We start from the raw sequence: 143,680 nt of genomic DNA, 5'->3' as shown, positions 1-143,680 counted from the left end.
AAAGCTTGATATTGTGCATAGTAATGCAGTTGGAAAATCCCAAGAGAAAGGCATGATGAGCACAGCAGCAAGTTTTCCCTCAGAAAGAAACCAAGGTTTAATCGATCTGTAGGAGAAAGAAATCACTTCTGAAGGTTGTTGCTGGATGACTTTGGCAGGGCGCACTACCAGTGTCGGCAACAATGTGGAACCTACACATAACAGAACCATACTACTTTGCCCCAACTTACAGTGAGGTTGTCAATCTCACTGGTTTTGCTGAAAACAAAGGATTAGACGTATAGTGTGAAAATAGATGTTTGTTCGCAGTGAAATAAAGAGAACAATGCTTGTAGTAAGTAAACATAACTGATATTTGCAGTAGATGAGTTTATTAGTGTAAACGTGGTCCACATTTCACTAGAGGTGTCTCTCCATAAAGATAAATAACATGATGGATAAACAAATTACATTTGGAAAATTGACAGAATAAAGACCATACATGACAAGATGATTACTATGAGATTCATTCGGGCATTACAACAAGATTCATAGACCATAATCCAACTGCATCTATGACTAATAATCCACTCTCGGGATATCATCCGAACAACTTTGGGTATTAAGTTGCAAGCAACAAATTATTGCATTAAGTAAAATGTGTAAAGTAAACAATAAAATTATCCTTGGATAAAGCATTGTTGTTTTCTTCCTAGTAGCAACATCACATCTACAACCTTAGGAGTTATTGTCACTCTCCTAGATTTCTAGAGGCATGAACCCACTATCGAGCTTAAATACTCCCTCTTGGAGTCACAAGCACGTACTTGGCCAGAGCATCTACTAGCAACAGAGAGCATGCAAGATCACAAATAACATATAAAATAGATCGTTAATCAACTCAAACATAGTACTCAATATTCATCAGATCCTAGCAAACACAACATGTAGCATTACATAAAGATGATCTTGATCATGTTAGGCAGCTCACAAGATCTAAACATGAAGCATAAGGAGGAGAAGACAACCATCTAGCTGCTGCTATGGACATGTAGTTCAAAGATGAAATACTCAACCCATCACTTTCGAAGGCGGGCATGGTGATGAAGAGGCCTCCGATGATGATCTCCCTCTCCGGCAGGGTGCCGGGAAGAGCTTCAGAACCCTCCCGAACTAGGGTCGACAATGGTGGCGTCTACGGTACTTTTCGTGGATGGAGGCTCGGGTATTTAGGTTTTTCCCGAGGATGTCAATTTATAGGCGAACGGTGGGAGCCCGGGGGGGGCACACCATGCCTAGGCGCGGGCCCGCGCCTAGGGGTGGTGTGGATGCCTCCCGGCTCTTCTGCGTCTCCCCTTTGGACTCTGTCCTCGTGACAGCAAAATAGGAACTTCGGCTTTTGTTTCGTTGAATTCCGAGAATATTTCAGAATAACTTTTCTGAATTACAAAAACAGCAGAAAACAAGACTGACACTGTGGCATCTTGTTAATATGTTAGTTCTAGAAAATGCATAAAAATGTCACGAAGTATAAACGTAACATATAGCAATTGGTGTAAAACAAACATGGAGCATCAAAAATTATAGATATGTTTGCAACGTATCAGGACGTAAGTACTAGATCTGTCTCGTTCCTACACGCACGTGTGCGAAGTGTCACGCAGGGCCGACACATGTGAACCGTACGTACGTTATGCAGAAAAAAAAGCATCGCTTTTGCTTCACATTAAAAATAAAATGGTTCCGTTCTAAGTATAACATAAACGAGGATTCCTTGTCGAAGACATCACCAAAGACAACGCTGGTGACATTGCACTACTAGAATGTGCATGCTACTAGTGGTGCGTCATTACTATATACCAGTGACACATCACAAATTTGTGTGTCACTGGGCAGCCCTAGTGACGCACGGTTTGAAGTGGTGTGCCACGGGTATATCTCGACCGGGTTGGCTGGGTTGCCAAACTTACTAGTGGCGCACCATATCTTGGTGCGCCACACTATCTCACATACTTGGTGTGCGTCATTCGTAAGTTTTATCTTCACACACACGCACGCGCATACACAAACATCAGATCGCCTTTTTAGTTTTTTAAAAAATAATTAAAAAATAGAAACTTCAAATTTTAAAATTATTTGCGGGTAGTTACGTACATAACCTAGTTTTTATGGAAAATAAAATCTTGAATTTTGACATATTTTGCAAAAACACATCATGTTTCGGTAAAAACTGATCTGGATTTTGCATACAACCCGTTGAATGAAAAATTTTCTTATATGAAAAAGTGTCTAAAAAAGATGCATCCGATTTCAACGGTCTATGGGCATTTACCGACTTTTTAGAGTTTTTTTCAGTTTTAGATTGTGCTTAAAAAAGAATTTGAAAGGGAAGAACTTACCTGTGTCGCACCAAGATATGGTGCGCCGCTGGTAATTTTGAAACGGCCACCTAGCCCACTACCTCCACCATATATCAACCCATCCACACATATCTGCATGCACACATCCCTTACACACCTCTCTTCTTCCTCCACTCTCTCACACATGAAGCTCCGCATTAAAAATCGTATCTTCTCTTCTCTGCTCCGCCCGGCCACGTCTCCTTCGACGCAGGTCTGTCGGCGCCGCTGCTACACCTCGCCATGGCGCACCTCTGCTCGACCTCCTCTCCTCTTCGTATGCCTTTGCTCCCTCCTCCCTCCTCTGCCCATGGCCGTCGGCCCTTCCCTCCTTCCCGGCCGCCGGCCCATCCCTCCTATGCGGTCGTCGGCTAGGGGTAGCTAGGAGCATGAACATAATAAACTATTCGGAAAACAAATACAGGCGAAACAAACGAGTGACCACATCTCTGTGGTCGCCCTTTAATTCGAGTTTGTCCAAAGGCCTCCAGCTAAACCAAGATCGACCGAAGACGCCTGCCCAAGAGTCATCATGGTGCATATTGTCTTTCAAGGGCGCTGCAAACGATTTTGGAAATTCTGAAACATCTTTTTTTGTTTAATTACTACTACTGGTAAGTTCATCCACGAGCAGGGCCTATCTTTATGATCTGGGATCATAGGAATCTTGCATGGCCTTTCTGTTTCCGAATTAGTCACAAGTGACAAATTTTTGGTCTGAATGAAGGTTTTTTGTTGAACATGGTGCATACAATCGATTTTTTTTGGCGGGGAAAACATCTAGAATTTATTCCTCAATAACAGGGTTACGATCAGCCAAAAGAAGTTGTGAAATCAGTTCAAAAAAAGTTGTGAAATGTAAGATATGTCTCACACAAAAGTTGTGAAATGTAGTCAGGATCGGCAATAATATAGTATTTGTCTCTCTTTGACAGGTTTCAGATTTGTCTCACACAAATTTTGATGATTGAGATACTATCAGCAACCCCTGTCGCCAGCGCTGTTTGTTCTGATGATGAACACACTCAACAGGTTGTTGGCTAAGGCGATCGAACTTGGGGTGCTGCGGCGCTTAGCGCGGCGGGACTTAGCGACGTCGGTGTCGCTTTATGCGGATGATGTGGTGATTTTCTGCCACGCAGATGAGACGGAGCTCCGCGCGGTACGCGGGATCCTGGAGCTCTTTGGCCATGCATCAGGGCTGCGCACCAACTTCGCCAAGTGCTCGGTCTCTCCCATTGCCTGCTCGGAGGCTAAGGCCGCGGGCGCTGCTGAACTCATGGAGTGCCAGCTAGCGCCGTTTCCGGTGAGATACCTCGGCATCCCACTGTCTATAAGGAGGCTGACGGCTGCAGCTTTTCAGCCCCTCGTAGACCGGCTAGCCGACAAGCTACCTACCTGGCGTGCATCGATGATGCCTCGGGCAGGACGCTTGGCGCTAATCCGCTCGGTTCTCGCAGCGATACCGTTGCACCAGCTGATGGTGCTGAGTCTTGATAAGAAAGCACTCAAGCAGGTCAACAAAATCTTGCGAGGATTCCTATGGACGGGTAGGGCTGACGCCAATGGCGGACATTGTCACGTCAACTGGGCGAGGGTGTGTAGGCCGCTTCGGCTAGGGGGGCTGGGAATCCCAGATCTCGCACGCACGGCCATCAGCCTCAGGGTGCGTTGGATCTGGAGGATGCACACCGACCCCCTGCGACCTTGGCGCGGGTTGGACATGCATTTCTCGAGGACGGAGCTGGATGTCTTTGCGGCCTCTACCTACATGGTAGTCGGTAACGGGGAATCCGCCCTGTTCTGGGAGGACAGATGGCTGGACGGCAGGTCCATCAAAGAGATGGCGCCGGAGGTATACGCGTTGGTTCCAAAGCGCCGACGAAAGGCGCGCACGGTCCATGAAGCGCTGGTTGATCGCACCTGGATCCCCGATATTGTAGGTGCACCGAGCGCCCTGGCACTGTGGCAGTATGTCTAGTTGTGGGGTAGACTCAGGGACATTCAACTATCTGGGGACCCGGACAGGTTGGTTTGGCGGTGGACGACGGATGGACAGTATTCAGCTGGATCCTGCTATGATACCCTTTTCCAGGGGTCAATCATCTCAGGGTCTTGGAAGCTCAACTGGAAATCCTGGGCGCCACCTAGGGTGAAGTTCTTTATCTGGTTGGGCTGTCTTGAGAGGTGCTGGACGGGTGAGAGGTTGGCACGGCGGGGGTTGCCGCATGCGCCGAGATGCCCGTTATGTGATCAATCTGCTGAAACCATGAGGCACCTCCTTACAGGATGTTCCTTCTCTAGGACGGTGTGGTTTGAGGTTCTGTCGTGGATCCGATCCACCTCAGGCCCACCCACGGCTGAGGGTGACCTCGCGGAGTGGTGGTCGCTTGTGGTGCGGACTACCCCTCGCCAGCTGCGCAAGGGCACTTCGTCGGTTATCATGCTCACGGCATGGTGGATTTGGAAGCATCGGAACGCGGCGGTCTTCGACAATGCGCGCCCTTCGGTGACATCCTTGTTCAACGACATCGCTGCTGACGCGCGGCTTTGGGCGGACGTGGGAGCCCGGGGTGTGCGCCAGTTACTCCCCTAGTCTAGGGTTTTTTCCTTTTCTTGGGTCGAGTTGTACGGCGTGGTGTGTCCGTCCTCAGACTTGTACATAAACTCTTTTTTATCTATCAATGCATCGAAACACAAAGCTTTTGCGTTTTCGCGAAAAAGATACTATCAGCAACAAGGGGAACAAAAATACGTGATGGGAGTCGGGTTCACCAATACCTGATAACGGGCTAACCTAGGCCAAAAATTTGTGTTTCCATGCCTAGTTTCAAACTTTTTTTGCATGTAGAGGATGTATGTACGCATACACCTATCATTTTTTAAACTTATACTTAAAAGTATGTAGCTTACACAAAAATTGCAAGTTTCAAATGAACAGTCTAAAGAAAACTTTTCCTACTCGAATTTTTTTATAACTTGGTAACTGGATAATTATGTAATTTAGTGCCGGAGTAAGTTTAATAAGATTTAGGTACCCATGTTCCAAAAGTTCGCTTTACAAGAAGAATGTGATATCGGCAAAGGATAAATGCTCTAATCTTAGATGATTTTTTTTTTTTGTGAAGACAATTTCCACCCCTTTTACTAGAAATGGCCTGGTTTTTGTAGTGTCAGGAAGCATGTAGCAAGGTTGTCCAGCGTCTATTTGGTGTGCTCCAAGCTTTTTTGGCAATCTTCATATATCTGCTCTAACCTGGTATACTTCTTAGATGTGAAAGGTGATTCATGCCTGCATAATCAGCACAACATAATCATCGAGACTAAGCACACTAATCCGGAGGTTGATGATATGCTCAAACTGAACTAAAAAAAAGAAGAAATGGAGAGCATTGTAGTACTAGTTTTTCATCAAGGCGACCCAATACCGACGGTCGATGTGAGCTGCGATGGAGCGCGTGATACCAAACCCCACAGAGGGTAGGCGACGATGGAACGCATCTCGCATATAGGCTTAGCTCTTAATGCAAGTCACTTGACGCAGGGGCCTGCCGCCTCTGTCTCTTCTCATATTGTTTACTGCTCTCTAATAATCAAACACTCTGAGATTACTTGCTTGCTAACTTTGCCCACCGATGGATCGACCACATCTTCTCTTTACATCACGTCGGGCCCCATGCACGTATGCCCATGATTATCTCTCCGCCCTGAACCGCCTTTCCGGATGGTTGGAGCGACGGCTATAAACTTCCCCGTTCTCCCAAACCATCTTCCCTTTGATCTCCTGCTCCCAGACCACTTTCCTCTCGACCAAAGTAACAACGAGCTGCTGCCAGCCAGTGTGTCTGGTGTGGCGTTGTGGTTGGCTTCCTTAGCCAAAGCCCCAAAGCACAAAAGCCTCTAGAACAAGCTAGGACAGGGACAGTCAGTGCCGGTTGATTTTGCCATTCGTCCTCCTCCTCCTCGTCGACGCAGATAGATGCGTAATGGGAGCAGCAGAAGCTGTTGCTCTTCTTCTCCGGTGGCTGTGGGGTTGCAACAAGTGCTTGGCTCGCAGGCTCCTGCTCATGGCTGGTGGTACGGACAGCTGCTTCGTCCGGTGGCCATGCAAGAGCGGGTGATGCCGATGTCGCCGCTGCTCCATGGACTCTTCTCTCTGAATTTTCTGCTCCTCGTCGTCTACCTCCTGCTTTTCCTCCTCGCCAAACTCTTCAATCGCCTCTGCCGGGCAAGGTTAGTACGCAGTGTGAAACTGTCAGCCAAGTTTGGGTAGCTAGCTGCTGATCAATTCAGTGATCTTCATCTTCTTGTGTATTACTGAAAGTTCATTTGTAGTGTGAGCAGGGATCATGGCCGTGACAGCCGTGCAGATAAATCTTCCCGGAGAGAGGAGGCCGACATCGCCGGGGGAGCAGAACCGCATAGGGCGGACTCGCTATTCTGGTTCGACGAGGCCCTGCTTGTCGACGAAGGAAAGGATCACCTGTCGTACAGTAGCGCAGCTGCGCATTGCTTGGAGGAGGTGGCCGAGAACTGCACCTTTCCCGCTACCGCACCCACCGACCGCACCTCGTTCTCACCGCGGCGGGATCACCGGTGCGACGACGTTGCTGCTACTACTGCTGTCGACAATGGCCGTGCACAACGAAGGGCCAAGGACATTCCGATGACCGTCACCTTTGCCGTTGCCGACGACATCCCCACGGCGGCGCCAGGCGGGTGTCGGCAGGATATTCCGGTCGCCGCGTCACCGGAGAATGTTTCCGTCCAAGGCAAGCAATCTCCTGGCTGGCTACATTCCATTCCACGGATTCCATTCTAATGTACTGTATCGTACTGTCGCTTCTTTTATCAGTCATTTCAGCTGATCTTTTCCACACTTGACAGTTTCAGAGAAACCAAAAATCAGAGGGGAAGACGATCGCGACGGGCATGAAGAGGAGGAGGAGGACGACAACCAGGCCGGCTTACCAGACGTGAAGCGGTTCGTCAACAGCAATGCGGTGGCCGATACGAAGAATCTTCTGCTGCCCGAGGGCGGCGCGGCCGTGGGTGCACGGCTACTACGGCCGCGGCGCGAGGAGGAGGCCGACGGGGACAGCAGCTGCCGGTTCGGTGCGTCGACGCTGACGAGCGAGTCGACGTCCAAGAGCTCGGTGGAGTGGCAGAGCTCCGCGGTGGCCAAGGACGCCTACTCGGACCTCTTCTCGTCATCGTCGCGCCGGAGCTCGGCGCGGTGGGAGTCCTACACGCTGTTCCGAAAGTACGACGAGGACATGGTCTACTTCCACCGCGTCGGCGCTCAGAAGCTCACCGAGACAGGTACCTACACTACGCTGTTTCTTTCTTTACTCAAAGTTTGTTTCCGCGTTAAGTTTTTGATTTGCTCATCATCATCGCCACCAAATATTCCCCAAGTAGCTATCATCACCTAAGACCAACTTTTGTTGGCAAGAAGCTTAGGGTTGCCCCATTTCCCCGGTTCTCTGCCACGCTTTTCACGACATTTGTGGGCTCGATCAAGAATTTTTACTACACATTCAACGATGCATGTAATAATCTAATCCGACAAAAAGTTACGAAATCCAAGACACAAGATGTCCATCAGCAAATTGCATTTGAAACAAATTTAAAGTGTGTGCTCATCTTGTGCATATGCATGCATGGTGCAGAGTCGTTCAGGTCGATCAAGTACCAGCCGCGGTCCATGTCGCAGCGGATCACGCACAAGCTGTCCATGGCGCCGACGCCGCCGCCGATCGGGCTGCGCGACCCGTACCCGGAGCTGGAGCGGGTGTACGTGGCCCAGATCTGCCTCACCTGGGAGGCCCTCAACTGGAACTACACCAGCTTCCGGCGTCACAACGGCGGCGGCGGTGGCGGGACGATGACGATGCTGGAGGACCGGTGCTGCCCGGCGCGTGTCGCGCAGGAGTTCCAGCAGTTCCAGGTTCTGCTCTATCGCTTCATCGAGAACGAGCCCTTCGAGCACGGCCGCCGGCCCGAGATATACGCCAGGATGAAGAACTCCTCGCCCAAGCTGCTCCTAGTCCCAGAGTTCAGAGGTACCTCTGTCGGCCATTGATCTGCATGCTCTGCAATCTTGTACTGAGTTCTAATCCAAATTTTCTCACGACTGATGGACACTTGTGCAGAGGAGGAAGACGAGAAGGATGATCTGATATCTGCGGTGCAGTTCCTGCACATACTGGAGGAGTCGATCAGGACGTTCATGGCGTTCCTGCGAGCCGATAAGAGGAGCCACTACCAGATGTTCAGGGAGATGGTCCGGCGGCGGGCGAGCGCCGCCGACCAGACCATAGTCATCGCCCTCAAGAAAGCCAACAAGACCGTGAGTGGTCATCCCTAATCAAACATCTGTGATGTACCGCAATGATCAAATTTATTCTTAAAAAATGATCAAATCATCTGAATATTGTGAGTGTGTTTGTGTGCAGAAGAAGAACAGGCTGAAGGACGTGACGAGGCCGCGGCGGTGCCTGAAGCGGAGCAAGGCGAGGGACGACGAGGTGGTGCCAGTGCTTCTCGGCCTGATCGATCTCAAGGTGGTGGCCAGGGTGCTGCGCATGCCGGAGATCACCGACCAGCAGCTGCACTGGTGTGAGGAGAAGATGAACAGGGTCAGGGTCGACGTGCGCCAGGGCAAGCTCCAGAGAGACCCTTCCCCTCTCTTCTTCCCTGCACACTGACATATGCACCTCCATGGATGGATCTCGCTACGTACACTTTTGACTGTAAACTACTTTTCTTTACTTCGTTTACCTTATCTTTTTCTTTTCTTTTTCCTGATGTAGTCAAAAGATAAAGTTGGGTTTGCGTAGACACGATCGAGAATATGCAACGCACTCAGCGTCTAGCTAGTAGCACTGTGTACAAAAAGTCAGATTCAGAGAAGACGATGTTGTAAAGGCGTAATGTATATCTATCGACAGAAAAATAAGATCAGTCTTTCGATATGGTGTACTAGTTGGGTGCATGTGATGTGGTGCGTGCTGACATGCGCTCACAGATTGGGATCGGCATTCTGCAGTGCCATATTTTCATGTGTATGCGACACAATATTCAGGCATGTCCGTGCCTGCAAAGCAAAAGGAAGACTTGAGGTCGTGACAAGCACGGCTTTGATATGCATCCACGCTTTAGCCTTTCCTTTCCACGTGTGTTCATCTGCTTTATGGGTCGATCTATCACGGGATGATGCATGCATGCACGGTAGGATGTCACACACACATAGATTTGCCTCCACATTTAAAGATGGATAATTAACCACATCCTGCTCCTTTTACTTTCGTTTTTTTCTCTCTTTGCCTTTGCCATGTAGAAAAAAAAGCCATGTACAGTCGGAAGATAGCACCACGAAAATGACTCACATGTTGAATGTCGATATATCCGCTGGTTGATTTGAAATGGCAGATTTTCTACCCACAAAAATATTTGGCAAGTTGGGTCATGTCAGGTAAAGACCGATGGTTGTGATCAAATGAACCATATGGTGAGATCTTACTTCCCCAAAAGGTTTGCGGAGTCAGGAAGTGGAAAGCGGTTGTCCAGATAAATTCAATTTTGTAAACTATTTTGATGGTCCAATCTAAATATTGCAAAAGACGGCACTCATAGTCTAACCTTTGTATGTGTGGCTAGACTCAACACAAAGAGTGCACTCTAAGAGAATGGCTCTTGTGTAGACTGATTTGGAAATGTTCCCCTAATTATAGTCGTAAAAAATAACTCACTGATTCATATTAGTTAACTCAACTTTGTTTAGATACGAATATATTAAGTCAACAAACGTGTCTAGATACATCCGTATTTAGACCTAGTTGAGCGAATTAATTTGAATCAGAGGGAGCATAAACAAAAATCACCATATGGACATAATAGACACCAATCACGTTACAAGTTCAAATCAAATTTCATAAAACAAAGCAAGAAACAAAAATAACAAATTCATATATAATAATTATAAGGGCTCAGTTCATTGCTCAATTTTAGTTAAATGTTATGCATATCATGATTTATCTTATTTTTCTGAAGTTTGTGAGCTAAAAAATTACCTTAGTTTTTTTCATATGTGAAATAATGAGATCACGGGTGACTCGATGGCCCTCCTCGTGTCTGATCATACATATATATAGGTGGAGTACATCTTGAGTTACAAGTTAACTTGGGGCCTAATCCTAAACCCTAACCGTCGGCGGCTGGGCTGGGCCAGGCCGGTCGGTTGCCTAACACGCCCCCGCAGTCTGAACTAGGAGGGTTAGCGACGTGAAGACTGGACATAAACTCCTGGAACAATGTTGTGGGTAGGCCCTTAGTGAAGATGTCAGCGTACTGTGAGCTAGATGGTACATGAAGAACACGAATAGCTCCAATGGCAACCTTCTCGCGAACAAAATGAATGTCAAGCTCTATGTGCTTCGTCCGTCGGTGCTGCACAGGATTAGCCGAGAGATAGACATCACTGACGTTGTCACAGTAAACAACCATGGCAGTGTGCACTGGGTGCCGCAGCTCCTGCATAAGGTGACGGAGCCAACAAATCTCAGCAACCACAGCGACCACCGCACGGTATTTGGCTTCAGCACTCGAGCGCGAAAAAGTGGGTTGCCGGTGAGAGGACCAAGAAACCAAGTTATCACCCAAGTACACACAGAACCCAGAAGTAGACTGTCGTGTATCCGGGCAACGAGCCCAATCAGCATCCGAGTAGACAACCATGGCATGAGAGGAAGTGGAGTGGAGGACAAGACCGAGGTCGACAGTGCCCTTGAGATATCGGAGGATACGTTTGATGAGTTGAAAGTGGGAGTCTCGAGGATCATGCATGTGAAGACAGACTTGTTGAGTGGCATAAGAAATTTCGGGTCGAGTGAGAGTAATATATTGGAGAGCTCTGGCGAGGCTTCGATAGTGGTAGGGATCAGAGTATGGTGGACCGCTAGAGGCTGCAAGTTTGGGTTTGGTGTCTATGGGAGTGGAGGAAGAATTGCAATCACGCATTCCAGCTCGGGAAAGAATATCTAGTATATATTGTCGCTGAGAGAGATGTAGAGTAGAGGGGGTACGTGTCACAGAGATGCCAAGGAAATGATGAAGAGGACTGAGATCCTTCATGGCAAAAGCGGAGCCGAGGGTGTGGATTATAGTGCGAAGGAGGTGTGCGGAAGATGCAGTGATAATGATATCATCGATATAGAGAAGGAGATAGGCTGTCTGGTCCCCTTTGTGAAAGGTGAAGAGAGAAGCATTGGATGTGGAGGCAACGAAGCCGATGATGCGAGCATGAGCAGTGAACCGCTGGAACCACGCTCACGGGGCTTGCTTGAGCCCATAGAGAGATTTCTGGAGACGACACACATGAGATGGATAGCGAGGGTCGAGAAAACCGGAGGGTTGCTGGATGTATACCTCTTCGGTTAGATCACCATGAAGGAATGCATTTTTGACGTCGAGTTGGTGAATTGGCCAGCCTTGAGAAAAGGCAAGAGAAAGAACAACGCGGATGGTGGCGGGTTTGACATATGAAAAAACAACCGGACGTCGAGTTGCTGGGTGATAACGACGCCCGGTTGCTAGGTGAAGCCCCGAACCACCCAACGAGCTTTGTGACGGGCGAGAGTACCATCCGGTGTTATGTTTGTGACGAAAGATCCATTTGCCAGAAACTATGTTGGCACCGGGAGGAGGAGGAACTAAAGACCAGGTGTTGTTATGCATGAGAGCGTCGTACTCCTCCTGCATAGCTTGACGCCAGGCAGGATCGCGGAGAGCAACCAGATAGTTATGTGGAATATGAGAGGTTGTGACGGTCGAAAGATTGAGTTTATCAATAGGAGGGGGGAGTTGGCCTGTGGTGCTGCGTGTGCGATCAGGGGGTACGATGGTGGGGGTGGTGGAGCTAGGTGGTTGTGTTGTCGAGTGTAGACAAGGGTGGGTGGTACCGCGGGAGGAGGGGAGGCCACTACAGGGTGGCGAGCAGCCACGGCAGGAGGCGGCGCTGCCGCGACAGGGGAGAGGGGCACAGGCTCTGCCGTGGCAGAGTAGGATGGTGTGGATGCTGCCGCGGCAGAGGGAGCAGGCGCTGCCGCTGCAGAGAAAATAGGTGTGGGTTCTGCCGCGGCAGGGAAGATGGGTGTGGCAGGTTGGGTTTGGAGCTGGTCGAGGTAGTGTTGGAGTGGATCGGTTGTGGATGTATAAGTCGGAGTTTGGGTAGAGGTGGAGTAGGGAAAAGTTTGTTCATCGAAGGTGATATGACGAGAGATGATAATTTTCCGTGTTTGGAGATCGAGGCAGCGATAGCCACGATGTTGAGATGGATAGCCGAGGAAAACACATTTAGTTGCGCGAGGGGATAGTTTGTTTTTGGATGTGGAGAATGTGTTGACGTAACATAGGCAACCAAAGACTCTGAGCCCTTATTCTTCTCCTGCTGTTATGGTGAGGAAAAGGGATGGTAGCTGGCGCCTACCAGGTGTAAGCAGAGGGAACTGGAGCAGAGCAATAAGCCGGAATGGGACACACGATCCAGTACATGGCATGACAATTACTTTCATATAGTATGGTGTGGTGTGTGGGTTGGAGGAGGTTGGACGAATGTTTATAAGATAAGTAGTTGTGTGGAGTGCCTCGGCCCAGAGTGTGGGTGGCATGGATGCTTGGAAAAGAAGAGTGCGGATGACATCATTAGTTGTGCGAATGGCGCGTTCGGCCTTGCCGTTTTGCTGAGAGGTGTATGGGCAGGAGAAAGCGGTGGAGAATGCCATTTGTGGTGCAGAAGGTAGTGAGGTTAGAGTTGTCAAACTCTTTACCATTGTCGCATTGGAGAGAGAGAGAGAATAGAGAGCTCAAATTGTGTTTTAACTAGAGCATGAAAGGCGACAAAGGTTGCATATACTTCAGATTTTTTGCGTAAAGGAAAGCTCCAGAAATATTGAGTAAAATCATCGACTATGATAAGATAATAAGAAAAACCAGAAGTGTTGGGTACAGGTGATGTCCACAGATCACAATGCAAACGTTCAAATGGACGATAGGTTCTAGAACTAGAAGGATAAAATTGTTTCCTAACATTCTTCCCTAATTGACATGCATGACACAGGGACGGCCCTGTTTTATTGTGGCAGGTGTGTGGAGCGAGGAAAAACATGGTGGTTTGTCCGGGGTGGCCAAGGCGACGGTGCCAGAGATCCGGGTGCTGTTGGAGGACGAAGGCTGCATGATGGAGAGCTTGGCACATGGAGTATAGCGGGCCGGAGCTATTGCATCGAAGAATCACGGTCCCGGTGAGAAGATCCTTCACAGAGAAACTATAAGGATCAAATTGAAAGGAACAATAGTTATCGATAGTGAACTGCCGAACAGAAATAAGATTTTTGATAATGTTAGGAACGATTAGAATATTATTGAGATATAGAGGTTTGGAGGGAGAGCGGATGGTTTTGCAACCAGTATGAGTGATGGGAATAGAGGAGCCATTTCTGCTGGTGATAAATTGGGAGGTGGAGGGTTTTAGAGAGGATAGGTTACCATGATCGGATGCCATGTGGGAGGATGCGCCAGAGTCCATGTACCAGTCACCTCCGGAGAGCTGCATGTTGTTCAGGGCGTTGACGAGGGCCGGGTCCAGGGCCGGCTGAGTGTACGGTGGAGACGTTGGAGTCGTGTTGTTGGAGACGAGCTGGTCGTATGCAGTGTAGGCCTAGGGCGGAGCGTAGCCGGGTCATGGTCCGAGGATGCCAGGTGCCGGCGCTGCCCATGGCCGAGGTGCCCATGGTGTAGACGGCTTCCAGGGGCTGAAGGAGATATGCCCTAGAGGCAATAATAAAGTGGTTATTATTTATATCTTTATGTTTATGATAAATGTTTATATGTCATGCTATAACTGTATTAACCGAAACATTAGTACATGTGTGATATGTAGACAAACAAAGAAGTCCCTAGTATGCCTCTTAACTAGCTTGTTGATTAATGGATGATTAGTTTCATAATCATGAACATTGGATGTTATTAATAACAAGGTTATATCATTATATGAATGATGTAATGGACACACCCAATTAAGCGTAGCATAAGATCTCGTCATTAAGTTATTTGCTATAAGCTTTCGATACATAGTTACCTAGTCCTTATGACCATGAGATCATGTAAATCACTTATACCGGAAAGGTACTTTGATTACACCAAACACCACTGCGTAAATGGGTGGTTATAAAGGTGGGATTAAGTATCCGGAAAGTATGAGTTGAGGCATATGGATCAACAGTGGGATTTGTCCATCCCGATGACGGATAGATATACTCTGGGCCCTCTCGGTGGAATGTCGTCTAATGTCTTGCAAGCATATGAATAAGTTCATAAGAGACCACATACCACGGTACGAGTAAAGAGTACTTGTCAGGAGACGAGGTTGAACAAGGTATAGAGTGATACCGAAGATCAAACCTCGGACAAGTAAAATATCGCATGACAAAGGGAATTGGTATTGTATGTGAATGGTTCATTCGATCACTAAAGTCATCGTTGAATATGTGGGAGCCATTATGGATCTCCAGATCCCGCTATTGGTTATTGGTCGGAGTGAGTACTCGACCATGTCCGCATAGTTCACGAACCGTAGGGTGACACACTTAAAGTTGGATGTTGAAATGGTAGAACTTGAATATGGAATGGAGTTCGAATATTTGTTCGGAGTCCCGGATGAGATCCCGGACATCACGAGGAGTTCCGGAATGGTCCGGAGAATAAGATTCATATATAGGATGTCATTTTATGTGAATTAAAATGACGCAGAAGGTTCTATGGAAGGTTCTAGAAGGTTCTAGAAAAGTCCGGAAGAAACCACCAAGGAAGGTGGAGTCCACATGGGACTCCACCTCCATGGCCGGCCAACCCTAGTGGGGGAGGAGTCCCAAGTGGACTCCTCTTTAGGGGGCCGGCCACCCCCCCATATGGGAGGTGGAACTCCCACCTCTAGTGGGAGTCCTAGCTTGGGTAGGTTTCCCCACCATATGGAAGGTTTTTGGTTCGGGTTTTATTCGAAGACTTGGAGACCAACACTTGGGGTTCCACCTATATAATGAGGGGCCAAGGGGAGGGGGCCAGCCACCCAAGAACCACAAGGTGGCCGCACCCCTATAGTGGCCGGCGCCCCCTCTCCCCAAACCCTAGCGGTCTCTCTCCTCCACCATATCCCGCACGCTTAGCGAAGCTCCACCGGACTTCTCCACCACCACCGACACCACGCCGTCGTGCTGTCAGATTCAAGAGGAGCTACTACTTCCGCTGCCCGCTGGAACGGGGAGGTGGACGTCGTCTTCATCAACAACCGAACGTGTGACCGAGTACGGAGGTGCTGCCCGTTCGTGGCGCCGGAAGCGATCGTGATCAAGATCTTCTACGCGCTTTTGCAAGCGGCAAGTGAACGTCTACCGCAGCAACAAGAGCCTCATCTTGTAGGCTTTGGAATCTCTTCAAGGGTGAGACTCGATATCCCCTCGTTGCTACCGTCTTCTATATTGCATCTTGGCTTGGATAGCGTGTTCGCGGTAGGAAATTTTTTGTTTTCTATGCAACTGTTATCACCAGAATTTGACCGGATTAGAGGTGGGCCGCGATCAAGATTAGGTTTGAAGAATATACATGGAAGAAATACGTGAACCGGCCTTGTACACGAAGTTTGGGCTAGTTTGCCCTTGTATCTGTAAACATAGTAGATACGTGTCGGTTAGTTAGAGTTTGGCTCGTGCACGGTTGGGATTATTCCCACGTTAGAAAGTCTACAAACTATAAATATGTATCTAGGGTTTACGAGAAAAACAACAATCACCTTCATCACAAACCAATCTAGGCGCATCGCCAACCCCTTTGTTTCGAGGGTTTCTTCCGGGTAAGCATCATGCTGCCTAGATCGCATCTTGCGATCTAGGCAGTACGCGTTTATTCGATTATCATGCGTTGCTCGTGCTGAAGCCTTGTTGATGGCGAGCAACGTAGTTATCATAGATGTGTTAGGGTTAGCATTGTTTCGTCGTGTAACATGCTTTTGTCCATGCAACCCTTAGACGTCTAGCCGCCCTTACACCTATCTTAGGTGTAAGGGCGGCACCTTGCTTGATCATTATTTAGTAGATCCGATCCGTTATGATTGCTCCTTGTTCTTCAAGGATTAGTTTAATATCTGCATAGTTAGGCCTTGCAAACGGGTTGAAGGATCCAGTAGCACGTAGGGTGTAGTTTGCTAGCCCTAGACAAGATGTTCCGGGGATCAACTTCATGTTGGTTTTTAGGCCTTGTCTAGGGTTGGTTTATTATCACCGTGCGTGGCTGCCAGACTCAATCACGCGTAGGATGTTCCGATTATGCGGTGAAAACCCTAAATCGTCGTAGGTCATTTTAGCTATATATCGATCAAGCAGGACCACCATGTGATCGTAGACCTCATACGAACCATGGGTGGATCGGCTCCTTGAGCCGATTCACAGGACAACCTGAGAGCCGATCGAGGCTCGTATTTAATGTTTACGTGTATGCCATGCAGGAAACTAAGCGAAGCAAATCCATCACCTTCCTGATCAGGTATAGATCAGGTGGCACGCCCTTGCACCAGCATCGGACGTGCGTACCAGAGGCTTTGCGGGCCGTCGCTCGAGGGACCAGGGCCAGCCGCAGCTCTGAGTTGTTCCCGGCTCTACGTGTTGCCAGCCGTTGCTCGCCGGTGGGTTTCGGATGCCAACACATTCTGGCACGCCCGGTGGGACCGTCTTTGACATCATCTGCATCGCCATCTACATCTGAGATGGCGGAAGGCACTCCAGTCACGTACGAGGATCTGACCGAGGAGCTCAAGAAGAAGTATGACGAGGTCAAAGCTATCCTCGAAGCCGACCTCATCGGCTCTTTCCAGAGGACCCGCTCACACGGCATCAGGTGGAAAGGGTTCTCGCCTGAAGGCACGCTCGATGGAGTAGACCTGTCTACCCCTTCAGAAGAACGCACCAGGTCTCTGCGTCAGGAGATTAATTTCATGGTAGCTCATTCGCTACACCGCCATTCTGAGAACCTGGTGAACACTTTGGAGCGTGTCACCCTTCGGGTGATCCAGGAAATCATGAGCACTACTAGGAAAAGGCTTATAGCCGCACTTCTTACCGCCGGCGAGTCCAATTTAAAGATGCCGGCGGTAAATTACCACCGGCGAGTTGAAATGGGGTTGCCAGGGGTAGTGCCATTACCGCTGGCGAATTGGAATTGGAAATGCCGGCGGTAAGGTGGGCCGAGATCACCCAGATGGACCTTGCTTTACCACCGGCGAGTTTGATCCGAAAGTGCCGGGGGTAAAATTCCTACCACCGGCAAAATAGATTGGATCGCGCCGGAATTAAAGTGAGTTCGAACGGGCCAACCAGGCCGAAATTACCGCCGGCCTCCCCGAATCCTTTTCGCCAGCGATGGAAAAATAGCCCCGCCGCCGCCAGCAAATTCGCCAGCGTTATTTGGCCTATACCACCCCCACGACCGAGACGCACCCCATCCTATCCGCTCGGCCACCAAATTCCCCACTCATCCCCTTTTCTTCCGTCGCTCCGCTCCATGGTGTTTCTCGCCGGCCGCCCCTGCCACCAGATTCCCTCGACGACGCCCCATCAGCTCCCACCCACCTCCACCGCCCCATCCCTCCCTTCTCGCCGCGACCGCCCGCCGCAGCGGCCAGATCTCCACTTCCGGCCGCCCGCCTCGCAAGGATCATCCGTCCGCCGCTCCCCCACGACCCCGCACACACGTCCCTCGTCGGATCGGTGAGTTGCGAAATGTTGCTACGTGCTTCCGAGTTTTTTTTGGGGGGATTTTTGCTGGTTGCTTTGTCTGGTCCGTGGTGGTGCGATTCCTCCATGCAGTGTGTGTGCGCTCGCGTGCGGAAGCGGTTAGGGAACGGCGGAGAGGAGCTCGGAGGCGATCTGAGGGAGGGGCGCGCGTCCCATTTCCTGCTCCCGTGGGTTGCGATCCGTTCATCGGCTGTAGATCCGCCAAGGTACCCTTCGATCTCTAATAGATCTACGCGTCAGGAAATATCTGCTCTGCTCTGCATCTGTATGGTTTCGTTTCATGTAAATGGACCCGCGCGGGGAGCGATCCCTGCTATTCAATAAAAAAAAACTGCCCTGCATGGTATAGTTTACCATTTCAAAGCTGAAAGCGTAGTTCTGTATGTGCTTGTTCACACCAAAGTCGATGCTTTTGTCAAGTTCGCACCGTTGCTAGCTCCCTGATGAAACCACAATATCTGCTCCTGCGTTCGATTGTGTGTAATGCTGGCGAAATTTTGGATGCTAGACGTCTAAAATTGTGAATTCTGATGATGGAATTGGTCCCTTGATATATCGTGTCTTCGTATGTTTGTTTTTGTGTGTTTAATTCTTTGTGCAGATATTATCCTTTAAGCACTGCCATTTTTAGTTTCAAATAAGTTGCATCTCCGAGCAGCAAAAAAATTAATAGAGGCCTAACAAGCAAACAGAGATGAACCTAGTAATTGCAAATCAATCTTGCATGTACCAAAGAGATCAACCCCTAACCATGTCCCAGACTGCAATACCAAATCATTAGGCCCGAATGTGATGGGAAGCTGCATGATGGAAAATCACTGCATTCAAATTCTCCTGGAGAAATAGTCTATAAATTTTGGACATCCTTGATTGCTGTTTAGATTACATAATACAGCTATCATAATTTCTGTTTTTGCATGACTTTCCGGTTCCTTTCCAGTAGTATTCAGTATATTTTTTCTCGCATGGTATGTTTGATTCAACCATTTTCAGCTATGCTATCTTTAATTTGATTTGCTCAGTTTGGCTAATACTGAAACTACGACCTATTGGCATACCGGATTCATGATGCAAGATATTTCCTTCTTTTTTCTTCAGGGAGAGAAGTGTTCTAATGCTCCTACTGATGAGTCAGCTGCAGGTCGTCGACCTCTACTACAACTAGCTAAATATTCGGGCGATATCGCTGGCGAGCTGAGACGGGCAACGTCTTCGGCGAGCTGAGACGGAGCTGGCGACGAGAAGGCGACGTCACCGGCGAGCTGAGACGGACGACGTCACCGGAGTCTGTGTTTTCTAAACATACTCTTGGTCTGTGCGTTGTAATGCGTTGTAACATAATACCTGTTCTATTTAAATAAAATAAAGAGACAACTTGATCTTTATGGACCTGTTTTTTTTTTAAATCCTATACAAACATAGCACTGGCGAATTGGCCTGTGCGCTGGGGGTAATGCAAAGTACTGCTGGCGAATAGGCTAAACGCCAGGGGTAACAAATACCGCCGGCGAATACACGAAAGCGCCGGGGGTAACATCATGTTACCGCTGGCGAAACGGAAGGTGCCGGCGGTAGCCACTTACCACCGGCGAGGTGATCGCCGGCGAACGCGAAGGCGCCGGCGGTAGCCCAATTCCATGCGCCGGCGGTAAGGCTATTTGTAGTAGTGGAGGCATCAGTACTCTCCGTCAGGACCTGCTCTAGGGACTCACCAAGGAGAAATACCACTCCAGTCCCGACCACCGCTGTCATTCGCGTTGGCAGCACCAGAAGTGCCGAGTTCACCGGCATTCATCGTCCACAAGATTGGTGGTGACCCTAGTGATTACCAGTTCTTGTTTGAGGCGCCTAAGGAGATCCCTCACGGATACACGTGCACATACGTGCCAGACTGCAGTAGCTGGGCACTCACGAACCAGACTACAATAGCAGGGACTTCCGGAACAGCAGGAGGAGCTTCTGGATCAGAACTTAACAAGCAGACGTGGCTAGCTAAGTACGCCACTCCGACGAATCTCCAGAGCTCAACTCCTGCAGCTGGCTCAGATCGTGAGAAGCAGACGTGGCTAGCTAAGTATGCCACGCCAACAAACCTCCAAAGCTCAACTCCTGCAGCTAGCTCAGAGCTTGAAAAGCAAGCGTGGCTGGCTAAGTACGCCACTCCAGCGAATCTTCAGAGCTCCACTCCTGCAGCCAGCACCGCGGATCAGATCAGTACAATCTTGAGAGACCAGTTCGGCATGGTGCCGAAAAGGAGGGCAATCGGCTATTCCAAGCCGTACCCCAACGAGTACGATTTGATCCCACTACCACCCAAATATTGGCTCCCTGAATTCTCCAAGTTTAGTGGGTCAGATGGCTCCAGTTCAATCGAACATGTGAGCCGATATTTGGCGCAGCTGGGCACGATCTCAGCATCAGATGAACTACGTGTGAGGTTCTTTGCACAGTCCCTCACAGGATCGGCTTTCGGATGGTACACCTCGCTGCCACCAGATTCAATCCGGACTTGGAAGCAGATGGAAGAGCAGTTCCACATGCAATATCATTCAGAAGCTTCTGAGGCTGGCATTGCCGATCTAGCACAAGTACGTCAGAAGCGCGGAGAAACAGTGTCAGAGTACGTCCAGCGCTTCAGGACCGTTAGGAACCGATGCTATTCGGCTCGTTTGACTGAAAAAGAAGCAGTCGAGTTGGCGGTAGTGGGTCTCGCATCGCCGATCAAGGATATGGCTTCCCAAGCAGACTACCCTTCGCTGGCGCATATGGTTCAGAAACTATCATTATATGAACAGCGCCACCCAGACTTGTACCAGGACGAATTCAAGCGTGCGGTAGTCCTGGTTGAGGCAGATGAAGATGAAGGCTCTGCGGGAGATCAAGAGATAGCAGTGGCTGAATGGACTCGGGGGGCAAGCCCCGTGTCCTGCAAGTGGGTTAAGCCACAAGGTCCTCCAAAAGGGTTCGACTTCGACGTGACCAAAGCTGAGCAAATTTTCGACCTCTTACTCAGGGAAAAGCAGCGAAAGTTACCCGAAGGCCTCAAAACCCCCACGGCACAGGAGTTGAACGGAAAGCCATACTGCAAATGGCATAACACGTTCACCCATACCACAAACGACTGCAGGGTGTGGCGTCAGCAGATCCAAATGGCGATAGAACAAGGGCGTCTAATCATTAGCCAGTACGCCATGAAAGTCGACACACACCCCTTCCCCGCCGTTAACATGGTGGAGTGCACTTACCCTGGGAGGTGCCAGCCAGGTTTCTCGTTCAGCATTAACATGGTAGGGCCTGGGCACCACTCTGGTAAGGACAGAGACGAGGGCAGCCGCTCTCGTAGCAAGGACAAGGAAGAAGCCGTTCCGCACGATCGGCTCCGACACGATGGCAAGCGCTACATCACAGAGGGAGAAGTGAAGAATGTGCGATATCAACGACCTCTCTCTGATCATCTCCTCAACAAATATGTGAGTCAGTACGACCAACGCCGACGATACGACGACGGTGACGAAAGAGATCGTCTGGCTAGCCAGGACGCCAGGAGACATCATCGGCATGATCGAGACGAGGAGAGATATGAGCGCCATGCCAAGAACAAGTCAGGAGAGCAAGACGACATGGACAAGCACTGGGACTGTCCCTTCTTCAAACACTGCTGGGATTCAGGAATGAGCCGATTGCCTACAATCGGCAACTGCCCAGAATGTAGACAGAAAAAGAAGAGCACAGGAGACGTGTCAGTGTTCAAGCGTCTAGGACCTCTCCCATCTCGGAACAAGCAAGCTGAGTCCTCTCGGGTGGAAGATTTCGAGGAGTTAGAAGATGACGATGAAGAAGAAGAAGATAAATACCACCGGCCAAGGTGGTGCCCTGATGGACTCAGCCATTCCCAAAAGCGTAGGGTTCAGCGACTACGTGGTTTGGAGGAAGCCGAAAGGTTATACCTGCACACGTTAAGGAAGGCGCGGCCTGATCTGGACGCGAAAATTCAACGAACCCTGGATGAAGAGGGTCGACCACAAAAGATGGAGTGGCGCCCCAAGCAAAGGAAAGCCGATGATGAGACATCGGCTGGTACAAACATGGTGTTCATCCTTCCAGCGGAGTTTTGTGCTCCAGGATTAGACGAAGCACATGTGGCACAACTTGACTGCGGCCCACGGCCAGTTATCTTCGAGAAGCCACGAGAAAGAAGCTACAGGCACCTGAAGGCCCTGTACTTACGAGGTTACATCAATGGGCAGCCTGTCAACAAGATGCTGGTGGACACCGGAGCGGCAGTCAACATCATGCCATACTCCATGCTACGTCGGTTGGGACGCTCTAGCTCGGATCTGATCAAGACCAACGTTACATTGAGCGATTTCAACGGCCAAGCATCTGAAGCACAAGGTGTTCTGAACATGGATCTGACCGTAGGGAGGAAAACCATCCCTACGACATTCTTCATCGTCGACAGCAAGAGTACCTATGCTGTCCTGCTAGGGAGAGACTGGATCCACGCCAACTGTTGCATTCCATCCACGATGCACCAATGTCTAATTCAGTGGGATGGAGATGAAGTAGAGGTCATCCACGCAGATGACTCAGCCGAGATTTCAACGGCTGGCATGAACGTTTGGGAGACGGCAGGCCAAGAGCCACTCTCAGGCATCACTTTGAACGACTGCGAGCGCATCGACGTGACAAAAAACGGGGTGAGGCTGGTCTTATCCACCGGCCTGACCGTGTGACAAGAGCAAAAGCTATGGACGTACGTGGCAAGGCTGATCCTTGTGATCGGCCCCAAAAAATAAAAAGTGATAATCTTGTCTCAAGCATGTCACGTAGTCATAGTAAAGCAAGACCACGATGTAAACCTTCATTGAGCAATGCAATCAAAATGGGGGCCGATTCCAGCAATCGGCCCATATTATCCTTACCACACGTTTTCCCTGTGTTCAGTATCGATCTAACAGGTGACGGAAAGCTAGGGTATGGGTTTACATCGGCTGATGAGCTAGAAGAAGTCGACATTGGTCCTGGGGATAAGCCACGACCAACTTTCATCAGCAAAAAGTTAGATCCACATCTCAGGAGCCAGATGATAGCTCTGTTAAAAGAGTACCCAGATTGCTTTGCATGGGATTACACAGAGATGCCCGGGTTAGATAGGAGCATCATTGAGCATCGGCTCCCTCTCAAGAAAGGATTTCGGCCATTCCAACAACGAGCACGTCAGATGAAGGCCGAAATTCTCGAAGAAGTCAAGAAAGAGATCGAGAAAATGTTGACCGCTGGGTTCATCAGGCCATGCAGGTATGCTGAATGGATCTCCGATGCTCGTACTCGTAGAGAAAAAGGACGGCCGATGGCGTGTGGCAATAGATTTCCGAGATCTCAACAGAGCCACTCCAAAGGATGAATATCCAATGCCTATGGCAGAAACATTGATCAATGCAGTTGCTGGCCACAAGGTGTTAAGCTTCATGGATGGCAATGCCGGCTACAACCAAATCTTCATGGCTCCAGAAGATATATACAAGACCGCATTCAGAGTACCAGGATCAGTGGGCTTGTTTGAATAAGTGGTCATGACTTTTGGGCTGAAGAATGCCGGTGCAACGTACCAACGAGCCATGAATTATATTTTTCATGATCTGATCGGCAAATTGGTGGAAATCTACATCGATGACGTGGTGGTCAAGTCTGTCTCCATGGAGGGACACTTGGATGATTTACGACGCATCCTAGACCGAACTCGGAAGTTCGGACTGAGAATGAATCCAAAGAAGTGTGCCTTTGGTGTGACGGCCGGTCAGTTCCTAGGGTTTCTGGTCCATGAACGAGGAATTGAGATCGGCCTGAAAAGTCAAGAGGCAGTACGTACCATGCAGCCGCCTACCACGAAGAAGGAGCTCCAACGTCTTATCGGCAAGATCAACTTCGTCTGACGATTCATCTCTAACCTGTCAGGACGAATTGAGCCGTTCATGGCGTTGGTGAAGGTTAAATCCGATGACGAGTTTCACTGGGGGGCAGAACAGCAGCAGGCGTTTGACGAGATTAAGCGGTATCTGACAACGCCACCTGTGCTAGTTCCACCTCAACAAGACAGGCCGTTCTACATCTACCTATCAGTAGCTGACACGTCCATCGCTTCAGTAGTGGTGCAACTCTACGAGGGTGTTGAGAAGGTCGTTTTCTACCTCAGCAGAAGGATGTTGGATGCAGAGACGAGGTATCCTGAGGTCGAGAAGCTATGCCTTTGCCTGTTCTTCACCTGCACCAAGCTTTATCACATCCTTTTGACGGCAGAAATCATCGTCATATGCAAGTCAGACGTTGTCAAGCACATGCTGTCGGCTCCTGTTTTGAAAGGCCGACTTGGTAAGTGGATGTTTGCATTATCGGAGTTTGATCTTCGGTATCAGCCTGCGAAAGTTGTCAAGGGACAAGCGTTGGCCGATCTCATAGCTGAACGTATCAATACTAATATAGCAGCACTATCTATATGTGCATGGGCTATGTTCTTCGATGGATCGGCTTGTGACGAAGGTTGTGGCATCGGCATTCTGCTCGTGTCGCCTCGGGGGGCAACATATTCCTTCTCCATCAGGCTGTCTACACCTTGTACCAACAATGTTGCTGAGTATGAGGCAGTGCGCAAGGGAATGGAGTTGCTTTTGGAAGCCGGGGTAGAGGCGGTGGAGCTTTTTGGAGACTCGAAGTTGGTGATTTCCCAGCTCACGGACGAATACAAGTACGAGAGTGAGTCACTCTTCCCATATTGGATGGAATGTCGTGAGCTGATGACACATTTTTGGTACATCAATTTCAATTGGGTCCCAAGATCTCAGAATACCGACGCCAATGATCTCGCACAGATGGCGTCAGGATATAAGGACATACCAGACGGGTCAGAAGTTCAGGTGCAGTTCCTGGAACAGGATGACTGGAGAGCCGATATCTTCAATTACTTGAAGGATTCGGCTCGGGGGGCACCTAAACGGATAAGATACAAGGCCATGAAATATGTCCTTATAGGAGATGACATGTTCTACAGGACGTTGGAAGGGTTACTGCTCAAGTGCCTGGGACCAACTGAGTCTAATCGGCTCCTACATGAGGTGCATGAAGGCGCCTGTGGAACTCACCAATCGGCTCATAAGATGAAGTGGCTGATTAGGCGATCAGGGTTTTATTGGCCCACCATGCTTGAGGATTGCTTCAAGTACAACAAGGGATGCCAAGCGTGTCAGATGTTCAGGAAGATTCAGATGGTACCCGCATCAGCAATGAATCCCATCATCAAGCCTTGGCCATTCCGAGGTTGGGGCATGGATATGATCGGCAAAATCCATCCTGCGTCGAGCAAAGGCCACGAGTGGATCCTGGCCATTACAGATTACTTCACCAAATGGGTGGAGGCCGTCCCTATGAAGAAGGTAAAATCAGAAGATGTTATCAAATTTGTGAAAGAACACGTCATTCATAGGTTCGGGATTCCTCAAACCATCACGACCGATGGAGGTTCGGTCTTCATCTCTAAAGAATTCAGAAAATTCTGTGATGAGATGGGAATTAAGCTGATCCGATCATCTCCATACTATGCTCAAGCCAACGGGCAAGCTGAAGCGTCCAATCAGAGCCTGATCAAGCTGATTAAGAGGAAAATTGACGAGAACCCTAGGGTTTGGCATGAAACATTGTCAGAAGCTTTGTGGGCCTATCGCATGTCATGCCATGGAGCTATAAAAATTTCGCCATACCAGCTCGTCTATGGGCAGGAAGCCGTATTGCCTTGGGAAATTACGGCTGGATCGAGATGTGTCACGTTTCAGAATGACCTGACAGCTGAAGAATATGCAGCTCTGATGAGTGATACTATTGAGGATGCAACAGAACTTAGACTTTGGTCGTTGGAGAAGATTAAAGAGAACAAAGCCAGGGTAGCTCGTGCATACAATAAGAAGGTGAGACCAAAGGAGTTCCAAGTTGGTGATCTAGTATGGGAAGCAGTGTTGCCATTAGGAACCAAGGATAAAGCATATGGCAAATGGTCTCCTAATTGGCACGGTCCATACAAAGTCGTCCAGGTTTTGAAGGGTAATGCATACATGCTGGAGCAGCTGGACGGCGCCAAGTTCCCAGCAGCTGTCAATGGTCAGCACCTCAAGAAATATTTCCCAAGCATGTGGGATGATGGATAGTGAAACATGGGGCCCGATTCATAAAATCGGCCAGTAAAAAAAAATTTATATACAAATCACGGCCGATGCGCAGACATCGACTTGAGAAATATGGGTACCAGTACAGCCGATGCACGGACATCGACTTCAGAATAGTAAAAAAAAAGCCGATGCATTGCCATCGACTCTAGACAGAACAAGCTCAATTGAGCAGGTTAACAGATCAGTTTCAAGTCAGAGCCCATGGCATTTGAGAAGATTCTCTCGTTGGATTTGCTGAATCTGTGCGTTTGAAATTTGAGGATGGCGTGGACACGGATGAGGTCTGTTTGACCCTGCAAATAGGCAACTGTTGGCCTCAAATCGTGTTTCGGGTGCAAGCCGATGCCCTGCCATCGGCTCTTTGTGCAGCAACTTCGTTTGACAATCGGCAAAATTGGCAAGGGAGAGCAAATATTAATAGAGGAATATTTTCTTCATTAATAAAGGAGATTTCTTACAAGGAACGAGCCGATTGCTCAAGGGAGGAAGAACAAAAGAAGGGCCTATTGGCCAATCTGCTACTACTACTAGACCTATACTAGTAGACCCTACTCTACGGGCCGTCACTGCCCTCGTCGTCGGAGCTCTCGTCGGCGCTGCTGCCGGCGAGCTCCTCGTCGCTGCTCCCATAGCCCTCTATGGGAGCCTCCTCCTCCTCGTCGTCGTCGTCGTCGTCGTCATCATCCGATCCGGCGCGGAAGCGCTTCGTCGACGGATAGTCCTCGAGGGAGTCATCGTCGTCTTCTTCTTCCTCCTCTTCGGAGGAAGTGTAGCCGTCCCAGGAGAACGAGTCATCCTCGCTCGTCGCTTCCAGCTCCCCATCGGCGAGGAACTGAAGGTCGTCGTCGCCACTGGTCAAGGACTTGTCGTCCTCGGACCAGACGTAGGGCTCGTGGTCCTCCTTGTCCCACTCCGATGCGGCGAGGATGTCGTGCGCCGCCAGCGAGCCCCACTCCGGCGTCGGCTCATGAGATGAGGAAGAATCGGAGAAGACTGACGAGGTAGAGGAGGACGAAGAGGAGAAGGACTGGGAAGAAAGATCCAACGAGGTGGAGGAGGAAGAAGAGGAAGACATGGCTACGGGAGATGGGGAATTTTTGGGTGCCGATGGCCAGAACAGAGCAAGGGGATGAAGAGGCAAACTGTTCGGCGCGGTTAAATAAAAGGGGATATAGTGGAGATTTAATGCCACAGCAGTTTCCGAGGAAGTGGTGCCCAAAAGAAAAAAAACAACGGTCAAATCACGCGGAGAAGTTGAGAAGGCGAGGCATTATGATGAAGGATACTGCGACGGTTTTGCCCTGCCACGACATGACCCGACGAAGAAAAAGCAGAGTGATTTTGGAATTATCAATTCCAAAACCAGGGGGGCATGTGTTATCACCAGAATTTGACCGGATCAGAGGTGGGCCGCGATCAAGATTGGGCTTGAAGAATATACATGGAAGAAATACGTGAACCGGCCTTGTACATGAAGTTTGGGCTAGTTTGCCCTTGTATCTGTAAACATAGTAGATACGTGTCGGTTAGTTAGAGTTTGGCTCGTGCACGGTTGGGATTATTCCCACGTTAGAAAGTCTACGGACTATAAATATGTATCTAGGGTTTACGAGAAAAACAACAATCACGTTCATCACAAACCAATCTAGGCACATCGCCAACCCCTTTGTTTCGAGGGTTTCTTCCGGGTAAGCATCATGCTGCCTAGATCGCATCTTGCGATCTAGGCAGTACGCGTTTATTCGATTATCATGCGTTGCTCGTGCTGAAGCCTTGTTGATGGCGAGCAACGTAGTTATCATAGATGTGTTAGGGTTAGCATTGTTTCGTCGTGTAACATGCTTTTGTCCATGCAACCCTTAGACGTCTAGCCGCCCTTACACCTATCTTAGGTGTAAGGGCGGCACCTTGCTTGATCATTATTTAGTAGATCCGATCCGTTATGATTGCTCCTTGTTCTTCAAGGATTAGTTTAATATCTGCATAGTTAGGCCTTGCAAACGGGTTGAAGGATCCAGTAGCACGTAGGGTGTAGTTTGCTAGCCCTAGATAAGATGTTCCGGGGATCAACTTCATGTTGGTTTTTAGGCCTTGTCTAGGGTTGGTTTATTATCACCGTGCGTGGCTGCCAGGCTCAATCACGCGTAGGATGTTCCGATTATGCGGTGAAAACCCTAAATCATCGTAGGTCGTTTTAGCTATATATCGATCAAGCAGGACCACCATGTGATCGTAGACCTCATACGAACCATGGGTGGATCGGCTCCTTGAGCCGATTCACAGGACAACCTGAGAGCCGATCGAGGCTCGTATTTAATGTTTACGTGTATGCCATGCAGGAAACTAAGCGAAGCAAATCCACCACCTTCCTGATCAGGTATAGATCAGGTGGCACGCCCTTGCACCAGCATCGGACGTGCGTACCAGAGGCTTTGCGGGCCGTCGCTCGAGGGACCAGGGCCAGCCGCAGCTCTGAGTTGTTCCCGGCTCTACGTGTTGCCAGCCGTTGCTCGCCGGTGGGTTTCGGACGCCAACAGCAACGTTATCCTACAGTGGTATCAGAGCCGTGTCTATGCATAGATGGTTGCACGAGTAGAACACAATGGTTTTGTGGGCGTTGATGCTCTTGTTATCTTTAGTTTGAGTACTTTGCATCTTTGTGGCATAGTGGGATGAAGCGGCTCGGACTAACTTTACATGACCGCGTTCATGAGACTTGTTCCTCGTTCGACATGCAACTTGTATTGCATAAGAGGCTTTGCGGGTGTCTGTCTCTCCTACTATAGTGAAGATTCAATTTACTCTTCTATTGAAAACATTAGTATCAACGTTGTGGTTCATGTTCGTAGGTAGATTAGATCTCTCTCGAAAACCCTAAACCACGTAAAATATGCAAACCAAATTAGAGACGTCTAACTTGTTCTTGCAGGGTTTGGTGATGTGATATGGCCATAATGTGATGATGAATATGTATGAGATGATCATTATTGTATTGTGGCAACCGGCAGGAGCCTTATGGTTGTCTTTAAATTTCATGTTGAGTAGTATTTCAAAGTAGTTGTAATAATTGCTACATGGAGGACAATCATGAAGACGGTGCCATTGACCTTGACGCTACGCCGACGATGATGGAGATCATGCCCGAAGATGATGGAGATCATGTCCGTGCTTTGGAGATGGAGATCAAAGGCGCAGAGACAAAAGGGCCATATCATATCACATATGAACTGCATGTGATGTTAATCCTTTTATGCATCTTATTTTGCTTAGATCGCGACGGTAGCATTATAAGATGATCCCTCACTAAAATCTCAAGATAATAAAGTGTTCATCCTTAGTAGCACCGTTACCATGACTTGTCGTTTCGAAGCATCTCGTGATGATCGGGTGTGTTAGAATCAACAAGTACATACAACGGGTGCAAGACAGTTTTGCACATGCGGATACTAAGGTGGCCTTGACGAGCCAAGCATGTACAGACATGGTCTCGGAACACGTGATACCGAAAGTGATACCGAAAGGTAGAGCATGAATCATATGGTTGATATGATGAACACTTTGAGTGTTCGCCATTGAAATCACACCTTGTCTCGTGATGATCGGACTTAGGTGCGGTGGATTTGGTTCGTGTGATCACTAAGACAATGCGAGGGATATTGTTTTGAGTGGGAGTTCACCTAGATTTTTAATTATGTTGAATTAAAATTTGAACTCAATTTATCATAAACTTAGTCTAAACTTTTGCAAATATATGTTGTAGAGATGGCGTCCCCAATCAATTTTAACCAGTTCCTAGAGAAAGAAAAACTTAAGAGCAACGGTAGCAACTTCACCGACTGGTTCCGTCATGTGAGGATCTTCCTCTCTGGCGGAAATCTGCAATATGTGCTTGATGCACCGCTAGGTGACCCTCCTGCAGAAACTCAAACCGATGAAGTAAAAGCTGTTTACGAGACTCGGAAAATTCGGTACTCTCAAGTTCAGTGTGCCATCCTGTGCAGTCTGGAATCCGATCTTCAAAAACATTTTGAGCACCACGATCCTCATGAGTTGATGAAAGAGCTGAAAGCTATTTTTGAGACTCATGCGGCCGTCGAATGCTATGAAGCATCGAAACAATTCTTCAGCTGTATGATGGAAGAAGGCAACTCCATTAGTGAGCACATGCTCGCCATGACCGGGCATGCGAAGAAACTCAGTGACTTGGGAATAGTGATTCCTAACAGACTGGGGATTAATCGTGTCCTTCAATCACTACCACCAAGTTACAAGAACTTTGTGATGAACTACAATATGCAGAACATGAACAAGGAGTTACCTGAACTCTTTGGCATGCTAAAAGCTGCTGAGATTGAGATCAAGAAAGAGCACCAAGTGTTGATGGTCAACAAGACCACCAGTTTCAAGAAACAGGGCAAGTCTAAGGGAAAATTCAAGAAGGGTGGCAAGAAAGCTGCCACGCCTCCTGTGAAACCTAAGAATGGCCCTAAGCCTGATGCTGAGTGCTATTACTGCAAGGAAAAGGGACACTGGAAGCGTAATTGCTCCAAGTATCTGGCTGATCTGAAGAGCGGCCTTGTCAAGAAGAAGAAAGAAGGTATATCTGATATACATGTTATAGATGTTTATCTCGCTGGTCCTCGTTCTAGTACCTGGGTATTTGATACTGGTTCGGTTGCTCATATTTGTAACTCGACACAGGAACTAAAGAATAAACGGAGACTACTGAAAGATGAAGTGACGATGCGCGTTGGAAACGGATCCAAGGTCAATGTGATCGCAGTCGGCACTTCCTCTACATCTACCTTCGGGATTAGTTTTAAGCCTAAAAAATTGTTATTTTGTACCTGCGTTGAGCATGAACATTATATCTGGATCTTGTTTAATGCAAGACGGTTATTCATTCAAGTCTGAGAATAAAGGTTGTTCTATTTTTATGAATAATATCTTTTATGGTCGAGCACCAGAAAAGAATGGCTTATTTCTGTTAGATCTCGATAGTAGTGATACGCATATAAATAACATTGATGCTAAGCGAATTAAATTGAATGATAATTCTACTTATATGTGGCAATCGCTGCCTTGGTCATATTGGAGTGAAACGCATGAAGAAACTCCATAAAGATGGATTACTTGAATCACTTGACTTTGAGTCACTTGATAGATGCGAAGCATGTCTAATGGGTAAAATGACTAAGACTCCATTTTCTGGTATGATGGAGCGAGCTACTGACTTATTGGAAATCATACATACCGATGTGTGCGGACCAATGAGCGTAGCATCGCGCGGTGGTTATCGTTATGTTCTAACCTTCACAGATGATCTGAGTAGATATGGGTATATCTATTTCATGAAACATAAATCTGAAACTTTCGAGAAGTTTAAGGAATTCCAATGTGAAGTAGAAAATCAACGTAACAAGAAGATTAAATTTCTACGATCTGATCGTGGAGGTGAATATCTGAGTTATGAGTTTGGCATGCATTTAAAGAAATGCGGAATACTTTCACAATTGACACCGCCGGGAACACCTCAACGTAACGGTGTGTCCGAACGTCGTAATCGAACTCTCTTAGATATGGTTCGTTCTATGATGTCTCTTACTGATTTGCCGTTATCATTTTGGAGTTATGCATTAGAGACAGCCGCATTCACTTTAAATAGAGCACCATCAAAATCCGTAGAAACGACACCGTATGAATTATGGTTTAATAAGAAACCTAAGTTGTCGTTCCTGAAAGTTTGGGGTTGCGAAGCCTATGTAAAGAAGTTACAACCGGACAAGCTAGAACCCAAAGCGGAGAAATGCGTCTTCATAGGATACCCTAAGGAAACTATAGGGTACACTTTCTATCACAGATCCGAAGGCAAAATCTTTGTTGCTAAGAACGGAACCTTTCTTGAGAAAGAATTTCTCACTAAAGAAGTGACTGGAAGAAAAGTAGAACTCGATGAGATTGATGAATCTATACTCGTTGATCAGAGTAGCGCAGTACCGGAAGTTGTACCTGTACCGCCTACACTGGCAACAGAGGAAGCTAATGATAATGATCATGAAACTTCGAACGAGGAAACTATTGAACCTCGCAGATCGACAAGGGAGCGTACCACTCCTGATTGGTATGATCCTTGTCTAAATGTCATGATTGTGGATAACAATGATGAGGACCCTGCGACGTATGAAGAAGCGATGATGAGCCCAGATTCCAACAAATGGCAAGAAGCCATGAAATCCGAAATGGGATCCATGTATGATAACAAAGTATGGACTTTGGTAGATTTACCTGATAGCCGAAAGGCTGTCGAGAATAAATGGATCTTCAAGATAAAAACAGATGCTGATGGTAATATTACTGTCTACAAAGCTCGACTTGTCGCAAAGGATTTCCGACAAATTCAAGGAGTTGACTACGATGAGACTTTCTCACCTGTAGCGAAGCTAAAATCTGTGAGGATTTTGTTAGCAATAGCTGCATTTTTCGATTATGAGATTTGGCAGATGGATGTCAAAACAGCGTTTCTTACTGGAGACATTGAGGAAGAGTTGTATATGGTACAACCCAAAGGTTTTGTCGATCCTAAAAATGCTGACAAAGTATGCAAACTTCAGCGTTCAATCTATGGACTGAAGCAAGCATCGAGAAGTTGGAACCGACGCTTTGATAAGGTGATCAAAGACTTCGGGTTTATACAGTGTCATGGAGAGGCCTGTATTTACAAGAAAGTGAGTGGGAGCTCTGTAGCATTCCTGATATTATATGTAGATGACATATTATTGATCGGGAATGATATAGAACTATTAAGCAGTGTAAAAGGTTATTTGAATAATAGTATTTCAATGAAAGACCTTGGTGAAGCATCGTATATATTAGGCATCAAGATTTATAGAGATAGATCAAGACGCCTAATAGGGCTATCACAGAGTACATATCTGGACAAGATTCTAAAGAAGTTTAGAATGGACGAAAGTAAGAAAGGGTTCTTACCTATGTTACCAGGCAAGGTCTTGAGTAAGACTCAAGGACCGGCTACGGCAAAAGAAAGAGAAAGGATGAATAATATCCCCTATGCCTCAGCAGTAGGATCTATCATGTATGCCATGCTATGTACTAGACCGGATATAGCACATGCTGTTAGTTTGACTAGCAGATATCAAAGTGATCTAGGAATGGAACACTGGACAGCGGTCAAGAATATCCTGAAGTACTTGAAAAGAACTAAGGATATGTTTCTTTGTTATGGAGGTGACCAAGAGCTCGTTGTAAGTGGTTACACCGATGCAAGTTGGAACACTGATCCTGATGACTCTAAGTCACGGGCCGGGGTACGTGTTTATATTGAATGGTGCTGCAGTAAGCTGGGCAAGCTCGAAGCAGTGCACGGTGGCGAAGTCTTCAACAGAATCAGAGTACATAGCGGCTTCAGAGGCTTCATCAGAAGCGGTATGGATGAAGAGGTTCATTGTAGAGCTCGGTGTGGTTCCTAGTGCATTGGACCCATTAATCATTTACTGTGATAACATGGGTGCCATCGCCAATGCACAAGAGCCAAGGTCACACAAGAGGCTGAAGCATATCAAGCTGCGTTACCACTCGATTCGCGAGTACATCGAAGATGCAGAAGTAAAGATTTGCAAAGTACACACTGATCTGAATGTAGCAGATCCGTTGACTAAAGCTCTCCCTAGGGCAAAGCATGACCAACACCAGAATGCCATGGGTGTTAGGTATATTACAATGTAATCTAGATTATTGACTCTAGTGCAAGTGGGAGACTGAAGGAGATATGCCCTAGAGGCAATAATAAAGTGGTTATTATTTATATCTTTATGTTTATGATAAATGTTTATATGTCATGCTATAATTGTATTAACCGAAACATTAGTACATGTGTGATATGTAGTGACACACGTACAGCACGCGACCGTTGGGAACCCCAAGTGGAAGGTGTGATGCGTACAGCAGTAAGTTTCCCTCAGTTAGAAACCAAGGTTTATCGAACCAGTAGGAGTCAAGAAGCACGTTGAAGGTTGATGGTGGCGAGATGTAGTGCGGCGCAACACCAGAGATTCCGGCGCCAACGTGGAACCTGCACAACACAAACCAAGTACTTTGCCCCAACGAAACAGCGAGGTTGTCAATCTCACCGGCTTGCTGTAACAAAGGATTAGATGTATAGTGTGGATGATGATTGTTTGCAGAAAACAGTAGAACAAAGATTGGCGAGATTGTATTTCAGTAAAGAGAATTGGACCGGGGTCCACAGTTCACTAGAGGTGTCTCTCCCATAAGATAAACAGCATGTTGGGTGAACAAATTACAGTTGGGCAATTGACAAATAAAGAGGGCATGACCATGCACATACATATTATGATGAGTATAGTGAGATTTAATTGGGCATTACGACAAAGTACATAGACCGCTATCCAGCATGCATCTATGCCTAAAAAGTCCACCTTCAGGTTATCATCCGAACCCCCTCCAGTATTAAGTTGCTAACAACAGACAATTGCATTAAGTATTGCGCATAATGTAATCAGTAACTACATCCTCGAACATAGCACCAATGTTTTATCCCTAGTGGCAACAGCACATCCATAATCTTAGAGATTTCTGTCACTTCCCCAGATTCACGGAGACATGAACCCACTATCGAGCATAAATACTCCCTCTTGGAGTTACAAGCATCTACTTGGCCAGAGCATCTACTAGTAACGGAGAGCATGCAAGATCATAAACAACACATAGATATAAATTGATAATCTACATAACATAGTATTCTCTATTCATCGGATCCCAACAAACACAACATATAGAATTACAGATAGATGATCTTGATCATGTTCGGCAGCTCACAAGATCCGACAATTAAGCACAATGGGGAGAAGACAACCATCTAGCTACTGCTATGGACCCATAGTCCAGGGGTAGACTACTCACACATCACTCCGGAGGCGACCATGGCGGCGTAGAGTCCTCCGGGAGATGATTCCCCTCTCCGGCAGGGTGCCGGAGGCGATCTCCTGAATCCCCCGAGATGGGATTGGCGGCGGTGGCGTCTCTGGAAGGTTTTCCGTATCGTGGCTCTCGGTACTGGGGGTTTCGCGACGAAGGCTATTTGTAGGCGGAAGGGCAGGTCAGGGGGCCACACGAGGGGCCCACACTACAGGTCGACGCGGCCAAGACATGGGCCGTGCCGCCCTATAGTCTGGCCACCTCGTGGCCCCACTTCGTCTCCTCTTCGGTCTTCTGGAAGCTTCGTGGCAAAATAGGACCCTGGGCGTTGATTTCGTCCAATTCCGAGAATATTTCCTTACTAGGATTTCTGAAACCAAAAACAGCAGAAAACAAAGAATCGGCACTTCGGCATCTTGTTAATAGGTTAGTTCCAGAAAATGCACGAATATGACATAAAGTGTGCATAAAACATGTAGATAACATCAATAATGTGGCATGGAACATAAGAAATTATCGATACGTCGGAGACGTATCAGCATCCCCAAGCTTAGTTCCTGCTCATCCCGAGCAGGTAAACGATAAACAAAGATAATTTCTGGAGTGACATGCCATCATAATCTTGATCATACTATTTGTAAAGCATATGAGCTGAGATCAAATCATTCAAAGCAAGTATCTATATTGACATAAGAGATGATAATGCAAGAGTTAGACAAGCTAAAAGTTTTCATGAACTATTGCTTTAAAGACATGCAACCGTACAAAGTTCATTAAAGATGTATTAAGTATTCAGCATAGAAGTTCTATCCTTCATTCCAAGCATCAAGTAAATTTTCACAACATAAGAAGGATTCAGTCAAGTAAACATAAACATGAACGTCATGAATCAACTGTTTCGAAGTCTACTCAACCGGTGAGCGCAAGCATTTGGTATTAGCACCAGGATGTTATGGCATAAAGAACGTTAATGGGGGTTTGGAAGGCCAAATGGAAGAAAGGCTTGCAAAGCTGTAAATGACCATTAGACAAGAGGAAGCCTTATGATCGAAGCTATACAAGGAGTAGTGATTGCCATGCAACGGATGCACATAGAGCTATATGTGTATGAAAGCTCTCCAATGGAACTAGTGGGGGTGCATCCAACTTGGTTGCTCACGAAGACCTAGAGCACTTTTGAGGAGGCTCATCATTGGAATATACAACCCAAGTTCTATAGTGTAAATTCCCCACATAGTTATACTAGTAAAACATGAAAACTCTCTCATATGAATGTAGGTGCTGAACATAAGCACAAGTGTGGATAAAAGATAGTAATGATGCCCCCTTTTTTCTTTATTCTCTTTTTTTCTTTTTTCTTTTTTTTTCTTTTTCTTTTTTTCTTTCTTTTCATTTTTTTCTTTCTTCTCTTTTTCTTTTCTTTTTGATGGCCTCCACGGCTCTTTTCATTTTTAGGGGCAACATCCTAATATGACAACACACTTTTTGGTACAAATAACTCATAATGAATGAAACATATGAAACTGTATGCCTCTGCCAGTGTAGCAGGATGTGCAATGATCTAGCGTAACATGGGTAAACCACACATCAGCTGTATATGATCATGCAAAGCAATATATAAATAATAAATGACAACATGGCATGTAATGTAAAAATGGATGTTGCATGGCAATATATCTCGGAACAGCTATGGAAATGCTGTGGTAGGTAGGTATGGTGGCTGTTTTGAGGAGATGTATGGGCTTATGTGTAGGAGAACAAGAGAAAGTTCTCCCACGGGGTTGGATGTACCGGCGAAGTATGCACAATTCTCAATGTGAGCAAAAGGCAATGCACAGTACCGAAGAGGCTAGCAAATTTGGATGGTGGAAGTGCCAAAAACCGTAGCTTAACATTAGTCAAAAAGAACTCACAAGCTTATTGCAAACAACTAGCAGGTTCATCATTAAGAGCAAGATTAAAATTTACTCCAAGGAGGGCCGTTCACGGTGGCACAAGTACCCCACTAGCTCCCTCGACCTTCAGCACAACTTAGTTATTACGATGAACTCTCAGACATGGAAAGCTATCAAGTCCAACTACGCCTTCAACTATTTAAATAGAGTTTGTAGTACGGCACAAGCTTGAAGACAACAATCCACTACTAATTTTAACTCATTTATCCAGCAAGCCTTACCATCTAAATATCTCAAAACATTTGCAAAGAATCAAGTTATCAAAGCTCAATGTTCTACAAGTATTTTATTATACACTACCACATGCAACATTTCCCGTTTCCAACCATACAACAAATTAACGAAGAAGAAACTTTGCCATGAATATTATGAGTAAAGCCTAAGGACATACTTGTCCATATGCTACAGCGGAGCGTGTCTATCTCCCACACAATGAATGCTAGGATCCATTTTATTCAAACAAAACAAAAACAAAAACAAACCGACGCTCCAAGAAAAGCACATAAGATGTGATGGAATAAAAATATAGTTTCAGGGGAGGAACCTGATAATGTTGTCGATGAAGAAGGGGATGCCTTGGGCATCCCCAAGCTTAGACGCTTGAGTCTTCTTGATATATGCAGGGGTGAACCACCGGAGCATCCACAAGCTTAGAGCTTTCACTCTCCTTGATCATGTTGTATCATCTCCCTCTCTTGATCCTTGAAAACTTCCTCCACACCAAACTTAGAACGACTCATTAGAGGGTTAGTGCACAATCAAAATATACATGTTCAGAGGTGACATAATCATTCTTAACACTTCTGGACATTGCACAAAGCTACTGAAAATCAATGGAATCAAAATATCCATCGAACATAACAAAACAGGCAATGCGAAATAAAAGGCAGAATCTGTCAAAACAGAACAGTTCGTATTGACGAATTTTATCGAGGCAACAGACTTGCTCAAATGAAAATGCTCAAATTGAATGAAAGTTGCGTACATATCTGAGGATCACTCACGTAAATTGGCATAATTTTCTGAGTTACCTACAGAGAAAACAGCCCAGATTTGTGACAGCAAAGAAATCTGTTTCTGTGCAGTAATCCAAATCTAGTATGAACTTTATTATCAACGACTTTACTTGGCACAACAAAACACTAAACTAAGATAAGGAGAGGTTGCTACAGTAGTAAACAACTTCCAAGACACAAAATAAAAACAAAGTACTGTAGTAAAAACATGGGTTGTCTCCCATAAGCGCTTTTCTTTAACGCCTTTCAGCTAGGCGCAGAAAGTGTGTATCAAGTATTATCAAAGGGTGGTGCATCTACAGCGTGGTTTGGAGTTTTCTCAGCCAAGCATAATATATTGGATACATAAGTTTTGGCGTCTCCCTTTTCATTAGTTTTAGGCTTGCTACTCTCATCAAATAAATTTTCCGGAACAAGCCAAGCATAGTTATTTTCTAGTGCATCATTCATTGCTAGGAGCTTACATGGTATTGGTGCTTTGATCTCCCCACCATCATTAATATTATTAGTGTACTTTATTCTATCCATGTCCATCTTTTCAAGGAGACTAACAAAATTGGTGCAAGAACCAAGCATATCATATTTAGCAAAGACCTTTCTAGCCTCCCTTGCTATACCACCAAATTCTCTAAGAAGGGTTTCTAAAACAAAATCTTTCTTTTCCCCTTCTTCCATATCACCGAGTGTAAGAAACATGTGTTGGATTATAGGATTGAGATTAACAAATTTAGTTTCCATCATACGAACTAAAGCAGCAGCGGCAATTTCATAAGTAGGAGCAAGGTCTACCAAGTGTCTATCTTCAAAATCATCAACGGTACTAACATGGTTGAAAAATTCTTCTATATTATTTCTCCCAATTATAGACCCGCGCCCTACCGGCATGTTTTTTACGGTAAAATTAAAGGGAAACATAATGAAATAAGTAAAGTAACTGCAAGTAACTAATTTTTTTGTGTTTTTGATATAGCAAACAAGATAGCAAATAAAGTAAAACTAGCAACTAATTTTTTTGTATTTTGATTTAGTGCAGCAAACAAAGTAGTAAATAAAACTAAGCAAGACAAAAACAAAGTAAAGAGATTGGGATGTGGAGACTCCCCTTGCAGCGTGTCTTGATTTCCCCGGCAACGGCGCCAGAAATTTAGCTTGACATGCGTACAGCACGCGACCGTTGGGAACCCCAAGTGGAAGGTGTGATGCGTACAACAGTAAGTTTCCCTCAGTTAGAAACCAAGGTTTATCGAACCAGTAGGAGTCAAGAAGCACGTTGAAGGTTGATGGCGGCGAGATGTAGTGCGGCGCAACACCAGGGATTCCGGCGCCAACGTGGAACCTGCACAACACAAACCAAGTACTTTGCCCCAACGAAACAGCGAGGTTGTCAATCTCACCGGCTTGTTGTAACAAAGGATTAGATGTATAGTGTGGATGATGATTGTTTGCAGAAAACAGTAGAACAAGTATTGCAGTAGATTGTATTTCAGTAAAGAGAATTGGACCGGGGTCCACAGTTCACTAGAGGTGTCTCTCCCATAAGATAAACAGCATGTTGGGTGAACAAATTACAGTTGGGCAATTGACAAATAAAGAGGGCATGACCATGCACATACATATTATGATGAGTATAGTGAGATTTAATTGGGCATTACGACAAAGTACATAGACCGCTATCCAGCATGCATCTATGCCTAAAAAGTCCACCTTCAGGTTATCATCCGAACCCCCTCCAGTATTAAGTTGCTAACAACAGACAATTGCATTAAGTATTGCGCGTAATGTAATCAGTAACTACATCCTCGAACATAGCACCAATGTTTTATCCCTAGTGGCAACAGCACATCCATAATCTTAGAGATTTCTGTCACTTCCCCAGATTCACGGAGACATGAACCCACTATCGAGCATAAATACTCCCTCTTGAAGTTACAAGCATCTACTTGGCCAGAGCATCTACTAGTAATGGAGAGCATGCAAGATCATAAACAACACATAGATATAAATTGATAATCAACATAACATAGTATTCTCTATTCATCGGATCCCAACAAACACAACATATAGAATTACAGATAGATGATCTTGATCATGTTCGGCAGCTCACAAGATCCGACAATTAAGCACAATGGGGAGAAGACAACCATCTAGCTACTGCTATGGACCCATAGTCCAGGGGTAGACTACTCACACATCACTCCGGAGGCGACCATGGCGGCGTAGAGTCCTCCGGGAGATGATTCCCCTCTCCGGCAGGGTGCCGGAGGCGATCTCCTGAATCCCCCGAGATGGGATTGGCGGCGGCGGCGTCTCTGGAAGGTTTTCCGTATCGTGGCTCTCGGTACTGGGGGTTTCGCGACAAAGGCTATTTGTAGGCGGAAGGGCAGGTCAGGGAGCCACACGAGGGGCCCACACTACAGGTCGGCGTGGCCAAGACCTGGGCCGCGCCGCCCTATATTCTCAGAGCAGCTTGGAAAGGCAGGTTCAGATTAACGCCCAAGTTCAAAGTAGCGGCAAGTTTAATAGGCAGAGTAATGTTCATGAGGTCCTTGGCGAACTACTACAATCGTAAAACTCAAAACCAGACCAGAATGCACGTATTGTTACAGATTGCTGTCCTCGGACCGAAAAAGAAAACTGCACCACAGTTTGCTGTCCTCGGACCAGAATGCACGTATTGTTACAGATTGCAAGCAAACCTATATATGTATGCTGGCATGTTCTCATCTATCCTATATATCTCATACAGATAGCATACCGTAGTGTGAGTACAAACTCAAATATTAATCACTGAGGAGACTGGCATATGGTGTCTTTACTTGAAGCACAATGGATCTCAATACTTGTAGACTGGCATATGTTGTCTTTACTTGAATCGCAGTGGATCTCAATCACACTTTTACATTAAAGGCTCTATTTGACACCACACTGTGATAGCTTTTGAAGCCAGTTAATTGTATCTAGTTTTTGGATACCTATTAAAATATTATTATAGGAACTGTTTGCTAGAATTACTGCAGCTCCCTGTATAACTAGATTCCACAACACAGTGCAGCACATCACATCTCACAAAAATTTGCCTGGTCAACCTGCTAAAACTATGGTTTGTAGGTGGATCAAGCTTTTTTCTGGCTTGAAGCTTATGCTGATCAGGAATTTCTATAATTGCAGGAACTTTACCATGAATTGCACGCGCTGGATAGATTTGAGCATTATTTTCAAAAAAGGTAATTGCATGAAGAGGAGTTCTTAACAGCAACTCGACGGGGTAAAACCGGAAGAGGAGTTGTACCCCAAACTTGAGTTCAGTATATGGTAAATATTCCTGTTACATGCCTAAATATGACCCGCTATATGCTAGAACTGTTGTGATCTGGAATTATAACTTACTTGGCATTCTTGCGCTCTTTTGTAAAAATAAGGATATTCTGAACAAACATTTGGAATGCTATGTTATATGTTTTGATTGCACATATAATGTCCTTACATGTGCTATATATATATATATGGTACTTGAACTGGAAAATTAGTATAATTTGCCTATGTCTAGTGTCCACAAGTGGTACAGTTTATCTCAGGAAAGAGTAGTGACAATACCAGGGATTTGGCTTGTTTGATATTACTTGTTTGATATAAGTTATTCACTCATCGAGCCTGAAATTATGGCTAACTGCCAAGAAAGAAACTGGTTTCCTTTTTGTCTAATACAGTAATGTTTTTGAACCGGACCTTAGGTTGTTGGCTTTGCTTTCTCTAATCTGTCACGTGGTTTGCTTAATTTCATGCTCTTTTGTTTGTTTGGTGGCCTAACGTCCATTTTTTGCAGTGTGGTAAGACTTTGTGATTTATTGTTGATTATTTGAGTGTCCAGAAAAAGAGTTGGGGTCATGCCGATTTTCTTTGGTGCTCCCGCTATTCAACCTTGCAAGAAGCTTAAAGTTGCACCAGCTGGCTTGTTGTGGAAAAGAAGCTAGGCTAGGCACTGTAGATTTGCAAGCACGCATATATATGTATGCTGGGTTCTTGCACTAGCTTGTGCTGTATGTTGTCTTGTCATCTATCCTAAACATCTCATACAGATTACATGTACCAGTACGAGTGTAAACTTAAATATTAATCCATAATGTTAAAGTTGTGGTTAAAACCATGGTAAGGCTGATGGAAACAATTGTGCCATGTACTAGCTGATGTAATTTTATGGATAGTTGTGATATTTGCACTTGATTCTTCTTTTCTTATCCGTTTGTTTTTGTTGTGATCAAAATGTCTAGAAAAACAGAGAACTTGCTGTCAAAATTTCGTAAATCTAGGTCGAGTAATCCTGTATATTTCGTTTTGGTAAGCAATGGAGCGTGTGCTTGCAACTAGGTAGCCAATAATGACCGGGAGAAATCTAGCCTGTACGCTTGTTAGTTGTCATTGGCTAATAGCATTGGGCTTGGTGGCTATAGTAGCCTGCACGAAGCAAAGCAAGACTTTGACGAGATGAAGCTATAGTAGACTTTGACGAGTCGATTTGATTGTGCGAGCGAGACCTATGCCAACAAGAATGGCTCCTTATCATGTTTGTCGATGATATCGTTGCTTGTATAAGAGGAAGAAGGCGTGGCACAGACTTGATGGTGGCCAAGTCCACTGTAATATTGCTTTTTGTAGTGCTTAGATGTGGCAATTAATTAAGAGTTGCCTTGTTTAATTATATGGTGTTCATCCTTGGAAGCTGTTACAACCAGAAATAAACATGGGAGATATAACTAGATGACCTTGCTGATATAGTACTACTTTTGTTGTTAACTAGCACAGCGGCCCTCGCAAATGCGAGGGCATCGTCTTCTTGTATGTTAATTTTTTGAGAAATAAGAATTAGTTTTCATAGATACCCATGCCACATGATTACAATAATAAGATTATGTAGATATACGAAGGTAAGTAAAGTAACCCTTGTATGAAATATTTATAATATTTTCTGTTTCAATAAACAATAATTAAGCACCACAGAGATAATATCTACTTACAATTATAAGCATGCTTTCAGGTGTGGTAGATTTAGTAGGCACACTGAAAAGGATCTATGATTGTGACATATTTAGTTACAACTATGATTCTATATATTGGCAACAAATTATTTACCCACTAAGATCTACTCACTATATTTTTTACCATAACGATTATTTTATGTAGTTACATATCATGCCGATCTATCTGATTCTAACTACTAATAAAATAGGGTGCATGGATTGATAAACCTATAAATTGATTTATCTGAGAATTTCTACTTTAGTCGGAACTTTTAGTTGTTTTTTTCCTTATATCATGCTTTGTGCATATTTTTTTTTTCTATATTTTTTTCTTCTATATAGAAAATTCTATAATTTTTCTTTTATATTAACAATAATAGGTGCAAAAAATACTTAATTATGTGCTACATTTTTCTTCTACTTTTATTATTATGTAGGCTAAATAAGATTTTTCTATTTATTCAAGCACATTTTTTATTAAACATGTTCTAGTGTAGTGCCCTTGGGTATATAAAATATTCTAGGGTGTGTTCGGTTCCAGAACCAAGTGGAATGGAACGGAATCATTCCGCACCTAGAGTCCCATTCTTTTGTTCGGTTATGGAATGGAACGGAACCGGGTGGTTTCTCGAAAGGTAATATTCTCCCTATATGCGGAATGCACCCATTCCACTGAGTCGGTGGAATGTGGTAGAGCGGTTGTTAATTTGCAGTTGTTGATTACGAAGTACTAAACTAATCCAACCAAAAAATAATAAGCCGTTGTTAACTACGATTATGGGACTAAAAAGACCACTTTCCAGTGTTAATTATGATTTTGAGATAAAAGATTAAAGTTTAACCTCATTCCGTCCTGCTCTCCAATTCCCCCAACCGAACAAAAAATAATGTTAATTGCTATTTTGAGATTAAAAGGGCCATTAGGTGTTGTTAATTACGATTTGGAGATTAAAAAGGCCATTTTCCATTGTTAATTACGGTTTTGAGACAAAAACATTAATTTAACGTCATTCCATTCTCCACTCCAATTCCCTTAACCGAACAAAAAAAACGGTACCATTACGTTCCTCCTTTTTGTGCAAAGCAAACGCGGAGATGGAACTATTTCATTCTATTTCACGCCGTTTCAGAACCAAACACATCCATAGTGTAGTTGATGGATGTGTTGAGATTAATACCTATCCAATTTCACCTCTACCCCATTCAGCCTTCTTAATAAATCAGTTTCGGTGTCATCTCTACCTGAGTAGTCTTTTTTTTTTAATTCACACCACTTAATTTTCATGTTAGGTGTACCCGGTCACCTTTTTTCCAAAGATCATAGTGTTTTTGGACTGGACTTAGACTCTGGCTATGATATTATACGTTGTAACTGTGGCATGTGACCTGATTTTATTTTCTTTCTTAAAACCACACGTTAGAGTTTATCTTTTTATTTTTTGAGGTCTAATGGATTTGCTGAAAAGCGCGCTGGTGATTTGGCTGGCACGTAAAGATACGTCTCAATATGTTGACACCAATGAAATAATTCAGATAATGTAGATTAGATGTATTTGTTCGAGTTTCGTATATTTCTACTTTCTTGGTTTACTAATATAAGATGGTTTAGCTTTTTGTAAATTCATCAATTTTGGTACGTATCTAGTCTGCTTTTTGTGTGTAGATTCACATATTATGGTATGTATAGTTTACTTTGAAATATCTAAAACATCTTATATTTATGAATAAAGTGAGTTGTATATAATAGATAGATTAATATTTAAAGAGTATTATATTTCAGGTGTCTTGCCACTGGTTTAGTAAATTGATTTTTAGAATTTTGTATCGGCTTTTATGTACTGTACTCAAATTTAAATACAGAGATGTCTTTTTGGTTATTTATATATAATTAACAATATCTATATTAGTTATTTATATTTTGGTAAATTTCTAAATTAAATAATGGAAAATCTTGCCACATGAAACAAAATTTTAGCGTTTCTAGCTAGCTACGCAGCTATCTTTTCTTCTTGGTGGACAGAGCTATTCATATGGTGATTGTCAATGTATACGTTTTTTTTCTCTAACGGATTGGCCTAGCTATCTATCTGTACATTTTTTTTCCGAACAGAATCATGTTGATGATTTTCTTGAACTATCGGACTGGTCTAGCTCTCTGTGCACGTTTTATTTTTGGAGGACGCTGAGATCCTCCGGAGGCTAGCACATCATCCCAGCCTCCGGCTTCTTCATGTAACTCGTGTCCACTTTTGCTCTAAATTTAAACTTTGCCTCGTCACAGCAAAAAAAATACCACTTTTGCTGCAAAAATATAATTCGATTAAAAACAAAATGAAAATAGACCGGTAGGAAGTGGATCCCACCAGAGACTTCACCAGAGACCTCGCCGGAACACCGTAATAAGCCCGAGACCTCGCCGGAGACTCACCTGAGACTCGGAGACCTCGCTGGAGACCTTGTAGCAAAATTTTGTACTAAAGTAGCAAAACTACAAACCTTTGTCGCAAAAGTTTTACACAATTGTAGCATCATCAACTGTTGCTCGCCGGAGAACCGTCGACAACATCCAAACTATGGCTAGCAGCACTATGACTTGCTTCCTGTAGCACCTCCCTGAATGTTGGTAGTACCACCGCTAGCCATCTGCAGCACCAGCGCTGAAAGTTTGCAACACCGCCAGCAGCATCGTGGTGCCACCTTGGAGCATCATCACCGTGCCATGGCAGCACCGCCGTGTCACCTTAGAGCATCATCATCGCGCCATGGCAGCGCCGCCATGCCACCTTGGTAGCAAAGACCATCGTGTTGTGGCCGCACCCACCTTTCAACCCTACGGTAGCATCGCCGCCATACCTTTGTAGCAACGTCGTTCGCCATTGGATGCAACATTGGCGTACCTTTGCAACATCACCGCCCACTTGCAGGCCAACATCCTTGTAGCAGTAGTACCTCATTGCCGGCGACGTCGACACCGGCTTGCAGTAGCAATGCCCCTCACTTGCAGCTCCACCGCCCACTCCTAGTAGCACAGCCGCCCGCCCCTTGTAGCACCGGCTTCTGCTGCCCGAGGCAGCGCCGGCTTGCCATCGCAGGGAGGAGCATGCCGGTTCCCCCGGGCAGTTGGTTAACGAAGGCGTTGTCCGAGCTCTGCAACGGCGGGAGCCGCTAGGCAAGCAGGAGGACGCGATGGTGGTGGTCGTCGGCCGGTAGCGAGGCTAAGCAGCGAGGGTGCGCAGATCGAGCCAAGCTTGGGGGCGACAGAGCTTGGCCACACAGGATCCATGGTGATTTCAGGAAGTCGAGGGGCTTGGCGGCTACCGCAGGAGGAGGTCGGGGGAGACAACGGTTGAGCACAGGGGAGGCGGAGCTTTGCGTGGTAGCGGACCAGGGCGCGGGAGCTGCGGGGGTGGCGGCCATCACCAAGGGCGCGTCAGTTGTCAGCCGCAGTGGAGGAACTCCCGTAGAGAAGATAAGATTGAGATAGGAGAGAGAGAAGAAAAACACATGGTATGAAGCCCACACATGTGAAGCTGTCTCAGGCTGATGGTTCACTTGCGTGAAATCCATCGTACGGCGCACACACGTGAAGCTGTCTCAGGCTGATGGTAAACTTGCGTGAAATCCTAGCAACGCAACCTCCAAATGGTAACAGACTCTTCTCTGCAAAAAAAAATTTGTTTGCACGTTTGTTTAAATGATTGCCTTTTGCAAGATTTGATCGACTACTCAGAGTCCACGCCTTTATAAGCTCAGTTAATTTCTGCAGATTTGTTCTTTTAGAAAAAATCTTTTGACATCTATTAAGTATTGAACGTGTCAAGCACAACTTATACCGTTACGTAAATACTAATCTTCAGATAAATCCTAGCCATAAATTTTTAATCTAACTATCATTATTTTCCGAATGATGTGGCTTAACGTAATCGCTCTATTTTAGACTTCCGTATTGTGCTTTTAGTATATAATAGATATGGAGTGTTCCTTTTGGAATACATAGATGGCCTTGCTGATACTCCCTCCGTTTCCTTAGGAGAAGGTGTAAAAAAATGTGACTTTTCCTCATAAAAGAACGTGGCTTTGATGTCCTGGGCGAGCGCGGCGGACGCATTATCGGTGCAGCCTGCCTGCCTTTGATGCTGCACGAGCTCAACGGCATGCATGGTGCTGCAGGCGGGTTTGACATCGTGTGCGAGCGCAGCGGCCTTCCTATGGTGCTGCACCATGGTGCTGCGGCGAGCGTAGCCATGGAAGAGGATGGGGGAGAGAGATGGCCACGATAACGGGAGATATTAAAGCGAGAGTTAATTGCTTGCATGTAGAGGTAAGTTTGGAATTTTTCCTTGCTTGTTTTCGCTCCTTAATTGATGTGCTCCTAAATTTATGCCGTTTTCTCCAGTTAATATGAGAGGAATGAGAGTCCGTGCCATGCAATTATTACTATAGCAGAAATAAATCACAACCATGCGCTAGCTCATTGCTCTCGTCTCCTCGATTGTTTCGCTGTCTTTTGGTTTCCTTTTTTCCATGTCAGCAATCCATGTTGCTTGTCATCTTAGCCGTCTATCCATCGCCGTTCTCCCAAGAAGCAGCAACTTTGCTGGATTTCCTGCCTGCTCTTCTATTCCCTCCAGCTACGCCTCTCCTCTATAAGTATAAGACCATGGCCGGCCTGCCGCGCGTCGGCTAGCGCGTGACAAGTGACTTAGACTTTGACTTTGTCGAGGAGAGGAGAGGAGAGGAGGTGGCCATGATGCTCCGAAGGAGGCGGACATGGTGACTTGATCGCAGGCGAGCGTGGTTACCGGCCGGCCGCCATGGCATGGAGGTTTCTGCCCGTTCATGTGCTCCCTCTGTACCGATGCCATGGTCGGAGGCTTCATCAGGCATGGCACTTTTGATGAGGTGGGGACTTCACCATGTTGTTCCAGAGACGAAACCATGGTGCCATGGTCGGAGACAAGTGTGGCTAGCGGGCTGCAGCGATCATCTAGCAGGTGTGACTTTGCCTATCTTCTTGATTGGTTTTTTTATTTCCAGGAGAGATATACATAGTTTGGCCGATCAAATTGGTTCATGTTTTTTATGCTGGGATTAATTGATTCATCTGATAAATGTTGTTGCCTGATTCTGGTGGAGCGGGGATCGATCAAGGTATTTTAGTTTTGGTTTCCTTCAAATAAATTCTAGCATGTGTGTTTCTTCATTTGTGTTTGGAACACATTATGACCCACACAATCCCTTTGCTTCATCTCTTCAAGACTTTGACGAGATGAAGCTATAGTAGACTTTAGGCTGTTTGGAAAGGATATTGAATACGGTTGCTAGCGACACGTCAACTAGGAAATGAGTAATCTGCCTATGTGTAGTGTCCATAAGTGGTTAAGTTTATTTCAGGAAAGAGCAGTGATATTACTTTTTTGGTATAAGTTACTCACTCATTCGTACCTCAAATTATGGCTAAATGTCAAGAAAGAAACTGGTTTCCCTTTTTGTCTAATAATATTTTTGAACCGAAACTTAGATTGTTGTCTGTTTGAATGCTTTGCTTTCTCTCATCTGTCACTTGGCTTGCATCATATTGCTTGCGCTACAGCCGATGTTTTTTATGTGCTGGTCGACTGCTCTAAATGGTTTAGTGTGTTAGTTCAATCCATGGTTTGTGCTTGCCTAATTAGTACAATAATTTTGGAATTTCGTCCAGAATGTTATACCACAAGATTGTACTCTCTCTGCCTCAAAATAGACTAAAGATAGGTGTACCAGTACAGCCGAGAAGATTTTACCATGGGTGTGCAAGCTAAGGGCGCTAAAAGTAGTAACATGAGGTCCAAAATCAGAAAATTAAATCCAAAACCTTGGTCGTCTCTTGGGCTTCGAAAATTCAGTAGCTGCTGCCTGATAGAGTGATAGTTCCAGAGCAGCGTGGAAAGGCAGGTTCAGAGTAACGTCCAAGTTCAAAGTAGCGGCAAGTTTAATAGGAAGAGTAATGTTCATGAGCTCCTTGGCGAACTACTACAATCGTAAAACTCAAAACCAGACCAGAATGCACGTATTACTATAGATTGCTGTCCTCGGACCGAAAAGAAAACTGCATCACAGAAGGAAGATTGAGAAAACGTAGCATGTCCAAAATCCCAATTTTGCTTCAATTCAGTTCGCGCGATCGTCCACAGACAAGGTGCAGATATTATGACGTTATTACAACATTACACCAGTAGCACCTTTTAGCCCTGATGAGATTAAACATGGATAACCACGGCCGTCCAGAAATGAAACATAGATAGCAGCAATACTGAACTGGAGCTGTAAAAGGTTGGAGCTTGGACGAACTAGAGAGAATAATAGGCCAGTTAAACGGCTGACGCGATCCTCGGGTTCGATCAACGGTTCAAGCTGTTTCACCTGGTGGATAAGGCCCGTCCTGCAACGAAGTGAGCTGAATGAATTGGAGAGCTCGATTCCATTTTTCTTTTTGCGGGGAATTGGACCATTCATGGCGGCATATTGATGAAAAGATCTGGGAGTAGCAAATAAGGCAGAGTACTACACTGTGCGTACCTCAGAGATGTAGTATGTACGTTGGTCGGTCCAATCGGAGATTTTGGCGACCTCGTCCGGGTCGAGGAAGCTGGAGATGAAGGCGATGGCGACGTCCAGGTGCTTGACGGCGAGGCTGGTGAGGGAGCACGAGCGATGGAGGTAGGTGAGCGCCAGGTCCAGGTCCACGGTGCTTTCCGCCTGAGGGGGCTTGCCAGTGGCGGCTGGGGCTGGGTCGGGGTTGGGGAGGCGGCCCTCGAATCTATTCGCGAGGTGGCGGAGGTGCTCCTTGGCGGCGGCGATGAGGTCATCTGCGTAGCCTATCATGACTCCGACCAGCTAGCGGTGGCCGGAGGGTGGCCGGACGCCGACGAGGAGCTCGATGCAGCGGGGGAGGTGGTGTTCCAAGGTGAGCATGACGGCGTAGTAGGCGGACTCGATGCGGGCGAAGGCCTGGACCAGGGCTGTCGGGCGCGGGGAGTGCCACTGCCCGCGCAGCAGGCCGTAGAGCTGCTCGTTGGGGATGACGGCGAAGGCGGGGATGCTGAAGGAGAGGCTGTCGCGGTTCTCGGCCGCGGTCTCGAGGCAGTCGGCGAGGTAGCGGGCGCCGTAGTCGAGGCCCTTGGAGTAGACCTTGCGGAGGCCGGAGGCGACCTCCTCCTGGACCTCGTCTTCGGGGCTTGGCTGCTGCAGCCGGCGGCGGAGCTGCAGGAGGCGGTCGCGCTGGGCCCCGACGTTCTTCGTGGCGGACATGGCACGCACGAGGATACACGCTAGGTTCTCCCTGAGAACATGGGGCACCTCTCCTTCCATGGCCATGGCGGCCGCGTGATCTCTCTGTGAGGAGAAAAAACTCGAGTCTTGGGATGCGCCGCCGCCGCGGGCGAAGGAAGAGAAGGTGAGGGGCGAACCAGGCGAATCGTGCCTCCTTTTTGGCCATGGGTCTGCAGGCTGGGCCCATCAGAACCGGCTTCCATGTTGTGCTCCTTCCTCTACCACTGCAAGACAACAATCACCGTAGCTGAATATTACCTCCATACCGGGTTTCAAAAAAAAAAAAAAGAATATTACCTCCATACCGGGCAATTACGTATTTCGAGATAAAAGTTTGACTACAAATTTAGTCAGCAAAAATAAAATATATACCATAAAAGTTATACCATTTAATTTATATTCAAAAGAAGTTTTCAATGACACATTTTTTCTAACATATATTATATATTTTATTGACCAAATTGTTAGTTAAAGTTTTTCTCGAAAAACGTAATTTCCCTGTAAACCAGTATGGACTATGGAGAGAGTTTAGGGCAGTGCTTCGCATAGATGAGGAGGTCGTAATCTCTCCTCACGGTGTAGTTTCTCTTGTCAGCGCACGGGGAGGTAATTTAGCGCGAGTGCGAGCATGGTGGAGACGTTGCAGGAGCTGAAGGCACCTCTAGTGTACTGAGTGCTGCCGCCCTAACTTGGATAGCACACATATTTATTATGCAAGTTAATTTAGATCAAAATAGACTTCATAATATGAATATGAATAATATGAATATGAAGAATGAAAGTCAGAGGTATGTAGCTTCCCTAACTTGGCTCCTTAAATTATTTTTATTCTGTTACACAAATAAAAGACTAGTCATACTCATATCTAGGCCTATAGTACATGTACTCGTAGTTGCCCTCGTCGGAGGAGCCGTCGTCGCCGCTCGCCGAGCGCGGCTCGAACCTACGAGGCGGCGGTGCTGGTTGCATCCCGTAGAGGCTGTGATGTCGCACGCGCCGGGGATAGATGGCCGCATCCACTACATCGTAGGCCCCGTTGCCACCACGGTGTGCACGACATGCCTATTCCTCCTTCACCCACCATGACCGGCCAGCCTCCACCAGCTAAGACAGTGGCGGTTTGAGAGAGGCGCAGATGTTCACGTGTTGGCCCGGGAAATCCTTCGGGTCACCGGGGCACCTAAAGTCGTTGGCGACCATGGCGTACTCCGACGGCGCCTTCCACTCTGGTCCCTCCTCCGGCTCCTGCAGCCTCGGGGAGGGGGGAGGGGGGGAGGGAATATGGCATACGGGTAATGAAGCCGCCACCGTCACTGCCACCGTTCTTCGGTGGATGGAAGTGAGGGTATCGTAGATGAGGGTAGTCGCTCGTCAAAATGTGGTTCATCACTCACTCGAGGGTCCGGCTGCCCAATCATAGCCGCCGTCCGGTCTCGTTGTTATCCACGGGAGGCGACCCGTCCCCCTCGTACCTGGCGAGCTCCATATCCTAGCGATTGGCGAAGGAGGTGTCCCAAGTTGTGACGTTGTCGAGATTCCAGCGGGGATCCATGTGGCGAGTGCTTGGATTTTTGACACTCGACAAAGAGCGATAGCGGCGCCAAAGATGCGATTTTCGATTCATGAAACCATTACTTGGTTTGGCGGACATTTTGAATCAACCAAAGATGATGCCATGGCCACCGACGCTACTTCATTTAAAGAGATTGTGATCGCGTCGGTCCCATTCAAGTAGCTCGCGTGATATGGCGCAAATGTTACTACTGTAAATCTTACCAACAACAAATTAAGATGTCACTCGGTGAGTTAATAGTCCATATCAAATTTAATTTATTTCCTTTATTTTAACACACCATATGCAAGCACCATGTTAAATCATGTGAAGGGCGTGGATCACTGTATGAGTGTACACTAGCTAGCTAGCTAGCCAGCCTTGGTGAAGTTGAAGTTGCTGCATGAGAAGCCTCTGGCGGGGAGGTAGCCGGTGAAGCTGAGCTGCTGCTTGGCGTTGTCGACCGCCACGAGCCTGTTCTCGAGCTGGAACCCTCCGATGAGCACCGGCGGCCCCGTGGTGCTGCCGGACGATTTCAGAAACGCGAAGCACGCCGTGTTGGCGTTCACCTGCGCCATGGAGTTGCCGCCGCCGACCGTGAAGTTGGTCCCGCCCTCGAGCAGCACGTCCACCTGCGGCACGGAGTAGCCCGACAGGGACGAGCCGAGCTTGGAGGAGTCGTAGCAGAGCTCGAACGGTGCCACGGCGGCGACCTTGGCGGTCTGGCCCAGGGCGCGGTCGAAGGCGGCGATGACGCGGCTGTACACGTCGGCGCGGAGCTGCGTGTAGGTGACGGTCGTGGAGAGGCCAACCACGAGCGGGCCGGCGGCGGCGACGGAGCCGTCGATGGCGACGCCGCCGGTGGCCGTGACGAAGTAGCCGGCGTTCCCGGCGAAGGGCTGGCGGAGCGGGACCGGGTCGGAGAGGAGCGTGGTGATGGCCTCGCGGTCGGCGGGCGGGGCGAGGTAGAACGGGCCGCCGCCGAAGATGGCCGCGCCCACGCCGTTGCCGCTGAACCCGGTCCTGCCGTCGCTCGGGAGGCAGAGCGCGAAGGAGTTGGCCACCTTCTGCGTGCTGGCGACCTGCGCCGGGAACGAGGTGCTGGAGCGCCCGAGCCCCGCGACGCCGGCGGCGCCTGACGGGGCCGCTGCGCAGGTGGCGGTGGCGGCGAAGGAGACCGGGGACAGCGGGTTGGCGCCGTTGGTGGTGTTGGCGGAGAGCGTCACGGTCGTGGTGGTCCCGCTGCGGCACGGAGTCGTGATGGCCGGCGCGGAGAGGTCCAGGACGAGCGGGCGGCCGGCGCTGAGGGGCGCCGTGTACAGGGCTGTAGACGCCGCGCCCTTGTTGATTTTTGTGAGCAGCGGCGCGCTCGCCGCCGTGCACGCGCACAGCGCGAGGAGGACGAGCACGATGACTGGTTTGAGTTGCGACATTGTGATTTTGGGTTCGATCAGCTCAGGTTGATGCTGTGAACCAATGCACGTACGTGCGGTATATATAAGCTGGAGCCTGGGGCTCGAATGCTCGATCCATCTGAAGACTATTCAGATCGGATGGACCAATGCATGCGTGGTCAATGTTGCTTGACGAATGTGATTCTCCTGCCGTCGCTGGAAGGCCGGAGTTGGCGACCTGGAGAGCCACGCGACGCCAGCTGTCTCTCGCGCTTGACTTGACAGAGACGTGCGGGGGGCGTCAAACAGACAGAACGAACCCCCTCCTTTTGTTTTTTTTTTTTCTATCAATCGGTCAAAACAGTCAAGACGGCGGCGTTGCCTCTGGCTGAACCCGGCCGGTCGTGCCGTCGCTCGGGAGGTCGACCCCGTGACGCCAGCTGTCCTGCTCTCTCTCGCGCGGAACCAAGCCGAATCATACATACTTCGTGGGCCCCACTCCATCGGATCGCGCGGAGGAAGAAGCAAGTGCTCCGCGCATGCGCGCGTACGTGACAGCGTTAATATATTGGCTTGGCTCCGCGCGCACGTACGTGACAGTTTGATCACCGAGTGAAACAAAATTACGCAAGCAAACCAGATTTTCGTAAATCGGGAAAGGGAAAAAAAAAATTACTACGTAATTAAGCATCCTTTGATTTGATTCCCAGGCGTCCAGTCAAATCAAATCAAAGGCGTCCCGTTAACGCGGCAAAATTCTGTCAAAAGAAAAAAAAACGCGGCCAAAACCGTACCCACTGGAGACAGCCCGTGCACTGCATGCATCCTCCGAATTGATGGAAGGGAGGCGCGACCAATTTAGGGACGGTCTCGCCAGATGCAATTTCACTAGCTAAGACTTTTTTTTGAATGTCAAAAGGTAGCCCGGCCAACAAAACCAAGGACACAAAGGCAAGAAAAGGAGAAAGAAGAAAAAAAGAGCAGGGGTCAAAACCGCTTAGCCCGGATCAAAGGGGGCCCCACTGGCCTGATCAACAAGCTAAGACTTCACTATAATACTGTACATAATAACACAAAACGGCTATAAGGCTGTTTATACTGGAGAGTAACTTATTCTAGTAATACATATCATGTGATGCATGTTGGATGACCTACCAAATGGAGACATTGCAATGTGCTACAGGATCCAGAATGCTCCAGCTGCTGCTCCGCTTCATCAATGCCGATAATGTCGAGGGACGGCTCCGGCAGGTGAGGCAACAACGATCGACCTTCCGTCCATGCCTTCTCGTCTAGAAGATAGCCGGCGCGAAAAGGTTGCAGGGTGCAGGCCGGAGGGACAGCTACATGGTGGGAGGAGAAGCTTGCTCGGTGTCGCCGGCCTCCTCGAGGCGGACACATGGGCGCAGGAGGTGAGCGACGAACGACGGCGAGAGGTGAGCTCGGTGGAGTGGCTTGCGGGAGAAGGTTGCAGACGCGTCCGCCAGGGAGGGAGGAGATACTGGCCCGACGGCGCCGCCCACCTCGAGGCGGACCCATGGACGCAGGAGGCAAGCAACAACCGACGGCGAGAGGCGAGCTCGGTGGAGTGGACTACGGGAGAAGGCTGCAGGAGCGGCCATCAGGGAGGAAGCGGCGAGAGGCGAGCAGAAGGAGGCCCCAAGAGCGAAGCGCGGGAGGCCGCCGGCCCTAGATCAGGGATGGGAAAGATCAATTAGGAGTTGATCGCTTCAGGTTTAAAATATAAAAGGGTTAAATTGTAAAAAGAGGGAGTAGGTTTTTTGTACAGTTGATCAATTATTCCGTAAGCATTATAACCGCGCGGTTGATCAATTAATTATCATGTTGTTCTTGGTGTATCTTCTTTACCGGAACCAACCAAAAGATTAATCCGCCTTTGGCACCCACCCCCACCCGTACCTGTGTCGGCGACTCATCGATTCGCTCGCTAATCCGCCTTTTCATCTCTCTCCATGATTGATGATGATCGATCCATCCGACGAGCTCGCTAACCACTCGCTCACCGAACCAAAACATGGCTCCTCCCTCTCCGCCTGCGAAAATCCTAGATCCCGTCGTCCTCCTCCACCACCAACGCCGCCCCTAGCTCGCCTGCACGACGCTCCAGCCCGCGCGCCGTCACCGTAATGGGCGCGGATGGCTTGCTCGCCGGAACGCCCGTGCCCCGTCGAGCTCGCCTGCCCGCTTCCGCGAGGGTGCTCCACGACGGACGCCGGCCGGCGATGATGAATCCGGCCGGGAGAGCAAACGTCCTACACCGCCACCGCCGCAGCACCGCCCCGGCTCAGACTCCTCCCACGCCGGTGAGGTTCTAACTATATCCCCGTCCATCTTCAAGGAATCCCAAAATCTCGCAGGGCACTACCAGGCTCTGTCCAAAAAATTAATAACGCGTCTTGTGCTACAGCGTCAGAATCAATCTATACTACTGTTCCCACTACTATTATATCTCCTCTTCGTTCTGCACTAGATTTTCAGAGATTGAACCGTCACCGATTTGCTCTCTAGGCCTTTCAGCTTCTAATCACTGCATTTTTTTGCTATTATGTATGTACATATATGCATTGTTCTGCTGTTTAATCATGGGCAACAGCTGCAGTCGAAACATATTTACATATATCCTACCTTTTCCACTCCAGCTAGCTCGAATCTGGATTATAGATTATGGGTGCCTTCTTGCTTCAGATTGGACAGATTCAATGTTATTAGATCTTACAGGGATTGCTAGACATAATCATTCCATATGCTAGTTCTGGAATTTCTGTTTTCTGCCTGATAAATATCATAGGTAGTCTGTTAATTTGAGATTCTATCTTTGTGTGCTCTCATATGTGTGTGCTTCACTGTCATGCCTAACCTGGGAATACTTGTTTGTGATCCAAATGCATCTCTTAGATGTTTGCAAAATGATGTTTTTATTCATGTCTTTGAATCAAAACATATCCATCTATTCAATGCCTCTCTCCATGCCCTCTGATTCTTATTTGCTCTCTATCTCAGGCTGCATACTACTTCACCATATGATGGATTGCTGCACCTTACCTGCCATACCACCGCGTCTACTTCCTCGCTGCTGCCTCCTTTTAGAAGCTCGTCAACATCGGTTTCCAAAGGTCGATTTTTTTTCCTTTGTTCATGCTTGGATAGATTGCTGCCATGCTATCCAATACTATTCTGCATGGTGCTCTGGGCCGTGGCATTCGTGCCACTACTGTCTCTGCGTGTCTATGCAAGCCAAGCAATATACTTTTTTCCAATGTGTGAGGTGCATAAGCATGTGGCATGGCTCGCCTTCCGCCCTCTCTCCTGTGCCAGGCTGACTTGCCGGTGGATGTCCACGTCGCCCACAAGGCAGGCGTCCCTCCGACACGATGCTCCTTCGCTCAGACGTCATTCTCGTCTCCAAAAGTAAGCACCTTTCTGTCTATTCCCCCTCCTAACCCTTCTTGGCTTGGATATGCGTTTAGCCTAGACATTGGATGACGTCGACAAATTTGCTTTGTTTGCATTGTAGAAAATTCCGCTGCTTGGTCCTAGGCAGCGATTTGGTTTATTATTGTGTGAGGTGTTTCTGGGGACAGGAACATGCTGTGGTGTTTCCTTGCATTTCTGCTTTCTGTACTACTTTTCTCGTTCATTCTTATTTATACACACTCAAATTGTTGGTTGTGCTTTATGTTTAGGATCTGGTGGTAGTATATGTGTTAAGAATAAAAATAAGAAACAAGGTGTTAAGCCTCCGTACATGCACATTTATCTCCTTTTCTCCTACCCGTAGCCAGCTTGTAGAACCATGTTTTGTTGTTGCTGCTAATTTGGTTCACAATCAAATGGACATACTTATTACAAGTTGAATTGTGTATGCTCAAGTGCCCAGCACAGTATTTTAGATGGCTGCTATCTCGAGTCTTTTCTACATATCAGCGTTTAGCTATGCTGACCATGATTTGTTCTTGTCCGAGGAAAACACAAACTAATCAACTCTGGTGGCCTTCTTCTTCGACTCCATGTGTTTAGGTATGTTTCTGGTTCCTCGTTGTGTTCTGGCCATCTTGCTGATTACCCTGTATGAATTATAGTGATGATGATGATCTGGTCACCTAGTTTCTTAGCTGCGTTCCAAAGAATTTGGCATCTAGGCCTTGGTACTAGGTGTCATGGTGCTATTATTTGAATTTACATTATCAGTTTCTGAATTTGTACCATTTAGACGATGTTTTCACGTTTCGGATTTACATGGCCATATTTGCTTAGTAATTTTAGGTAGCAATTTTTTGTGCTGATCTGTACATGATCAAAGTGGCAGTGTTCTTTTGTGATTGAAAAACACGATGTGCCTTTTTAAAGATGGAATCTTCAGTCCTGCTAGTACTATCCACGAGTGCTGGCTAATAGTTACCAATCATTCAGCCTTTGTTCATTCTGCTGGTTGAAATATGTTGCTGGCCTGAACAGCGAGCATGCATATCTAGCTGAATGCACTCTTCATGAATCTCGACGCAAGTAGTTGTACTTGCACACATTTTGTTACTTGTTTCCTTAGCTCCAAATTGAACTCAGTAGGTGATGCAGAGACTCTAACCTTTTGTGTGTTTGCATTTCAGCATGTAGAGAAAGAACAATTAAGAATGATGAGCCAGATCCTTAACTTTCTCTGTATGTATGTAATCCACCTGGTCTGGTGCAGTGGTGTTGGGACACGGCCTGGCCTTGTCTGCCCATGCGTCTAGCTCACGTCGGCTCTAGAGTCTAGCGCGACCTGGAAAGCTGTCGCTGCCATGGCTTATGTGTAATAACTGCTGTTTCGGTCCTTGTATTGTTTGGCCCATGTAACATCCTTCTTGTAATGCTCCAAAATTGGAGTTGTAATAGTGTAGCAGTTGTTTACTTTTCCATATTTGTAGTCTTCGGTCATGAGTGAAAAAGATCTTTTGGTTACATGTTATATGGTTGTGCTCTTGGCACTATATATTGAATATCGTGAAATTGTTATCTGTGATCTAAATATTGAATATATAGCAAAAGTCATGCCGAAAATTTGTAATCTTGGTAACTATTTTTTCCTTAAAGAAAACTTGTTTATTGTTAATTTCTATTTGCTGCTGCTAGTAGCAGTAGGAAGAGATGCACCTCACTCCGGCTCAATTGCATCAAGACTACAACTACTGTACAGAAATACTTACGAAAGCAAATGAGGCAAGTACCCATTGTAAGTAAAAATTCGTTGAAACGTGTTTCGTTGTACAATGTCTTCATTACAACTACTGGAGAGAAATAACTATGAAAGCAAGTGAGAAAAGTACATTATAGTTGCTGGCAAGTATACCCCATTGCTCAAAGTGCATGGGAATTATTAATACGTACCAGGCTACTGGATAGTCGAACTACTACTAGTAGTGTTCAACCTTCAGTTAAAAAAAAAAGTAGTGTTCAACCTTGGATTACAAGAACTGATTAGGCTCCTACTCAAACCATCTGCATCCAAATGTCCTACTCAAACAAATCTGCGAACTTACCAGGATGGTGCTAACCAAGGAGGACGACCTACACACAAAGCACATAAATCCTATGGTAACCTTCTATGTAGCACAATTGCACGAAGAAAATCATCTTGAACACCCAATGGCGCAAAGAAAAAAAGATGTTGACACATCCTCCGCTGCTCCGCATCGCGACGGTCGGTGCATGCGTCGTGACGTCAACCTTTGAATTCCCCGGAGAGGTTTTTTTTAAACTACATGCATGTTTCATCATAACATTAAGCTTGGACTTTCTAGATTGCTAAAGCATGATGAATTCCCCGGAGAGCTTGTCCGTCAACGTGACTGCATGCTATATGGAGGAGGTGCGGAAATAACCCTAGCTCCCGCTACGCCATCCATCTGAACTCCCAAGCCAATTAGATCAATACATTCATGTGGATCGCCCTCTTAAACTCGATTCGAGCCGTCCATCTGGGCTGAATCCAACTGCCCGAGTCTCATATCGGCTCCCGAGGCGACACACGCCTATCCCCAAATTCACACTAATTGCGCCTAAACACTAATCAAGGAGAATGATCTACACAGAAGCACATAAATCATACCCTAACCTCCTATGTAGCGCAAGTACACAAAAGATCATGGTGCGTTCTTGAATACCCAATGGTGCAAAAAAAAAAAGATCTTGAAGCATCCAATGTGCTTAACTTTCTACAAACTTCAACCGCGAACCTATATAATTCTTGGTCCGCCTCGACGCCGGCCTCCTCTGCGGCTCCATATCCAAAAAGGGTATATATGGTGTATCCCCATGGAGCCTCCACATCGATTTGCGATGGTGGCCGTTGGGTCGTACTTTGCAGCGAATCTCCCCTCTATGGAGCGAAAACCTAACCGAGGTGAAAATATCCCCCGCAACCTTAGCCTATCCTGATCTGGCTCCGCCATCCCCGCCCTTCCTTCTTCCCCCACTGCCTCTCCTCCCGCTCAACAGCAGCCTCGCCCGATGCCATCCCCGGTCCCCGGACTCTCTAGTTGCGATGGTAGGCACATCACATGCGTCGTGAGATCAACCTTTGAATTCTCCGGCGAGCTTTTCCGTCAACATGATTGCATGTTGTGGAGGAGGTGCGGAAATAACCCTAGCTCCCACCCGCCCATCCACCCAAACTTCCGAGCCAATTAGATGGCACAAATTGCGTTCCCGCGGATTACCCTTCTTATTGAACTTGATTGAAGCCGTCCATCAAACTGACAGAGAGCCTCATCTTGACTCCCGAGGCGACACGCGCACTAAATTGCGCAGTCGCCCACCCTAAACGCTCACACTAATTGCGTTGCTGAATCCAAACAGCCCACCCAACGATTCCCCTTAACCATACCGCCCTCCATCGATTGAGCAGCCGCCTCCATCCCGCCGCCGAACACAGTCCCCCCGCCGCCTCCGCCTCCGCCTCCGCCTCACCCTCACCGCAGCGCTCCTACCTCCTCGCCGGCCACCCTCCACCGCTCCCCAAAACCAGCACCGCAGCGCTGGCCCTCCTCTTGGACGAGCACCACGCGAAAGAGGATGCGCGCCGGCATGCTACCGACCATGCTCGCTGGGCTCCTGGTGTTGGCCGCCCGAGCCATGGGGCTCCACGGGTTGACCCATTGGCCCGCCGATGGGGACAGCAAGGGCGGCGAGACCCTGGCTCTCTCCGCTGACGGCCGCCGGCAGGAATAATGGCAGGGGGGTCGACGGAGGAAGGCCTGCCCGGGCTGCTGCAGCCAGCGACCACCTCCCTACGCCGGCAACGTCCCTGGACCTGCTGCTCCGGGCGCCGTCCGCCTCTCCGTCCCGCTGCTGCCTCCCAGCTGTGAGCACCCTTCCAAATCCCCCTTCCCTTTCCATCAGGTTGAATGAATGATTGTGTAACCCCGGTGGAAAAAACCACACACGAATCCCTCCTGACACTACTGTTCTTGGGTTAGGCAATTCCTCTGATTGTTAGCCCACCAATCTTCTGCATCTGCAGGGAATAGAAAAACTCCTACCCCATGTTCTTGTACTCCCATCGGAAGAAGAAATAAAGCTCTGGCTGCTGCTGCCTTTTAATTTATCTGTACCCATATTGTTACTAGTAGCACGATAGCTTCAAGTGTTGCGAAGGTGTTTTGGGTCCCAAGGGAAGGTTGGCATCAAGATTTGCGAAGCCCGCCCGCAGTGCACACACGTTCTTGACTGATTTTGGTTACTTTTGTTTCCTGTTGATGGACGAATGGGTTGGCGGTAGAGAGACGCATGCCATGTGTGGAAGAGGGGAAATCTGTTTTCGCTCGATTAGAAATTTGTCGGTTTATCATGCATAGACCTGGCTTCTTTTTTCTTGCTTACCATTCATAGGTGGTGATGAAACTACCATTCTTGTTTGGAGCTACTACTTACTGTCGTTTTGGTTTTCACTATGGTTTCATTACTAACTTACTGCAGCTACCCGTGGCTGCGGCTTCTGGCTCGGCATCAACATCCGTGGTGGATGGATCCAGCCTTCCACTTGTCTCTCGCACCGAAGTAGACCAGTGGTGGTATCACTTGACAGCCGGTGAGGGGCGCTGCTGGTGTCACCAGAGAGGACTCCGCTATCCTAGTGTCAAGCTGCTCGACATCAACTATGGTGAGGATTGGTTTATAATTGTACCTTCGTTGATGTACTGTTGGGTAGAGGCTTAAGTGCCTTTCGTTCGGGCACATGTTTTCCTTCTTACTATTCTTTTCGTGTCGTGGATGATTCTTGATATGATTTTCTTTGGTTCTCCGTGAAAATTCTTACTATCAAAATCTGTCCTGTCTTCTTTGCTGGACTTCTCAGGCATAAATTTTTGAACCATTGTTTTTCTGTACTAAACAAAAAGAAGGAAACCACTTCATCTCAGTACATGTTTTGCTCTATTTTGTACAAGGGCAAGTGTATGTTTTCTAGACAGGTTCTCCCTCTTCTTTTGGTGTTTTGTACAAGGGCAAGTGTATGTTGTTGTGACTAAGTGAGCACCACACCTCCTCTCCGTGCCTCTGTAATACGCCATGCGCCATGCGGCGTTTTATTTGCTTCAAACATGGGTACAAATTTGCACAGTGACTTTTGCATACTAGTTGAGTATTTTAGTTTCCTGAATTTGAGTACTCAGTAAAGGCTGAAGAGCATTTCTACATGTTAGCAGTAGCATTGGACCAATTTCTTTCATTTTTTTATCTTATCATTCATAGGCGGTGATAAAACTATCATTCTTGTTTGAAGATACTACTTACTCGTTTCGGTTTGCACTAAGGTTTCATTACTAACTTACTGCAGCTACCCGTGGCTGCGGCTGCTGGCTCGGCATCAACATCCGCGGTGGATGGATCCAGCCTTCCACTTGTCTCTGACACCGAACTAGACGAGTGGTGGTCTCACTTGGCAGCCGGTGAGGGGCACTGCTGGTGTCGCCAGAGAGGACACAGCCATCCTCGTGTCAAGTTGCTCGACATCAACTGTGGTGAGGAGGTAGTCCCACTCTCTTCAACCCCTGTAGGTTTCCTGTGCATGGTTGCTGCAGATGGTGATCTTCTTTGTGTTCTTGCCAAATACAAGGAAGAGGCTAGGAGAGGGCAGGATTCCCATAGGAAATCATTATAGGAAAATTCTGTGTCTTGAGACCAGCTGGATGTGTGTACATGTTTGCGTAGTGTTCAGGTTCTACACATGTTTCCTCTAATTTGCAGCAGCTGTGTGGGCAACTAGTGGCCTGTGTGTTGTCTCCATTGCCCCTTCATATTTTACTGTCATGTGGTTGGCTTATAATTGTACCTTCGTTCATCTAGTGTTGGGTAGAGGCTTGAGCCCCTTCATTCGGACACATGTTCCGCTTCTTACTATTCTTTTCGTGTCGTGGATGATTCTTGATAGGATTTTCACCGGTTCTCCGTGAAAATTCTTACTACCAAAAACTGTCCTGTCTTCTTTACTAGACTTATAAGGCATAAATGTTTGTACCACTGTTTTTCTTTACTAAACAAAAAGAAGGAAATCATTTCATGTCAGTACATGTTTTGCTTTGTTTTGTACAAGGCACGGGTCTAGTGTGAAGAATTTTGCTACTAAATCTGTCTTGTCTTCTCTGTTTCAGTGTGAATATTAATCAGGTCATTGTTAAGTTTCTTATTACCAAAGCATGTATTGTCTTCTTTAATCGCCTTCACATGCATAAATTTGGAACACTGTTTTTTTGGGATGAATAAAAATAAGGAAAATGCTCTGGAAGAGACAGAGTTATTTGTCCGTGACTAAGCGAGCACCACACCTCCTCCCTTGCCTCCGTTATACACAATACTGCATTTTATTTGCTTCAACCATGGATACAAATTTGCATAGTGACTTTTGCATACTAGTTGAGTATTTCAGTTTCCTGAATTTGATTACTCAGTAAAGACTGAAGAACATTTCTACATGATAACAGTAGCATTGGATCAATTTTCAGTAACATTTAACAGGATGCCTTTGTCTTCTTGCTGCTGGCCAACTGGTTTCCATTTTGAGTTTAAATGCTTTGCATCTGTTACAAGTAGAACAATACACCTGCTGCTTTTTTCTGAACGTAAAAATGCTCGGCTTATTGACTCAGCAGTCCATTATATGTCTGTTATTTGCAATCGGTTACTTGGATGCCAGATTTATATTTTGCTAGTGTTGAGTTTCAGAAATTGTGCAGTATGCGATTCTTTATGAAAACTGTGTTTGTTTGATCCTGATGTAGTTCATATACTGCGATTTTATTCGATTTCAGAGCAGTTGGTCACCCTTGATAGGCTGGCTCGTTTGTTGCCGTCACCAAAACAAGCGAAAAAGTAGTACTGATGTCTCAGTTTACTTGCTACGAATATGTTAGTAGGTACTACTAGCTAGTTGTGCGTGGGACATTTTTTATTCTTCAGATTTGAGTATGTCTGTATTGTTGTGGTGTATCAACTGCTTATTTAGTTACTCATGTGCCGTCATGTTTTAAAAATCGACCGTCGAATGTTATGTGTCATGCCGTCATGTCAACTTTGAGAGCGATATGTATTATGGCCTTATGGGTGTAATAAATAATCTTTAATTGGCTTGTTTATTGATAAGTGTGTAGGCTCTTAATATGCAGCTTCCAAGTACTGGCCTATAGTACTTGTTAATTAAACATAGATTGTACCACTACTATAGGCTACAGGAGGATCAGCCCGGATAGCAGAGGGTATTGTTGGGAGTAAAACACTTGAGAAATTTCACTTCATCGCCATGTTTGGCTTGGAAGCGTCAACATTTCACTGTACTACATTGCATTTATTCCTTTTGTGGTGCATCAGGTGCTTATGGCATATTGGAACGTCCATTCTAATGTGGATGCTGAATTTATCTCGACTAGCATATATTTGAGCTATACTGGGTCACTTTGACTTTTTACCATGGATAACAATTTGCATAGGGACTTTTGTATACGATTTAGTATTGCAGTTTTGTGTATTCGAATAATCAGTAAGGACTAAAGAGCATTGATACTCTTCATTTCTGTTTAACAACAATTCCTTTCTCTGATATGCAGTTGCCCTATGAATTTGTGGATACAGAAGAGTTTTAGAGGTTAAGGGAACTGAAACAGCTTGGTGAGTATTCTTCTCAAACTTGAAAAACCATCCTAGAATGTTTGCATTCTACGTTGTTGGGAGTGTCAGATTCTAAATGGCCATATCTTATATTCGATTTTTCCTAGTGAAGAAAATTTAAAGGCTCATTAATGTAGTTTCATCTCAGAGAACTGTTTCCTTAGGTGCAGCTATGGTATGTATTTGATCAAACTGATTGTTAGCCACATAGCGTCTTCAATCTGTGGACGCTATTTATTTTAGCTGCCATGTTTCATGCCTATAGTTTATGTTACCCTCACCTAGAACAATGAGAACTATGATTGGGAAGATACCATGTTTTTGTTGAGTGTTTCTCATTTTTCCAGTGAACAATGAGGGTGCATTGCTACTTGAATTTCTTTAGTTGACTATTTACGTCTTTGTGAACCAGTGTTCACTGTATATGATTTGGATGTTCTGAAATTTTGTTTCTAAAAGAAACAAAAAAATCGAAAAAGGGAAAGACCCTGGCCTTTGCATCTACTGATGCATATAGCCTTTATTATTATTAAAACACACATAGCTGAGTTTCTTTTTGGTAAATCTAGTTCTGAGGGAATTTACATTATACTTTGATGATTTATATAGATGTTTGTGTAACATGCTCTCTATGCTTTTCAGGTCGTACATATCTGGTGTATCCAGGGCCCGTCCACATGGGCTTTGAACATTCCTTAGGTGTTTATCAGCTAGTTGGGGAGGCTATGCAAAATCTTCAAATGAACCAGGTTTGTATCATTAAACACAAATTTGCTGATATATACTGCCAAGTGATAGTCCTAATAGTATTGTAGAAGCTTATGCATTTCTTCAATCAACAGGGAAAAGAACTTGACATGCTGATGTGCAAAGTGCAAACTGTGAAACTAGCAGGTTGGTGTTCTTGACCATGGCTCCACTAAGTTCTCATATTAATGATCTTTGTGATTGTTCTGTTCAGGTCTCCTGCATGACATTGGACATGGCCCCTTCAGTAAAAAAATTTAGTCCCTGAACATCAGTATGCATCTCACTCTATCATATTGTATGACTCCATCATTTATTTTGCAACGGCTACCATCCAATTTTACATGATCCTGTCTTAATTTCTTTTAACTTGCAGATGTCTTAACTACAATGATTGTTAAACTTGGTCCTGTTATTGACTTTCTGCTTGCTAACTAGAAAGTTGATCACCCTGAAAGAATTGACTGGCAAAAGGTAAGTTGAATCTTTGGTGCTCTTGATAATATTGCTTGAAAAGTTAGCAAAGCATATTTGTTTTTGATAATTCTGATTTGGATGTCTGCGTAACAGGTTAAGTGTGCTCTCAAGAACTTGAGGATCAAAGCGGCTCCTGGAAATTCAGAATTCAAGACTGTTGGTTTGAGTGACGAAAATGCAACAAAAAAGACGTGAGAGTTCCTCATAACCCTTATATTAATGTAACAAGTAGTCAAGAGCTGTATTCATTCTTACGAGTGCTTATATTAATAATTTGGAAAGGGCACCCTATTATTTCTGCTTGTTCTACAATTTATTTCTGTCTACAGTTTATTGCTATTTACTAAGTGCTCTCTGATTGGCATGTTTAACTAGGTTTTCATGGAGGCAGAGGAATGGTAACAACAGAGACACGAATACTGTCGAAATAAGTCTCTGATTGCTTTCTGAGGCACAAAGGCATCGAGCTCTAGTATTCTGATAATTTTCTCTGTATATCCATGCGGGGAGGTCACAGCGTTCGACATATTTCCTTGTTGAGGTTTGTTTCAGCGACATCCTCAAAGGCCTCCTCCCTTTTTAAATTTTGCCCATTATCTCAACTCCTTGTTTGAACTTTTTTATGACCATCTATGCACGCTTGTTCCTCTGCAAAGATACACCAAACCTCTGTACTCGGCAAAAGTCCTTGTCGAGAAATCCGGACAGAAGCCTCAAAAAGGAATTTCAACCCTCGATGATGTGAGTTATAATCTACTACCTCTGATTCGAAATATAAGCCTTTTTAGCTTGCTGCAGCAATATATAACTTGTTAGTTTTAGTGATGTTGGCAATTAACTGATGGTTCATGCTACCCTAAATGCAAGGCACTTACACGTACCAACTATGACTTTGAACCCATGCTGATGGCATGAGGCATTTCAATTGCACCAATGTTTACTCAAATTGAAGGGAGGGTCCTGGAAGCACCCAAGGTTAGTGAGAATCCACCAAATTTAGTGTGCCATTCTCGTGCTCGATGTTCTTCTGGATGTATCTAACTCGTAAGCCTTCTATCATGTAGCTGAGGGCCGTTAACGTTGGAATCATGCTAACCATGTTTTCTCTTTGTAGCATTTCTTTATTACTTCTTGATCATCAATGTAACTGAAGGTACCGCATCAATGAGACGAGCTCGTGTGTCAGATACAATGGATAAGATGTTTGCTGTGATAAAATCCAAGCTACCTGGATTACAAATTTCCTTCTGTGCCTTATTCCTGAGAGGAAAAACTGTGAAATTTTTGGTTAGTTTATATTTTCAATTGTCATTTGTTACCCTTCCCTATAAGCTTGATTACCTGCTGCAGAATATGTAATATATATTTGCTTCAACCAGGTCCTTGGAAGTGGAAGTATGTTGCGGAATTCAGCATTGTTACACAATATCTAGCTTCAACAGGAGTCAGTGATAATTACCTAAACAATGTGCTGTTGAAGATAAATGCTAAGGTTTGTTGATATGGCCCTGTTTTCTTTTCTCTGTATGCTGCCCTATATGCTTACGATATTTGTCTTTTCGCTGGTTGTCACCAAGCTAGGAGGGTTAAACACATTCCTAGCGACAGCGGCCACATCCATCCCGCGTCATCCTTTGCGGGCTGGCACATCGGTTGGGTTTCATCCTCCCCGTCTCCTCCGACATCCTTCCTGGGAGCAAAGCAGCTCCTACCCCCGCCGTGCTGCTAGTGAGACATCTCATCCCTTGCCTGCTATGTGTGTTTTAGAACGCTGCTTGATTGTAAAGACTAATATTATTGGCACCGCTTTTGGTGCTTCTTGAGTGGATCATGAGTGTTGTTGTTTGTAGATTCTGCATCTCATGGCTTAGTTCAGATTCGTTTGAGTAGAGGCCGGCTTAGATAAATTTTGTATGCAAGGGTTGTATATCAGCCGGTACCCCAGGCTAGCTAGTAGCTAGTAGTTGAGATTTATTGAAATGATATATTGTTGTAGTCTAATTACTACTCTACGTTGAATGGACCGAGTGTGATTACAATGCTCGCAAAACAAGCTAAAAATGAATGGGGGTAATTTGGTGCAAAAACTAGAAGAATGAGGCAATTCGTATTTGTCTTAATCTGATACTAGCACTAGCCAATCCAATTGTGCTTGTCTTACTCTGATATTTATCAAAAACACACATGTATGTTGTTTACATTCTCACAGAGTTGTTTCAGAAATAAGCGATATGTTTTGTGCCCTCTGTAAAAAGACAAACTTTGGTGCTAACATAGTCTATTTCAGGAGACATTTTTTTTAAATCTTTTTTACAGAGGGCACAAAAAATGTTAGTTTTATGTGAAACTTTACGTGCACACATGGAACATGTCTCTCTACATGAGAATTTTTTTTTCCTAAAATTTTGAACTTTTTGAAATATGTTTTATACACACCGGGTGCATATGCACCCGGGATCAGTTTTGGTTTTCTGGGTATTAGTGATTATCCTTAATAATCCCTCCGATCTTGAGTAAAGCTTGATGATGATGCAACTGGAAATTGATTTGTGACTACATAATTAAGATGGAAAATCCATGAGTGAGTGTTATGCATGACACAGACTGTTGTATAGAGAGTATGGTGTGTTTTTATTTATTTGTTACAGGTGTTTGAGATATGGTGTTAAATAGTAGGGACATGTACATATGTGATGTACAGCTTCATATAGAGTAGGTGCATGATGGAAGATGGATACAGTTGCAAGCCATCATGAGCCCTTGCATGCATTGAAATTTTTAAACTGAATATTAAACTCTTTCTAAGGAACTTGACCAGCAGTGCCAAACCGGCCGGGATCGTACTTTTGCCTAACATGCAGCGGGAAAATGCAGAGTAAGTGCATGTGTTAGGCTGCCTATGCTGACCATGTTGAAAAAAGCGCCTCTACTAATATTCATGTGACAGTGGCTCCTGCTGCTTTCCTTCTCACAGCAGGGACTGTGTACATGTTCCAAGTCGGATGTCACCATTGCTGCATTAGATTAGACGAAACAGAAATACTACACTACTGGTTGTGTAAATAATCAGGTTTGCATTTGGCAAGTAGGGTTGGTCTTGGTAGTTTATCTGTTAGAATACAGTTTTGTTTCACATCTTGTTTTAATTAACTTTCCATGTAGTTCTAACGTTTCACTCCTTTTTAGTGTCCCAATATATCCTTGTGTTTGCTGATTTCATTTGAGATGCTGATGGATAAACTGTAACAATATGACAGAAATTAAGCTTCAGTGATTTGAAGTTTATATGTGATGATTTCTCCCTATTTTATCTTTTATTATGTGCCATAACTTTTCATGGTCACTTCTTGATCATGATCTTTACTCTTCCCATTTTTTCATTAATTAATGGATCTTATGCACTCCTAGAATGATAAAATTTTATTTCATAGTGTTTGTTTGCGTGTTTAATTTTATATGGGTCTTCTTATGCTTTTGGGATACCACCTTGCTGTACTGTGTGGATTTGGTGGTCCATGTTTCCAGTTCATTAGGAGTTTAATTTGTGCTTTTGCTATCTTTATGATTTTTTATAAGATCAGTGTTAACAAACTGATCCACTATTTCAGACAACTCGAGTGTAAAGGCCATCAGGCGCAAGACAAACGGAACTGGAAGGATGATTTACTTGCAGCCACATGCCTCGTAGGTTCTAGAGAAACTTCAGAGAAGGTACCTGGCTTTCATATTAAAGGTTACACACTAAATCTGTTAGATGTAGACCAATTATGATCAAAGTTTTGTTTTGTTTAATCTCTATTCAAGACAGAGGCTGCCCCCAGGAAGAGAGTTGCTGCCAACTAGGAATTGATAGCAAAAGTTTCTATTCTATTTTACGAAGGGAAAATGATATAGGTACTAGGACGTCAACTAAACGGTAGTAATGACAGATCTATTTTGCACTTATGGGTTCTATGGATAACAATATGGTGTTACTATTATTGAAATCGAGAGCACTCCTGTAATTGGAGCACATCCCATGCTTGAAAAGTTAAATTTAGGATTTGAAATGATGTGGAAGTTTGGTGTTTATTGATCCTCTCATCTCAACCTTGTTTTGTTTTAATTGAAACTGATACTCTTGTTTTCAGAATATCTAGCTTGTAACGATGTCATTGTAATGAGCCAATTATGCTTGTATATGAAATGTTGATAACCATAGGTCCTTTATTGTCCAATATGGTAATCCTTTTCATGTTCAGAACTAGCCATGCTTGTATATGAACGGTTAAATATGTTACAACAGGACTATATATGCATAATCGATCATGAACTTTTATTTGTAATGATATTCTGGGATGCATTGAAACCTAGATTTTGTATGTGCTATGTCATTATTTATGTGTAATATTGTGTTTGTTGTGACCAGTGTATGTGCTGTGTGTAATTATGCTCCTTTCTGCAGCACCGGCCTCCCCAAGCTCTCGCTGTTGGCGGCTTGGCGCCCACTTGGAGCTGATGCCGTCGGTGTTCTTCCTCTTCTGCCGGTCACATCACCGATGTGCTTCTCCCTCATTGTCTTGCATCCTGACACCATGAAGAGGCTCCACCTCTTCCGAGGAGATGCTCAAGGTATGTACATCTGCTAGATTCCCTCTTCTTGTAGTTCCAAGAATCCGAGGCTGAACTGGTGACTTGTGGTGGCATTGTGGGTAGCTGACCATGCTGGCCAGAAGTAGTTTAGGCTATGAATCTGTAGTCGATTTAGTTGCTGTTAGCCTAGTGACGCAATTTGGATTTGGTTTGACTGTTCGGAGGAGCAGGGGAGTGGAGTTGGGTTTTGTCTATCGGTGTAGGATTTGGTGAGTTTCAGTAGTCCTAGTTTGTTGTTCCTAGGCTTGTACATGATAAGTGTGTTAAAATGAAGTTGCCGGCACATGAGCCTAATGTCCAATCACCCAAATTGTGATTGGACCATCAGAGTATCCAATTGACCATAGAATGTTAACTGCACTTTGTATCTATATTTGATAACGCCTAGAGTTGTATTACGTTGGAACTCATAATTACCATGTTCCCACAAATACCACCATGTGCTCCCAATCAGTATATTTGCTATTGAACAATAGTTGGGGACAATTGTACCATTTGTTTCCTTGACCATAAGATAGCATGTTCCATTCATTTTTTCGGTTTATAGGATAACACATTGACGAACTCATATCCATCAAGGCATTAACAAAATGTGTAACATTTAATATGTAACACATGTTTCCATAGTGCTATTGTTTTGTTTTAAAAGGTGTTTATTTGCTTGGTCACTTGCTGATTTTTCTTGTCTCCTCCAGAGGGATGTGGTTCCAGCTCGCAAGTGCAATGACGGGAACTAGAGAATACATTAGCCTTTGGTATACCCATGATCAAGCAAATAATTAAGAATAATGAAGGGAGGATTCTTGGGTACACATTTATCTTGTTTTCGCTATCAGTTGATCCCTAACTATGTATTTCCTTTTGTTAACCGAGATCATTTTCCTCGAGTTTTGGCTCATGCACCCATTAGAGAGTTGGCTAAACTAGGTATGTTTGCATGGTGACGGATGAGGTTGTACATTATTTCTGTTCTGCCATGTAAGATTCATAGTCATGGTAAATGGATAGAAACTGCAAGAAGTTTACTACCTGCACCCATATCTCGTGAAACTCTGCAAGGGTTTTTTAATGAATTTTATTATTGGTATGCATTTTCTCATGTCTTATTCTAGTTTTCAAGCATTGTGGTTTCCCCTTGCATTTGTTGATACATGTCAGTTTAACTACTCCGTGTTAGACATTCTGGAAATAGTATGTGAATTTTCTTTTGGGAACCGCCGCCAACTGAATAGTGATGACATACCTCCGTATATATTAGCCCAGGCACTTTGGCACTTGCCCTTGATTTGTGGTAGTCATTGCAAATATACCGCATGCTTGCTCCTTCCTTAATCTGCAAGGATCTTGTACCATGAATAATTAATCTTTCTGAAGCTAGGATCACTTTCACATAGTTCCTTAATACTCATGATTCCAGGTCTTGTTCAAGTTGATCATGCATGGCTTGCTCTACGTCAACTCAATTCTTACTATTAATGCTATTATGGTCATCTATCCACTGTGCTTACTCTTCTATGTGTGTACGTGCATGTATGGTTCAAGGGTGCCTGTGTAGTTCATGGGCTGCTTCAAGTTGTAAACAAATTAAGCTTCAGCTGCATCAGCAATCACCAACCTATGCGACACATCCAATTTGAGTGAATTATGTAAACTTGATAGCATAGTTCTGTAGCCTGCCTACTCTCTAAAGCTGTATAATTTTCTGGGTTTCTCTGTAACTTTCCAATGGTTTATCTTTTCCCCCTTAATGATTTTTTTCACTGCAGATAGATATTGCAGGAAGGGCGGGCCTGGTGCAGCGGTAGAGACTCACCGCCTGTGACCGAGAGGTCCCAGGTTCGAGTCGCGGTCTCCTCACATTGCACTTCGTGAGGGTAAGACTTACCACTAACACCTTCCCCAGACCCCGCACAGTGCGGGAGCTCTCAGCACTGGGTACGTCCTTTTTTAGATAGATATTGCAGATTATGTTATCGTTAATCGTTTACTAGTTGAAATTTTAGGGATAATGTAATTATTTTGCAAGGTAATTGCATGAAGAGGAGTTCCTACCATCAACTTGACAAGGTAAAACTTGAAGAGTTTCCAAGCTTGAGTTCTGTACATGGTAAATATTCTTGTTACATGCTTAAACATGACCTGCTATATGGTAGAACTGGTGTGATCTGGAACTAAAACTTACTTGGCTTTCTTACTCTCGTTTGTAAAATTGCAAGGTATTTTCTACTTAGGTAAGTGGGGATATACTAAACAAACATCTAGAATGATACGTTCTATGCTTTGATTGCACCTATAACATCCTTACATTTGCTATATACGGTACTTGATCTGGAAAATGAGTAATCTGCCTATGTCTAGTGTCCATAAGTGGTAAAGTTGATTCCAGGAAAGAGTAGTGACAAAATATTAAGTTTCCTGTTTATCAAAGAAAAATTCCATACCAGGGATTTAGCTTGTTTGATATAAATTACTCACTCATTGTACACGAAATTATGGCTAACTATCAAGAAAGAAAGTGGTTTCCCTTTTTGTCTAATAATATTTTTGAACTGGAACTTAGATTGTTGTCTGTTTGAATGCTTTGCTTTCTCTAATCTGTCACTTGGCTTGCTTAAATACATGCTCTTTTGTTTGTGTGGTAGCCTGTATATGTCCCACTGTCATGTCGTGTGGATGTAAATCGAAAGCATCCTCCAAAATTATTGATGTTAAAAACTGGTATGTTGGTCATCATGTTCTTGTTTTTGATCCAGTACATTGTGGAGGACTATGCTGGCCATCTGTGGTGCCGCTGTTGCTGCTGTGCTGGACACATGTGGCCCATGTGTGATTTATTGCTGAAGTAACTTGGTAGTGTTGAGTTGTATTAGACCTTGTATTGCCCATTTTTTGCAGGGTGGTAAGAATACATTGTTGATTATTTGATCTGTGTTGTGAATGTACAGGGAAAGAGTCTGGGTCATGCCGATTTTTTTGGTGCTCCAGCTAATTAACCTCGCAAGAAGCTCAAGGTTGCACCAGCTAGCCTGCCGTGGAAAAGAAGCTAGGCTAGGCATTGTAGATTTGCAAGCAAGCCTATATATGTATGCTGGCATGTTCTCATCTATCGTATATATCTCATACACATAACATGCACTAGTGTGACTGCAAACTCAGATATAATCCCTAATAATATGAAGGTTATGGTTAAAATCGTTCCAAGGCTGATGGAAACACCAGTATTCTAGAACATGTACTAGCTGATGTAATTTTCTCGCGCTGATGGAGTTGTGATGTTTGCACTTATTCTTCTTTTATTATCCATTTATTTTTGATGTGATCAATATGTCCAGAAAAATGGGAGTTTGTCAAAATTTTGTAAAAGTAGGTTGAGTGGTCTTGGATACTGGCATGTGGCTGGCAAGGGAGTACTAGTTGGTGTGCTTGCAGATATGTATCTAATAATTGATTGATTTCACTGGGAGAAATCTAGCTTGTACTTTGGTTGGTTGTAATTGGCTAGTAACATTGGGATAAGTTGTGATGAAGCAGTGCTAGACTTTTTGCCAGATGAAGCTAATTTAGGCTTTGGTGAGTCGATTCAATCGTGCGAGCGACACCTTTGCCAACAGGAATGGCTCCTCACTGGGTTTCTCGTCGACATCCCTGCTCATGTAAGGGGAAGAGGATGGCATGGTGCAGACTCGCTAAAATTAAGGGTTGCCTTGTTTAGATGGTGTTTGTTTTAACATGCTTGTTTATATGGTGTTGACCGTTGGAGGAGTTACAACGGGAAATAAACATGAAAGAGATAACTATGTGGCCTTGCTCAAGGGAAAAAAAAATCTATTGGGCTGGACCTCATGGTATCCCGCTTGGGGGCCGTCCTAGGATTTTGCCACGTTTCTTGCAGCACATATCTCGCAGCTCTGAACCCCACTAATATTTTGATACATACAAGTATGGACTATTAATATCCATTGTACCCATGAATTCCGTTTGCAACATATATGTAGTTGATTTGAGTTGTAATCATCGACGGACATGTCCTTGTAGTACATCTTCGTTTGTAGCCCCAGTGAAGAGGAGGATGGCAGCGAGCTCGGCCATGGATATCACAGGACCGGTAGCAAGCTCGGCCATGCACATCACATGACCTGCAGCGAGCTTGGCCGTCATGTACGTTGATGGCGCCATTGTGCTCACCTCCACCATCGGTGAAAGATTCATTAGATTCGCTTCTGATGTACAAGATGCCTGCATAATCTAGTATTTATTTTCCTAACGGGACTGTTAACACCAACCAAAATCATTTAACAAAATGACAATACGATGAGATATTGTGCACAGTTGGCATTTTGAAGATTCACATGGATATTCATAAAGTAGCTCTACAAATAGCCCTGATCCATGGCTCGTCGCTGCGGCCTTCTTGTGGAACGAAGAACGGTCGAGTGTTTCCGAGCAGCGAGGAAGTGGAGAAGAAAAGCCGCCACGAGCTCCAACTCACCATCACCGACCAAGATGGAGGTCGTGGCGGCGAATGAGATCAAAAGGAAGGGCCTCATTGACGGTTTTTAGAGACGCGTGATGGATGTCCTCCTGTTCGATACAAACCAAGGGGTACTAGTACAAACAAGTATGACATACGGCTATCTCTACAATTACATATCAAACAGGCAAAAAATACGGCTATCTCCACGTACCAGTACATATCGAACATGTATAAAATACGGCTATCTAGTATCTCCACGTACCACGATATATATCAAGTGATAAGGGTTTTCAAAGCTGCTGATCCTGCTATGAGATGTGTGCTGCTCGGGACATGGCAAAATCTTAGGAGGGGCCCCAAACGGGAGACTATGAGTCCCATCGCCTTGCTGATACGGAGTACTAGATTTGCTAGAAATATGGAGAGTTTCTTTTTTGGAATGCAAAGCAGTTATGAGACGGAGGAGAGTCCGGGCTATGCAGCTATTAATAGAAACAAATCATCGCCATGCCTCCTCGATTTTTCCCCTGCCATTGTTCTCCCAAGAAGCACTGGTTAGATTTCCCACCTGCTTTTCTGTTTCCCTCCAGCTACGCCTTCTCTATAAGTATAAGACCATGGCTGGCCTGCCGCGCGTCGGCTAGCGCGTGACAAGTGACTTAGACTTTGACTTTGTCGAGGAGAGGAGGGCGGCGGCCATGATGCTCTGGAGGAAGCGGCCATGGTGACTTGGTCGCAGGCGAGCATGGTTACCGGCCTGCCGGCCGCCATGGAGGTTTCTTCCCGTCCATGTACTTCCTATGTACTGGTGCCATGGTCAGAGGCTTCATCACGCATGGCACTTTGGATGAGGTGGGCGCTTGGCCATGGTGTTCCAGAGGCGAAGCCATGGTGCCATGGTCGGAGGCAAGTGTGCTTAGCGGGCGGCAACAATCATCTAGCAGGTGACCCATCATCGTGACTCTATCTAGTATCTCGTAGTCCTTGCATCCCTCTGCTCTGATTGATTTTTTTCGTGTAGTTTGTGTGTGTGGGATTGAGAGAGAGGGGAAAGGAGATCACGAGGCATGTGACGCTACAGGATTCCTTCACGTGTGAACACGTGGAGCCAAGTTAAATTTAGCGATTTTTTTATGCGAAATGTCATCTCACGGACAACTAACACCATTAGACACGTGTCAGTCTCTCACCGCGTGCTCACGTACCCATGTGATCACCGGGCTTCATCCGTTGCATAACATGCATCAAAAACACCATTTTCAACCGTACCGTTCGCAATTAAACTGGAATAGGTTCAACGTCATCCAGTTCGACTAGGAACAAAAATAGTTCACAACAGGCAAGTTCATATACGGTGGTGACTAGCTTCCCAAGTGGGTGTTGACTACTACTTCAGCCTAATTTATCTTCATTCCAGGCCTTGGTAATAAATATGTGGGTGTAGAGGCGAAGGTGAGGTGTGGAGGGGCCTTTGCCCCCACTACCCAACCACGCTCTTTTCAAAATAAAGGGTTCCCTAAGATATTTACTTTGTATCGTAACCTTTCTTCCACACATGGACACATATGTGTTTCTTCATTTGTGTTTGGAAAACATTAGGATCCACACGGTCCCTTTGCTTCATCTCTTGAGGATGTATATGCGGTATAACTCCCGCTAAATGGAAGAACTCTACAACATTAAGCACATAGATTTTCGTGAGTCCACACCATCATCATTATGGAGATGCTATGTTTTTGTTGCTTGTATAGAAAAATGTGTGGAGTGATCATTTCACCTACATATTTGAAAGACAAGATCAATATGTTGCAAAATGGAAAGCTAACATCAATATCTTGTACAATGAGAAGTCAAGAGAGAATCACTTACTTTGATCCCTCGAGACTGACCTGGATATACTTTTCCATATTGTATATACATATTTGGGCTACATGCAAGATTTGGGGGATTTGTACCCTCGGAAGCGCGGTATGGCGCGGAACTCCATCCCACGGGCACATCCCTGGCTACATCTCTTAGATTCTCTAAACAACGGTTGGACCATAGATTTTTTTACCTTGATATATGTTTGGTTAGTTCATAGGAACATGCAAAGCCAAGGTATGACCCGCAAGATCCACTAACTTTTGCACACACATGTTATTCCTGCTTTTTCCCAGTAGCCTCCATCGTTGGTTGAGGGTAATGTCCATAATTCATTAGGGTGTAGGATCCAGTTCTTCTAGAAAACAGCATGGCACCCTTAATAAATCCTTACGTTACTTGTATTTGGCAAAATAAATGGAGGGCAAGTAGGTAAGTGGGGATATACTAAACAAACATCTAGAATGATACGTTCTATGCTTTGATTGCACCTATAACATCCTTACATTTGCTATATACGGTACTTGATCTGGAAAATGAGTAATCTGCCTATGTCTAGTGTCCATAAGTGGTAAAGTTGATTCCAGGAAAGAGTAGTGACAAAATATTAAGTTTCCTGTTTATCAAAGAAAAATTCCATACCAGGGATTTAGCTTGTTTGATATAAATTACTCACTCATTGTACACGAAATTATGGCTAACTATCAAGAAAGAAAGTGGTTTCCCTTTTTGTCTAATAATATTTTTGAACTGGAACTTAGATTGTTGTCTGTTTGAATGCTTTGCTTTCTCTAATCTGTCACTTGGCTTGCTTAAATACATGCTCTTTTGTTTGTGTGGTAGCCTGTATATGTCCCACTGTCATGTCGTGTGGATGTAAATCGAAAGCATCCTCCAAAATTATTGATGTTAAAAACTGGTATGTTGGTCATCATGTTCTTGTTTTTGATCCAGTACATTGTGGAGGACTATGCTGGCCATCTGTGGTGCCGCTGTTGCTGCTGTGCTGGACACATGTGGCCCATGTGTGATTTATTGCTGAAGTAACTTGGTAGTGTTGAGTTGTATTAGACCTTGTATTGCCCATTTTTTGCAGGGTGGTAAGAATACATTGTTGATTATTTGATCTGTGTTGTGAATGTACAGGGAAAGAGTCTGGGTCATGCCGATTTTTTTGGTGCTCCAGCTAATTAACCTCGCAAGAAGCTCAAGGTTGCACCAGCTAGCCTGCCGTGGAAAAGAAGCTAGGCTAGGCATTGTAGATTTGCAAGCAAGCCTATATATGTATGCTGGCATGTTCTCATCTATCGTATATATCTCATACACATAACATGCACTAGTGTGACTGCAAACTCAGATATAATCCCTAATAATATGAAGGTTATGGTTAAAATCGTTCCAAGGCTGATGGAAACACCAGTATTCTAGAACATGTACTAGCTGATGTAATTTTCTCGCGCTGATGGAGTTGTGATGTTTGCACTTATTCTTCTTTTATTATCCATTTATTTTTGATGTGATCAATATGTCCAGAAAAATGGGAGTTTGTCAAAATTTTGTAAAAGTAGGTTGAGTGGTCTTGGATACTGGCATGTGGCTGGCAAGGGAGTACTAGTTGGTGTGCTTGCAGATATGTATCTAATAATTGATTGATTTCACTGGGAGAAATCTAGCTTGTACTTTGGTTGGTTGTAATTGGCTAGTAACATTGGGATAAGTTGTGATGAAGCAGTGCTAGACTTTTTGCCAGATGAAGCTAATTTAGGCTTTGGTGAGTCGATTCAATCGTGCGAGCGACACCTTTGCCAACAGGAATGGCTCCTCACTGGGTTTCTCGTCGACATCCCTGCTCATGTAAGGGGAAGAGGATGGCATGGTGCAGACTCGCTAAAATTAAGGGTTGCCTTGTTTAGATGGTGTTTGTTTTAACATGCTTGTTTATATGGTGTTGACCGTTGGAGGAGTTACAACGGGAAATAAACATGAAAGAGATAACTATGTGGCCTTGCTCAAGGGAAAAAAAAATCTATGGGGCTGGACCTCATGGTATCCCGCTTGGGGGCCGTCCTAGGATTTTGCCACGTTTCTTGCAGCACATATCTCGCAGCTCTGAACCCCACTAATATTTTGATACATACAAGTATGGACTATTAATATCCATTGTACCCATGAATTCCGTTTGCAACATATATGTAGTTGATTTGAGTTGTAATCATCGACGGACATGTCCTTGTAGTACATCTTCGTTTGTAGCCCCAGTGAAGAGGAGGATGGCAGCGAGCTCGGCCATGGATATCACAGACCGGTAGCAAGCTCGGCCATGCACATCACATGACCTGCAGCGAGCTTGGCCGTCATGTACGTTGATGGCGCCATTGTGCTCACCTCCACCATGGTGAAAGATTCATTAGATTCTGCTTCTGATGTACAAGATGCCTGCATAATCTAGTATTTATTTTCCTAACGGGACTGTTAACACCAACCAAAATCATTTAACAAAATGACAATACGATGAGATATTGTGCACAGTTGGCATTTTGAAGATTCACATGGATATTCATAAAGTAGCTCTACAAATAGCCCTGATCCATGGCTCGTCGCTGCGGCCTTCTTGTGGAACGAAGAACGGTCGAGTGTTTCCGAGCAGCGAGGAAGTGGAGAAGAAAAGCCGCCACGAGCTCCAACTCACCATCACCGACCAAGATGGAGGTCGTGGCGGCGAATGAGATCAAAAGGAAGGGCCTCATTGACGGTTTTTAGAGACGCGTGATGGATGTCCTCCTGTTCGATACAAACCAAGGGGTACTAGTACAAACAAGTATGACATACGGCTATCTCTACAATTACATATCAAACAGGCAAAAAATACGGCTATCTCCACGTACCAGTACATATCGAACATGTATAAAATACGGCTATCTAGTATCTCCACGTACCACGATATATATCAAGTGATAAGGGTTTTCAAAGCTGCTGATCCTGCTATGAGATGTGTGCTGCTCGGGACATGGCAAAATCTTAGGAGGGGCCCCAAACGGGAGACTATGAGTCCCATCGCCTTGCTGATACGGAGTACTAGATTTGCTAGAAATATGGAGAGTTTCTTTTTTGGAATGCAAAGCAGTTATGAGACGGAGGAGAGTCCGGGCTATGCAGCTATTAATAGAAACAAATCATCGCCATGCCTCCTCGATTTTTCCCCTGCCATTGTTCTCCCAAGAAGCACTGGTTAGATTTCCCACCTGCTTTTCTGTTTCCCTCCAGCTACGCCTTCTCTATAAGTATAAGACCATGGCTGGCCTGCCGCGCGTCGGCTAGCGCGTGACAAGTGACTTAGACTTTGACTTTGTCGAGGAGAGGAGGGCGGCGGCCATGATGCTCTGGAGGAAGCGGCCATGGTGACTTGGTCGCAGGCGAGCATGGTTACCGGCCTGCCGGCCGCCATGGAGGTTTCTTCCCGTCCATGTACTTCCTATGTACTGGTGCCATGGTCAGAGGCTTCATCACGCATGGCACTTTGGATGAGGTGGGCGCTTGGCCATGGTGTTCCAGAGGCGAAGCCATGGTGCCATGGTCGGAGGCAAGTGTGCTTAGCGGGCGGCAACAATCATCTAGCAGGTGACCCATCATCGTGACTCTATCTAGTATCTCGTAGTCCTTGCATCCCTCTGCTCTGATTGATTTTTTTCGTGTAGTTTGTGTGTGTGGGATTGAGAGAGAGGGGAAAGGAGATCACGAGGCATGTGACGCTACAGGATTCCTTCACGTGTGAACACGTGGAGCCAAGTTAAATTTAGCGATTTTTTTATGCGAAATGTCATCTCACGGACAACTAACACCATTAGACACGTGTCAGTCTCTCACCGCGTGCTCACGTACCCATGTGATCACCGGGTTTCATCCGTTGCATAACATGCATCAAAAACACCATTTTCAACCGTACCGTTCGCAATTAAACTGGAATAGGTTCAACGTCATCCAGTTCGACTAGGGACAAAAATAGTTCACAACAGGCAAGTTCATATACGGTGGTGACTAGCTTCCCAAGTGGGTGTTGACTACTACTTCAGCCTAATTTATCTTCATTCCAGGCCTTGGTAATAAATATGTGGGTGTAGAGGCGAAGGTGAGGTGTGGAGGGGCCTTTGCCCCCATTACCCAACCACGCTCTTTTCAAAATAAAGGGTTCCCTAAGATATTTACTTTGTATCGTAACCTTTCTTCCACACATGGACACATATGTGTTTCTTCATTTGTGTTTGGAAAACATTAGGATCCACACGGTCCCTTTGCTTCATCTCTTGAGGATGTATATGCGGTATAACTCCCGCTAAATGGAAGAACTCTACAACATTAAGCACATAGATTTTCGTGAGTCCACACCATCATCATTATGGAGATGCTATGTTTTTGTTGCTTGTATAGAAAAATGTGTGGAGTGATCATTTCACCTACATATTTGAAAGACAAGATCAATATGTTGCAAAATGGAAAGCTAACATCAATATCTTGTACAATGAGAAGTCAAGAGAGAATCACTTACTTTGATCCCTCGAGACTGACCTGGATATACTTTTCCATATTGTATATACATATTTGGGCTACATGCAAGATTTGGGGGATTTGTACCCTCGGAAGCGCGGTATGGCGCGGAACTCCATCCCACGGGCACATCCCTGGCTACATCTCTTAGATTCTCTAAACAACGGTTGGACCATAGATTTTTTTACCTTGATATATGTTTGGTTAGTTCATAGGAACATGCAAAGCCAAGGTATGACCCGCAAGATCCACTAACTTTTGCACACACATGTTATTCCTGCTTTTTCCCAGTAGCCTCCATCGTTGGTTGAGGGTAATGTCCATAATTCATTAGGGTGTAGGATCCAGTTCTTCTAGAAAACAGCATGGCACCCTTAATAAATCCTTACGTTACTTGTATTTGGCAAAATAAATGGAGGGCAAGTAGGTAAGTGGGGATATACTAAACAAACATCTAGAATGATACGTTCTATGCTTTGATTGCACCTATAACATCCTTACATTTGCTATATACGGTACTTGATCTGGAAAATGAGTAATCTGCCTATGTCTAGTGTCCATAAGTGGTAAAGTTGATTCCAGGAAAGAGTAGTGACAAAATATTAAGTTTCCTGTTTATCAAAGAAAAATTCCATACCGGGGATTTAGCTTGTTTGATATAAATTACTCACTCATTGTACACGAAATTATGGCTAACTATCAAGAAAGAAAGTGGTTTCCCTTTTTGTCTAATAATATTTTTGAACTGGAACTTAGATTGTTGTCTGTTTGAATGCTTTGCTTTCTCTAATCTGTCACTTGGCTTGCTTAAATACATGCTCTTTTGTTTGTGTGGTAGCCTGTATATGTCCCACTGTCATGTCGTGTGGATGTAAATCGAAAGCATCCTCCAAAATTATTGATGTTAAAAACTGGTATGTTGGTCATCATGTTCTTGTTTTTGATCCAGTACATTGTGGAGGACTATGCTGGCCATCTGTGGTGCCGCTGTTGCTGCTGTGCTGGACACATGTGGCCCATGTGTGATTTATTGCTGAAGTAACTTGGTAGTGTTGAGTTGTATTAGACCTTGTATTGCCCATTTTTTGCAGGGTGGTAAGAATACATTGTTGATTATTTGATCTGTGTTGTGAATGTACAGGGAAAGAGTCTGGGTCATGCCGATTTTTTTGGTGCTCCAGCTAATTAACCTCGCAAGAAGCTCAAGGTTGCACCAGCTAGCCTGCCGTGGAAAAGAAGCTAGGCTAGGCATTGTAGATTTGCAAGCAAGCCTATATATGTATGCTGGCATGTTCTCATCTATCGTATATATCTCATACACATAACATGCACTAGTGTGACTGCAAACTCAGATATAATCCCTAATAATATGAAGGTTATGGTTAAAATCGTTCCAAGGCTGATGGAAACACCAGTATTCTAGAACATGTACTAGCTGATGTAATTTTCTCGCGCTGATGGAGTTGTGATGTTTGCACTTATTCTTCTTTTATTATCCATTTATTTTTGATGTGATCAATATGTCCAGAAAAATGGGAGTTTGTCAAAATTTTGTAAAAGTAGGTTGAGTGGTCTTGGATACTGGCATGTGGCTGGCAAGGGAGTACTAGTTGGTGTGCTTGCAGATATGTATCTAATAATTGATTGATTTCACTGGGAGAAATCTAGCTTGTACTTTGGTTGGTTGTAATTGGCTAGTAACATTGGGATAAGTTGTGATGAAGCAGTGCTAGACTTTTTGCCAGATGAAGCTAATTTAGGCTTTGGTGAGTCGATTCAATCGTGCGAGCGACACCTTTGCCAACAGGAATGGCTCCTCACTGGGTTTCTCGTCGACATCCCTGCTCATGTAAGGGGAAGAGGATGGCATGGTGCAGACTCGCTAAAATTAAGGGTTGCCTTGTTTAGATGGTGTTTGTTTTAACATGCTTGTTTATATGGTGTTGACCGTTGGAGGAGTTACAACGGGAAATAAACATGAAAGAGATAACTATGTGGCCTTGCTCAAGGGAAAAAAAAATCTATGGGGCTGGACCTCATGGTATCCCGCTTGGGGGCCGTCCTAGGATTTTGCCACGTTTCTTGCAGCACATATCTCGCAGCTCTGAACCCCACTAATATTTTGATACATACAAGTATGGACTATTAATATCCATTGTACCCATGAATTCCGTTTGCAACATATATGTAGTTGATTTGAGTTGTAATCATCGACGGACATGTCCTTGTAGTACATCTTCGTTTGTAGCCCCAGTGAAGAGGAGGATGGCAGCGAGCTCGGCCATGGATATCACAGGACCGGTAGCAAGCTCGGCCATGCACATCACATGACCTGCAGCGAGCTTGGCCGTCATGTACGTTGATGGCGCCATTGTGCTCACCTCCACCACTGGTGAAAGATTCATTAGATTCTGCTTCTGATGTACAAGATGCCTGCATAATCTAGTATTTATTTTCCTAACGGGACTGTTAACACCAACCAAAATCATTTAACAAAATGACAATACGATGAGATATTGTGCACAGTTGGCATTTTGAAGATTCACATGGATATTCATAAAGTAGCTCTACAAATAGCCCTGATCCATGGCTCGTCGCTGCGGCCTTCTTGTGGAACGAAGAACGGTCGAGTGTTTCCGAGCAGCGAGGAAGTGGAGAAGAAAAGCCGCCACGAGCTCCAACTCACCATCACCGACCAAGATGGAGGTCGTGGCGGCGAATGAGATCAAAAGGAAGGGCCTCATTGACGGTTTTTAGAGACGCGTGATGGATGTCCTCCTGTTCGATACAAACCAAGGGGTACTAGTACAAACAAGTATGACATACGGCTATCTCTACAATTACATATCAAACAGGCAAAAAATACGGCTATCTCCACGTACCAGTACATATCGAACATGTATAAAATACGGCTATCTAGTATCTCCACGTACCACGATATATATCAAGTGATAAGGGTTTTCAAAGCTGCTGATCCTGCTATGAGATGTGTGCTGCTCGGGACATGGCAAAATCTTAGGAGGGGCCCCAAACGGGAGACTATGAGTCCCATCGCCTTGCTGATACGGAGTACTAGATTTGCTAGAAATATGGAGAGTTTCTTTTTTGGAATGCAAAGCAGTTATGAGACGGAGGAGAGTCCGGGCTATGCAGCTATTAATAGAAACAAATCATCGCCATGCCTCCTCGATTTTTCCCCTGCCATTGTTCTCCCAAGAAGCACTGGTTAGATTTCCCACCTGCTTTTCTGTTTCCCTCCAGCTACGCCTTCTCTATAAGTATAAGACCATGGCTGGCCTGCCGCGCGTCGGCTAGCGCGTGACAAGTGACTTAGACTTTGACTTTGTCGAGGAGAGGAGGGCGGCGGCCATGATGCTCTGGAGGAAGCGGCCATGGTGACTTGGTCGCAGGCGAGCATGGTTACCGGCCTGCCGGCCGCCATGGAGGTTTCTTCCCGTCCATGTACTTCCTATGTACTGGTGCCATGGTCAGAGGCTTCATCACGCATGGCACTTTGGATGAGGTGGGCGCTTGGCCATGGTGTTCCAGAGGCGAAGCCATGGTGCCATGGTCGGAGGCAAGTGTGCTTAGCGGGCGGCAACAATCATCTAGCAGGTGACCCATCATCGTGACTCTATCTAGTATCTCGTAGTCCTTGCATCCCTCTGCTCTGATTGATTTTTTTCGTGTAGTTTGTGTGTGTGGGATTGAGAGAGGGGAAAGGAGATCACGAGGCATGTGACGCTACAGGATTCCTTCACGTGTGAACACGTGGAGCCAAGTTAAATTTAGCGATTTTTTTATGCGAAATGTCATCTCACGGACAACTAACACCATTAGACACGTGTCAGTCTCTCACCGCGTGCTCACGTACCCATGTGATCACCGGGCTTCATCCGTTGCATAACATGCATCAAAAACACCATTTTCAACCGTACCGTTCGCAATTAAACTGGAATAGGTTCAACGTCATCCAGTTCGACTAGGAACAAAAATAGTTCACAACAGGCAAGTTCATATACGGTGGTGACTAGCTTCCCAAGTGGGTGTTGACTACTACTTCAGCCTAATTTATCTTCATTCCAGGCCTTGGTAATAAATATGTGGGTGTAGAGGCGAAGGTGAGGTGTGGAGGGGCCTTTGCCCCCACTACCCAACCACGCTCTTTTCAAAATAAAGGGTTCCCTAAGATATTTACTTTGTATCGTAACCTTTCTTCCACACATGGACACATATGTGTTTCTTCATTTGTGTTTGGAAAACATTAGGATCCACACGGTCCCTTTGCTTCATCTCTTGAGGATGTATATGCGGTATAACTCCCGCTAAATGGAAGAACTCTACAACATTAAGCACATAGATTTTCGTGAGTCCACACCATCATCATTATGGAGATGCTATGTTTTTGTTGCTTGTATAGAAAAATGTGTGGAGTGATCATTTCACCTACATATTTGAAAGACAAGATCAATATGTTGCAAAATGGAAAGCTAACATCAATATCTTGTACAATGAGAAGTCAAGAGAGAATCACTTACTTTGATCCCTCGAGACTGACCTGGATATACTTTTCCATATTGTATATACATATTTGGGCTACATGCAAGATTTGGGGGATTTGTACCCTCGGAAGCGCGGTATGGCGCGGAACTCCATCCCACGGGCACATCCCTGGCTACATCTCTTAGATTCTCTAAACAACGGTTGGACCATAGATTTTTTTACCTTGATATATGTTTGGTTAGTTCATAGGAACATGCAAAGCCAAGGTATGACCCGCAAGATCCACTAACTTTTGCACACACATGTTATTCCTGCTTTTTCCCAGTAGCCTCCATCGTTGGTTGAGGGTAATGTCCATAATTCATTAGGGTGTAGGATCCAGTTCTTCTAGAAAACAGCATGGCACCCTTAATAAATCCTTACGTTACTTGTATTTGGCAAAATAAATGGAGGGATAGCATTGCCAAGTGTGGCACTTGGAAAAGCATGTCTGCTGAGATTAATGGGAAAGACACGAGGCAAAACATCTTTGCCAAGTGTCAAAATGTGGCACACAACAAAGATTTGGTGAGAACTCCCAAACGTTTCGACAGTTGGTTTGGTGCGCGATCCTTGGCCTTGACGAGGGTCAAAATTAGATACTCGGTAAAGATGGCCATTGCCGAGTGTATTCTGTGGGGTTCTCCGTATCGTGCTTTTTTGCAAAGTGTTCGTGCTCGAAAAAGATTGCCTTTGTCGTATACATTTACTTTCAAGTGTTCCGCTTCTGGTAGGGGGGATATCCTCTTTGCTGAGTGCTCGGTTTTTTGACACTCGGCAAAGAGTGTTAGGGGCGCCAAAGATGCGATTTTCGGTAGTGATACACGAAACCATTACTTGGTTTCGCGGACATTTTCAATCAACCAAAGATGATGCCATGACCACCGCCGCTACTTCATTTAAAGAGATCGTGATCGCGTACGTAGAATGATTTGGCGCGAATGTTACTAAATCTTACCAACAACAAATAAAGATGTCTTGTTAATAGTCCATATCAGATTTAATTTATTTCCTTTATTTTAACACACCATATGCAAGCACCAGGTCTAATAATCATGTAAAGGACGTGGATCACTGTACGAGTGTAGACTAGCTAGCTAGCCCGCCCTGGTGAAGTTGAAGTTGCTGCATGAGAAGCCTCTGGCGGGGAGGTAGCCGGTGAAGCTGAGCTGCTGCTTGGCGTTGTCGAGCGCCACGAGCCTGTTCTCGAGCTGGAACCCTCCAATGAGCACCGGCGGCCCCGTGGTGGTCGCCGCCTTGAGGAACGCGAAGCACGCCGTGTTGGTGTTCACCTGCGCCATGGAGTTGCCGCCGACCACCGTGAAGTTGGTCCCGCCCTCGAGCAGCACGTCCACCTGCGGCACGGAGTAGCCCGACAGTGACGAGCCGAGCTTGGACGCGTCGTAGCAGAGCTCGAACGGTGCCACGGCGGCGACCTTGGCGGTCTGGCCCAGCGCGCGGTCGAAGGCCGCGATGACGCGGCTGTACACGTTGGCGCGGAGCTGCGTGTAGGTGACGGTGGTGGAGAGGCCGACGACGAGCGGGCCGGCGGCGGCGACGGAGCCGTCGATGGCGATGCCGCCGGTGGCCGTGACGAAGTAGCCGGGGTTCCCGGCGAAGGGCTGGCGGAGCGGGACCGGGTCGGAGAGGAGCGTGGTGATGGCCTCGCGGTCGGCGGGCGGGGCGAGGTAGAACGGGCCGCCGCCGAAGATGGCCGCGCCCACGCCGTTGCCGCTGAACCCGGTCCTGCCGTCGCTCGGGAGGCAGAGCGCGAAGGAGTTGGCCACCTTCTGCGTGCTGGCGACCCGCGCCGGGAACGAAGCGCTGGAGCGCCCGAGCCCCGCGACGGCGGCGGTACCGGACGGAGCCGCCGCGCAGGTGGCGGTGGCGGCGAAGGAGACCGGGGACAGCGGGTTGGCACCGTTGGTGGTGTTGGCGGAGAGCGTCACGGTCGTGGTGGTCCCGCTGCTGCACGGAGTCGTGGTGGTGTTGGCGAAGGAGACCGGGGACAGCGGGTTGGCACTGTTCTGTTTTGACAGATTCTGCCTTTTATTTCGCATTGCCTGTTTTGATATGCTTGATGGATTTTTCGATTCCATTGACTTTCAGTAGCTTTGTGCAATGTCCAGAAGTGTTAAGAATGATTATGTCACCTCTGAACATGTATATTTTGATTGTGCACTAACCCTCTAATGAGTTGTTTTGAGTTTGGTGTGGAGGAAGTTTTCAAGGATCAAGAGAGGGAGATGATACAATATGATCAAGGAGAGTGAAAGCTCTAAGCTTGGGGATGCCCCGGTGGTTCACCCCTGCATATATCAAGAAGACTCAAGCGTCTAAGCTTGGGGATGCCCAAGGCATCCCCTTCTTCATCGACAACATTATCAGGTTCCTCCCCTGAAACTATATTTTTATTCCATCACATCTTATGTACTTTGCTTGGAGCATCGGTTTGTTTTTGTTTTTGTTTTGTTTGAATAAAATGGATCCTAGCATTTATTGTGTGGGAGAGAGACACGCTCCGCTGTTGCATATGGACAAATATGTCCTTAGGCTTTACTCATAGTATTCATGGCGAAGTTTCTTCTTCGTTAAATTGTTATATGGTTGGAATTGGAAAATGATACATGTAGTAATTGCTAAAATGTCTTGGATAATGTGATACTTGGCAATTGTTGTGCTCATGTTTAAGCTCTTGCATCATATACTTTGCACCTATTAATGAAGAAATACATAGAGCTTGCTAAAATTTGGTTTGCATATTTGGTCTCTCTAAAGTCTAGATAATTTCTAGTATTGAGTTTGAACAACAAGGAAGACGGTGTAGAGTCTTATAATGTTTACAATATGTCTTTTATGTGAGTTTTGCTGCACCTCTTCATCCTTGTGTTTGTTTCAAATAACCTTGCTAGCCTAAACCTTGTATCGAGAGGGAATACTTCTCATGCATCCAAAATCCTCGAGCCAACCACTATGCCATTTGTGTCCACCATACCTACCTACTACATGGTATTTCTCCGCCATTCCAAAGTAAATTGCTTGAGTGCTACCTTTAAATTTCTAATCCTCTACCTTTACAATATATAGCTCATGGGACAAATAGCCTAAAAACTATTGTGGTATTGAATATGTACTTATGCACTTTATCTCTTATTAAGTTGCTTGTTGTGCGATAACCATGTTCCTGGGAACGCCATCAACTACTCTTTGTTGAATATCATGTGAGTTGCTATGCATGTCCGTCTTGTCTGAAGTAAGGGAGATTTACCACTTATTTAATGGTTAGAGCATGCATATTGTTAGAGAAGAACATTGGGCCGCTAACTAAAGCCATGAACCATGGTGGAAGTTTCTATTTTGGACATATATCCTCAATCTCATATGAGAACATTAATTGTTTCTACATGCTTATGCATTAAAGAGGAGTCCATTATCTGTTGTCTATGTTGTCCCGGTATGGATGTCTAAGTTGAGAATAATCAATAGCGAGAAATCCGATGCGAGCTTTCTCCTTAGACCTTTGTACAGGCGGCATAGAGGTACCCCTTTGTGACACTTGGTTAAAACATGTGCATTGCGATGATAATCCCGGTAATCCAAGCTAATTAGGACAAGGTGCGGGCACTATTAGTACACTATGCATGAGGCTTGCAACTTGTAAGATATAATTTACATAACACATATGCTTTATTACTACCGTTGACAAAATTGTTTCTTGTTTTCAAAATCAAAGCTCTAGCACAAATATAGCAATCAATGCTTCCCTCTGCGAAGGGCCTTTCTTTTACTTTTATGTTGAGTCAGTTCACCTATTTCTCTCCACCCCAAGAAGCAAACACTTGTGTGAACTGTGCATTGATTCCTACATATTTGCATATTGCACTTGTTATATTACTTTACATTGACAACTATCCATGAGATATACATGTTATAAGTTGAAAGCAACTGCTGAAACTTAATCTTCCTTTGTGTTGCTTCAATACCTTTACTTTGAATTATTGCTTTATGAGTTAACTCTTATGCAAGACTTATTGATGCTTGTCTTGAAAGTACTATTCATGAAAAGTCTTTGCTATATGATTCAATTGTTTACTCATTGCATTACCATTGTTTTGATCGCTGCATTCATTACATGTGCTTACAATAGTATGATCAAGGTTATGATGGCATGTCACTCCAGAAATTATCTTTGTTATCATTTACCTGCTCGGGACGAGCAGAAACTAAGCTTGGGGATGCTGATACGTCTCCGACGTATCGATAATTTCTTATGTTCCATGCCACATTATTGATGATATCTACATGTTTAATGCATACTTTATGTCATATTTATGCATTTTCCGGCACTAACCTATTAACGAGATGCCGAAGAGCCAGTTGCTATTTTCTGCTGTTTTTGGTTTCAGAAATCCTAGTAAGGAAATATTCTCGGAATTGGACGAAATCAACGCCCAGGGGCCTATTTTCACACGAAGCTTCCAGAAGACCGAAGATGATACGAAGTGGGGCCACGAGCTGGCGACACACTAGGGCGGCGCGGCCCAAGCCCTGGCCGCGCCGGCCTAGCGTGTGGGGCCCTCGTGTGGCCCCCTGACCTATCTCCTCCGCCTACTTATAGCCTTCGTCGCGAAACCCCCGATCGAGAGCCACGATACGGAAAACCTTCCAGAGACGCCGCCGCCGCCAATCCCATCTCGGGGGATTCAGGAGATCGCCTCCGGCACCCTGCCGGAGAGGGGAATCATCTCCCGGAGGACTCTACACCGCCATGGTCGCCTCCGGAGTGATGAGTGAGTAGTCTACCCCTGGACTATGGGTCCATAGCAGTAGCTAGATGGTTGTCTTCTCCTTATGTGCTTCATTGTCGGATCTTGTGAGCTGCCTAACATGATCAAGATCATCTATCTGTAATGCTATATGTTGTGTTTGTTGGGATCCGATGGATAGAGAATACTATGTTATGTTGATTATCAATTTATGTCTATGTGTTGTTTATGATCTTGCATGCTCTCCGTTATTAGTAGAGGCTCTGGCCAAGTTTTTTACTCTTAACTCCAAGAGGGAGTATTTATGCTCGATAGTGGGTTCATGTCTCCGTGAATCTGGGGGAGTGACAGAAACCCCTAAGGTTATGGATGTGCTATTGCCACTAGGGATAAAACATTGATGCTATGTCCGAGGATGTAGTTATTGATTACATTACGCACCATACTTAATGCAATTGTCTGTTGTTTGCAACTTAATACTGGAAGGGGTTCGGATGATAACCTGAAGGTGGACTTTTTAGGCATAGATGCATGCTGGATAGCGGTCTATGTACTTTGTCATAATGCCCAATTAAATCTCACAATACTCATCATATCATGTATGTGCATGGTCATGCCCTCTCTATTTGTCAATTGCCCAACTGTAATTTGTTCACCCAACATGCTTATTCTTATGGGAGAGACACCACTAGTGAACTGTGGACCCCGGTCCATTCTTTACATCTGAAATACAATCTACTGCAATTGTTCTACTGTTTTCTGCAAACAATCATCATCCACACTATACATCTAATCATTTGTTACATTAAGCCGGTGAGATTGACAACCTCACTGTTACGTTGGGACAAAGTACTTTGGTTGTGTTGTGCAGGTTCCACGTTGGCGCCGGAATCCCTGGTGTTGCGCCGCACTACATCTCGCCGCCATTAACCTTCAACGTGCTTCTTGGCTCCTACTGGTTCGATAAACCTTGGTTTCATACTGAGGGAAAACTTGCCGCTGTACGCATCACACCTTCCTCTTGGGGTTCCCAACGGTCGCGTGTTGTACGCGTATCAGGAACATTCATCAAGCCTCTACCAATGACCAATATTCCCAGAAAGATCAAGTGATGGAAGCTCCTCTTGGAGAGAATTGTGCTCCTCCAGAGTCAAGTGCTGCTGATGTTTACCAGAAGCTTCTCCAGAGAGGGCTAGTTGATCAAGAGGGTGCCTTTGTGTGGGACAAGACTCCAGTCTCTAATACTGCAAGTGAGGAAGTGAAGAAGTTCTGGTACAGTGAGAAAATGCTTAAAGGTAATCTGACCAACCAGTTTGAAGAGCCTGCCCCTGAAGATGATGATCAGGCAATGGAGCTAACTGATGATATCATGCCAGAGGTAGAGCTTCCCTTCATATCTGCTGATCAAGTGACTGAAAAGCAGCCAGCAAAAAGAATATCCAAGTGGGGACCTGTGCAACCTGTTAGGCAGAGCAACAGGATTGACAGATCCAAGAACATCATGGAGAAAGCACAGGAGATGAAGAAGATTAACAACCTGGAGATTCCAAGGATGAAAGGTATAATGTCTAACAATCCTTTTAATGTTTTACATGTTGATGAATTAGATAATGTTGCCAAAGTAGTTGGTATCAACTTAGAAGTAGAATCTGATAGCATGCATTCAGCTTGTTCCTCCCCTAGAGCTGCTTCCTTGTCTGATAAGGACCAGCAAAAGGAACTTGCTGAAGAATGGATAGATGTTATTAGGAAATCTCGGGGCAAGCACCCCAAGAAGTTTTATCCATGATATGTGCTTTTTGGAATAGTAGGGGCATTTCCACCCCTGGTAGGCAGCTTTTCATTAATGATAACTTAGTGCCTTTGAATTTAGATTACATTGGCTTTCAGGAAACTAAAAAAAGGAGAATTTAGTAACTCCTTTCTGAAAAACCTTCTAGGAAATAGAACTTTTTTCTGGAATTTACTACCTGCAATAGGCTCTGCTGGTCGTATCTTAGTAGGCATTAATGCTGATCTCTTAGAGGTTTTAGCCTGGGAAATTAAAACTTTCTCTGTGAGTGCTGTAGTTAAAAATAGGAGGAATGATTTTATTTGTAGAATTACTACAGTCTATGGCTCTGGCTATGAGGAGAGGAAACAGGAGTTTATTTCTGAACTTCATGAACTCTGTCTTAATTGGGAAGGGCCTGTGCTGATAGGTGGTGATTTTAACCTAGTTAGATTTGTTGAAGATAAGAATAATGGTAATATAGATTTCAAATGGGCTGATAAGTTTAATGCCTGGATAGAAATGTGGGCCCTTATGGAGATAGGTGTCTCTGGTAGGAGTTATACTTGGGGGAATAATCAAGAGAATCCTGTTATGTGTAAACTTGACAGGATCTTCTGTTCCATTTCCTTTGATAGTTCCTTCCCTCTAGCTAGTACTAAAGTGTTATCTAGATCAGGTAGTGATCATACCCCTCTTGTTTGGGATTCTGGTGAGAGCAGAATTCCAAAAAAAGGAGGTTTTAAACTTGAGAAATGGTGGTTAGCTATCCCTGATTTTGCTGTTTTGGTAAATAGAGCTTGGAGCTTAGAGGTTGATAATAACAATGTAGTTGATGTCTGGCAACAAAAACTTAGGCTGTTTAGGAGATTAGCTAAAGGGTGGAGCAGTAATTATGAGGCTGCAGCTAGAAAACAGAAGAAAGAACTTATGAAAGAATATGATGTTCTTGACATTAAATCTGAAACCTGTGTCCTTTCTCAGATTGAGAGGGAGAGATGGGATTTCATTCTTAGAGAGTTGAATTCTTTTTGGATCCTTGAGGAGACTAAAGCTAGGCAGAGATCTAGAGATAGGAATATATTAGAGGGAGATAGAAATACAGCATATTTCCATGCTGTGGCCAATCAGAGAAGGAGGAAAAAATACATTCATGTCTTAGATGGCCCTGATGGCCCTGTAACTGAGTCTAAGGAAATGCTCAAAGTAGCTACAGACTTTTATAAAGATCTGTGATACGTCCAAAACGTATCTACTTTCCCGAACACTTTTGCTACTGTTTTGCCTCTAATTTGTGTATTTTGGATACAACTAACACGGACTAACGCTGTTTTCAGCAGAATTGCTCTGGTGTCTCGTTTTTGTGCATAAATTCAACTTTTGGGAAAATCCTCGGAATTTATACCAAAGGGCCTATTTTACCAGAAGAATCACGGAGCCAGAAGGGCAGGCCTGGGGGAGGCCCAGGGCCCCCAGACGCTAGGCCGGCGCGGCCTGGAGGGGGGGGGGGCGCGCCGCCCTAGCGTGTGGCCCCCTCGGCTGCCCTCTGACGCCCTCCTCTGGACTACTTAAAGGTTTCGATCTAAAAACGCGAGAGAGGAAGTCGAAGTCGCCAGAAACCCTCCAGAACGCCGCCACATCGCGAAACTCCGTCTCGGGACCAGAAACTCCGTTCTGGCACTCCACCGGGACGGGGAATTGGAGGAGATCATCGCCATCATCACCACCGACGGCTCTCCATCGACCAGCAATGTTTCTCCCATCCATGTGTGAGTAATTCCCCCGCTGTAGGCTGAAGGGGATGGTAGGGATTGGATGAGATTGGTCATGTAATAGCATAAGATTGTTAGGGCATAGTGCCTAGTGTCCGTAATTGGTACTTTGATGATATTGTTGCAACTTGTTATGCTTAATGCTTGTCACTAGGGCCCGAGTGCCATGATCTCAGATCTGAACATGTTATTGTTTCATGATGATATGCATTATTTTATGATCTTACCTGCAAGTTGTATACACATGTCGCTGTCCGGAACCCGAGGCCCCGAAGTGACAGAAATCGGGACAACCGGAGGGGAAGGCGGTGATGTGAGGATCACATGTGTTCACAGAATGTTAATGCTTTGCTCCGGTACTTTATTAAAAGGAGTACCTTAATATCTAGTAGATTCCCTAGAGGCCCGGCTGCCACCGGCAGGTAGGACAAAAGATGTTGTGCAAGTTTCTCATTGCGAGCACGTACGACTATATACGGAACACATGCCTATGGATTGCTTAGTACTTGGACACCATATTATTATTATCTGCAAATTCCCTTCTTTGATTTACCTCATCCATTATTAGTAGAGGCTCTGGAAATCACTACTGCTGTCTTTGTTCCACTGCTGCTGTTATTTCACTACTGCTACTGCTATAAATTGTTACTACTGATAAACTCTTGCGAGCAAGTCTGTTTCCAGGTGCAGCTGAATTGACAACTCCGCTGTTAAGGCTTTCAAGTATTCTTTGTCTCCCCTTGTGTCGAATCAATAAATTGGGTTTTACTTCCCTCGAAGACTGTTGCGAACCCCTATACTTGTGGGTCATCAAGACTATTTTCTGGCGCCGTTGCCGGGGAGCATAGCTTTATTTGGAAGTTCACTTGGATTGATATTGTTCGCTGCAAATTCTCCATCATGGGTAAATCTCGCGATTCTAAAGTCGCCATATTACCATCCACTACAAGAAAAGGTACAACTCTGAGTACCTCTGCTGCTCTTGATTCACCATCTGTGATAAGTCAACTTGTTTCACCACCGCAAGCTTCACTTGCTGGTACTTCTGCTGAATCTGAAAATGCTCATAATATTGATGATGTTTCTGCTGTGCTTGATGATAGTGGTTCATTGGGATCTTTTCTAGATGCTACAATTGCTAGGTCTAGACAAATTGAAAATGCTGAAACTCCTAATGAAAATGCTGCTACACCTGTTAATTCACCTGAGTCTGTTGATTATTCTAGTGATAATCCTGATGAGGATTATGTAGAGCTTAATGATGATTTTATTGATAAATGCAATGCTATCACTGATGCAAGAAAAATTAAAAAGTTTCTCGCACAACATACTGTTAGATATATGCTATCTCCTGATCCTAAATTTGCCACATCTCCTATAAACATTAAGGATAAAGATTATGCTTTTTCTCTTGATCTATCTCATATAGCTATTGTTGAGAAAACACCCTTTTGTGGTACTGAAAAAGAAAGTGCTGTAGAACACATGAATGAACTCTCTTCTATGAGTAGCTTGTTTTCTGATGATGTCAAGATGCGCACTTATTTTGTTGCTAAAATTTTTCCTTTCTCATTAAAGGATGACGCTAAAACTTGGTATAAAAATTTGCCTCCTGGTTCTATTACTAGTCCAGGTGATTTGCTTGATGTTTTCTTTCGGAAATACTTTCCTGCTAGTGCTCAACATGCTGCTTTACAGAAAATTTATAGCTTTGACTAGGAAGATGGAGAGAAATTGCCTGAAGCTTGGGCGAGATTTTGCTCTCTTATCAGAGCTCGACCTGGACATGATTTGGAAAAGCATGATTTACTTGATATATTCTATAGTGGACTAACCGTTGAGTCTAGAGCATATTTGGATAGTTGTGCTGGTTGTGTTTTCAGGAAAAGAACTCCAGACGAAGCTGAAGAATTATTGGCTAAAATAGGCCGGAATCATGATGATTGGACTACACCTGAACCAACTCCGACGCCAATATTGAAGAAGAGGGGTTTGATTAAATTAAATGATGAAGATATGAGGGAAGCCATGAAATCTCTTAAGGAGAAAGGTATTAAATCTGAAGATGTGAAGAACTTACCTCCCATAGAAGATTTATGTAAGATAATTCCCCCTTCATCCATGATTGAGGTAAACTCTCTTCAACGCTTTACTAGGGAAGATGTTCCATATTCAATACCTCCTGCTCAATGCTTAGATGAGTTTGATAATTATATTGTTAAGCAAGAAAATTTTAATATGAGAGTAGAGAATCATTTAATGGAAAATTCTCAAGCTATTAGCAATTTGCATGATATTGTGGAGAGAAACCTCCAATTATGTTAAGATGCTTGTTAAACATTTTCAAATGGTTCAAACTCAAATTGATCAACTCACTAAAGTGCAAAATGACTTGTTAAAAAATAATTCTAAAGAGAAACATGCTTATGAAGTAACAACTAGAGGCAGTGTCTCTACCCAGGATCCTCTATATCCTGAAGGGCATCCCAAAAGAGTTGAACCAAAATTCTCAACGAATAGAACCTAGTGCTCCTTCTAAGAAAAAGAAGAAGAAACATAAAAATGTTGTAGAATCCTCTGAACCTGTTAATGATCCTAATAGTATTTCTATTTCTGATGCTGAAACTGAAAGTGGTAATGAACATGATAATGATAATGATAAGAATGATGCTTCTGATAAAGAAGAGGTTGAAGATGAACCTGAAAAGCATGCTAAAAATAAAAAGTATACTAAAGAAGATTTTATTGCTAAGAAACATGGTAATGAAAGAGAACCTTGGGTACAAAAGCAAATGCCTTTTCCTGCTAAGAAACTAAAATCAAAGGAAGAAGAACATTATAATAAATTTTGCGATTGGATGAAACCTTTATTCTTGCAAATCCCTTTGACTGATGCTATTAAATTGCCTCCTTATTCAAAGTATATGAAAGATATTGTCTCTAACAAAAGGAAAATTCCTAATGAGGAGATTTCCTCTATGCTTGCTAATTACTCTTTCAATGGCAAAGTTCCAAAGAAGTTGGGCGACCCAGGTATACCGACTATTCCTTGTTCTATTAAGAATAACTATGTTAGAACTGCTCTATGTGATTTGGGAGCCGGTGTTAGTGTTATGCGTTTTTCTCTTTACAAGAGACTTTATTTAGATAAGTTGATACCGACTGATATATCTTTGCAAATGGCTGATAAATGTACTGCTATTCCTGTTGGTATATGTGAGGATGTTCCTGTTCAAGTTACTAATAACTGCTTGATATTAACTGATTTTGTTGTGTTGGAAATGCCTGAAGATGATAATATGTCTATTATTCTTGGGAGACCTTTTCTTAACACCGCAGGGGCCGTTATTGATTGCAATAAAGGAAAAGTTACTTTCAATGTCGATGACAAGGAGCATACCGTTTATTTTCCCAAGAGGATTGATAAAGTATGTGGAGTTAATACAATTTCTAATGTGAGAACTATCAAAATTGGAGATATTGATTGTCCTATATATGAGCCTAAAGAAGGATATCAAAATCTTATGATTGGATCCATATCAATACAATTCAAGGTAACATGATTGATTTGAGGTTTATTTCTTCTTATGCTATGTAAAATTTATTTGGTGGCAAGACTTGATCAACCTTGTTAACAAATACTTTTTATATGCATAGAGGAGGTAAACAACATTTCTTTCTTCCTCCACTTGTTCTACTTGCTGTAGCACTTTTGTTTTGCAAAGTTCTTTAATCAATTAAAGATTTCAAAATCTTTTCCCGCCCAGTAATAATAAATTTAATACCCATAAATGTGCATTTTTCAAAGTTTTCAAAAATTCACAAAAATTATACCGTTGGTCCTATTTTTCGAAGACGCACCTGGGAGCACCTGGGGATGACCAGTGGGGCACCCCAGGGTGGCACCCCACAGGCTGGCGCGGCCTGGAAGGGGGGCGCGCCACCCTGGCGTGTGGGCTCCCCCTTGCCCCACTACTTTATCTTTTCCTCCCACTCTCTTCTCTCTCCCGAAAAAACCATCACCAGCTTTCTCTCACTCGTGTTTCTGCTCAAGAGCTCAAGATTTCTCGATCTCTTTGCTCAGCCCAGATTTCTGTCTGAAATTTGGCACATTTGCTCTCCGGTATGTGACTCCTCCGATTATCCAAGTAGAATTTTGTTTGGTTGAGTATATCTTGAATATTTTGCTGCTGTAGATAACATGTTTAGTGAGCTTGCATGCTTGTTCTAAGTTGTAAAAACTAGTTTTGATGCATGATTAGCACTCTAGCAAGTTCCTATAGTAGTTTCCCTCAATTATATGCCACCAAATCAAATTTTATATTGATTGTTGAAAATTTCAGAAAAGGGAGATGGATAATTATAACTTTGGAGAAGTGTTTGAGAGAGAGACGACAAGCACGGGAAGGCCCTCTAGGACCGCCACTCGATTCAGGCGATCCTATAATGAGGATGTCATCGCGCCAAGCTTCGAGCCCGAAGAGGACAATGGAGTCCCTAACGCTTCATCTTTCCCATGTTATGACTTTTTGAGTAATGCAGGGTTGCTGAATGATTTCTTGACCCTCGTTGATAAGGCGGGCTTAACCGCCTATATGGGAGATGAAAGGGAGCAATGCCTCATGCTCACTAAAATCTTTGTTGAGAGCTTCAAGTTCAACAACAAGCACTATCACCCGACAGTTGCATTCAAGATCTATGGTAATCCTGTTACTATGAAATTGGAAGAATTTTGTGTTGCATTGGATATTGCCCCTGTAGGTACATCGAAGAGGGTTGAGGACAATCCCAGGGCTTTGCTTGAGCTCTATCGAGAGAACACCAATGATGATTGCCGCACCATTCAGCGTGGCAAGATAAGAAACATCCAACTCCCCGCCATTAAGTATTTTGCTTATTACCTTGCTACTAGCATTCTTGGTAGGGAGAACACTAGCAATATTTCTAGCTATCATCTTGCTTTCTTAATTGCTGCACTCACTGGAGAGACACCTTATCATCTTGGTGCTCTTATTGCTCGCCGCTTGTCTAGCAGGGGGCCTATTTTTGGAGGAATTATTGCATCACACATTTTAGCACATCTAGAACTTCCTCTTGATCCTACGGATGTGCAATTAACTCCTATAAGGCTTGATATTGCTGCTATGAAGAGCCATCAATTTGTTACAGCTGACTCTAGTTCAGATAATATGGTCTATAGAATGTTGTTTGCTGACGGGGATGAGAGGGAAATCCCTTTGCCACAGCCAGATTTGTTCAGTGTTGACAGGAAACCATGGTCGCGCTCTAAGGAGGAGGTGGATGAGAAAATGAAGATACAGGGCTTCCACCAGCAGCATGACTCCGAGGACGCCGAGCCCTCCTACGACTACACCATCACGTATCCAGGTGCTTCTTCCAGCACATACCCGGAATATGATCCATCTTCGTCGTACTACGGAGGTGCTACTTCATGGGCACCATGGGATTGAGCTCCACTTAGGCCAAAAGCCTAAGCTTGGGGGGAGGTATACCGGCATCACTCATTCTTTGCATATTATGATTGCTGGATACTTGTATATACTTGTTTAGCTTCTTGAAGTGGTTTTCTAATAAGAGGAAGATGATGTTTGGGGAAGTGCTGATTGAAAACAGATTTTGGACTGTTACCAAAAAAATTCTCAAAAACAGCCAGGACGTTATTTTGCGAAGCCAATTTTTGTGCATGTTCCCCAGGTTGTTATCTAACTTTCATTAGTTGAACACTTTTCGAGCTGGGCAGCGGAAGAATTTCTTAAAAATCTATTACTGTACTGCTGTCAAGTTTGACGAATTCCTGCTGCTTTGTGTTTATGTGACTTTTCTAGTTTTCATTTTCTAGTTTTTGCTTTGTTTCTTTCCTAAAACACAAAAAGACCAAAAATATTTCTGTTGTTTCTCTTCACCCTTTGCTTATTTTGGTTTCTTGCTTTTACTTTGCTTCATTTGCTATCGTTGGTTTGCTATAAGAAAATCCAAAAAGATTTTGCTTTGTTCGCTTGTTTTCTTTTGTTCTTGTTTCCAATTCGAAAACACCAAAAATATTTTATGTTCTTCTTTGGTTTTGTAAAGTTCATTATGAGTTCAATGGTATTCAGTGGCTGGAGCGTGGTTTTCATTTCATATTATTCAAGCTACACAAGTGAAAGGCAATAATGACGATCTACGACAATTCGACTGTGGTGAGAGGCTGGTATGAACTCTATTTGTTTTCATTTTTGTACATATACTCATCCATGTGAGCATGCTTAGTTGGTTCATGTGAGGTATATGTCATTTAAGAAAGTCTAGTAGCTCATGATCTCTCATGTTTAGCTCCAATTTATTAATATGAGTAGCATGTCATGGATGTTTGCTTGCATTGTTTTATTCATAAATAGGTATGAGATTGTGGTATCCTCCTCTGAATAATTCATTTGAACTGACTTGGCACATGCTCACACATGCATATGACTGAACAAAAGTCAATTAAGCCTCGATGATTTACTTTGCTTCAGAGTTCTTGTATCACTTTTATGCCTCCGTTAATTTATTTTGCCGCAAGCATGATTATGACAGTGACTGCTCTCTTGAATTGTCGCTCCTCATTCTATTGCTAGCCTTCACTTGTACTGAGAGGGAATGCTGCTCGTGCTTCCAAACCCCTGAAAACCAAGTTGTTCCAAAGTGTCCACCATAAATACCTATGCATGGCATTTCAAACCATTCCAAGTAAATTCTCATGCGCTACCTTTAAACCTTCAAAATGCTTCTCAATTTGTGTTAATGTTTTATAGCTCATGAGGAAGTATGTGGTGTTTATCTTTCAACCTTGTCATTTACTTTTGACAGACTTTGATAATAAGAGCTGGCAACGGGGTGCCCAGCCCCAATTAATAACTTTATTAATAATTCTCTTCACATGTTTTGCTCTGATTCATCAGTAAGCAACTTAATTTTCCAAATAGACACTCCTCCATGGTATGAGATTGATGGAAGGCACCCGAGGATTCGGTTAGCCATGGCTTGTGTAAGCAAAGGTTGGGGGAGTGTCACTCATAATAAAAACTAAAGTACGTGTGTAAACAAAAGAGAAGAGGGATGATCTACCTTGCTGGTAGAAATAACGTCCTTCATGGGATCCGCTCTTGAAAGTTTGGTTGGCGAGGTAGTTGGTGTACCCATTACCATTCGTTGACAATAACAAACACCTCTCAAAATAATTTTACTCCTGTTTTAAAAATGAAAAGCTCTAGCGCATGTTAATCCCTGCTTCCCTCTGCGAAGGGTCAATCTTTTACTTTCATGTTGTGTCACCATACTTTCTTTGAGCACTTTCTTGAGAGCACAACTGTCATTCTTAGTATAATATGCTTGTCCCAAAATATGATTGACTATGGTATAACTTTGATGCTTTTATCTTTGACAATCTCTATTTCTAGTCTTTCTATGAACCTCAGAGGTGCCTGAGCATTTATGTTTTGTTGATCAAATACGGGCAAGCGAGATACCACTTTATCATACCCTTTTATGAACATTGCAATCCTGCTTATAGACATGATTCATGATGCTTATTATTGATTTGTTGGTACCTTTCCATGATTGACATAGCTATTGGATGATCTTATTTGCATGTATCTTGTTATGAATTGCCTAAGTACTTGTCCATATCATGAGAATATTTACATCATATGAATAAATGTGTTCGTGAAAGTTCTTTTATCGCACTCAGTTGTTAACTGAATTGCTTGAGGACAAGCAATAAGCTAAGCTTGGGGGGAGTTGATACGTCCAAAACGTATCTACTTTCCCGAACACTTTTGCTATTGTTTTGCCTCTAATTTGTGTATTTTGGATACAACTAACACGGACTAACGCTGTTTTCAGCAGAATTGCTCTGGTGTCTCGTTTTTGTGCAGAAATTCAACTTTCGGGAAAATCCTCGGAATTTATACCAAAGGGCCTATTTTACCAGAAGAATCATGGAGCCAGAAGGGCAGGCCTGGGGGAGGCCCAGGGCCCCCAGACGCTAGGCCGGCGCGGCCTGGAGGGGGGCGCGCCGCCCTAGCGTGTGGCCCCCTCGGCTGCCCTCTGACGCCCTCCTCTGGACTACTTAAAGGTTTCGATCTAAAAATGCGAGAGAGGAAGTCGAAGTCGCCAGAAACCCTCCAGAACGCCGCCACATTGCGAAACTCCGCCTCGGGACCAGAAACTCCGTTCTGGCACTCCGCTGGGACGGGGAATTGGAGGAGATCATCGCCATCATCACCACCGACGCCTCTCCATTGACCAGAAATGTTTCCCCCATCCATGTGTGAGTAATTCCCCCGCTGTAGGCTAAAGGGGATGGTAGGGATTGGATGAGATTGGTCATGTAATAGCATAAGATTGTTAGGGCATAGTGCCTAGTGTCCGTAATTGGTACTTTGATGATATTGTTGCAACTTGTTATGCTTAATGCTTGTCACTAGGGCCCGAGTGCCATGATCTCAGATCTGAACATGTTATTGTTTCATGATGATATGCATTGTTTTATGATCTTACCTGCAAGTTGTATACACATGTCGTTGTCCGGAACCCGAGGCCCTGAAGTGACAAAAATCGGGACAACCGGAGGGGAAGGCGGTGATGTGAGGATCACATGTGTTCACAGAATGTTAATGCTTTGCTCCGGTACTTTATTAAAAGGAGTACCTTAATATCCAGTAGATTCCCTAGAGGCCCGGCTGCCACCGGCTGGTAGGATAAAAGATGTTGTGCAAGTTTCTCATTGCGAGCACGTACGACTATATACGGAACACATGCCTATGGATTGCTTAGCACTTGGACACCGTTTTATTATTATCTGCAAATGCCCTGCTTTGATTGTTACATGAGTTTCTCTCATCCATGCAACGCCCGTCATCCATCCCTGTGCCTACAGTATTTTAATCCTGATGTGAACTGTAATCACTACTGCTGTCTTTGTTCCACTGCTGCTGTTATTTCACTACTGGTACTGCTATAAACTGTTACTACTGATAAACTCTTGCGAGCAAGTCTGTTTCCAGGTGCAGCTGAATTGACAACTCCGCTGTTAAGGCTTTCAAGTATTCTTTGTCTCCCCTTGTGTCGAATCAATAAATTGGGTTTTACTTCCCTCGAAGACTTTGCGATCCCCTATACTTGTGGGTCATCAATCTGTTTAAAAAAGAAAATAGACCAGCCATCAGACTCCAAGATAATTTCTTCTCTGAGGATGAAAAAATAACTTTGGAGGAAAATATAATGTTAGGGAGTGCCTTTACTGAAGAAGAGGTCAAAACTGCAGTTTTTGGATCTTATGCAGATGGGGCACCTGGACCTGATGGTATTCCCTTTATGTTTTATCAGAAGTTTTGGGATGTGATCAAACTTGACTTGATCAATATGTTTAATGCTTGGTTTGATGATAACTTAGACTTATATAGATTGAATTTTGCCATGATCACTCTTATACCTAAAGAAAATGAGGCTAGATCCATGAAGAAGTTTAGACCTATTAGCCTTTTGAATTGCTCTTTTAAGATTTTTACCAAAGTCCTGACTAATAGATTGGCTAAAATCATTGATAGACTTATTTCTTACCATCAATCAGCCTTCATTAGAGGAAGGTTTATTTTAGAAAGTGTTGTCACTGCACATGAAGTTATTCATGAAGTGCATAAGAATAAAGATAAAGGTTTAGTTTTAAAACTTGACTATGAGAAGGCATATGACAAGGTTAACCTAGATTTCCTGTATGAGGTTTTGGAACTCAGAGGCTTCAACCCACCTTCATTAGGTTTATTAAACAAATTACCCAAGGAGGATCTGTTGGGGTAAAGGTTAATGACATTGAGGGAGATTTTTTCTTGACTGGCAAAGGTTTAAGACAGGGGGACCCCATTGCCCCTCTCTTATTCAATTGCATTGTAGATGTTTTCTCTAGGATGTTAGTTAAAGGGACAGAAGGTGGTTTGATTAGTGGGCTCTGCCCCAATTTCTTACCTGGAGGAATTGTTAGTCTCCAATATGCTGATGATACTCTTTTGTTCCTTAAAAATGATCAGAGAGTTGCTTTAAATTTAAGATGGATTCTTACCTATTTTGAGCAAATTTCTGGTATGAGAGTTAATTTTCATAAAAGTGAACTTATTCCTATTAATATGGATACTAGTGAAACCCAACCTTTCTTGGATATTTTCCAATGTGTCATGGGAGGTTTTCCTGTTAAGTATCTAGGTATACCTTTGCATTATGATAGGTTGAGATGAGAGGATCTGCAACCTCTCATTGAGAACATTCTTAAAAGAATCACTGGCTGGAGGGGGAAACTTCTATCCTCTGCGGCCAAGAGAATTCTCATACAGTCTTGTTTAGCTAGTATCCCCATTTATCTTCTTTCCTTCTTTAAATTCCCAAAGTGGGCTCTGCATCTGATTGATTCACAGATGGTCAACTTTATGTGGAATGATGAAGAAGGCAATCATAAAATTCATTTAGCTAATTGGCCTTCCATCTGCATGAAAAAGGAATTTGGAGGTTTAGGTATTCCAAATCTCCAAGACCTAAACATTTGTTTGATTGGTTCTTGGATTAAGAGATACATCCAGAGTGAGGGGGCTCTATGGAGAAGAGTACTAGATGCTAAATATAACACTAGAAATCCAAACATTCTGTCCTGTCATGATATTCAGCCTTCCACTTTCTGGAAGGGTGTTATGTGGGCTACTAAAGCAGTGAAGTTTGGTTATAAATGGCATGTAGGGAATGGTAAATCCATAAAGTTCTGTGAAGACATTTGGTTTGGCAATTCCCCTTTGGCTACTCAATTATGGGATCTTTATTTTGTTTCTAACAAACAGAACAAAACCATTTCTGATATCTGGGATGGCCAGGAGATTAGAGGTACTTTTAGGAGAACCTTCACTGATGACATGATGGTTCAGTGGTTTGAGCTGCTAGAGATTGCTAAGACTATAACTTTCTCTCAAGAGGAAGATCAGCTGATCTGGCAATACACCTCTTCTGGGATTTATTCATCTAGCTCTCTATATGCTATCATTAATTTAAGAGGCGTCACTCCAGTTTATCTACCTGCTGTTTGGAAACTGAAAATCCCTCCTAGGATTCAAATTTTCTTATGGTTGTTTTCTCAGAATAAGATCATGACTAGGGATAATCTGAGAGCTAGAGGTATTCCTAAACCCATGAACTGTGAGATGTGTTCTGAATTTGAATCAGTTCACCATCTTATGTTTGAATGTATAGTGGCTAGATCTATTTGGAACTTGTTTGAAGAGATTTTTGAAGTGCATGTTACTAACTTTGAATCAATTGCTTCAAAATGGCTTTGTAACAAAAAGTTCATGCACTTTAATGTAGCTTCTTCAGCTGTTCTGTGGGGTTTATGGCTTAATAGAAATAGTCTTGTGTTTAACAAAACCACTTGGATTAATGTGAAACAGGTGTGGCGAAGGGTTCTCTTCCTCCTTCGGTACTGGTTGAAACCTTTCAAAGAACTAGAATCTAGAGGAAACGGTCGATTCATGGACCTGCTGCTAACCAGTTTAAGAGCTCCTCTCTGCCTCCCAGTGGGGTGAGATGTCCCTCCTTCGATTGGGTCTCTTCCTGGAACTCAAGTTTTGATGGCAGGGCAACGCTGGCCTACCTCCTGGACAATCCTGGTGACTCCCACAAGATTCATGTGGTCACCTGATCGTCTTGGACTGAGAAGGTGATGTAGTCTCAAGAGGATGCCAGGGGAAAACTGAGAAGTTTGGGAGCTGTGCTAGTATGCTCCTACCTATCTGTTTGGTTGTAATGGAATTAGTTATCGTATGTTTTTAGTGTGTGTTCACTGCTATAAGAACTGTTCCAGGGCTCGCTGGTATTTCGGAGTTGGTTGGGATGGCAGCCAATCTCCCCAGCAAAAAGCCTGTTTCTCTTTTCGTTTGTGTTGTTTTAGTTATCTTCTATAAAAGACTTGGCTTCCTTTTCAATGAAAATGGAGCTGGGGGGAGACCCCTGTTGATCTAAAAAAAAACGTAGCATGTCCAAAATCCCAATTTTGCTGCAATTCAGTTCGTGCGATCGTCCACAGACAAGGTTCAGATATTATGACATTACAGCATTGCACCAGTAGTACCTTCTAGGCCTGATGAGATTAAACATGGATAACCACGGCCGTCCCGAGATGCAACATAGATAGCACTATAGCAGCGGCAGATTGTGTGACGAAACTGAACTGGAAGTGTAAAAGGTTGGAGCTTGGACGAAGTGGAGAGAATAATAGGCCAGTTAAACGGCTGACGCGATCCTCGACTTCGATCAACGGTTCAAGCTGTTTCACCTGGTGGATAAGGCCCGTCCTGCAGTGAAGTGAAGAGAATGAATTGGAGAGCTCGATTCCATTTTTCTTTTTGCGGGAAATTGCACCATGCATTCATGGCGGCACATGGATGAACAGATCTGGTAGTAGCAAAGGCAGAGTACGTACTACACTGTGCGTACCTCTGAGATGTAGTATGTACGTTGGTCGGTCCATTCGGAGATTTTGGCGACCTCGTCCGGGTCGAGGAAGCTGGAGATGAAGGAGATGGCGACGTCCAGGTGCTTGACGGCGAGGCTCGTGAGGGAGCACGAGCGGTGGAGGTAGGTGAGCGCCAGGTCCACGTCCACGGTGCTTTCCGCCTGAGGGGGCTTGCCAGTGGCGGCTGGGTCGGTGTCGGGGTTGGGGAGGCGGCCCTCGAATCTATTGGCGAGGTGGCGGAGGTGCTCCTTGGCGGCGGCGATGAGGTCATCCGCGTAGCCGATCATGACTCCGACCAGCTGGCGGTGGCCGGAGGGTGGCCGGACGCCGACGAGGAGCTCGATGCAGCGGGGGAGGTGGTGTTCCAAGGAGAGCATGACGGCGTAGTAGGCGGACTCGACGCGGGCGAAGGCCTGGACCAGGGTGGTCGGTCGCGGGGAGTGCCACTGCCCGCGCAGCAGGCCGTAGAGCTGCTCGCTGGGGATGACGGCGAAGGCGGGGATGCTGAAGGAGAGGCTGTCGCGGTTCTCGGCCGCGGTCTCGAGGCAGTCCGCGAGGTAGCGGGCGCCGTAGTCGAGGCCCTTGGAGTAGACCTTGCGGAGGCCGGCGGCGACCTCCTCCTGGACCTCGTCTTCGGGGCTTGGCTGCTGCAGCCGGCGGCGGAGCTGCAGGAGGCGGTCGCGCTAGGCCCCGACGTTCTTCGTAGCGGACATGGCACGCACGAGGATACACGCTAGGTTCTCCCTGAGAACATGGGGCACCTCTCCTTCCATGGCCATGGCCGCCGCGTGATCTCTCTGTGAGGAGAAAAAACTCGAGTCTTGGGATGCGCCGCCGCCGCGGGCGAAGGAAGAGAAGGTGAGGGGCGAGCGCGCCGAATCGTGCCTCCTTTTTGGCGATGGGTCTGCAGGCTGGGCCCATCAGAACCGGCTTCCATGTTGTGCTCCTTCCTCTACCACTGCAAGACAACAATCACCGTAGCTGAATATTACCTCCATACCGGGCAATTACGTATTTCGAGATAAAAGTTTGACTACAAATTTAGTCAGCAAAAATAAAATATATACCACAAAAGTTATACCATTTAATTTATATTCAAAAGAAGTTTTCAATGACACATTTTTTGTAATATATATTCTATATTTTATTGACCAAATTGTTAGTTAAAGTTTTTCTCGAAAAACGTAATTGCCCTGTAAACCAGTATGGAGGGAGTTTAGGGCAGTGCTTGGCCTAGATGAGGAGGTCGTAATCGCTCCTCACGGTGTAGTTTCTCTTGTCAGCGCACGGGGAGGTAATTTAGCGCGAGTGCGAGCATGGCGGAGACGTTGCAGGAGCTGAAGGCACCTCTAGTGTACTGAGTGCTGCCGCCCTAACTTGGATAGCACACATATTTATTATGCAAGTTAATTTAGATCAAAATAGACTTCATAATATGAATATGAATAATATGAATATGAAGAAGGAAAGTCAGAGGAATGTAGCTTCCCTAACTTGGCTCCTTAAATTATTTTTATTCTCTTACACAAATAAAAGACTAGACATACTCATATCTAGGCCTATAGTACATGTACTCGTAGTTGCCCTCGTCGGAGGAGCCGTCGTCGCCGCTCGCCGAGCGCGGCTCGAACCTACGAGGCGGCGGTGGTGGTTGCATCCCGTAGAGGCTGTGATGTCGCACGCGCCGGGGATAGATGGCCGCATCCACTACATCGTAGGCCCCGTTGCCACCACGGTGTGCACGACATGCCTATTCCTCCTTCACCCACCATGACCGGCCAGCCTCCACCAGCTAAGACAGTGGCGGTTTGAGAGAGGCGCAGATGTTCACGTGTTGGCCCGGGAAATCCTTCGGGTCACCGGGGCACCTAAAGTCGTTGGCGACCATGGCGTACTCCGACGGCGCCTTCCACTCTGGTCCCTCCTTCGGCTCCTGCAGCCTCGGGGAGGGGGGAGGGGGGGAGGGAATATGGCATACGGGTAATGAAGCCGCCACCGTCACTGCCACCGTTCTTCGGTGGATGGAAGTGAGGGTATCGTAGACGAGGGTAGTCGCTCGTCAAAATGTGGTTCATCACTCACTCGAGGGTCCGGCTGCCCAATCATAGCCGCCGTCCGGTCTCGTTGTTATCCACGGGAGGCGACCCGTCCCCCTCGTACCTGGCGAGCTCCATATCCTAGCGATTGGCGAAGGAGGTGTCCCAAGTTGTGACGTTGTCGAGATTCCAGCGGGGATCCATGTGGCGAGTGCTTGGATTTTTGACACTCGACAAAGAGCGATAGCGGCGCCAAAGATGCGATTTTCGATTCATGAAACCATTACTTGGTTTGGCGGACATTTTCAATCAACCAAAGACGGCCGCTACTTCATTTAAAGAGATCGTGATTGCGTCGGTCCCATTCAAGTAGCTCACGATGATTTGGCGCGAATGTTACTAAATCTTACCAACAACAAATAAAGATGTCACTCCGTGAGTTAATAGTCCATATCAAATTTAATTTATTTCCTTTATTTTAACACACCATATGCAAGCACGAGGTTTAATCATGTAAAGGACGTGGATGACTGTACGAGTGTAGACTAGCTAGCTAGCCAGCCCTGGTGAAGTTGAAGTTGCTGCATGAGAAGCCTCTGGCGGGGAGGTAGCCGGTGAAGCTGAGCTGCTGCTTGGCGTTGTCGACCGCCACGAGCCTGTTCTCGAGCTGGAACCCTCCGATGAGCACCGGCGGCCCCGTGGTGCTGCCGGACGATTTCAGAAACGCGAAGCACGCCGTCTTGGAGTTCACCTGCGCCATGGAGTTGCCGCCGCCGACCGTGAAGTTGGTCCCGCCCTCGAGCAGCACGTCCACCTGCGGCACGGAGTAGCCCGACAGTGACGAGCCGAGCTTGGACGCGTCGTAGCAGAGCTCGAACGGTGCCACGGCGGCGACCTTGGCGGTCTGGCCCAGCGCGCGGTCGAAGGCCGCGATGACGCGGCTGTACACGTCGGCGCGGAGCTGCGTGTAGGTGACGGTCGTGGAGAGGCCGACGACGAGCGGGCCGGCGGCGGCGACGGAGCCGTCGATGGCGACGCCGCCGGTGGCCGTGACGAAGTAGCCGGGGTTCCCAGCGAAGGGCTGGCGGAGCGGGACCGGGTCGGAGAGGAGCGTGGTGATGGCCTCGCGGTCGGCGGGCGGGGCGAGGTAGAACGGGCCGCCGCCGAAGATGGCCGCGCCCACGCCGTTGCCGCTGAACCCGGTCCTGCCGTCGCTCGGGAGGCAGAGCGCGAAGGAGTTGGCCACCTTCTGCGTGCTGGCGACCTGCGCCGGGAACGAGGCGCTGGAGCGCCCAAGCCCCGCGACGCCAGCGGCACCGGACGGGGCCGCTGCGCAGGTGGCGGTGGCGGCGAAGGAGACCGGGGACAGCGGATTGGCACCGTTGGTGGTGTTGGCGGAGAGCGTCACGGTCGTGGTGGTCCCGCTGCTGCACGGAGTCGTGATGGCCGGCGCGGAGAGGTCGAGGACGAGCGGGCGGCCGGCCCTGAGGGGTGCCGTGTACAGGGCTGTAGACGCCGCGCCCTTGTTGATTTTTATGAGCAACGGCGCGCTCGCCGCCGTGCACGCGCACAGCGCGAGGAGGACGAAGAAGATGACTGGTTTGAGTTGCGACATTGTGATTTTGGGTTTGGGTTGGGCAGCTCGATCAGCTCAGGTTGATGCTGTGAACCAATGCACGTACGTGCGCTATATATAAGCTGGAGCCTGGGGCTCGATCCATGTGAAGACTATTCAGATCAGATGGACCAATACATGCGTGGTCAACATTGCGATCAATGTTGCTTGACGAACCAGAGTTCCTTTTTTCTACGTTATCACAGTCATAGTATCTGATTCTTCTCGTTCAAAGTCCAGCTCCCTCATGAGCATGGCATTATCCAATTAAGATCCTGCATGCGTGCACTAATTTACATCCACTTTATGTCTCAGTGTTCACAACTACATTCTCCTTTGAGTTCTTCTGGACCGTGCGGTTCAGCTAGCAGTGCAGATTGACAATATACAGTGATAGCAATACGGAAACTACAAAAATGTAGCTCGGGCTACTTTATTGTAGGCCGTTTTTAATTAGTTTTTTTTTAAATGTCATTTTAAATTTCCAAAAAAAAAATCTGAAAAGAATTATAGATGTTGACGATCGTGTATTCTACCGACAAAAAAATCTCAACTCAAAACACCTTGTATTTCTAGCCACATAAATGACAAAATCCAACTTTTTTTTGGATGTTTCAAAATGTGCAGATTTCTAGTCTTACTATTTTTTTGCAGCCTTTTCTTAAGGATTATAACGCTGGATAGCTTTTTTATATTGTTAGAAATAAAAAATCCTATGTCGTTTATTGACCTCTCTTCCCCAATGCATGTTCTCTTTTTTTCTCTCTATTCTCTCATGCATGTTAGACTATTGGTGCATGCACTAATTGATGAGTAAAGTTATGAATTTTCTTGGTCTAATTAAATCGGGGAACATAGGGAGTATAAGGCATTCTCGATTTAAAATTTTGCATGTTTATAGAATCGGTTTCGCTAGTTCTCTGAACTATCTTAGTAGAACTATCTTAGTTCTCATTCGAGTCTTGCACCATGAGATTTTCACCGTGATCCGTGCACTTGGGTTGCTGGTTGGGGTTGCAACTGGTTCCTTTTTTGTTGCAACTGACCAGGAAAAATGCCTTCATGCCATTAGATTATCTTTGTGATTTGTGCTAATGGTGAGTTGTAGCATTGTTGCGAATGAGATTTGATGACACCATCTAACCGATAACTAAGTAATTGATAGATCTCCGTCGACTGAGAACTAGTCACACCTTTAATTCGTAAAATACAACATTACCTACATGTAAGATTTTTATTCAGATTTTTTGGAACTTCAAAATGTCATTAAAAACGAACTATCTTCCAGGTTGCTCTATAACATGTCGCACTAGATAACCATATACTATAGTTACAAGAATTGCATGCGTGTTCGGGTGATCAATGGTTTGCTTGAGGAACCTGAATTTCTTTTCTTTTTTCGACGTCTTTAAACGCACCACGTAAGAGTCGCGTGCACTGATTGGCAGCCGATTGACAGTCCCATTTCCATCACATGCATGGGTTAAGTCGTTAGCAGATAAGATGAAGTAGCTGGAGGAGCTGATGGTCGATGTCGCTCAGGGTGTGCACTGTGCTTGTACATGTCGGCTGGGTTACTTCGTTCCGTCATCACCTACCATGGTACAGCTGTCCGAAGTGCACAGCTTCCAGATGTTTTGACTGGATCGCTCCAGGTTTGGCAGGATTCGATCGAGATGCATGCATCAATCACGCGCGAAAGCAATTTACGAGCTTGGCGGCAACGCCGGAAGAGAGTCCAGGGGAGCGGCAACGTTGCCGTCTTCTTCCGTCCTCGTGTTAAATTATCGGAGCGAGAGCGGTCACCATTCGATGGGCCACGGCGATGCCGGCTTGATTTCTTGGAGCGGCAACGTTGTTTTCTGATGTTTATGGCGCAACCACCCGTCGGTGGCCGCTGCGGTGCGGTGCATCGATCGTGTGATCAGAGTTGTGTGCGTGCCGTCTGCAAGCCAGCCCTGTTGTTTCCCTGTTTACGAACTGGTGCTGATTGCATGGCAGCAGTCGGGACATGCACACATCTCATCGGCAACAGGGGAATTCGGTTGTGCATATCATTGGTGTGCAGGCTGGCGATTTACACAAAAATAACTCTTTGTTGCAACTATAGCACAGACTGATCCTCCGAGCAAACTATTTCACCCATCTAACCCTTTTGTGTGGCGCCCCTCTCATGGGCGCCACACATGACTGTGTGTCGCCCGTTACTGCGGCGCCACTCTCCCAGTCGACATGGCGCCCTCGACGCTGAGCTGGTTCACCGATCCGACGTGGCAGGACGTGTGGTGCCGCTCCCATCGGCGCCACACATGCACTTCTAATTGCCCAAAACATACTGTAAGACAAATGGTCTGGGACTTAGCCGTTTTGGGGAGGCTCTATGTGTGGCGCCGATGGGAGGGGCGCCACACTTCACACTGTGGCGCCGATGCCACGGGCGCCACACAAACATCCTCGCCAAAACGGCTAAGGACCAAGAGTCCGGAGCCACTGGATGTTTTGACATATAATCAACATATGTGGCACTGATGCCATGGGCGCCACATAGTGAGGTGTGGCGCCAGTGTGAGGGGCGTCACTTGTTGACTTGTGTTAAAACCATGAAGATTCTTGCCTTAGTTAAACAGTTTTGAACACAACAATACCAATTTCATACACATAGGACATACACATATAACACATCATAGCTCACATCGTAGCACGTAGATTCAAACAACAAGTATCAACAATAGACATGGTTCGAAATGACATATAGTTCACAACACGTAGCAATGACATAGAGTTTAGAACACGTAGCAATGAAGATAGAGTTCACAACACAAATCGATCTATCCTCGACGTCCCCTCCTCACAGGCTGCTTCCGGACGGCCATCCTTTTCGTCCGCTGCCGTGGCTCTTGTTGCTGCTGCTCCTCCACCTCCTCCTCCTCTGAAGATAACGGCTCGTCGTTCCTCATCCTCCTCAAAGATGATCTCTGCGGCGGCGCCTCATCCTCCTCAATGACAACCTTCTTTCCTCGGTTGACATAATCTTCCGGAGTGTATCGGTTTAGAGCCTTGCCCCTTGGCTTCAACTGGTAAGCTGACCGTGTGGCTTGCTTCTTGCCGCGACTAATGCTTTGACTCCGAATTTCCTCGTCGTCAGGAATCTTCACAAACATGAACACATGAGATTACAAAAGTTGAAATTAGTAAGAACATGTTTGACAGCAACAAAATAGTCCATACCCTCCGGCTCTTCAGAAGAGGATGTAGGAATTTCGGCGTCGCGGCAACCTTGCAAGTTGGCTAACCGCCGAATCTTTCATGCAGTGTTCTGCGTCAAGGAACTCATGGTTACAAAGCCACCCGAACATAATAGCTTACATTCAAAGTTGGTGATCGTACCTTAATGAAATACCGCAACGGTCCGACAGGCTGTTCATCTCTCTGGCTCTGGTCCCAAGCAATCTCGCACTCCTTAGCTGTTTTTGTGATCTCGGACCGCTGTGACAAACATATTATACACAATTTAAACGAGCACATGCCAATGTAGATGATGTACTAGCTAATGAGAGAATACATTACCACGAAGTTCAGCTCGGAAACAATAGAAGTCGATCTCCCTTTGCGAGCATAGATGTCGTGCTGGCTTTGCGCAACCTCATCGAACTCGATGGGGTCGTCCAAGATGTCGTTATCATACGCGTGGTTCACTAACTCGATATGCGTGCTTTGATGAAACCACTGGAGATAGTTGTTGAGCCATTTCTAACAAATATGAGCAACACATACATGAGAATATATCCAAATAAGCCATCACACACATACATCATATACATACATATACATACTTATCTAGGGATAAAACATCATATTATGAGTCATTCCTAACAAATATGAGTTATTCAATCACAAATATGAGTTATTCCATCACAAATAATGGTCATATGTAACACGAGGATACGTAGCAAAGAAGAATCTGTTCGAGAATGCCCAGTTGGAGGAAGAACTGGTAATTCGTAATGGAAGGAAAATGAAATCAATAGCAATAGGAGAAGGGACAAATGCCACAGAACGAAGGACAACGATCGATAGCAGCCGTATGTTTGGAAAGGTAAAAAGTGAAGACGACGGTGCTTTAAAGCCAAGTGAGGCTCGTGACCCGGGCTACATATCTATGTTTCCTACACATACACATTCATGAAATTTGATGTCTAGGGTTCCTCCACAAATCTAGGATACATACATATCTAGTGTTCCTACACATACACATTCAACACATACATAGCCATTTCAACACATACATAGCAATTTCGAATCTAGTTTCCATGTCTAGGGTTCATGTACAAATCTAGCAAGATCTATGAAATTAGTGGATGAATGTGAAGGATTCGAAGGGTATTACCTTGAGGAATGGATGGGGAACAGATTGGCCGGACAGATCTGATGATTTGGTGGTGGATTTGGTGGGGGGGAGGGGGGAGGAGGAGGAACCGCCGGCCGCCTTGGAGTCTTGAAGAAACAGAGAAGAGAGAAGAAGAAGAAGAGGGTCGGGCTGGGGGCGGCTCGGGCGCCACACTTAAGTGGATGTGTGGCGCCCTTCCGAGCGGCGCCACAGTTTCACAATGTGGCGCCGATGGGAGCGGCGCCACACATCCTGTCACGTCGGATCGACACACCAGCTTAGCGTCGATGGCGCCACGTCGGCTGGGAGAGTGGCGCTGGAGGCACGGACGCCACACTGCCATGTGTGGCGCCCATGGGAGGGGCGCCACACAAAAGGGTTAGATGGGTGAAATAGTTTGCATGGAGGGTCAGTTTGTGATTTTCTTTCACTTTTGGGTTATTTCTGTGTAAATCGCCGTCCAGGCTCTAGTTTTTCATATAAAAAAATGCAGCTTTACAGACAATTCATTATGCAAACTGCTGAAACTTGTTGCGAAAATGCATTTGACAACAAGGAATGCATGCTTCACTTATTTGACAAGATGCTCTATTTCGTGTTGACCAAATATGGATTGATTCTCGATCCTGATCTGGCGAAAGATCGGCAGTAGTCGTGTGTGCTAGAGGACTCTAAGGGGAAAGAAAAGCAATTTTCTCTGTCAACTATGACGCCGGCCATGAGTGGGTTGGTTATACACCGCGCCTTCCTTCTTCGAACATTTTGGTAGGTATTGGCCCATAACAATAGATAAGACTCACCGGACTGGAAACTCAATTCCACATTGCTGCTAAGTTGTCGGACTTATCCAGCGATGTCGTCGTCCGATCATAGATTTTAGGTTTTCACCCTGAAGAAAAATCCTCACTCTCAAAATAATGCTTTCAACAAGGACATTGCCAGGCACAACCAATTAAGGTCAGACATTAGATTTTCATTCTGAGAGGTAAGACTTTGAATTTCTCTTGTGAAGTCGCCCCCACTTGCATACCATTGCTTCAAGTCACGAATCACCAAGCCAATTCCTCATCACTACCCAGACTCGAACCACCATAGCTAGTCCCCAGATCTCGACTTTCATGTCATTCTCGGCCAGCATCATAGAACGAAAACATGCTCCATGATATTAACGACCAGCAGAGCTTCGAAGCGCTCCCTCTGAAACCAAACGGCCTGAGAAAAACACGGGTGCGCATGACCGAATTCCACCCGATCTAGCAATCTCCAGGCATGTCGTCCATTTGGAGTTCGCCGACGGAGCTTTCCGGAACCCGACAGTCCAGCTAGATCATTGAAGACACACAATGAGCAAATCAACATCTTCGCGCGAATTGGAATCCTAGGACAGCCACCTTTATGCGGCCGGACCAGCAGCCCCCTCGCCATCGGCCGGCTTCCGGCGAGAATGTATAGGTCTAACCACACTCGTCGTCATGGATTGCACTAAGAGCAACTCCAATAGTATAGGTAGTTGTTGGTTATAAGTGTCATCTATAGCTAATATGTAGCCAACAAGTACTACCTCCGTTTCAAGGAATAAGGCGCGCGCGTATTTCAAGATGAACTTTGACCATAAAAATTGATAAATAAAATCTTGATTATATTATATGTAATTAGTACCGTTGGATTCGTATTGAAAATAACTTTTTAATGGTATTAATTTCATACAAACAATTTTGATCTATTTGAAGTAATTCTTGGTCAAACAAAAAACTCGTAGAACGAGGAAGTCTTATTCCTTAAAACGGAGGTAGTACAATAGTTGTCTAAAAAAATATACTACTTTCTCAATGGCTAACCCACCTTTTGTTTAGATAATTTGGCTAGGGGCACGTGCTAGAGCTAGCACTTGCATAGCCCACTAACATTCTCTCTCCTCTTCTCTCCTCCAACTATATATAAATATATTATTTTAATATTTGTAGCTAGCTGATTAAAATTTATTTTACTTGATCTAAATAGAGTCCCTGAAGTGAGCCAATATATATGTGTTCCTGCCATTGAGAAAGGCTTGGAGTCTTACTGGCTAGCACATGAGATGGTGTGTGCTAGCAGCCCAAGTTCGAGCCTCACCAATCTCTATCTCTACTACTTAAAAAGACTAAACTGGTTCCTTATTCTGCCCAATACGTTTTGTAGTTTTGGTCGTCCCACCTACATCGATCGCTAAAGGGGAATCGGTTCCGTCGTCAGGCCGATACGTCGTCCGTTTCGTCGCACTGCGTCCCTGCACTTTTACACTTTAGCCCCTCCCGATCCAATCCGACCCTGTCGCGGCCGGCCTCCACCACACGAGCACCACCGCACACACGCCAAGGATCATCCTCGCCTCCGCCCCCGCCAAGGCTCCTCGCCCTTGCCGATGGTGCCTCCTGCGTCGCCTGCCGTTCCCCATCCTTGGGAACGCCGCATGCCTCCTCTTCAGCGCGCCGCCGCCCCGGACGTGGGCGCGTCGTCCTCGACTGGATCGATGGGCGCTAGTGGTGTCTCCTCCCGCCGATTCGTCCTTTGTGGGTTGCACGGCCGCCGCGCAGGCTCGGCACAGCTCCGCGTCGTCAGCGCCCGCTCCACTTCATCCTTCGCGCGCCTCTCTTCGCCGCCCCTAGGTCCCGCCGATCTGATACGACGAAAGAGGGAGGAAGGCATGATGTGGTTGCTGCTGCTTTAGCACTCCACGGAAAGAGCACTAGAGAAGAAGAAACATAGAAGAGAAGATGAATAGAAGAGAAATACCCGAGATCATCACAATTTGTCAAGTTGAAACCAAACTGATGAGCTACATCAGTAAAATCTACATCTTCTGTATACTGTCTAATTTCATATCATATCACTACATAACATTTAGAATCATGAGAAGTAGTTTCTATCTTGATTGCTAGAAACTTAGAATTGCTTTTTCGTTTATTTACATGAAGGAGAAATCTGTATGTATAGGTTGGTTTAGTAGCTGCCCAAGAGTATGAAAAATGTGCTCCAACTGTGCTTTCGTTGAAAAACATCTGCTAAACCTGAAATAATTGTGATTTTAGGCTAACACTATGGTTCCTGAATTTGTTATTGTATTGATGACATCTGAATTAGTATTACTTGCACGAGATTATAAGATAGTACTTCTGGAAATTATGATTCTTTTTTACATGGTATAAGTAGTATTTCTGGAACCAACTTGTGTTATGTGCCTCATAGTTTTCATTAGAAGTATCCGTAAACAGATATGTTCTTTGTAAAGATATATGTTTCTAGCTAACTCAGCGCTTTACTTATATTTCAGTATCAGGTTTAATAATATTAATTATTTTTTTCTCCTATATAGAACAAGAAGATTTACAAGTAGTGCATGTTCACACATTTTGCAGAAGCCAGATCCACAGCACGTCTCCTCTAGGTAATAGTGATGCCCAACCTTTGGTTAGCAACTATGGTATATTAGTTTCAACTTTCATTCGATTGTTTTGGACTATGATTATCATTTTCAGTGACCCACAGTCCCAAGAATCAACCGCGTGGCGACCTTCATAAACAGTTACACAACGAGAGGGAGGATCTGTGTGTTTGAGTTAGGGTTCCACCCTGCCGTCCTCCATCCTCGGCCTGCAAAATCTCCGAGCACAACGACGGCAACGGCGCTCGCTCGCTCGCCCCCACCTTACACTATCCTCACCGCCAAGACCCCGCAACGACGACTGGTAGACAGCAGCTCGAGATCGAGGTCAGCACGGAGAACCCCCACCGACGCATCACGGCCGATTGTGGCGGCTGGGGCGACACCAAGCAGGAGGAGGTGGCTAGAGAGATCGTTAGCTCTTCCTCGGCCACAACAGCATAGCTCACCACGCCACCGTTATCCCTTGCTGGAAATAGCCGGCGGATACGCTCCTGGCGAGGAGCTCCGGCGCTCATATCTCACCACATGAATCCTTCCCCTCCTCGAGCCCCACCAGGTTCCAGCAGGCACGAGAGGGTAGGCGGCGGCCGGTGGACTTGAGCGAAGGTAGCGGCAGCGTGGACTCTGACGGGGCCAGCTGGGGACGGGTGGAGCCGTGGCCGTGTGAATCGATCAGTGGGAACTGTTGAGCGGCAAGAACATGGCAAGAATCCTCCAACATTAGCTACCATCTATGAATTGGACATGTCTGATGATGTTCTGCATATGCTAAGGCAATTTTTTGAGGACCATCGCAGTCACGGCGACATTCTGTGCCCTGCCCTCTAGAGGTAATTATTATCTCTTTCATTCTGTATGAATTCATCCTCAATCCGTTCTCACTCTTCCCATGTGCTTGTTGGGTTGTGTACAGGGATAGCTTCATGATGCACTTCTAGCAGATTTTGTACAGCTGGCGTGCCTCATCACTGCCAATTAAGGTCGAGCCCAAGCTGGTGAGTCACTGAGTACCCTCTCTTGGAGTTGCTATCCTTGTTCAACGCCTCAACGGTTCGGAAGGTCGCACTAGATTCAAACGTACTGGTCTCGTTGATGCTTCTTACTTGGACGAACACTGAAGTTTTGCTCCTGGCTTTTACTGATTCGATTCAGGGCTTTAACTTGGATCTCGTTATTGATTGATTCACTCAATTCCATCGATCCAGGGAATAAGGCTAGGGAGATCTTGTGGTAGTTATCAAACATATAATTTCCAATGGGTGCAGCTAACTCCCTCTTATTTGTATTTGAAGGTGTCATAGCTAATCATTAGCGCTTGGATTGTTAGTTACTTAAGCACATGTTCAGTACTTCAGTCACATCAGTCACAGTACATGTGTTTTGTGTATGTCGGCATCAGTGCTAAATGGTTTGGGTTAGCATACCAAATACTAATTTATTAGAGGTGCCTGCATTTTACAAGCACCAGTTATCAAACAAGAATAATTAGCTTTGCTATATATTTTAGATTCAACAATGGTGCATAGAGGTGGTTCAAATTTACTCTAATCATTCCTCTCATGTATACTGATGGCGGGCAGATTAGTTCAGGGAAGTGGGATGTTGATGTCAAGGACATATTGGATGAGGGGACTGTTGGGAAGAGTGACAACGGATTGAGGATGAATTTCAGGTGGTGATGCATATGTCGAATCTATTTTACTACTTCAGAGAGCGCAGGAATCTCTTGAGAATGGTATGTCTGAATTCTCACCCAGTTTATCTTCATTCATTAACTGACTCCTGAATAATTTGTTCATTCAGACAAATGTGGCATGCCAACTATCTATATGAACCAAAAAAAATTGGGTGCAGTTCATCTTGCTGCGTTTGTAAGAAGTGTAAGTTCAAACTGATACTTATTCTTGATGCTTGACTAATACAAGTCATGCTTCAGTTGTTCTGATGTTTTTTATTTCGTTTTCTGGAAATACCTATAGTTGTTATATGAACCATCAATAATTACTGTGATGTTATAAATGATGTTGGTAGGAAATTCCTATTACTTAAAAAATTCTATGTCTAATATGATCTGTTTTAGACATAAATCTGGTTGATTTGATTAAACAACCCAGGAACATGTCCTTTTACCTCAGAAGTCAAATTAGCTTAAATTTTAATCATCAAACGGTTAAGATTTCAATTCTATGGCTGCAGTATTTAATTATCACCCTATTTTGAGGAGGAGGCTAGCGACGACAGCGGCATCCAGAGCCTGACGCTCGGCACGCTCGACATATTTTCTTGGTCGGTGGCGCTGGGATAGAGGTGGTCAAGAACTTCTGCCACAACATGCACGGGTAGGGCATTTTAGTGAAGATCTCCGGCGGCCGCATTGGCATTAAGACCAGCTCCTACTCGATGCTAAAGAAGGCCCTGCTGATGCGCAGCGAGACCAACATGCTGTTCATGAGCCCTGGAGACATGGGCGCTCCCATTCCAACGCCGCCCACCATGTCGACATCAACACCGGGAAGGTTGTCACTGAGTGGCGATTCTATAAGGATGGATCTGACATCACGATGCGAGACATTGCCAACGATAGTAAGAGTGTGCAGCTTGAACCTTTCGGGACAATCTTTTTGGGACTGGAAGACAACTGGCTATGTAGGTGTGATGTGTGAGGTGTAGCCTGTAGGCAGTGGTAGCTCCTATGGGTCACCAGTGCTGCATTATCTGCAGGGCTGACACGCGTACAGCACGCGACCGTTGGGAACCCCAAGTGGAAGGTGTGATGCGTACAACAGTAAGTTTCCCTCAGTTAGAAACCAAGGTTTATCGAACCAGTAGGAGTCAAGAAGCACGTTGAAGGTTGATGGCGGCGAGATGTAGTGCGGCGCAACACCAGGGATTCCGGCGCCAACGTGGAACCTGCACAACACAAACCAAGTACTTTGCCCCAACGAAACAGCGAGGTTGTCAATCTCACCGGCTTGCTGTATGATGACCCACAAGTATAGGGGATCGCAACAGTCTTCGAGGGAAGTAAAACCCAATTTATTGATTCGACACAAGGGGAGACAAAGAACACTTGGAAGCCTTAACAGCGGAGTTGTCAATTCAGCTGCACCTGGAAACAGACTTGCTCGCAAGAGTTTATCAGTAGTAACAGTTTTATAGCAGTAGCAGTAGTGAAATAACAGCAGCAGAGTAACAAAGACAGCAGTAGTGATTTTAGTAAACAGCAGGATTAAAATACTGTAGGCACGGGGACGGATGACGGGCGTTGCATGGATGAGAGAAACTCATGTAACAATCATAGCAGGGCATTTGCAGATAATAATAAAACGGTGTCCAAGTACAAAGCAATCAATAGGCATATGTTCCATATATAGTCGTGCGTGCTCGCAATGAGAAACTTGCACAACATCTTTTGTCCTACCAGCCGGTGGCAGCCGGGCCTCAAGGGAAACTACTGGATATTAAGGTACTCCTTTTAATAGAGTACCGGAGCAAAGCATTAACACTCCGTGAACACATGTGATCCTCACATCGCTACCATTCCCTCCGGTTGTCCCGATTTCTGTCACTTCGGGGCCATCGGTTCCGGACAGCGACATGTGTATACAACTTATAGGTAAGACCATAACAATGATTATCTTGATGAAACAATAACATGTTCAGATCTGAGATCATGGCACTCGGGCCCTAGTGACAAGCATTAAGCATAACAAGTTGCAACAATATCATCAAAGTACCAATTACGGACACTAGGCACTATGCCCTAACAATCTTATGCTATTACATGACCAATCTCATCCAATCCCTACCATCCCCTTCGGCCTACAGCGGGGGAATTACTCACACATGGATGGGGGAAACATGACTGGTTGATGTAGAGGCGTTGGCGGTGATGGCGGTGATGATCTCCTCCAATTCCCCGTCCCGGCGGAGTGCCAGAACGGAGACTTCTGGCTCCCGCGACGGAGTTTCGCGATGTGGCGGCGTTCTGGAGGGTTTCTGGCGACTTCGACTTCTCTCCGTGCGTTTTTAGGTCGAGGCCGATAAGTAGTCCGAAGGAGGGCGTCGGAGGCCGGCCGAGGGGGCCACACCACAGGGCCGCGCGGGCCCCTCCTGGGCCGCGCCGCCCTATGGTGTGGGGCCCTCGGGCCTCCACCTTACTTGACCTTCTGGCTCCGTCATTATTCTGGGAAAATAGGGCCTTCTGCATAAATTCCGAGGATTTTCCCGAAAGTTGGATTTCTGCACAAAAACGAGACACCAGAGCAGTTCTGCTGAAAACAGCGTTAGTCCATGTTAGTTGCATCCAAAATACACAAATTAGAGGCAAAACAATAGCAAAAGTGTTCGGGAAAGTAGATACGTTTTGGATGTATCACTGTAACAAAGGATTAGATGTATAGTGTGGATGATGATTGTTTGCAGAAAACAGTAGAACAGTATTGTAGTAGATTGTATTTCAGTATAGAGAATTGGACCGGGGTCCACAGTTCACTAGAGGTGTCTCTCCCATAAGATAAACAACATGTTGGGTGAACAAATTACAGTTGGGCAATTGACAAATAAAGAGGGCATGACCATGCACATACATATTATGATGAGTATAGTGAGATTTAATTGGGCATTACGACAAAGTACATAGACCGCTATCCAGCATGCATCTATGCCTAAAAAGTCCACCTTCAGGTTATCATCCGAACCCCCTCCAGTATTAAGTTGTTAACAACAGACAATTGCATTAAGTATTGCGCGTAATGTAATCAGTAACTACATCCTCGAACATAGCACCAATGTTTTATCCCTAGTGGCAACAGCACATCCATAACCTTAGAGGTTCTTGTCACTCCTCCAGATTCACGGAGACATGAACCCACTATCGAGCATAAATACTCCCTCTTGGAGTTACTAGCATCAACTTGGCCAGAGCATCTACTAATAACGGAGAGCATGCAAGATCATAAACAACACATAGACATGAATTGATAATCAACATAACATAGTATTTTCTATTCATCGGATCCCAACAAACGCAACATATAGAATTACAAATAGATGATCTTGATCATGTTCGGCAGCTCACAAGACCCGACAATTAAGCACAATGGGGAGAAGACAACCATCTAGCTACTGCTATGGACCCATAGTCCAGGGGTAGACTACTCACTCATCACTCCGGAGGCGACCATGGCGGTGTAGAGTCCTCCGGGAGATGATTCCCCTCTCCGGCAGGGTGCCGGAGGCGATCTCCTGAATCCCCCGAGATGGGATTGGCGGCGGCGGCGTCTCTGGAAGGTTTTCCGTATCGTGGCTCTCGGTCTTTGGGGGTTTCGCGACGAAGGCTATTTGTAGGCGGAAGGGCAGGTCAAGGGCGTCACGAGGCCCACACTATAGGTCGGCGCGGCCAGACCTGGGCCACGCCGCCCTATAGTCCTGCCACCTCGTGGCCCCACTTCGTCTCCTCTTCGGTCTTCCTGGAAGCTTCGTGGCAAAATAGGACCACAGGCGTTGATTTCGTCCAATTCCGAGAATATTTCCTTACTAGGATTTCTGAAACCAAAAATAGCAGAAAACGACAATCGGCACTTCGGCATCTTGTTAATAGGTTAGTTCCAGAAAATGCACGAATATGACATAAAGTGTGCATAAAACATGTAGATATCATCAATAATGTGGCATGGAACATAAGAAATTATCGATACGTCAGAGACGTATCAGCATCCCCAAGCTTAGTTCCAGCTCGTCCCGAGCAGGTAAACGATAAACAAAGATAATTTCTGGAGTGACATGCCATCATAACCTTGATCATACTATTTGTAAAGCATATGTAGTGAATGCAGCAATCAAAACAATGTAAATGACATGAGTAAACAAGTGAATCATATAGCAAAGACTTTTCATGAATAGTACTTCAAGACAAGCATCAATAAGTCTTGCATAAGAGTTAACTCATAAAGCAATAATTCATAGTAAAAGCATTGAAGCAACACAAAGGAAGATTAAGTTTCAGCGGTTGCTTTCAACTTGTAACATGTATATCTCATGGATATTGTCAACATAGAGTAATATAATAAGTGCAATATGCAAGTATGTAGGAATCAATGCACAGTTCACACAAGTGTTTGCTTCTTGAGATGGAGAGAAATAGGTGAACTGACTCAACAATAAAAGTAAAAGAATGGTCCTTCAAAGAGGAAAGCATCGATTGCTATATTTGTGCTAGAACTTTGATTTTGAAAACAAGAAACAATTTTGTCAACGGTAGTAATAAAGCATATATATCATGTAAATTATATCTTACAAGTTGCAAGCCTCATGCATAGTATACTAATAGTGCCCGCACCTTGTCCTAATTAGCTTGGACTACCGGGATCATCGCAGTGCACATGTTTTAACCAAGTGTCACAAAGGGGTACCTCTATGCCGCTTGTACAAAGGTCTAAGGAGAAAGCTCGCATCAGATTTCTCGCTATTGATTATTCTCAACTTAGACATCCATACCGGGACAACATAGGCAACAGATAATGGACTCCTCTTTTATGCATAAGCATGTAACAACAATTAATTTTCTCATATGAGATTGAGGATATTGTCCAAAACTGAAACTTCCACCATGGATCATGGCTTTAGTTAGCGGCCCAATGTTCTTCTCTAACAATATGCATGCTCTAACCATAAGGTGGTAGATCGCTCTTACTTCAGACAAGACGAACATGCATAGCAACTCACATGAAATTCAACAAAGAGTAGTTGATGGCGTCCCCAGTGAACATGGTTATCGCACAACGAGCAACTTAATAAGAGATAAAGTGCATAAGTACATATTCAATACCACAATAGTTTTTAGGCTATTTGTCCCATGAGCTATATATTGTAAAGGTGAAGAATGGAAATTTAAAGGTAGCACTCAAGCAATTTACTTTGGAATGGCGGAGAAATACCATGTAGTAGGTAGGTATGGTGGACACAAATGGCATAGTGGTTGGCTCAAGTATTTTGGATGCATAAGAGGTATTCCCTCTCGATACAAGGTTTAGGCTAGCAAGTTTATTTGAAACAAACACAAGGATGAAGCGGTGCAGCAAAACTCACATAAAAGACATATTGTAAACATTATAAGACTCTACACCGTCTTCCTTGTTGTTCAAACTCAATACTAGAAATTATCTAGACCTTAGAGAAACCAAATATGCAAACCAAATTTTAGCATGCTCTATGTATTTCTTCATTAATGGGTGCAAAGCATATGATGCAAGAGCTTAAACATGAGCACAACAATTGCCAAGTATCACATTATCCAAGACATTATAGCAAATTACTACATGTATCATTTTCCAATTCCAACCATATAACAATTTAACGAAGAAGAAACTTCGCCATGAATATTATGAGTAGAGCCCAAGGACATACTTGTCCATATGCTACAGCGGAGCATGTCTCGCTCCCATAAGTGAATGCTAGGATCCATTTTATTCAAACAAAACAAAAACAAAAACAAACCGACGCTCCAAGCAAAGCACATAAGATGTGATGGAATAAAAATATAGTTTCAGGGGAGGAACCTGATAATGTTGTCGATGAAGAAGGGGATGCCTTGGGCATCCCCAAGCTTAGACGCTTGAGTCTTCTTGATATATGCAGGGGTGAACCACCGGGGCATCCCCAAGCTTAGAGCTTTCACTCTCCTTGATCATGTTGTATCATCTCCCTCTCTTGATCCTTGAAAACTTCCTCCACATCAAACTTAGAACAACTCATTAGAGGGTTAGTGCACAATCAAAATATACATGTTCAGAGGTGACATAATCATTCTTAACACTTCTGGACATTGCACAAAGCTACTGAAAGTCAATGGAATCAAAATATCCATCGAACATAACAAAACTGGCAATGCGAAATAAAAGGCAGAATCTGTCAAAACAGAACAGTTCGTATTGACGAATTTTATCGAGGTACCAGACTTGCTCAAATGAAAATGCTCAAATTGAATGAAAGTTGCGTACATATCTGAGGATCACTCACGTAAATTGGCATAATTTTCTGAGTTACCTACAGAGAAAACAGCCCAGATTCGTGACAGCAAAGAAATCTGTTTCTGCGCAGTAATCCAAATCTAGTATGAACTTTACTATCAACGACTTTACTTGGCACAACAAAACACTAAACTAAGATAAGGAGAGGTTGCTACAGTAGTAAACAACTTCCAAGACACAAAATAAAAACAAATTACTGTAGTAAAAACACATGGGTTGTCTCCCATAAGCGCTTTTCTTTAACGCCTTTCAGCTAGGCGCAGAAAGTGTGTATCAAGTATTATCGAGAGACGAAGTGTCAACATCATAATTTGTTCTAATAATAGAATCAAAAGTTAACTTCATTCTCTTTCTAGGGAAGTGTTCCATACCTTTCTTGAGAGGAAATTGATATTTAATATTACCTTCCTTCATATCAATGATAGCACCAACAGTTCGAAGAAAAGGTCTTCCCAATATAATGGGACAAGATGCATTGCATTCAATATCCAAGACAACAAAATCAACGAGGACAAGGTTATTGTTAACGGTAATGCGAACATTATCAACTTTCCCCAAAGTTTTCTTTGTAGAATGATCAGCAAGATTAACATCCAAATAACAATTTTTCAGCGGTGGCAAGTCAAGCATATTATAAATTTTCTTAGGCATAACAGAAATACTTGCACCAAGATCACATAAGGCATTACAATCAAAATCTTTAACCTTCATCTTAACGATGGGCTCCCAACCATCCTCTAACTTTCTAGCAATAGAGGCTTCGCGCTCTAATTTCTCTTCTCTAGCTTTTATGAGAGCATTTGTAATATGTTGCGTGAAAGCCAAATTTATAGCACTAGCATTAGGACTTTTAGCAAGTTTTTGTAAGAACTTTATAACTTCAGAGATGTGGCAATCATCAAAATTCAAACCATTATAATCTAAAGCAATGGGATCATCATCCCCAATGTTGGAAAAAATTTCAGCAGTTTTATCACAGGCAGTTTCAGCAGTTTTAGCAGTTTCAGGCAATTTCTCGCGCTTTGCATTAGAAGTGGAAACATTGCTAACACCAATTCTTTTATTAGTAATAGTAGGAGGTGCAGCAACTTGTTTAGCATTAGCATTATTGGTGGTGGTAATAGTCCAAACTTTAGCTATATTCTCTTCTTTTTCATTTTATTCTCTTTCCCACCTAGCACGCAATTCGGCCATCAATCTTATATTCTCATTAATTCTAACTTGGATGGCATTTGCTGTAGTAACAATTTTATTATGATGATTTTCATTAGGCATAACTTTCGATTTCAAGAGATCAACATCAGCAGCAAGACTATCGACTTTAGAAGCAAGTATATCAATTTTCCCAAGCTTTTCTTCAACAGATTTGTTAAAAGCAGTTTGTGTACTAATAAATTCTTTAAGCATGGCTTCAAGTCCAGGGGGTGAATTCCTATTATTGTTGTAAGAATTCTCATAAGAATTACCATAGCCGTTGCCATTATTATAAGGATATGGCCTATAGTTGTTACTAGAATTGTTCCGGTAAGCATTATTGTTGAAATTATTATTTTTAATGAAGTTCACATCAACATGTTCTTCTTGTGCAACCAATGAAGCTAACGGAACATTATTAGGATCAACATTTGTCCTATCATTCACAAGCATAGACATAATAGCATCAATCTTATCACTCAAGGAAGAGGTTTCTTCGACAGAATTTACCTTCTTACCTTGTGGAGCTCTTTCCGTGTGCCATTCAGAGTAGTTGATCATCATATTATCAAGAAGCTTTGTTGCTTCACCAAGAGTGATGGACATAAAGGTACCTCCAGCAGCTGAATCCAATAGGTTCCGCGAAGAAAAATTCAGTCCTGCATAAAAGGTTTGGATGATCATCCAAGTAGTCAGTCCATGGGTTGGGAAATTTTTAACCAGAGATTTCATTCTTTCCCATGCTTGTGCAACATGTTCAGTATCTAATTGTTTAAAATTCATTATGCTACTCCTCAAAGATATAATTTTAGCAGGGGATAATATCTACCAATAAAAGCATCCTTGCATTTAGTCCATGAATCAATACTATTCTTAGGCAGAGATAGCAACCAATCTTTAGCTCTTCCTCTTAATGAGAAAGGGAACAATTTTAATTTTATAATGTCACCATCTACATCTTTATATTTTTGCATTTCACATAGTTCAACAAAATTATTGAGATGGGCAGCAACATCATCAGAACTAACACCAGAAAATTGCTCTCGCATAACAAGATTTAGTAAAGCAGGTTTAATTTCAAAGAATTCTGCTGTAGTAGCAGGTGGAGTAATAGGTGTGCATAAGAAATCATTATTATTTGTGGTTGTGAAGTCACACAACTTAGTATTTTCAGGAGTAACCATTTTAGCAACAGTAAATAAAGCAAACTAGATAAAGTAAATGCAAGTAACTAATTTTTTTTGTGTTTTTGATATAGCAAACAAGATAGCAAATAAGTAAAACTAGCAACTAATTTTTTTGTATTTTGATTTAGTGCAGCAAACAAAGTAGTAAATAAAATTAAGCAAGACAAAAACAAAGTAAAGAGATTGGGATGTGGAGACTCCCCTTGCAAATGTGTCTTGATCTCCCGAGCAACGGCGCCGTAAATTTAGCTTGACACGCGTACAGCACGCGACCGTTGGGAACCCCAAGTGGAAGGTGTGATGCGTACAGCAGTAAGTTTCCCTCAGTTAGAAACCAAGGTTTATCGAACCAGTAGGAGTCAAGAAGCACGTTGAAGGTTGATGGCGGCGAGATGTAGTGCGGCGCAACACCAGGGATTCCGGCGCCAACGTGGAACCTGCACAACACAAACCAAGTACTTTGCCCCAACGAAACAGCGAGGTTGTCAATCTCACCGGCTTGCTGTAACAAAGGATTAGATGTATAGTGTGGATGATGATTATTTGCAGAAAACAGTAGAAACGATATTGCAGATGGGTGTATTTCAGTATAGAGAATTGGACCGGGGTCCACAGTTCACTAGAGGTGTCTCTCCCATAAGATAAACAGCATGTTGGGTGAACAAATTACAGTTGGGCAATTGACAAATAAAGAGGGCATGACCATATTATGATGAGTATAGTGAGATTTAATTGGGCATTACGACAAAGTACATAGACCGCTATCCAGCATGCATCTATGCCTAAAAAGTCCACCTTCAGGTTATCATCCGAACCCCCTCCAGTATTAAGTTGCTAACAACAGACAATTGCATTAAGTATTGCGCGTAATGTAATCAGTAACTACATCCTCGAACATAGCACCAATGTTTTATCCCTAGTGGCAACAGCACATCCATAACCTTAGAGGTTCTTTTCACTCCTCCAGATTCACGGAGACATGAACCCACTATCGATCATAAATACTCCCTCTTGGAGTTACTAGCATCAACTTGGCCAGAGCATCTACTAATAACGGAGAGCATGCAAGATCATAAACAACACATAGACATGAATTGATAATCAACATAACATAGTATTCTCTATTCATCGGATCCCAACAAACGCAACATATAGAATTACAGATAGATGATCTTGATCATGTTCGGCAGCTCACAAGACCCGACAATTAAGCACAATGGGGAGAAGACAACCATCTAGCTACTGCTATGGACCCATAGTCCAGGGGTAGACTACTCACTCATCACTCCGGAGGCGACCATGGCGGTGTAGATTCCTCCGGGAGATGATTCCCCTCTCCGGCAGGGTGCCGGAGGCGATCTCCTGAATCCCCCGAGATGGGATTGGCGGCGGCGGCGTCTCTGGAAGGTTTTCCGTATCGTGGCTCTCGGTACTGGGGGTTTCGCGACGAAGGCTATTTGTAGGCGGAAGGGCAGGTCAAGGGGCGTCACGAGGGGCCCACACTATAGGTCGGCGCGGCCAAGACCTGGGCCGCGCCGCCCTATAGTCTGGCCACCTCGTGGCCCCACTTCGTCTCCTCTTCGGTCTTCTGGAAGCTTCGTGGCAAAAATAGGACCCTGGGCGTTGATTTCGTCCAATTCCGAGAATATTTCCTTACTAGGATTTCTGAAACCAAAAACAGCAGAAAACAGCAACTGGCACTTCGGCATCTTGTTAATAGGTTAGTTCCAGAAAATGCACGAATATGACATAAAGTGTGCATAAAACATGTAGATATCATCAATAATGTGGCATGGAACATAAGAAATTATCGATACGTCGGAGACGTATCAAGGGCCATCAGTTCTCATAGGGCATCAACTTCTAGTGCTATGCAAGTACTAGGAATGGTTCAGTTGTTGTTGGTTCTGTGGATGGCAAGATCATGCTCTACTCAAAGAGTTCGATGAAAGATGGCGAAGACAGTGTTACCTGTGCTTGGATCACCAATTACAGATAAATTTTGGGCATGACAGACACATACTTGGTCTTGATTTGCATTGTCTTTATGATGGGAAAGAGAATGCTGGGTTCCATGGGAGTATGGGAAATTGGATCGCAACGCATAGCTTGTTGAAGCTCAGTCCAGTTGCATCGATCTTGGTTGGGAATGACAACAAATTTCATGGTGGACAGTTTTGGGTAAGCTTGGGGAATCAATGCTGCCAGAAATCAGTTAATATTTTGGTCGTACCACCTCTCATTCTTTTCCATCTCTGAGCACATATAAAGCAGTTTTCAGTTTGTCATCATTGTCTGTCTGGTATACCAGCCAATGTATGATCCCTTCAAATGATTTATCTATTATCTTTTTGTTAATTTGTTTGGCTCTACGTGGTAGACTTGTTTGTCGAAATTCTGCTCCACTACGACCCAATCAAGAAAGTGCTCTACGATTATGCATATACTGCTACTTCCTTTTACATCTAGATAATTGGTCACCGGGACTTGAGAATGTGGTCTTTTTTTCGAGTTTTGGTTTTGAACCATTCTTGAGTACTAAATAAATATAAGGGTTATAATGAACTTCAGTGAGGGATTGCTAATAGTTAACATTTGATTCGGCTATATTTAGTCATTTTGTATGAGTCTATGTTTGATTCTTCATAATTGTAACCCTCTACATTGAACATTTCTCTGGACTTGGTAAGTTTTGTGATTTCCCCCGTCAAGGCAGTAAATTTGGCGTCAACGGCAGGCACCATCGCTGGTCAGCACTAGGTGGTGGACTTGTTTGTCGAGTTGTGGTTCCACTACGAGCCAATCAAGAAAGTGTTATGCGAGTATGCATATACCACTATTTCGTTGGAGGTCAATGAAGCAGGTGATCAGGCCAAGGTCGCTACAGCTTCAGGTGAATGAATAAAGGGTGAAAAGGCACACTTTCATGATAAGATCTTAGTCTCCAGCTGCTCCACATGTGTTGTACCTTTTCTTTTCTTTTCCCTTGATGCTAAGATCATCCCATATCTTGTAGCTGATGCACATCACTAGAATAATGTTGCCATTCTTACTGATCGATACATAGGTCCCAGAGTTTAATGTCATGTAGTTTTTCAGTGAGTTGTGAATTATATGTGCATTGAAAAATAAATTTTAAGGACCCGTGGCAACGCACGGGCATTTGTACTAGTCTCTTAATAAAAATACGAACCACTGTTGGTCTCGATGTGTTCCTACCACCACATGTAAATTTAATTTCGTGGTATTTTTAGATAACTCACATTCACCCTTTTCTAGTTGTCATATCCCGGTCATTCACTCGTACATACGTAAATTTCGGTGCCCCTCTATTCCGGGGTCCAGGGCCGGCCGCTCCTCCACCCCTTCACGGTCAACCCTGCATTTAGATCGAAAAAAATAAATACTCGATGGCAATAAAAAATATTTATTGCTAGTGTACCAATGTCTGATCAGTCGCCATTGCAAAACAAGAATGGATTTTTTCTGCCGCTGAATGTAGGATCTTGTTTTAGCTCCAGGTTAATCTGTAAGGTAGCAACTTGCTCGTTTGCCTAGCCAGATTAATTACACATGAATGTGTAGTACAATGCAAATTTAACTAAAATCTTGAGGTTAATCTGACTGAAATGCTAGTGCATACCATAAAGAATAGGGTGGCGGGCGATGCCGGAACCCGATCTGGGCTTAGGTGCCAACCGTCCAGAAGGTGTGCTCCACGACCGTGCTCATGTTGACCCGCTGCTGCAGTGTCGTCGCTGGAGTCAGGCAAAAGGGAGCGGGGCTCGCGGCTGCGGCTAAACAACGCCTCATCGCCGTTCTTACGGAACCACAGTTTCGAGGCCATGGAGAGTAGCTAGGGGTCAAGTCGGCGGGTGAGCAACCGTCGTGGAGTGAGAGTGCATTGGGGATAGGGTTCGTGTGGATTATACGGCTCCTCGGTCCCATTTAGTAGGACCACGAGGGGTCGTTGGCCTGCCGACAGGTGGACCTCGGGAAGGTAACACGTGGGCGTGCGAGGACAAACACACCACTTGCACGTCTCCTGTCAGCATCAACCCAAAGCAAGCCTGGATTTGGGCAACCTTTGGTGCGCCACGGACATCCACGTGGACAGGTGTCCATATGCATCATCGCATCTGACCGTGGCTCGACGATGCCTCGTGGTCGTTCTCCCGGAACCACCGCTTCTGGGCCATGGCGAGTACCTAAGGTTCATGTTGGTGGGCATGACCACAGTGGAGTGAGAGTGGAGTGGGGATAGGGTTCGTAGGTACGACGCTCGGTCCCATTTAATAGGACCACAAGGGTTGTTGGACCGCTGACATGTGTCCCTATGGAGGGCAACATGTGGACATGTTATGAGATGCCGCCTATTCGTCTCCTGTTTGCGCGTGGACAAACACCCATATATGTTGTCAGATTAGGCCGTTACTAAACTAGGCCACATGTTTTATCCGTGATGACTAAAATGTAAGATTACTTAAAAGTTAAATCTTGCTAGCTTTGAGATGCCCTTGAGGTTAGAGATGGTCTTAAACACTAAATCCTCCGTCACAAAATGTAAGACGTCTAAGGATTATTTAAAAATCAAATCTTGCTATCTTTGACTAAATATTTAGGAAATAATATCTAGATCTACAATACTGAATGAACACATTAAGAAAATATATTTATGGTGAATCTATTAATATTAATTCAATTCAATATTGTGATTTTTTAAATTTTACGTATAAACTTGATTAAAACTTAAAAAACCATTGATTTTTGAGCAATCTTTTTACGCCCTACACAGAGGGAGTACTGCCAAACGATGTCCTAAATATTAGGATTTTGCTAGATTTGTTGTACATGATGACGTTTTCTCTAGCGAACAACCGGATTTCTCCACGCATAGGCAGCGTGCGCATTTTTTTTCTGTTGTTTGCCGACCTTGCGTGGGCTACTTTTTTTTTAGGGGTCCTTGTGTGGACTGCTGCTGCCTGTAACCTTATTTTGGGCTTTTTCTTTTCTTTTGTCCGGCTAAAAGGGAATCATTTGTTTGGGCTATTTTCCTTTATCCGGCTGGTGTGTGCATGATAGAGGCCCAATTTTGTGTGTTCCTCATTTTTTAATGAGCCGAGTTGGCTTTATTTTTCAGGCTTTTGTGTGTGGATTTTGTTACAATCTCTTATGTCTATTTTCATTTAAAGTTGTTTGTTTTTAAATGTTTATTGTGTTTTCGTGGGGATGTAGCTAAAATAATGTTTTCACTTGTAAATAGTATTTTTATAATTGTACTCGGGTTTGTAACTCAGATTTTTTTCGGTCGCAAGTAGGTTATAACTGAAAAAAAATTAAGTCGCAAATGAGGCTGTAACTGAATTTTTTCAATGCTTTCTTCGATGCTGAAATTAAGTCGGAAAATGGTACGTACGTGCTTTCTTCGATGCTGAAATTGCTGGCAAGCCTAATTGCTGACTGTTTCATATTTCAGCGATCGTCTGATCGATGTCATAACCCTTGCTTGTGTATCTGTAACTGCTGTTGAGTTACAGCATATTTTTTTAGCTTATACCTCTCATTCTCTAGGCTAACACTGGAATAAAAATGATGTTCACTTTACCACTGCCACAGGACTATTTCTATGGCAAATCAGGCAACCACCTCCACAACTTTCATTCCACAGCACGGTTATTTCTCAGGATTTACCCGAGTTGCGTCCTGATCGGATCTCTGAAGGCGTCGTCAGGCGGATAAGCTGTCCCATAGATCTCCCAGTCGGGGCGCTAGCTATCCAATTGTGATTCACATAAACATCCAGTCAGATAGACCGACAGATACAGGGCTCCATCATGCCAACCTGTCCAACACATAACCGGAGCCCTGTGGACAGCGTGTGTGCGTGCATGCGGGCGGCAGAGCGAGAAGACAGATCCCCGGGGTCCCGCTGATCACCCCGGGCAGCTTGCAGTGCTGCAGCAAGTGCAACTTCTCGCCGCCGGGCCTCTTCACCTGCGACGACCTCGTCAAGAAATGCGACCGCACATCTGCACCAAGTGCGTCAAGTGAACAAGCAGGGTTTTTTCCAGTGCGCTGACCACTTCCTCGGCAACGACACCATCGCCTGCGGCCCGCCCTGCCAAAACCACCACTGATCTCTTGAGCTCAGCGCAGCCAGGCTCAGCTCAGCTGGGATATATGGCATGGGCAGCTCAGGCTACTATCTGTTTCACGAATCAACGAATGTCTGCATGTGTTTCAGTGTGTGCGCCACAGCTCAGTCGAGCTGGAGCGAAAGTCTGTGCAACTATCTGTATAGTAGAAACCTCTCTTGTTTCGTCAACAGTTCGTTGTGATGCCAACCAGAGAACCAAAAACTATATGTACGCCAACCAGACATTTGATCATGTTACCAGAGTCTATCCCGAACCCTATCAGCAACTTTCACCTGACATTCTGACAACAGTGCAGCAACGAGATTATCAGCTTAACCAAGCCTGCCAAAAAAAAAGTTACACATTTCGGTAGATTCATGAATAATAAGGCATCTACGCCGACTGAGAAACAACCCAAACTCGTCGGCCGGTCTCATGGATTACAAGAAGAAAGTCCAGATCCAGACTAGGAGCAGAATTCAAAACTGCAACTCTAGACCATCAAAAACAGGCAGCTACTTTGGGAAGTGCAGAACATAGCGACCTACGTTCATTTTTCTGCTTCAGCTCTTCAAGCATTTTCTTTTCTTTCAACTCCGAGTTGGATTCATCATGCATGCGACATAATAATTTGTATTCATTTTCCTAAACATAAAAACTACTACTATTATACATCCAGAATTCCAGGATTTTGTAAGTATATAAATATGATTTTTTTATTTTAAAAAATAAAGTGCCACAAATAGCTTGGCCTCCATTTGGAGTTTCCCTGGTCTGCAACAACAATCTGGCAGCGGGGAAAAACTTAGCAGTATCCTTGAAGACATTTGATCCCTCAGAAGTCTTGTTACGCCGATCAAAAACATCTTCTCTCTTTTTGATAGGCATGCGGTACGTGTGGATGCGTACTTCAACCGTCAAGACCAATTCACCCGACGTGAGAAAGAAAAACCCAACATCCATGTGACGATCTTTATATATACCACTTCTATCGTGCGTCGATGTTGATTCTAAGCTACCCACTACATGCCTAGGCTCTGAAGATCGTGATAGTAGCGTGTTGCCCCTTTGTATGTCCTCTTTCACACTATCTCACAACCTAGTGACGTGGATCGCAACATGGTAATTATAATGCCTGTGTCGCACATTCTGGTGTCATGCTCGTCGCGTATACCTATTCGGAGCTTTATTATTCCGGTCTTGGATTTTTTTGCTTTATTTGTCTCCCTCTACAATTTTATACTTGAGTTCACAAGCATGCAAAAGGGAAAAAACTCAAGTACACACTTAAATGCATATCTTTGTATTAAAGTTAATTATACATGCACCAAGGGAAATGGACAAGTGGATTTCACGAAGTTACGTCATGTCGCTGATGAGGATCACAAAACGCATTATCTTCATAAAACTAGAGATCGATCGAGTGATCATAATTCCTACAAGTCTATTAACACATATATAGGTTATGTCCTTTGACTTGAACACCCAGCATCCCTAGTAAACAAGTCTACAAATTTAATTGATCTACTAGCTATGTAGGAATGATTGTGGTGTGATACTGTAGGATACATGGCCAACTAAACTAAACTCCTAACTGCTATGGACGATTGTGTCACTACCAAGAATACTGCCACCAAATCTACAAATGTTATTTTCCTCTAGTGTTTAATTGATATTTGATCTCACTTCTCCCAACGCCAGTTTGTTCATCTCTACACTTGTGTCAACGGCACAACGGTTGCCAAAAATAATACTAAAACTCACATCACTTTGTTGGCCATATCGTCTTATATGCGGGTAGATGGGTGTCATGACTGGCGTGGCCACGGTGATCAACCAGTGCAAATATTTCTTGGATTGTTCTCTGTTTTAAGCGAACTGACTCCAAATGTTTCCACTTATTTATATTGAACATTTTTACTTTCTCATTCCGCACTACTCACATTATCATCAAATGTATCTCAAACATTGGTATTGATATATGTTCCATTATATTTTCTCAAATGTTAGTTTTTGGTAAAACTACTCGAGTTAATTATTAACTCTACTAAGTAGAAATTATGCTAACTTAAAATTATATTTTCTTAAACAATTTTTTTCATTATTTCAATTACAATTATTTTAGGAAGTATTTTCTTACAACCTATTCTATCCTAAACCAAATCTCATCAACCTCAAGTACCAAATTTCTAGTGTGTCATTATGTTTCGTTGTCTATGGTATTGTTAAATATCAAGCTTATCAAGCTAACTCGATAGATTTTTCTAGAGTTGGGTTGCTTAGCATCAAAACCATCAAAACCATACCGTTCATGACACACAAGAGTGTTTAGAATTTATGCTAGGTTATAGGTTATTCCTTTTATATATTTTTAATTATTTCTTATGTGGGACAGCTAACGCTATCCAAGAATGCCACCAAGTTGTCAAAGTCAAGCCTACTCAACAAAATCCCTCGCTCAAAAATCCGAAAACACAATTCTATAAAACACAAAGTCAAACGAAGACCCAAGATGAAAGGTTTTCAAAAAAAAAAAAAAGACCCAAGATGAAAGAAAAGCCCACTTTGGTGGGGACGGGTGAGTTTGGTCCACCATAGGATTATACTACGGCGTTATAGAGCTCGGGCTACACACATCCCACTTTTTAGTTCGAAAAAAGTAGTTTTGAAGTTTCACAAAATTCTGAAAAATTAACCATAGATGTAACCGATGATGTATTCTGCCATCTTGTAAACATCCATTGGAAACAATATCTATTCTAGGCTATGCAAAAATGATAAAAAATTGGATCTAAGACAAATGAACAGTGTAAATTTTGAGACCTCCAAAAATTGTCAAATTTGTGTCATTTTATTGTAGCCTAAAATACAAGATATATTATTTACATTTTGCACATATGTAGAATTCATCATTGGCTACATCTATGATTTCTTCAGATTTTTTTTACTTGGAAGTGTAATATCTGAAATTTTCAAAAAAAATACAGGTTATATGTAGCCTGAGAGCTAAGCAATTTATGCAGTACTCTCTTTTCCTAGTCCACCGGTAGAGTAGTGAGCCAAACTTCACCGTTGCACCTCTTCTACATGCCACCCCAAGGGTCGGCCTTGCAATTTCCGTGACGGCATGTAGCTGCAAAGCGAAATCGATAATCCCAAGGACAACAATGAACATATCCAGTTACAGCCAAAGCTCAGTGCTCTTCACTATCGTTCAGAACTCATCATGATATTCACTGTTTGATCAATTATAACTTACTGTAAGCTATCCACATTGTAAATGACAACAAATTAGGAATTATCAACACTGTCCAGGGTGCACCGAATGCATTGAATACTATTATGGTTCCGAAACCAGAATAGTGAGCCTCCAACATAATTTATCAAGATGGGGCAGAGGAATGAATCATTTGTATTCAGGAAGTATAGGTATCTGGCAGATTGAACTCAGAGAGGGGCATCTTGCCTCGCATCATCCTGCCAGCGTTCGGCATGATGTGCCAGTGGAGAACAAGCTGGACTTTCTTCCCCCGCAGACTAGTCCCCTGATGATAGGAAATGGATCATGTTCAAGAAAGTCAGGTTATTTACATGTAATAAAACAGAAATGGGGAGAGAACGAGTGGAGCTTTACCTGGTCAATGAGAGGATACTTGCTCTTCACCTCCACTTGCACGTTCGCGTGGTCTTTGTCAGGTATTATACGGTCCCATAATGAAACCTGTCAGATGGAGTAATATGAATGTAAGCAATTAAGCATTTGTCAATCAACCATTACTGTGTGCTTTCTGGGAACAACCCGATGGAACGTTTCATTTATTGGCAAAAGAAAGGAAGATATTCTGAGTGATGAATAAAGTGCATGCTACCAAAATAAGCCTATGGGTGGTAAGTGTTAAGATGCAAGGGCTAATGTGTTGATCACAAGGCTAGACATCTTTCTGGAGTTTAGTCCTTCTGTGGTTTTTCATCCAGGAAAAAAAAAGAGTGTACTGCCTCTGCTTCAAATTATATGGCAAGTTTTCGCCAAGTTTGGGATGACACCCCAGGTCAAAACAGTTATTCACCCTAAGGTGACAAAAGGTATACTTCGTATGTCAAGCAATAGTTGATTACAGTAAGTTATCTGTTCCTGAAACATGCAGCTACTAGCAGAAACAAGATGTTGACCAGAATCAAATAGGTAGCATACCTGGTTCAGGGAGTTCTTGGAGTTTTCATACTCAGCGGTCACAAAGACAAAGACCTGATAAAAGAACAAGTTAGTAGGTACTTATGATATGAACTGAAGTTAACATCTAACAACGTCATCTGAAAAATATATGTGGGGTAGTAAACTAGTAATATGGACTGTGTATTATCCACATCAATTATATAAGCCAATAACATTCAATGGTTTGTCAAGACCATCCTAGCAATAGGATTGTATGTGTGGTGTGACGTTGAGCAACAGTCAAGCTGTACTTCAGAATTGAGCACATCGATGATAAATTGGTCCATAAAATGATTTTTGTGCCTCTCAATTCATTGGTTTAGTTGCTAGCAGTGAGAATAATCTATAAGTGTATATTTCTTTTCTTGTTTCTACTAATGATACATGACATATTTCCATTAAGTACATTACAGATATTGCAAAAGGAATTGGTAATAATAGGGTAGTAGTATAGTGTAAAATAAATTACTTAATTTAATGTTGACTCAGTTATGGCATACGTTCCAGTTGATAGATATTACTTGTGATATGCATCTACTATATCATTCCTCAGGCCGACGGAGATAATTATGTGCCCAATCTACTGAGCATCTACAAGAAGATACTCCCTCCGTCCCAAAATGTAAGGCGTCTAAGGACTGGTCAAAAGTCAGACTTTACTAACTTTGACCAAATATTTAGAAAAATATATTTACATCTACAATATCGAATGGACATATTAAGAAAATATATTTTATGATGAATCTATTCATGTTGATTCAGTACTGTAAATGTTTATATTTTTGTGTATAAACTTGGTCAAACTTTAAAAAACGTTGACTTTTGACTAATCCTTAGACGCCTTACATTTTGGGACTGAGGGAGTAGCTAACTGCAAGGTGGCAAATGGTAGACTAGTGATGATCTGGGTTGACAAATGTCAAGAGACACCTCTTTCCCAGGACTCACCAGAACAACATCCTTTTTTCAAACAACACTCAAATTTCAGTAGCTCAAATTGTTCAGTTAGAGGAGCTTGAAGAACACTTTCATAGACCCATCTCCATCCTGACTTTTGAGAGGTACACTCAGTTACAACAAACGCTGGCAACTGTGCAGCTATCTGATCATGATAATAGATGGTCTTATCCCTGAGGTCCTATTTCCTCATCTATCAAAATTATAAACTTCTAACTGACAAGATACAGGTCAATAGTTTTTTTGATCTGATCTACAAGAGTGCATGTCAAATTAAGCATAACGTATTCATTTGGCTTTAGCTGGATGACCGAGCTAACACTAGGAATATTTTGCAAATGAAAAAAATTTCATCTCCCTAACTTACTATGTGAGTACAGAAACCCAAATGCACCTCTTCTGGGATTGTGAATTTGCCCAAGAATGTTGGAGTTCCATTTTACCAGCAAGACACACTGGGATTACCTTTTATGATGAAGTCTGCGTTATCAGACAGACTTCACAAATACATCTCTATGAAAATCATCACTCTTGGATATTGGAGTATAAAGAATGAAAGAAATAGAGAAATATACAAAGATGGGAGACCAAACATTCGCAACTGGAGAAGCCAGCTCAAGGAGGATCTTGCCTTGGTTATCCATAGGGCAAACCAGAAAAAAGTTCATAGTTCAAGGGACTGGATACTACTTTAATATCTTTCTTTTATTTCTCTGAAATCTTGTATAGATGTACATTCTTGCCCCATATAAGTAAAATTAGACAGTAGGACAGAATGTACTGCTGTTTCAGTGTCAAAAAAAAGCATCAACATATTGAGAACATAGTTAATTTAGCTTTGCACATTCTACTGAAATGAAATATCACCTGCTTTGTGTTCCATGTGAATAGTGATTCCAACTTTGCAGATAGATTGAAGGTTAACGTCACCTGCCACACTTTTTGTTAGACACTTTTCAAAGGCCATCAAGCGGAAATTTCATGATACAAAACATATATTAGATGCAGGAATGACAACAATAGCATCTGTAGAACAGGCAGTCTAAGAGATGCACAGATTAGTAGCAGTGAAATGAAGTTCATATATATATTTAGATGATTCAGTTGAAGATATAAAAGCGAAAGAATATTATCTTCAAAACATATTGATATAGATAATGTTGAACAGTATTTTAAAGGGCGAAAGGTTTTCGACTAGGAATCATTTGTTTGTTCCAGAGCTAAATGCTATTCCCATCAAAGAAGATAAATCATGTTGACCGTTAATAATCTAGAAATCTTCTGTTTTTACCAAGCAAAACAAACACAGCACACGATAAAGTAAAATAGGTTTATTTGGTTTACAGATTTACGTATACAACTGAAATATCATTGACCAACAGCAGAATTTGATCTGCTTAATGAGATACAAGGGCTGAAACATAACAGCACAGATGTATGACGGTAAACAGAGAGAAAACAGAACTGAAATCTTTCCCTATTTCAGAATTACCAACTGTTAACCAGTGTCTTGACAACATTATTTCTTAATGAAAGACTATATGAAGGAGGAGAAAAGGAGGTAAAGTAAATGTGCAAACCTTGTCATTCCCGTTAAGCTGTTTGCGGAATTGATTTATCTTCGTGACCTACAAGCATAAGGGAACCAGTAAGCAAGTTTCCCTGTAAGATCTCTGTAATTGTTCGGCATACTCTGATAAAGCACCAATTTTTACCATGCCCAAAATTATGCAATCTAAAACAAACTTCACAGCCTTGAAACACTGGATCAACGAACCAGACAGTAAGGACATGATCTATCTAACAATGACCCTATACTACAAATAACTGCATCTCAGCAGGTCAACAGATCCACCGGCAATCTTAGAACAGCCCAAATCCCACCACCAGTTCACCTCGAAATAGCAGAGAGCCCTAAACCCTATCAAAATTTTCAGCTAATTCTGAAATTCGGCATCACTGGGAGAGCGCTAACACAAATCACTTAACAAATGTAGGCATCGGAGCATCACGTGAACAGCCCAATTTCGAGGTTTTAACTGAAGATTACTCTACAAAAAGCGAGAAAGGGGGGCAGAGCCGCAGAGGCATACGTGGGCCTGGGCTTCGACGGAGGGTACATGGAAGGCGTCGAGGGCGGAGGCGGCGGCGCAGGTGGCGGCGAGGAGGAGGGCGGCCGTCGTCGCCGCGGCCAGCAGCCGTTGCGTCCAGGAGTGCATCGCTCGAGTTCTTTTCTTTTTTCTGCTGTATTTTTTTTTCGATCGGAAAATACTCCTACTTCTGGTTCTGGGCCAGGAAATGAACGAAGAGCCACGTTGCCGCGCTCTGCCAGCCGTCCGATTCGGAAATGGATGGCTGTGACTGATGCTGGTTCACGTGTTTGCTGCGAGGTGATTGGGCCACGTATCTTGTTCTTTGGAGAACTGAATTCAGCAGCGTTGCAGGACAAGATTCAGTACCGGTGGCGATTTGAGACATGAGCCTGACCAAATCATCACATGAAACAGGGATACAAACGCATTGCGATCACCTAGGAACCGTCATCAATTCAAAAAATTATGTACTTATAGTTTCCGTGTACTTACTACTTTTGACAAAAGATTTCTCACTAGTTTTCGAACTCTGATTCAGATGAACCAATTTTGTTGAAAATATTGAGATAATATTTTTAGATGATTTTAGAGAGAAACCCTCCTAACGTCAAGAAACATAAAAGATGTCCAAATTTGCAAACGCAATAGAAAAAGCATACGGATTCCATTTTTCGATAAATTTCGGCTAGTTGTAAAGCTAGCAATAAACTCAAGAACCTAACACAGAGAAACACCAAGAAGCCACAAAAATATAAGTATGCAAAATACTGAGCTCGCTAAGACGATGCGATCAAGTTGCTCAACCGAAAGCTTCTATTAATAGTGCGGCTATCTATCATATAACCCGGTTTTCCAACACCACCTTGAGACCGGTAAAAGAAAACGTTTGATCTTGATGATAACGCTTCAAACTTCTTCAAGCGGGAATGCCTCACATGATCATAGTTGGCAAGATTCAAGCATGATATTTTCGATATGCTCATCTTGAACTTGCCCTTCTCAACCTTGATGCCATTCTCTCATGCACTATATGAGATCATACTATTGATGTATGCCCATATGGCAAGATACATAATCCACACAGACACACACAAATGCACATATATGGTGGATTAGCTCATCAAGCATAATTGACAAACCTTACCGTCCATAGGATCACATGAACCAAAGTGGTACAATCTTTATGCTTCACGTGTTGTTTAACTTGAATTCAATCTTCAATGTGGGAGAGAGACTTCTTTTGGAGAGTGCGTGGATAAACGAACTTTCCATACCCCGCACCGCTCTCCTCCTCTCCTTCTCTTGAGAGTCACCAAGTCGCCCCCGGCTCCTTCCTCCACCTTCTTCGGCGGCCTCGCTGGTCGGAGGGGTTGGAGGGATGGAGACCGGCCCCTGTATAGGTTCGTAGTTAGGCTGGTTCTGGGCTGTATGCCCGTAGTCTGGAGCAGAATCTCCGATCTGTTCGGCCAGATCGGTGGTTGCCTAGGGTGTTCTGCTCGAT

The 143,680-nt window shown here is 44.6% G+C and overlaps 7 protein-coding genes and 5 long non-coding RNA genes across 22 annotated transcripts; 6 read left to right on the top strand and 6 right to left on the bottom strand.

Moving 5' to 3' along the window:
- Positions 1 to 6,146: 6,146 nt before the first annotated feature.
- Positions 6,147 to 9,355, top strand: LOC127340940 (uncharacterized). 2 transcript variants are annotated; one of them, XM_051366709.2, is made up of 6 exons: positions 6,147 to 6,611; positions 6,723 to 7,150; positions 7,266 to 7,700; positions 8,051 to 8,443; positions 8,534 to 8,730; positions 8,837 to 9,355. In XM_051366709.2, the coding sequence occupies exons 1-6, from the start codon at positions 6,358 to 6,360 to the stop codon at positions 9,086 to 9,088; spliced, it is 1,959 nt and encodes a 652-aa protein (XP_051222669.1). In that variant the 5' UTR covers positions 6,147 to 6,357; the 3' UTR covers positions 9,089 to 9,355. The 2 variants fall into 2 exon arrangements, with proteins under 2 accessions (XP_051222669.1, XP_051222668.1); XM_051366708.2 differs by having other exon boundaries at positions 6,714 to 7,150.
- Positions 9,356 to 18,083: 8,728 nt separating this feature from the next.
- On the top strand, positions 18,084 to 19,561 carry LOC139837492 (uncharacterized). The gene is made up of 3 exons (XR_011753971.1): positions 18,084 to 18,193; positions 18,293 to 18,426; positions 19,319 to 19,561. It is a non-coding gene; the product is annotated as an uncharacterized lncRNA (long non-coding RNA).
- Positions 19,562 to 41,046: 21,485 nt separating this feature from the next.
- Positions 41,047 to 42,511, top strand: LOC127338088 (uncharacterized). Its single transcript, XR_007874194.1, has 3 exons — positions 41,047 to 41,066; positions 41,531 to 41,674; positions 42,231 to 42,511. It is a non-coding gene; the product is annotated as an uncharacterized lncRNA (long non-coding RNA).
- A 7,005-nt stretch (positions 42,512 to 49,516) lies between these two features.
- LOC127340935 (uncharacterized) lies at positions 49,517 to 50,849 on the bottom strand. Its single transcript, XM_051366705.2, has 2 exons — positions 49,936 to 50,849; positions 49,517 to 49,798 (listed from the first exon to the last, which is right to left on the bottom strand). Exon 1 carries the CDS (start codon positions 50,731 to 50,733, stop codon positions 50,254 to 50,256), a length of 480 nt encoding a protein of 159 aa, XP_051222665.1. The 5' UTR covers positions 50,734 to 50,849; the 3' UTR covers positions 49,517 to 49,798; positions 49,936 to 50,253.
- A 1,515-nt stretch (positions 50,850 to 52,364) lies between these two features.
- On the bottom strand, positions 52,365 to 53,725 carry LOC127340933 (chitinase CLP-like). The gene has a single exon (XM_051366703.2). The coding sequence runs from the start codon at positions 53,671 to 53,673 to the stop codon at positions 52,612 to 52,614; it is 1,062 nt and encodes a 353-aa protein (XP_051222663.1). The 5' UTR covers positions 53,674 to 53,725; the 3' UTR covers positions 52,365 to 52,611.
- Positions 53,726 to 55,629: 1,904 nt separating this feature from the next.
- LOC127340939 (uncharacterized) lies at positions 55,630 to 58,632 on the top strand. The gene is made up of 3 exons (XR_007875056.2): positions 55,630 to 55,958; positions 56,656 to 57,672; positions 58,260 to 58,632. It is a non-coding gene; the product is annotated as an uncharacterized lncRNA (long non-coding RNA).
- A 2,225-nt stretch (positions 58,633 to 60,857) lies between these two features.
- Positions 60,858 to 73,905, top strand: LOC127340937 (uncharacterized). 10 transcript variants are annotated; one of them, XR_011754677.1, is made up of 22 exons: positions 60,858 to 60,994; positions 61,609 to 61,792; positions 62,468 to 62,659; positions 64,731 to 64,791; positions 65,434 to 65,540; positions 65,634 to 65,685; positions 65,753 to 65,812; positions 65,915 to 66,012; positions 66,109 to 66,206; positions 66,391 to 66,556; positions 66,672 to 66,756; positions 66,883 to 66,990; positions 67,130 to 67,302; positions 67,395 to 67,507; positions 67,597 to 67,743; positions 69,624 to 69,726; positions 70,460 to 70,626; positions 71,343 to 71,574; positions 72,414 to 72,582; positions 72,674 to 72,754; positions 73,401 to 73,497; positions 73,593 to 73,899. It is a non-coding gene; the product is annotated as an uncharacterized lncRNA (long non-coding RNA). The 10 variants fall into 10 exon arrangements; XR_011754678.1 differs by having other exon boundaries at positions 71,343 to 71,454; positions 73,593 to 73,898; XR_011754682.1 differs by having other exon boundaries at positions 71,343 to 72,582; positions 73,401 to 73,489; positions 73,593 to 73,905.
- A 13,199-nt stretch (positions 73,906 to 87,104) lies between these two features.
- LOC127339157 (chitinase CLP-like) lies at positions 87,105 to 91,899 on the bottom strand. The gene is made up of 2 exons (XM_071827107.1): positions 91,885 to 91,899; positions 87,105 to 88,095 (listed from the first exon to the last, which is right to left on the bottom strand). The coding sequence occupies exons 1-2, from the start codon at positions 91,897 to 91,899 to the stop codon at positions 87,166 to 87,168; spliced, it is 945 nt and encodes a 314-aa protein (XP_071683208.1). The 3' UTR covers positions 87,105 to 87,165.
- Positions 91,900 to 106,443: 14,544 nt separating this feature from the next.
- LOC127340936 (uncharacterized) lies at positions 106,444 to 109,230 on the bottom strand. The gene is made up of 2 exons (XM_051366706.2): positions 106,888 to 109,230; positions 106,444 to 106,745 (listed from the first exon to the last, which is right to left on the bottom strand). The coding sequence occupies exons 1-2, from the start codon at positions 107,281 to 107,283 to the stop codon at positions 106,713 to 106,715; spliced, it is 429 nt and encodes a 142-aa protein (XP_051222666.1). The 5' UTR covers positions 107,284 to 109,230; the 3' UTR covers positions 106,444 to 106,712.
- A 152-nt stretch (positions 109,231 to 109,382) lies between these two features.
- Positions 109,383 to 110,626, bottom strand: LOC127340934 (chitinase CLP). The gene has a single exon (XM_051366704.2). It carries the CDS (start codon positions 110,555 to 110,557, stop codon positions 109,496 to 109,498), a length of 1,062 nt encoding a protein of 353 aa, XP_051222664.1. The 5' UTR covers positions 110,558 to 110,626; the 3' UTR covers positions 109,383 to 109,495.
- Positions 110,627 to 118,419: 7,793 nt separating this feature from the next.
- On the top strand, positions 118,420 to 121,085 carry LOC127340932 (uncharacterized). The gene is made up of 4 exons (XR_007875024.2): positions 118,420 to 119,198; positions 119,282 to 119,363; positions 119,949 to 120,103; positions 120,565 to 121,085. It is a non-coding gene; the product is annotated as an uncharacterized lncRNA (long non-coding RNA).
- A 17,012-nt stretch (positions 121,086 to 138,097) lies between these two features.
- LOC127340931 (signal peptidase complex subunit 3) lies at positions 138,098 to 142,355 on the bottom strand. Its single transcript, XM_051366701.2, has 6 exons — positions 142,180 to 142,355; positions 141,667 to 141,714; positions 140,954 to 141,016; positions 139,109 to 139,162; positions 138,551 to 138,637; positions 138,098 to 138,461 (listed from the first exon to the last, which is right to left on the bottom strand). The coding sequence occupies exons 1-6, from the start codon at positions 142,303 to 142,305 to the stop codon at positions 138,333 to 138,335; spliced, it is 507 nt and encodes a 168-aa protein (XP_051222661.1). The 5' UTR covers positions 142,306 to 142,355; the 3' UTR covers positions 138,098 to 138,332.
- Positions 142,356 to 143,680: the final 1,325 nt, after the last annotated feature.

This window comes from Lolium perenne, chromosome 3, assembly GCF_019359855.2.
Source record: "Lolium perenne isolate Kyuss_39 chromosome 3, Kyuss_2.0, whole genome shotgun sequence".
Classification (NCBI taxonomy): Eukaryota; Viridiplantae; Streptophyta; class Magnoliopsida; order Poales; family Poaceae; genus Lolium; species Lolium perenne.
Note: the sequence above shows the minus strand (reverse complement) of the source record. Positions and strands in the feature narration are given on the sequence as shown.

Coding starts and splice junctions, on each gene's coding strand:
- LOC127340935 (XM_051366705.2), bottom strand. CDS start 50,733: ATGGCCATGGAAGGAGAGGTGCCCCATGTTCTCAGGGAGAACCTAGCG.
- LOC127340936 (XM_051366706.2), bottom strand. CDS start 107,283: ATGCTCTCCTTGGAACACCACCTCCCCCGCTGCATCGAGCTCCTCGTC. Junction 106,746..106,887: donor GTACATACTACATCTCAGAG/GTACGCACAGTG, acceptor ACTTCACTGCAG/GACGGGCCTTATCCACCAGG.
- LOC127340933 (XM_051366703.2), bottom strand. CDS start 53,673: ATGTCGCAACTCAAACCAGTCATCGTGCTCGTCCTCCTCGCGCTGTGC.
- LOC127340931 (XM_051366701.2), bottom strand. CDS start 142,305: ATGCACTCCTGGACGCAACGGCTGCTGGCCGCGGCGACGACGGCCGCC. Junction 141,715..142,179: donor CCGTCGAAGCCCAGGCCCAC/GTATGCCTCTGC, acceptor TTATGCTTGTAG/GTCACGAAGATAAATCAATT. Junction 141,017..141,666: donor AGCTTAACGGGAATGACAAG/GTTTGCACATTT, acceptor AAAGTGTGGCAG/GTGACGTTAACCTTCAATCT.
- LOC127340940 (XM_051366708.2), top strand. CDS start 6,358: ATGCGTAATGGGAGCAGCAGAAGCTGTTGCTCTTCTTCTCCGGTGGCT. Junction 8,444..8,533: donor CCTAGTCCCAGAGTTCAGAG/GTACCTCTGTCG, acceptor ACACTTGTGCAG/AGGAGGAAGACGAGAAGGAT. Junction 8,731..8,836: donor TCAAGAAAGCCAACAAGACC/GTGAGTGGTCAT, acceptor GTTTGTGTGCAG/AAGAAGAACAGGCTGAAGGA.
- LOC127340934 (XM_051366704.2), bottom strand. CDS start 110,557: ATGTCGCAACTCAAACCAGTCATCTTCTTCGTCCTCCTCGCGCTGTGC.